The sequence below is a fragment of the Cryptomeria japonica genome, chromosome 1 (genome assembly GCF_030272615.1).
Source record: "Cryptomeria japonica chromosome 1, Sugi_1.0, whole genome shotgun sequence".
Classification (NCBI taxonomy): domain Eukaryota; kingdom Viridiplantae; phylum Streptophyta; class Pinopsida; order Cupressales; family Cupressaceae; genus Cryptomeria; species Cryptomeria japonica.
Genome location: NC_081405.1, coordinates 8,145,331 through 8,289,509, shown reverse-complemented (window position 1 = coordinate 8,289,509; position 144,179 = coordinate 8,145,331). Strand labels below are relative to the sequence as shown.

General features: G+C 36.6%; 1 protein-coding gene across 1 annotated transcript; it reads left to right on the top strand.

The window, feature by feature from the left end:
- Positions 1-47,247: 47,247 nt before the first annotated feature.
- Positions 47,248-49,868, top strand: LOC131036612 (putative receptor protein kinase ZmPK1). Its single transcript, XM_057968535.2, has one exon. It carries the CDS (start codon positions 47,273-47,275, stop codon positions 49,739-49,741), a length of 2,469 nt encoding a protein of 822 aa, XP_057824518.2. The 5' UTR covers positions 47,248-47,272; the 3' UTR covers positions 49,742-49,868.
- The last annotated feature ends 94,311 nt before the right edge of the window (positions 49,869-144,179 follow it).

Below are 144,179 nucleotides of genomic sequence, written 5' to 3'. Positions count from 1 at the left end.
GGATCTGGTGGCATCAACAATGGTGGATTCATGAGATAGTCTTTAAGCATCTGAAATGCTTGCTGGCATCGGGCATCCCACTGAAAGTGGATGTTCTTGTGTAGCAGGTGTGTAAATGGGTGACACTTATCAGTCAATTGTGCAATGAATCTTTGGATGGATTGAAGTCACCCTTGTAATGTCCTTAGCTGACTGATATTCTTTGGAGGCGGCATGTCCATGATTGCCTTAATCTTTCCTGGATCGACCTCAATGCCTTTGCTTGAGACAATGTATCCTACAAGTTTCCCGGAGGTTACTCCAAAGACACATTTCTTTGGGTTGAGTCGAACATGATATTGTTCTAGTCTATCAAAGATTCTCTCTAATATATCCAAATGACCTTCTCTAGTGAGTGATTTTGCTAATAAGTCATCAACATAATCTTCCATTATGGTATGCATCATATCATGAAAGATAGTAGTCATTGCTCGTTGATAGGTCGCTCCTGCATTCTTTAGACCAAAAGGCATTACATTCTAGCAGTATGTGCCCCATGGACATGTGAAGGCTGGCTTATGTTGATCTTCTAGTGCGATCTTTATCTGATTGTATCCTGAAAAGCCATCCATGAGTGAAAGCATGGCATGTCCTGCTGTCAGGTCTACTATGATGCCGATATTTGGTAGGGGGAAGTCATCCTTAGGACATGCCTTATTTAGATCTCTGAAGTCGGTACAAATGCGAATGCCCCTTTTTGGTTTGCCGATAGGCACAATGTTGGAGATCCAATCTGCATAATCAATTGGTCTAATGAAACCAACATCTAGGAGTTTCTTGAGTTTTGTTTTGACTAGCACTGCAATCTGAGGATGCATCTTGCGAAGCTTCTGCTTGACAGGTTTGGCTCCTTTTGCTACGGTGAGGTGATGCATGACTAAATCAGAATCAAGCCCAGGCATGTCTGCATATGACCATGCAAAGTTGATCTGACGCTTCTGGAAGAACTCTATAAATTTAAGTTGTTCTTCTGGAGTGAGAAGAGATGCTAGATGTATGAGATGAGGATTTTCAGGAGTCCCCACATTGTATTCTTTGGTTTCCTCGATGAGAATCGTTGATCATTCCTGTTGTGTACTAGCAGGGAGAATGTCAAACCCTTCATCCTCAGGTGCCTCAGAGAGGTTTTCACCATTGGATACACTCTTTCTTTTTACTTTTGTCGGATCAAACAGTGCCATAGTGTGGTTTTCACTAGAAGATCCATGTTTTATTGTTATATTTTTGCAACTAAAAGGTTTGGCATCCGCCCCGAAGTATGCTATGCTATTAAGTTCTATGGCGAATCCAGCTTTGTGATCCCCGCTTGGTAGGGTATCCCTTAATTCCAAAAAGTCAATGATGGCCTCATCGTTTTGGAAGAAGTCAAGACATGGGGGATTTGGTTGGTTCCATTCGATGAGTTCAGGGTGGATAATGGGCATTACTTCATCGATTAGGTTAAGTGCATTAGATGTATCAGTGAGGGTTAAGACGTTATGGTGAAGGTCGTTAATGGTACTCTCCCTGTCAGAATCAGGCGTAGGATGAGACGTAGGGTCTGTGGAAGATGTTTCCAATTCAGGAACCCAAGTGGTCTTTATCTGTGCTTCTCCATAAATAGGGATATCTTTGCGTGGCGGAGGTAGTGATGCATCTTCCTCATCTGAAGTGTTAAGCTGTACAGAATCAAATTCCCACTCATGTGAGTCGGTCTCTGAGTCACTTTCCAGCATCCGATTACTATACCATACTGGGATATCTTTGGAGTTAAATACTGTAGGTGTCACTGGTTGATGTACCTTTGTAGTGATTGGTGCTGCAGGAAGGTCGATGGGGATTAAAGGATCTGGTACGGGGAGTATCGGTAGTGTTAACTCAGTGGTTTCTGCTGGAACTGCTGGTGCCATAGATGCTGTTGCGGGCTTTGATACAATTGCTGCTGCTAATGGTACTATGGATGGGATTACTGGCTCGCTTGGTGGGATGATTGGTATTGTAGACGGTGGTGTTGGGATTTTGAGCTTCAGTGGGGTAGTTGGGATGGTGCTTGAGGCTGCTTTGATAATGAAAGGTGTCCTTTTTGTAGTAGGCTGACATAATGGTTTGCTGGGTTTTCCTTTGAATCTGAGCTTAGGAAAGATCTCTTTTTCAAAGCCTAGGCCTGTATTACCTTTGGGCTTTAATTCCGGCAGTAGTGGTTCATGTCATCCTTGTTTGCAATATCCCAAAGCACTCTGACCATCATACCCCATTCTTTGCATAATGAGGAGGCCTTTGCCATATTGATCCGTAGGAAGCGTAGCTTGTGGTATATCAGTGGTGATGGGATCTTTATAGATCCATTCCGCTAAGTCCTCATCTTGGGTTTTTTCTTCTTGACTCTTTCCAAGGATGAAAGACATCAAAGCACATGCTGGCATGATCAGTGGCTGCTGGAGTAACTGCTGTGGTTTACCATGTGTTCTAGGAGAAGTGGGCATTTGTCCTACACAAAAGAGTTGACTCAAGTTGTATTCCCCAGGACCTTCCTCTGCTATTTTCATTTTAAGCTTTTCTTGCTTTGGTATAGTGGTGTTCGAACTAGCAAGAGAGGCCGGACTTATATATGATGTGGAGGAAATGGCTTCTCTATTATTAGGAACGGTAATCTCTGGTTGATGGCTGATATAATGGCAATACGCAAAGGGATTTGCATCGCCCAGGATTGTGATCTCTACACCGTTATGTGGGAACTTGATACATTGATGGTAGGTAGATGGAACAACTTGCATGGCATGTATCCAAGGTCTTCCTAACAATAGATTGTATGGCAGAGGAAGGTCTAGAACTTGACAGACAATGTGCTTTACCACAAGGCCCACTCAGATTGGTAGTACCACAGCTCCTTTGGATGAACTCTCTGCATCGTCATAGGCTTTGATTGTGATCTTCTTACGGGGATCCACTGATTCTATGGCATATCCCAATGTTGTGACCAATTGTAGTGTACAAATATTTAAGCCTGCTCCATTATCGATCAAGACTCGCTTGATCCCGTGCTGGTTGATAAAGCCTTCAATGTGTAGCGAAGCGTTATGAGGTTGCTAGAAGGAAGAGTTGTCACTTTCGGAAAAAGTGAGACAAGGTGATGACTTTAGACTTCCAACCATGGCTTGAAATTGGTCTGTATTCAGATTTGCAAGGACTGACGCCTCTTGGAGTGCTTGATCCAAGATAGTTTTATGAGATGGCGATAGGCACAATAGCTCTAAAATGGATATAAGCGGAGGGGTTTTATCTAATTGTTCCACAAGATTGTATTGCTTTGGGATGGAGGTGGTGCCTTGTGGAGCTGCCTTTATGGTAACCTTACTGCGACGTGTAACAACATTGCAATTTGAGTTGGGATTTTTGAAGGTTATAGTTGCAACTTGTTCACTGGCATCATACAGATGATTTACAGTGTAATTATACGTAGCCTATGTATAATCTATGGTATCAGTGCCTCATCTAGAAGTGGAAGGACCCCTTTGATCTTGTGATGGAAGTGGATTTTTGAACATCAGATGATCATTGTTTGTTGTTTTTGGGTCATGTCCTTCTATTTCAATTTCTCCTCGGTCAATAAGGTCCTGAATAAGATCTTTTAATCGGTGACAATTACTTGTCTTGTGTCCTCTTCCTTGATGGAAATCACAGTGTTCAGTATCTCTCCACCATGCAGGTTTGACCTGAGGTTCATAGTTTGATGTTTTTGGTAGAGTGACCAAATTTTGAGAAATGAGTTGTCGCAATACTATTTCAATGGGTTCCCCTAAGGGAGTGTATGTGCATTTTTGTTTTTGCTGACAAGGTCTAGGTTCATCGTGAGATGTGATGCGACCTTGATTTGAAGGAACATTTGTGTTGTTCTGAGGTGGAGGATTTTGTCTTGCAAATCGAACCACAGGTTGTGCATTTTGGATAGTCCGGGCATCCACAACCCCATCGTTGACGATATTCTTGTTTTTATTCCAAAAGCTTGGTTTATCACTATTGAAGTGTGGGCGAGGACCATCCTTTGGTTCATTATAGATTTTGATGAGTCCTTTCTTGATGAGTGCCCGCTCACATTTCAAACCCTTGGTGATCATATCATTAAAAGAGTCTGTGTCTTTGACATCCAGGTGAAATTCCATTTCTTCGTTTAAGTTGGAAATGAAGATTTCCACTAGTTCTCGTTCAGGTAACTGAAGAGAACGTCTACTAGACATTTGGCACCATCGTTGTAGGAATACTGAGAATAGTTCACCTGGTTTTTGTTTGGTGTTGCACAGATCGGCCATGGTGATGTCGCATTCAATGTTATGAGAGTAATGAGCTAGGAACTTCTGGATGAGTTCCTCAAATGTTCTAATGCCACCTGGTAGTCGGGAAAACCATGATGTGGTTGTTCCTCCCAAGCTTTGGGGAAAAAGGCGCATTAGGTATGTGTCTTCATATGCCACTTCGAGACAAGCAGAATGAAATTCTCTGACATGATCGCGGGGATCCCCCTTTCCTCTATATTTTTCAAATTTGGGTGTTTCGAATCCTCATGGAAAGGGTGGCATATAAAGATTCCGATCAAAAGGATAAGGACAGATGTCATTGAGTGAGAATTGGTTGGTCTTGACACCACTATGAAGTTGTTGGGTGAGATTCTCGACTTGTTGCCGCAACATCTCCATTTTAGTTGGAGGAGGAGGTGGTGGGTTACCTCGAGGAATGTTATATCTGATGGGATCTCTACCTCTTTCCTCTTCATGGCGACTTTGTCTTTCTGATGCCTGTCTTAATTGGGCAAGATCAAAGTCAGAGGGGAGTTTTTCTCCTTCTTGAGCGAGCTTTAAGAAGTGAGCATCCGCATTGCTTCTGAGTATTTCGTCAAAAAGTCTATTAAAGAGAGGGTTATGCTGGGCCCTTTCTATTGTTGCAGGAGTAGGAGTACTTGGGTTTTTGTCATTTGCATTTCCTCCAAGTGCTTCTTGAAATTCATTGAGATTTTCCTCTTCTTCTTCTTCCATTTCTATTTCTCGTTGCCTTGATTGTGATCGGGTTTGGGCCATTTTGTTTACAAGATTTTATTGAAGTTGTGTGAAAATGATGATGAGTTGTTGATGAAATGAAAGATTGATGGTTGGTGAATGGTGTTGCATGTAGATCTCTAGCACTTTTAAGGTAGATGTAACCGAAATTCCTTCTTTGAATTGCTTGTTTGTTTTGATAAGGTTGGATGTGATAAGGTGTAGAGAAATCTGAGATGTGTTACAAATTTAACTACCTAGTAATGAAAGGATTCACTCATGAACTAGTTTTAACCTGCGTAGATGTGTCTCTTAGGATGAGCTTATCCTAGATGTAGAAACAATCTAAAAAGTGATGTGATGCGTTTGATTCAAGCAATATCTAAAAAGAGAACTTGGAGCAAGAACCTCTTAATGTTTTGAGAGTTGGAACGGATTGATGATGAAGTGATGATGTATGAGTAAGATAATGGATGAATTTTTTTTTTAACTTCAATAAAAGCTTTGTGTCACAAATGGGACAAACTCTACCTCTTCCCTTTCGGGTGTTGGTGGTATTTCTCGAGCTACGCTGTATGTGATACAGATGTTTGGGAAAAAGTTGGGATTAATCTTACCTCCTTAGTTTTTGTGATAACTCAAAGCTCTATATTGCATAAAAGCTCTACGGTTCAATGACTCTGAATTGAATTCGTTTGTTTTGCCTTGAAGGTAGAGACACATGTGACGTAGAAAAACTCTATGGGAAACAAAGATTTGTCTATTTAGATAGAAGAATTTTCTCCTTTTGATCAAAGCCTTTGAGCTTAATGGTCTTCTTTTCAAGTTGATATTCTGATGACGCTTCTTCTTTCGCAAGATGTGAAGAATGGTCATAAAATTTGACTCTTTGTTGTTTGCACTTTGTTTTTGATGTGTTTGGTTGTTTTGAGAAATGTTTGGTTGGATGAATACTTTGTTTTTGGAAGTGATTTTTCTAATTTTTCTTTGACAAGAAAACAAAGAAAGCTCACAAACACAAGAATGTTGCCAAAAAAGGCACAAATGAGTATGGGTCTAGATCAACCCAATCCTTGGACTTGTATATGTCCCTTCCTTTAGATGTATTTTAAGGTGTATTTCCAAAGCCTGAAGTTGGCTCAATTTGTACTTGGTCTTGACTAAAATGAACACACTTCAAACACTTTTTATCCCTAAGGTCAAATGGCCAGTTGTGATAAATTTAGCCCACATCTTGATATTTCTTCAACTTTGGTACTACATACCTTATGAATCTTGCCTTGGCAAGTAAGGATGTGATATACTAAGTCTTGCACGAGCATAACAAATAGATGATCCCTATGATGGGGGAGTCACCACTTTTATCAAGCCACAAGTGACTTTTCAAAAAGTTATGTTTCTACTCAAGGAAATATGTATGGTGAGTATCTTGGGAGCAAAACCATCTATGCTCTTGCAGTAAATTATATCGCAAATATCCTCAATCAATAGAATGGGTGGGCTACTACTTAAAGGTGTTTAGTCATGTTCGATGTTTTTGGACATAAGTTCATTCTGCAGTGACTCACTTAAGAGCCTTGTAACTAGTGGTGGGGCCCATTTGTCCTTTCGGCCAATTACACTGTAGGAATAGCTATACCCAAGGCTACAACTTTCACTGTCACCTGATTTCTATAGCGGCTCGAAGGATTTACCGCACGAGGTCATTTCCCAAGAGTGATGTGTCTCTTGGTAGGTCTCTCTTAAAAAGATAAAAATTTTGAGTGTTACTAACACTTTTCTCTTGCACCTAGGACCACGAGAGCCAAGGGAGAGGATAGTGTGTGTTAGAAGTAGGACCACTCGACCAACTCTTTTGCACAAGTGTGTCAAACACAAAATTCACTTGTTCCTTTTAACTTGTCATCGCAATGATTTTCTATCTATTTGGAGATGTTGCTCCAACAATCATGGTGTTCTTTTTAATTTTCAAAGGCAATTGTTTGAGTAAACTTGAATTTGAAAATCCTAGTCAACTTAATGAAAAACATGTTTGCATGAAGTAAAATTGCTTTAAAAATGAGACAAGTTGATTGTGAATTTTATTTGCACCAAAAATGGAGGTGTGGATTGTGAGTTTTATCTTGATGCAAGAAATAAAATTTGCCTTGTTGATTTTAAGCACCAAAAGAATTTGTTCCTAACTTTGCAAAAAAAATAAATTTGCATGTTTGTTTTTTTGTGATTCTTTTTAACTTTGAACAAGTGTGATTCTTTTTAGAGCTCTAAATGAAAGATGTGGTTCTTTTTAAAACTCCAAATGAATGTGTAGTTGATTTTAACCCAAAAGGAAAATGAATTTATTTTATCCTAACTTGAAAGACGAAGTTAGAAATATGAACAAATTTATTTCCTAAGCTAAAATTGCTAAAAAATCCTATTGTAGGGGTTAGTTAAAACCTGCACAAAAGATAATTAGTTAGAAAAATCCGCATGTTTTGGTGGGCTTCTACAAGCCTAAAATTTTTGGTTTTCAGTTACAAGGAATTTTCTTACAACTCTCTGTTACAATAGCTCTACTCTGTGTGAAAACAAAAGTGCTATTTAACATGAAAGAGCAACAATATAGACAATAGCACTAAAGTATCAATTTGCGAAGGTGCTAAATTGAGAACAAAAATGCAAGAGAATGACCTGTGTGTCAATTAAAACATTCAAAAGTTAGTATTCTTCAAAATGATTGTTGTTTGATTCACGTCGGGTTCACCAAATGATGTCATGGAAATGGGGACAAGGCAACAACAAAGTTCAATGTTAATAAGTTAGTTTCAACCATAAAAACAAAACAAAGAACTAAAAACCATTCCAAACATATCAAAAGAGATTTCAAAAAGCATGAAAGAAGTTTAACAAAATAAAAGAAAGGAGAAGAGCCTCCCTAAGATGCTTCCATGATGCCTTTTGATGCTTCTCCCTTGTTTCTCCCCTCTCCAAGTCCCAAATGAGTGTAGCTCTCAGCTTTTAGCACTATCCATGGATGTCATATGGAGATTCAAGATGGTTGAATATGATAAACAAATACTATGCAAGTGTAGATAGTGATGCTATGAAAAAGCTCTATGCTAATGGCAGTATAACAACAATACTCTAATGCTTCTCTTTTGCTTGAGGAGAAGGGTTCTATTTATAGAAGAAATGGGGAAATGAAAGGTTAAGATTGAGTAATCTTAACAAGGGTTAGGATTGAAAGATATTCAATCCATGTGAGACTTTCAACCCAATCCCATGTTGACAAGTGTCACCATGAGGAGGCTTGAGAGGAGAGATAAGGAGCATTAAATGCTTGAGGGGACATGATGGTTACCCTAGTCAAAGAAATAAATGCTTTGAAGAGACACATGGGTTACATGAGGGTTAAGTTAGGGGTCAAAGTCCTTAACCATGGGTGCAAGTGGAATTAACCATTAATGGTCATGTAAGAGCCATAAGTGGTTTGGAAGACTTTAGAGGTTAATTTGTTGAACACACAAATCATTAATTGCTTTTCAAAGACTTTGGAGTCTTTGAGAAGTGACTTCAATTTGCTTAGGAATGTGACAATATTTAGGGGATGGATTAGGTTAATTAGGAAGGGTTTAGAAGAATCTAGAAGGGGTTTAGGCATGCAAGTGGATTTTGTAGGAAAATGCAAGTGGGAGGAATTTTGGGATTTTCAATTAAAATAAAATCATTTATTTCAATTAAATGGTGTAATTTGCATTTGGGTAAATATTCAAATAAATATTAATTTATTTAAATGAGAAAAATGAAGATAAAGCATTAAATGCTTGAAGACTTTAAGGGAAACCAATAAAGGTTTGAGAAGACTCTAGAAGGAAGTCATTAAATTTGAAGACTTTAAGGGAAACCATTAAAGGCTTAAGAAGACTATAGAAGGAAGCCATCAAGTTTGAAGACTTTAAAGCCATTAAGTTTTGAAGACTTTAAGGGAAACCATTAAAGGTTTGAGAAGACTCTAGAAGGAAGTCATTAAGTTTGAAGACTTTAAGGGAAACCATGAAAGGTTTCAAGTGGGTGAGGATAAATAGGATTTTAAATAAATAATTTATTTAAAATAGTTGTGCAACTTGCATTTGTAGGAAAATGCAAGTGGGTGGAGGATAAAGGTGATTTAAATAAATGATTTATTTAAAATAGGTGTGCAACTTGCATTTGTAGGAAAATACAAGTGGGTGGAGGATAAAGGTGATTTAAATAAATGTTAATTTATTTAAATGTGAGAGGTGGGATTTTGGGGGAATTTAAATAAATATTAATTTATTTAAATGTGGGAGAAAATTTAATTAAATAAATATGATTTATTTATTTAATTACTGGTCTGAATTTGGTTAAGTGAATTAAATCAAATAAATCAAATAATTTATTTAATTAATAGGAGAAGAGGGTTAAGATGAATTAATTAAATATTAATTTAATTAATTATTAATTGATGGTTAAATAATCAAATAAATATTAAATATTCATTTAATTAAGTGGACAGATTTATGTGATTACAGCTGCATTAAGACATATGAAGTATAAACCCTAAACCTTCAAATCTGAAGCAATGTCTTATAAGAACAAGTAAAATCTCTAGATGAGATTATCGAGTACCCTTCATTGATGTCTCACACCTGCAAGAACTATTCTTCTTGAGATTTTTCGTTCTCAAAAGTCTGGATCTTCACAACAAACCCTTGCTCTCGGAAAAGCTTCAACACTTTGCAAATGATCAATCATTCAAACAAATGTTTTTTTAGCCTTAATTTTAATACCTCCACAAAAAACCACAATTTCCTTTAGCTTTTTTATCAATTAATAACATTAAATATCATTTGCTTTTAATGTTATAATTTCCTCCAAGGTTGGTGTCCCACAATTGACTTTAATAATTAATATGTGTATTTAATGCCCTTATAACACCATCAATTCTAAAGTGGTTTTTAATATGTAATATTATTAAAGTCGTTATTTTAATAATAATAAATAAATCGTAAACTTCAATTATAGCTAATATAAAATCAATTAATTAATTCTTCCAACACCCATGAGTAACCATAGTTTCTACTGACCATCTAGATGGTTTACTATAAATACTAACATTTAGCCCAACATCCATGTGACATACTAAATATAGTAAATGAGTGTAAATAGAGTCTGAATGATCCCTGGTAGGTCTTAAAAATATCAATGCACTGGAAAGGAGAACACAAGAAAATGGCACCCAAAGAGTCAGTTCAAGAACCCTGAATGACCTCCAAATCAACTCATTAGCCCACGGAGACCAATTAGATAGGCTAATCCTTGATTAATCTTGAAGGTGTTGTATATTTGTACATGAGATTTGGTTTTACTCCATCCAATTTATGTTGTTTAAGAGTTTCTAAAGCTTTCTCATTAAGTATTAATTGCACATATAGTATGCATTTCATGTGCTTTACATCCCTTTGCTTCCTTCTATCAAATAGTTCACTTGCATTGTTTTTATTTCTTCCACACTGTGCATACCTTATATTCAATTCTTGAGTCATACTATCAAGAATTCATGTAACCGATATTTTGTTTTAAATTTAGTGAGCATGTCTTCTAAGATTAAGTATTCAACCTCGTATATACGTCTTATGCATTGCTATGTTAAATTGATTATTGAGGGTTTCTTGTTAGATTTTGTTCATTTGATTTGTTATATTTGTTAGTAATCTTCCTTTGATTATATCATAAAAGAATGATCAATTTCTAGATTAAATAGTATATCATATATATATATATATATAATCGAATAATCTTTCTTATGTTTGAGATAGAATATTATTGAGTATTGTATTATTTGAATTATATTCACTTAGTTTACCATGACATTGATTATGTCTAGATCTAATACTTTTAACTAAGCGTAACACTTAACGCTTGGCTTAGTAATTCATGTGCATTATTTGTTTTGGATAATATAATAAAAGAATGATGATCTATTGAAATATTTGTTGCATCATATCAACCTTTTTGTGAAGCCTTAAGTTATTTGATGTAAAACCCAATGTTCATTGTTCATTAAGTTGATTATATATGAAGTGGAAGTAGGTTTTTGGAAAGTATATAAGTTGAATTTAAGATGTAGAATGAAATATCAATAAGGTCCTAGAAATATCTTTCTTGATGCATTAAGATTAGTGTTGACCTAAAAAAAAATTTAATGAGTGTTTTGAGTTAGAAGAGATTAATTGGAGTAATGTCTTGGTTAATTAGAGTGAAGGATTTGTTATCTTAATTATATATAAAAAAAGGGGAATAATGTTGATTCACATAATCTTAATATTTCATATTAGGAAAATAATTTTATCTTGTGAGATGTTGTAGGATAGGAAAATCTATATTATGTCAATCTGGAAACGAAGCATGATTAAATAGAGTCATACATTTTCATTAAAGGGCATGATTTATGGCTATGGGTTAAAACTCAATAGATAAATAAGATACGCTGAGAAAATTATTCAATTAATTCTTAATGAATAAATAGATTAATTTGTAGATCTTCTTTTAATGTATAACATAGGGAGTTCCTTTTGGGAGAACATCAAGTACATAGATGAATTGATGGAATTGTCAAAGCAATGCATAATTATCAAATTTTGTAAACCCTATTTCAAGCTACAAACATTGATGCTAGGAGTTACACAAGTTTAATTTCATACCTAGAATTTTAGTATGTGTTGAAAAGATGAGCATTACATACATTGCTAAAATCAATAAAATCATTAAATCTTGTGATAGGAAAGTTAGTGTGAAATATCTTAACTTATTTTCATAATCATATTGTAGCTTTTGATGAGTATTTTAGTTTAAAATCCTAGATGTATTTGATAAGGTGTTGATTATTATGTATCATCAGACATTGACATGTTCTTTTTTGACTTGTGACTTTATGTTATGGATATTATTTTAGAATAATTGTGATTGAATATGTATTCAAATATTGAAAAGTTATTAAGTAGATATTCATAACTACATTTTATGTATTTAGTCTTATTTGGGGTCAGATGGGTGTAGTATATGGAGTAACATAGAAGGTTAAGTTTTTGCTTCAAACTTACCTATCAATAATTGGTCAAAAAAGGTGCTTCCCAAAAAGCTTATTGATCATTAGTATATTCTTTCTATTTGATTGTTATTTCTCAAGTTCTCTCTGCCATATCATGATATTGTTATATCAGTATCTAGAATTTAAAAATGTCATGATGCACTAGATTCCATCACTTCTTCTAGTTTCATATTGCTAGGCATCCTTGTGTAGGGTCAAATATTCTTCATTAGAAGGATTTTGAGAAAGCGTAGTTGACTTGGATCCAAGTTTATTTTTAGTACTAACCCCTTTTTTGTGTTTTTGGGTGTACCTTTGTTTGTCTTTGTTTTTATTTGTCTTGTGTGTCCTTGTATGTGATTGTGTGAGTTAAGATCCTAAGCTTAGGGGCTTGTTAGCTTGAATTTAGTGTCATAATTGCAACCCTTTACAATTTTACACTCCTTTTTATGCCCTTTACTTAGTGTGTCTTCTCTTAGATCTTTTCTGAGCATCCTTTTGGCCTTTAAACTACAAAACTGATTTCATATGATTATATGGTGATCTAGGTCTTAGACTTGAGCCTGTGTACACCTAGGCCACCTTTGTTTCAACCCTTTCTAGGTGGTCGTATCCTAGTGGATTAGGGCACTAGGTGCCCTTGTCTCCCCAAAATGGGCCCATTTTTACGTCAGTGTGTTAGTTACCATAAGTTGATTCTTGATCTTGATATTTTAATATGACCTTTGGAGGTTGGCCTAATTTATGAAATACCTTGGGAACCCTATATAAGAGCATCTTTCTAATTCATTTTCATATCACACAACACACATCCATCTACATGCATATCAAGGAGACATCATTTCATCCCGCCATATCCTTCAAATATTCTTAAAATCTAAATATTATGGAGCAACAAGTTGCATCAATCTTCATGCAACCATATTTTCATGATTGACTATTTAAGGTCTTGTGATGTCATGTTATTGCATCAACATTTGTGGGTCTTGTTCAAAGAGAATTGTAACATCACAATCATGAACAAACATAAAGCTTGAGGTATAATTCAATATATTATTTTAGAATCTTTCCTTCATTCCTATCTATTTTATTAAGGATTAATTCAAAACCCGAGGTTTGACCTAGGCAAACCCCTATCACCCCAACATCATTTCCCCCCTCTTGTGTGTGTAGGTGATAGATTATTTAGAGAGAGAATAAAAAACCAAAAAATGCAAATTAAGACACACGTGACTAGATTTTGAAGAAGCAAAAATGATACAACAAGGTCACCTAGGGTGATCCCACAATAGTGGGTTAGACTTTTTGGCCAAACGTGACATTGAATTGAACATTTTGAACTAAATTTTCATTTTCTAACACCTATAGCTGTTAAAACATGAGGAATTTGAAGGTAATGCATATTAGTGATTTGCGACATTGTGTCTGTAGATTCTAAATAAATATATTTAAAAAATATTTGGAATCAAATTGCATTTATTTTTCCATCTCCTTTGATAGCTAGTTTTAAAAATAAACAACATTTTTGAAGAGTGATGTGTACTATAAACCACAAAGTTTTTTTTTCTATGAAGGATAAAATTCCAATTTTTTTCAAATTTATATTTTTAACTACGATATCTACGACATGCATTTGGTTTCATATTATTTTATTGATTTTTTTAAAAATTAATTTTTGCAGTCAAACCAATTATAATTTAGACATAGGTGTACTATAAGAAACATAACTTTTTTTATATGTATCGGAATTCAAATTTTTTTTGTTAGATAAAGACTAACAATTGGATAGATATTTTTCAAATTTTTTGATAATCTACTACTTTTTCATATGTGTAGAATAGAGATTGATGTTCAATGAAAAAACTATATTTAATTCAACTAAAAAAATGTACAATAAAACCAAAATATATTTTAAAACTATACTTCATGGAAAGATCATTTGGAGGACTATGATCTTGCAACTGGGTTTGTTAAGTTGACTTCATTTCGATCCTCAACCTAAGCCTTGAAAACCAAAAATCTATAGAAAATTGAAAATGGAAGGGGGCAAGGGGAAAATAAGGGGGTTCAAATGAACACCCTTTTGTTTGAATCCCTTGAAACTGTTTTGAATGAAGGGGGGTTCAAACAAACCCCCTTCAAATAATATTAAAAAATATAAACCCCTTTATTTTATTAATAAAACATAACCGGCCATGTGGGTTTGAGCGAAACCTCTCATGTGAGTGTGTCCATTTGAAGGGGATGCTCAAACAAAATAAAAATCCCTTCAAGCAAAGGGTCCTCTTCATGCAAAGGTGCTCTAAAAATTATTCCTCGTCATGGAAAGTTTTTTTTGTCACAAAAGTCATAACCCACTATTGTAGGATCACCTATTCCATTGTCTGACATTTTTTCGATGAAATTTCAAGGAGATACTCAAAACAACATCCTAACCCTGAATTTGTTTCTAATACTTGCATCTAATCACTTTGGGACAAGGTCACCTAGTCCCATTATCCTGCATTTTCAAGTTTAGAAATCAAACATAGGTTCCTCCTAGCTTCCTATTTCTAGATCTATACAAGTGATGTTTGCATATCTTTTCTATAACTATATGTTTATGCTAATCATTATCAATTTTACATTATCAACCCTAATTCACACAGTTTCAAATTTAATTTCATCTCTAACAAGGAGAGTAAATAAGTTCAATTTGTGCTCACCCTCTTTCAATAGATTTTAGGTTGACCCTATTGACTCTTATTCTCCTTAATGTATTTTTTTTGATAATTGGTTATGTTCCTAGTTCATATAATTAGACTAGTGAACCCCCATTTCCAACCTATTACAAAGACATGTATCATAAATATGTCCTAAGACTTTCCCCATGACAAGGAGGTCTTCTACTTACTCCAAATCCTCCTTGCACATGTCCTATGGTCATGAAAATGGGAATTGCAGTAGTTTGAAGAAGTAAAAGTAAGTTATTCAATAATTGGAGACAAGATAAGATAGGTGGGTGACTTGCCCAAGTAGTTGAGAAGTTGTAGGAGGTGGTTTTGGCTCTGTTTGAGCTTGTTGAGGGTATTCAGAAGCTAATTGAAAGGCACCATAAATGTATGGGTCAAAGTAAGAGAATTTTCTTCACAAAGCTATATCATTCAAATATTTTAAGGGCCTCCAAAGTGGGGACACATCAACTGGACATCCAAGAGGCTTTGACCAAGAATCATCAAAAATATTGCGAAGAGATCTACACTATGCTTCTGACAGATCTATAAGATCCACAGTTTTTTACCCAATCCAGGGCTTCTAAGACCCTAAAAATGCATTTGAAGTTTTATTTGAGAAATTTTCCAGAAGAATTGAATAACTCCCAAATGCCACAAGATATTGGGATAATTATTTCACTATTAGCTCCAATTTATTGGCTAGGAGATCTATGTAAGATTTCGTGCAAAACTGACAACTTACTAAAAATAGTAGTCCTGCCAAAAATACCCCTTATTAACAAATAAACAATATTTTTTGGTGATGCAAGATTGTTTCTACACTCTGGATGCTCTTGCATCATGAAGATTGCCATCTTTTTTTTTTTAATTAAAGAACAAAATAGAACAAATGACCAAACACTAAAACCATAGTCAATCATTAAATTATTAAATTAAAAAACAAATATATATAATTCATAATATTTTACATACTGGATAGATGCAAGGAATAGTAGATAAGACCAATGCTATAAAATTGAACCTATCTATCTATCAAAAAATTCAGTTGACTAGGATTCTTTTAAATTTAAGTCTAATACTGTATTTATTAATTGTTATGTAAATTTCAAATTTAGTATTCAAGAAAATTTCTTAGTTATCAAAAGTTCCAATTGACTAGGATTATTTTAAATTTAATTTTCAAATTCAGTATGCAAGAAAATTCCTTACTATCACATATCTGTTTGATTATCGTCACTCTTCAACCTTATAAAATTGATCTCAACCTTTCAACCCAAGGGACGGACTATAACTGCCCTACAAAATTTGTTTATTTGTTTAAACTAAGAATATATTTAATGTATTTGTGCATTGTACAATAGATATCGAATTATAAGAACAATTGTAACAATTTAGCATCTTAAATTAACTTCCATTCATTTGTATTAATTTTCATTAATTTCAAAAATATTTCATTTACAACATAAATAATCAGTACAGATAATCACATTTTTATTATCTACAATTAATACCTTCAAATACATTATTCAAAATACATTTTACTATCGACACAATCATTGCACCTCCTTTTGATGCAAAGTTAGTCTATATATCAGTACAAAAGAACAAACTTGAAGATTTACGAAACATGACAAAACTAGTCACCATGAACAGATCATATGCAGCTTGTTTAGATTCCAGATATTTTTATTGTTATGGCACTCAATAGAAGAAAACAGTATATATACCTATTTTAAATTAATTGAAATGAAGCTTGATTCATGGATCCCACCACAATTAAACTCTATCAAAATTTCTTGTGCTGCAATTATCATACCCTAAGAAATTTATCTCTACTCAAGTCAAGTCAAATAATATAGTTGGAAGGGTGCGATGTTTTTATCATAGCTTACAAAGAAAGCTGCATACCAGCACACATTTCTCCCTATTTATTGGATTTAGTAGAACATTTTTGTAATCTACATGACTCACAAATTCCTTTGACTTAATATCAGCTAAACTTCCAGGCTGATTACTTTTAAAACGAAGGTTAACATTTTCTTAGGAAATGCATGATAACTACTATTATTTTTAAATTTAGTTTGCAAAATTTATTTGAACTCATTCAATTGGATAAGATTTGATTTATGCTTAAATATTATTTGTTCTCCTAACAGATTTATCTATTTTCTTCATTGAACAAGATCTCATATCTATTGACTTTGATATTATATGCTTATGCAACGTGCAACTGAAGCTTTTTTTCACTTCTCAAAATATGTAAGAATGTGAAATTTATTTTGTCAAGTTAGAATTGAGAAAGAAGACGTGCAATTGTTTAAATTTATTATTGAACAAGATCTAATGTCTATCGACCTTCGCGTTATATGCTTTTGTAATATATGGTTGAAATTTCTTTCCACCATTCAAACTATGTAATTTAGTAGAAAATTTATTCTAGATTAGAATTGCGTAAATTTATTTTGGACAAGATCTAATATATCTATTGAATTTTGCATCATATGCTTTTTACCTTTGGTTGAAGTTTCAAAATATGTAATAGTAAGAAATTTGTTGTCAAGTGGAGATTGAAAAGTAAGACAAAATGATGTATTTATTAATTTTTAAACAAATCAATATTTGCATTCTTATTTATAGGTAGTGAATGACCATTTAGCTACCAGAAGAAACTAAGAGGGTAAAACTACCAAAACTATTTGTGTTAACCCATAAAAATTAATGTTTACATCCCCTCCTTCATATGGAGATATGGTAAAACCAAGCATTCTTTTGAACTTATTAATACTTATTTCTCTATTTTTGTGAAGATCTTAGACCGAATCATAGCACAATAAGTGGAGAAAAAACTTATTATTCAATAATAGTGTAATTATTGGAGTGCATTAGGGAATCTACAAACAAACTCCAAGCAATGTAGACTAGAGTTACATAGTAGAAATTTAAAAAATAACTAAATTAATATAGAACTCAAAATTGAATAAAATATTCAAAATCCAATAAAACTCAAAGTTGAGATTATATCAATGTAAAATAGTCTTATGAACAATTTAGTTGAGTAGTTTTGTGATCTTTTGAAGGAATATTTTTGGGAGCCATGTCTATTTCTCTAGGGCATCAAACTAGTTACTATGTTGATATTGTTATTTCATTTCATACTTTCAAAATAGTCTTTGACAAGGGATTCAAAAAATAATGATTGAGGGGGATGCCTAAAATATTATAAAGTGTCTTAAAGGTTTCCGAAAGCCAAGTTGGATAATTGATCACCTTTTAAATGATACAATTCACCTATTTAATCATTTTTACTAGGTTGAAATTTCTTATGTTCTCTAGGAAGGAAATGTGATTTCTAACATGTTTGTAAATGTTGGTGTGACAAGTGATAGATTCATATGGTGGGGAGATTTTAACTCAATCCTCTTACGTGCCAAGAAATTACTATCTTATGATTGCCTATGCCAAAAAAAGGCCTTTTGGATTTCCTCCTCATGATTTCACTAATTAACTTCACATGGTTTGTGGTTGGGATATCCCTCCCTAAAATGAACTCTCTAGATGGTCCGCAGAAGGCTTGTAAGAAGGTGACATAAAATAATTTAAGAATTGATAGAAGAAGAGGTGGGGTCCTTGGTATTTTTCTGTAGAGTGGATAGGCGAGGAAAGACATAGAATTGATCCAAGTATTTGAACTCAACTCTAGAACAGTTCTAAGAATTGGAGAATTCTCAGTGATGATGGACTTACGATCTACTTGGAGAGGTTAAAGGGAAATGACCTAGTGGCCACTAGTATAATTGAACAATCCTAGAAAAAAAGATCAATCACTACTTTTAGATGGAATATGAGAATTGACAAGGAGGTGATTATGCAAATCACTAATGTTTATCATTGGAAGGCCACAAAAAATGTCAAGGATAAAAAAGTGAGAGAGGAAGCCAGGAAAATCTTATTTAAAGGGGATGAAAGGAAAACTCTGGTGAAACTTAATGTAATGGCTATCAAAGAACCACCCTAAAAACCTATGTGGGTGAAGATTGCTAAGATTTTAATGAGCTATGTGACCTTGAAGGTCGGTCCAAAAGTATTTACATGGTTATCATTTTAGTTTGTTGAATCACTTTAGACATCATATGTTGGCTTCCTTGCCCTTTTTTCTCCTTATGTCTCTAGAAAATTGTATGTCTAACCATCATAGGAGCCCAAATCTTCCTATTATCCATGATGGCCTCATTTTAGTGATTGTGTGATAATATGAAACCTCTAACTCCTACCAAGCCCCCATTCAATTCTACCAAAACTCCAAAGAAGTCCAAAAGTATTATTTCCCCTAAAGAATTCTCCTTGTCTAACTAGATTTTTAAGTCTATTAAAGATTGGGAGGAGAGGATTGTTAGGAAACAGGCTCTTGTTCCTCTCTATAAATGGGAAAGTAAGGAAATCTCATTGACTGGTCCAAATCTAAAGGGGAAAGGAACTAGTGATACCCCTTGGTATGACAAATATGGCTATTCTAGAGAGGGTGAAAGATAACAAGGGTATGGACAGCTCAAAAATGGGTAAAGGTATGATTCATAAAGAAATAAAAGGATAACAGTAAAGGAAATAAGACTATGGAGAGATTGAGTCTCAAACGCCATGTCAACTCAAATGTTGCCTATGTGAGGAATGTTGGTGTGGTGATGGATAAGGCTATTGTTGGTGTGGATCCAACCCCTACACCTATTTAACCCCATGGATCCCCCCAAGGTTTCTCTTGATAATGATATTAAATAAGTTTTGAATTTGGTATTTAGGGGTTTTTTTTGTACAATAGATAATTACCAAATCATTGTTTGTTGAGATTGACCATATAATCATAAAAATAAAGTTTATTTAGGAGAAGAGGGGTATTCATGTGCTTGATCCCATTGTCAAGGAGGATAGGATTATGAAGAAATGGGAGAAGGTTGATAATGTTGATAATTTAGGGAAGAGAAGATGTTAGTGTAGGTTTTTTATTTTATTTATGTTAGTGATATTTATTTTACCTACACACATTATTTAAGCTTTTTATATTTATTAGGAGCAATTAATATGAGCTTCATGCGTTACTCTCTCCTAGACATGGGTAGTTAAGTTATACACCCTCTTTTGGCTTGGTGTGCCACTTCTTATAACCACTATTTGTCTTTACCTTAGTAGATTATAGGGTAGTTGGGTTTCTCACCCTCTTTCGGCATATTGTGCCTCATCTCTTAACCTATTTTCTATATTCACTTAAGGAGGTTACATCACATGTTTTGGAATTCACCAAGTAGGTAGAACCTCCCACCTCTTATGGATAATAGGATTTAATGCACCTATTGGATGTATATTCCCTTATTTTTAATATATGCAATACTCTCCTCTCACCTTTACTAGTTTGGTGATAACTCGATGAGATTATCAAGAATATTCTCAAATTTGTGTTGCTTTGTCTTTCTTTTGTCTCATTTTAGATTTTCTCTTCATTCTACTATTTTTTTATTTTTTATCATTTGTCGAGTGTATTTGTGTGATCTATAATTGGCATCCAATCTTGGCTCAATTCTCGCACCTCAAATAATCTAACCCAGTATAAGAGTCTTGTTGTTGTTAGACAACTCAGATAACTAGAGGACAACTGAGAGGGGGGGGGGCGATGAATCAGTTGTCAGCAGATTATAGAACTTTAAGTATTAAAACCTTATTACTAGAATACATAAACCAAATACTGAAACAACAGATATAATAGTTAAGCACAAATATAAACCACAGAACATTTACCAACCATCCACAGAAGATAACACCAATATTTGTACGTGGAAAACCCAGTAAAGGGAAAAACCATGGTGGGAAGCATACCCACAGTTAGATAATACTTCTGTAGTAAGTATGTGATTGCAATAAGAGGGGCCTGCACATGCAGGAAGGCCAATAGCATAGAGTGCACTGCTCATCACAAAAGGAGCCTCACTGACTACAAAATAAATCCAAACTACAATCCGGAACAAGAATGAACTGCAAGCATAGTATCTCCTATGCCTGAGTATAGTTCTGGTTAAGATCAGTACTAGAGGTCTTAAACCTCTTTCACTAACCCAATTCGATCACATACGAACAACCAAAAACCTCTACATATGATTACAACTTTATTCACACACAGATAATACCATAACCTAAAAACCCACATTAATCCCATGAATCCTCATGATCTACCAAGAGATCTTACATCATATTTATAACAACCCGGGACCTAAACAATTAGGTCGGCCCTCTAAAAGATAATACAATAAATTCATAACATAAACCCACAATCTAATGATCAACCAAGTCAGCCTAAGATTTAAACAACATAATCTATTCAACAAACCCAACCAGTAACGCATCGAGATCATCCACCAACACATTACATAAATCAGTATGTAACCTAGCCGAATAAGATAGCATTAGGTCCGGACCCAAATCCAACACCACAGATCAACATGAAAACGAACATGATAACCAATAGCATCCTAAAAGCCATCTAGAATCCATGCCAACACCACTTATCACGTGTATCAAAAGGTCTTCAATAAAGCTCTATCGGCAGAACCCTTACTGGTGACCAAAAAGGCTTACTAGAACATATGATAGCTCCCGAGTCATCAAATCCTGAACCAACTGATCGTGATACACATCTGAATAGCATGAATGATAGATCTAAACCAAATCCACAAGACAAAGCATACCAGAGCATACCAGATCAATATCATAAACCAACCACTCTACTGGAACCTACCGGAAGCTGGTAAACAACCAAGACAATCGGTGTTGCCATCAATGACAAAACATCAATGCAACACATAATAATTTCCTTCAATTGACAATAGTCATCTAGTATAATTCATTTTATTATCTGATTTTTTAAGAGATTTAAGACTAATAGATAGCTAATTTTTTTCTCAAAAACTAAGTATGTTGTTCTCTTGCATCCTCATATGGCCTAGAGAATTTGAATAATTTAAAGCAAACATAGGCATCTATTCAATTTGGTTAGAAGATCATATATGTGTTCTTGTCAAATCTAGGTAATTACAACATTTTAGTAATAGAGAGGCATTTTCAAAATTTCTATAGCATTTAGAAGGTCTAAGAAGGTCAATATTGACTTTTATTTCATCAAAATCAGAAATTGGAGGATTATTAAGGTTAGCACCTTTGTTATGCTATTTTATATATAAAAAATAAATTCAAGTAAAAAAAATATTTTGTTTTACTAAACCAATTTCATTTTACTTGAGAAATTCAGCGTCCACTTATGAAAAAGAAAATTTATTTGTATGTTTTGTTCCTAGGGTCCAAAAACTATTTGGGCATTTATTAATTTTTGCATATATATAATTAACTTTAAAAAAAAAAATTAAGTTAGAAGTATGTGTGAGTAATTCCTATAAGGAAATTCAATATTTTATCTTAAGTGCACATGACTTTTGCCTTGGGTGTCATGTTTTGACAAACAAATACTTCATGGAAAGATGAAAATGATCACTTTTCATCCACAAAGGTTTTGATAAAAAAAAAAATGCAAATTCTAATCAAATATATTATAGGTTCAAGTTTCTACACTTTTTTTCTTCAATAGGCCTTAACTTTTTTCTTTGAGTTCCCTTTTTCAAAAATGAATAGGCATTGAAATGATATTGAAGAGTAATACGTAGCTACAAGGATTTTTTATAGATTTTGTATCGAATCTAGTTTGTATCAAAAATCGTAATTTTGGCTGTTGAAGGCCTAGAAAACATTGTAACATGATGAATCATCATAAACACACTAATATCTGGGGGATTGTTGTTGAGACCAGTGGAAAGCGGGGTGTCTCATGTGTCTTATTTTTTGCACTTTTATTTATGTCATTTCTATAATTATTTAAAAAATAAAATTAGTTGTAGATTATCTATAGATTGTTTCTCTTATTTTTACTTCTATATGATCATTTACTAAACAAACAAAAAAATGAATGGATTAGATGCTTTAATGTTCCTATTCCTACATAACAAAAACTAATAATCCCCATAATGCCATACACAAATATGACCAAAAGTAGTGATATACATGCATCCATCACTTCAATTTTACTTCCATGATTGACTAATAGATATGCACTCAAGTGCCCACTTTTACTCCCTTTGTTGATGGATAGAAATGCATCGCATGACTCAAAAGATAAAGATTTTCCATCCATTCAAAACATAAAATTTTGATGATATACTTAAAATCTCCCTTTTAATGTGATGCATTCTTTTAAAATTTAATTTTTTTAATAATAAAATTACATTAATACAATTATTGAATTTAAACTAATAATATATATTGTATCTAGGGGAAGTGTACTAGTAATTGTTATAGCTAACTTTGTGCACCCACAAATCCTAAATGATACATCAAATTTTGACCTTTTTTTTGTTGTATTCGTATGCGACTTAACTACTTATAGCTATTGTTCTGGCTTCAGGGTAGCAACGATGCACCCTATGAGATCTGTTATGCACACAAGGGTCAAAATGTACACATTTCAAAGTGTCACCCAATACCTACTTAAAGATGCCCCAATAATCGTGCACTTAAAATTGTCAATACTTATGCACAAATGACCCAGTAGTTGTGTACAAATGTCCCAATAGTCATGCAAAAATGAGCCAATTATAAAGCAAAAAAGCTAATACTCTCCTCTCCCTAGTCGTGTATAAATGTCCCAGTAGTCATGCACAAATGAGCCAAATGAGATAATAGGATTTAATGCACCCCTTGGATGTATATTCCCTTATTTTGAATATATGCAATACTCTCCTCTCCCCTTTACTAGTTCGGTGATAACTCAATGAGATTATCAAGAATCTTCTCAAATTTGTCTTTCTTTGTCTTTCTTTTGTCTCACTTTAATCTTGGCTCAATTCTCGCACCTCAAATAAACTAACCCGATATAAGAGCCTTGTTATTGTTAGACAGCTCAGATAACCGGAGGACAACTGAGAGGAGGGGTGAATCAGTTGTCGGCAGATTATAGAACTTTAAGCATTAAAACCTTATTACTAGAATACATAAACCAAATACTGGAATAATAGATATAACAGTTAAGCACAAATATAAACCACAGAACATTTACCAACCATCCACGGAAGATAACACCAAGATTTGTACATGGAAAACCCAGTAAAGGGAAAAACCATGGTGGGAAGCCTACCCACAGTCAGATAATACTTTTCCAGTAAGTATGTGATTACAATAAGAGGGGCATGCACATGCAGGAAGGCCAATAGCCTAGAGTGGACTGGTCATCACAAAAGGAGCCTCACTGACTACAAAATAAATTGAGACTACAATCCAGAAGAAGAATGAACTGCAAGAATAGCATCTCTTATGCCTAAGTATAGTTCTGGTTAAGCTCAGTACTGGAGGTCTTAAACCTCTTTCACCAACCAAATTTGATCACCTATGATTGACCAAAAACTTCTGCATATGATTACAACTTTATTCGCACACAGATAATCCCATAACCTAAAAACCCACATTAATCCCATGAATCCCCATGATCTACAAAGAGAACTTACATTATATCTATACCAACCCGGGACCTAAACAATTAGGTTGGACCCCTCAAAGATAATACAATATATTCATAACATAAACTCGTAATCTAATGATCAACCAAGTTGGCCTGAGACTGAAACAATATAATCCAATCAATAAAACCAACCGATAACACATCAGGATCATTGGTGCAGGAGCACCTAGGCCTCATTTTCCATACAGGTTTGAGAGAAAGTTTTATTTTCATTAGATTTGAGTGGGAATGTTTGTTTAAGTTGTTTTTGTGTTGCTTTAAGTTGTTTGGATGAGTTTTGAACTCATTATGAGGTTTTGTTTTCCCGTTTTCATCTTTTGCTCAAAATTGCCAATTTTGGAGTTACCTGGCAAAATGTTGTAAAAAGTGAGTTTTTTATGTGATTTTGTTTTGAAAAGGTCTAGGAATGTTTTGTGTTTGGTTTTTAGGTGTGTGAAGTGTTCTTAGGTGTTTTGTGGGTTTTGAGTCCAACCCTACACCTTCTAGGCACAAAAGTTGTCATTTTTGGCATCCAAAATGTCAAATTTTAGTGTGCTTGGACATGTACCTATCCGTACAAGAGGTTAACCAACCTGGAATGGTATTTATTCTCTTGTTGGAACTATTGTAAGGGTTGTTCAATTGGAGTTTTTAAGGATTATGAAAGTTTGCACTCATTTTAACTTGTTTTCCCCTCATTTCTAACTTGGTGTGAGCAGCAATCCGTACACCTGTTGTACTTTTCCGTACTGTTCTTACACTTTCAATTTCCACTATGTTTTCTTAGACTCCTCCCTTTGGTGGCATTAAATTTGATTAAGTTTTGAAGTTGTAGCAAAATTGTTTTGATTTCACAGTTTCACTGCCCAGTCTAGGAATTTGGGCAACAATGATTGTCCAACTTGGTTTCTTGGAGTCTTAAAGTGTTCATGGCTTCTCAAGAACCAGTTGATCAATTTGTACATTATGTAAATATGAGTTTTGGTTTCAAGAGTGCAGGTACAAGGTGTTTTGTGGCCTTGGAGCCCTAGGCAAGTAAGCCATTTGGCTAGGGTCTTTGCACAAGTATGATGCTTTGCTCTCCCATAGCATTTGCATCCTTTTGGTGAACAGACCTATGTGATGTCTAAGTGTTGTGAGGAAGAAAAGAGACTTCCTAAGTCTGGAAGAAGAAGGTTATATGTTTCAGTTTCATGAATTGTAAGCCAAAATAGCGAGTCACTGTTTGGTAGTTGTTTTCTTTCCTAGTTTGCTCCACCATTCATTGGTGTGAAAAACTCTGTCCATACTTTGTTTTCTTGTAAACAAGTACAAGAGAGGAGTAAGCCCTACCCTTGGGTAATGTAAAAGCCAAGATCAAACAATGATCTCCTTAGGCAAAAATGTAAAACGCCCAGCAGGCTATCACAGTCAAGTATGATTGATTTTTGCATATTGTTGAAGTTGTAAATGGATTTTCTCCTCTTCAAATTGCAGGTATGAAGGACCTCATGTATGAAGAAGATAGAGCATTTCTTATAGAGAACAAACAAACCTTCAAATATGTGTTTTAACATTGCCAAGTGCAGGCCCAAAATGGAAAAATAGTGAAAAGAGGAAAAGTGCAGTCCCATTTACTTGACAATGAACTATTTACCATTTGTACTTGCCTAATGCCTTTTGTGCAAGGAAAATTGGATTCCTTCTTGTCTCTAATGTTTTTTATGTTCATATTCTTCTGTTGTAATTGGAATTTTGCAAAAAAAAAAGTGCTTGTGGAAGGCAAAAGTGTAAAATTGTCAAATGTTGCATTTCCTTTGTGTGCATATCACGAAAATCTTGTTCTTCACTTTGTGAGGTTTAAACCTTTTTGGCTATGGCCTTGTTAGCCAAAAAAAAGGTAGAAATAGATGTCTTTGAATCATTTTGAGGTTCCCAAGCTTGAAATGTGGTTTTTGACAACAAACCCTTCCAAAAACCCTCCTTTTATACCCATTTTTGGGACAGTCACGGAGAAGGATTTAGGGACCCCCAAACTTGATGAATCTTAAAGAACCCCCAAAAGGGTATCCAAAAATATGATCCTTTCAGTCTGGAAGTCCATTTTTTGAACAGGGTGAGCACAAAACCCCAAAAGGAGGGCTAATTGCTTGTAGCCTTTTTAGGCCTTAAAATTGAATTTTGGTCAAATCGGGTACACAAATGGTGAATGAAAAGCACAAAAGACATCAATGCCAATTGAAACAAGTTTTCCTCACATTAATTGGACACCTTTTGTGGGATAGACTCCAAGAACATATTTTTAGCAAGCCAGAGTGGTTATGGGGTTGAAGGCCTTCAGCATACAAGAAGTCTTGTCTTAGGGAGGTGAAACAAGAGGAAGTTTCAGATGGTCTATAACCTTTGCACTCTGATTACAGCAACAATTCCTCGAAATTAGTAAGGACCTATTCTTAGACTACAAACAAGTCACTTGAGCATTCCTCTTGCACTCCCCTCCCTATCATAGTGGTATCAGAGCTCAACTACACTTGGGAAGCAGTAGCAGTTTGACAACCATGGTGATAAATGCATAACTAGAAAAGAAAGTGGAAGACTAGGAAGAAGAAAATAGGTTACTCAAATTGAAGCTAGACCTCTTAGAACAAAAGTTGGGTGAAGTAGAAGTGAAGGTAGATGAAGCCAGCAATAAGATAGAGGGAACATAAGGTAAGGGTAAGCTGATAGTTATAGAGGATGAGACCTCTATACCAGACCTTGTGATAGAGAATGAACCCTTTTTGAAAGCCTTAAAGGCTATGAGTGGGAGAACACTAGAAGGAGTCCCACTATTCAGTGGTAAAATGGACCCAGAAGTGGTCATGGAGTGGATTGAGGAGCTTGAGAACTATTTTGAGTGTGATGGTGTGACAGAGCCCCAGAAAGTGAAGGTGGCTAAGTCCAGGTTGAGAGGAGCTGCCTTAACATGGTGGAAGTTCATTCGGGATGAACGTGAGAAAGAGGGTAAAAGGCCCATAGCAACTTGGAAGGGAATGTTGTCCAAGATCAGAGAGGCTTACATTCCAGAGGACTATGAAATACAGCTCCATAGGAGAAGACAAAACCTTAGGCAAAAAGAGTTAGATGTTAGCACCTACACTGAGAAGTTTTAGAAGCTATGCCTTAGGTCAAAAATCCAAGAGGATGAGAATGTCAAGGTGGCTAGGTATCTCAATGGTTTGAGATGGAACATACAGGAAGAGTTAAGTTTGTTGTGCCCTACAATAGTCCAGAAGTGCTATCAACTTGCACTCAAGGTGGAGGAAAGGAGTAGGAAGAAGCAAGAGCAGCATAACCGAGGTAGAGGAAGAGGCAAAGATGGTCGAGGCCATCGAGGCAGTTTTGGGGGAAGACACATAGACCAAAGGTCCCAGGGGGAATCTAAGCTTATTGAGCAAAGCGGGGATTCTCAGAGAAAACCTAATTTTAGGGGAAGGGGATCAAGCAACCTAGGAAGGGGTAGGTCTAGTGGCCTAGGTAGAGGGTCTTATTTCTCCACAATGAAATGCTACAACTGTCAGAAATTGGGTCATCCTGCTTATAGGTGTCCTGAAAAGCCTAGTTCTTCCCATGGAGGTGAAAGAAAAGTGAACTATGTTCAGGAGGAAGGGAGTAGTACAAGAACTCCAGCAATGCACCTAGCACCCGAAGATGGTGAAAGTCTAATGATGAGGAGAGTATTGATGCAAGAACCTCATAAGTGTGAAGCGTCTCAGAGAAGAGCATTGTTCAGGATCAAGTGCAAAATCTTGGGCAAGGTATGTAAAGTGATTATTGATTCAGGCTCCACAGATAATATTATCTCAGAGGAGGCAGTTGGCAAATTGAACCTACCTAGAATGAAGCACAGTGAACCCTACAAGGTAAGCTGGTTAAACAAGGGGCAACATGTCCTAGTGAATGAACAAGCATGGGTAGACTTCAATATAGGTGAATACAAGGATAGGATACTCTATGACATCCTTCCCATGGATGCTTGCCATCTACTATTAGGTAGACCTTGGCAATTTGACAGAAGGGCACACCATGATGGTGAAAAAAACACATATTCCTTTCAAAAGAATGGTATTGTCTACAAAATTCAGTCCCTTAATGAAGAGACAGAGAATAGTAAACCACAGGCACCTAAAGTACTATTAGTCAATGAGAAAGAGTTTGTCCAAACCATGAAAGAGGGAGATGGGATTGGTTATGCACTTGTAGTGAAACCTAAGGAGGATAAGAAAGTAAAACAAGTTGAGATCCCACAAGAAGTGTAGCAACTTCTTGATAACTTTAAGAGCATCATTAGTGATGGACAACCAGCAACATTACCTCCTCCTAGAGCCATTAGTCATCAAATTGACTTTATACCAGGAGCTTCTTTGCCAAACAAAGCAGCATACAAGATGACTCCTGAACAAAACAAAGAGGTAGCTAGACAGATTCAAGAGTTATTGGATCAAGGATTAATAAGAAAGAGTATAAGTCCTTGTGCAGTGCCCACTATGTTAGCACCTAAGAAAGGGGGAACATGGAGGTTGTGTACAGATTCCAGAGCTATCAACAAGATCACAATAAGATACAGATTCCCTATTCCCAGGATAGAAGATCTGATGGATTGTTTAGGGGGTGCGAGGTATTTCTCCAAAATAGACTTAAAAAGTGGTTACCATCAGATAAGAATAAAAGAGGTTGATGAGTGGAAAACTGCTTTTAAAACAAATGAGGGTCTTTATGAATGGTTGGTTATGCCTTTTGGACTCTCTAATGCTCCTAGTACCTTTATGAGGTTAATGAATGAAGTATTGCAGGATTTTCTCAGTAAGTTTGTGGTAGTCTACTTAGATGATATTCTCATTTTTAGTAAGACTAAGGAGGAGCATTTGAAACACTTAGCTATAGTTTTGCAAAGATTATCTGATGAGCAGTTAACCATAAATCTTGAGAAATGTGATTTTATGCAGCAAGAGCTAGTCTATCTTGGTTTTGTTGTGTCTAGTGGAGATCTTAAGATGGATCAATCTAAAGTTGCAGCCATAACAAGTTGGCCAACCCCACAATCAACCAGTGAGGTTAGGAGTTTTCATGGTCTAGCCCAGTTTTATAGAAAGTTTATCAGAGGATTTAGTGAGATTTGTGCACCCATGTTAGATACAATAAAGGGTGGTCATAAGGTTAAGTTTCAATGGAATGAAGCAGCCAATAAGGGGTTTGAGTTACTCAAAACTAGAGTTGCTACACAGCCAGTGTTAATCCTGTTATCACTGATTAAAAACGGGCTTTTCTTTTCCCATGATTGGCTATGATTTGTTGAATTTTTGAATAGGGTATAGTTTCAAATGCTTCAGCTTTGTTCTAGACCTCAAGGGTTTAAGGGTTTTTAATTTTAGATCCTTTTGTGTTTGTTTTAAACCCTCTGATTTCTAATCTTTCGTTACTTTATTCACTTAAGTAATGGGTCGTGGGGTCGTAGGAAGTGTCCCCCCTTGTTGTTTTCCTAGGCGGTCATGTTAATTAATTGAAAAATTTATGCCCCATATGTTTTTCTCCTAAAGTTGTCGGGCCCAATAATTGGTGTGCATCTCGCGGGTGGATCCACGGCTCGCGTTATTTCGCTAGGCGAAGTTGCACGTAATTTAAAACCAGCGAAGTTGCGAAAATGACATGGCATGCCACATAGACGGTCCAGCTGGTTGATGATAGTGAGTAAAATGGCGGCACGTGGCATAAGTTACAATAGTCAGCGGGTCAGGATTAAAGGCTAAAAGGCAGGCCCCAGAGGTGAGTCAGGTCGCAGTCAGGAGATGACCTGGCGGGTATAGCTGTCAAGAGTAGATTGTGGCCCCGTGGTTTTCTCTCGGCAAATGAAAAAGTGACAAGTCAGCTCTGACGGTGACTGGATGCCAGGTGCTCACAGTGAGTCAGCGGGCCCACCCCTCACGAAAGCCTGTTCAGATGATTAAAAGCTGATCAACTTAAGAGATGATCTGACGGCCCGTGCTATTTTGCAAGGGTAAGATGCTCGTTCTTTATACCCCACGAAATAGCGAGAGTGCATGAGAGCCGTCCACGTGTCATGATGGTGGCCCTGGAGGATACATCTGTTAAGAAGAAAGTGGGGGCCCCATGGTTTTCTCTCAGCAAATGAAAAAGTGACAAGTCAGCTCCGACGGTGACTGGATGCCAGGTGTTCACAGTGAGTCAGCGGACCCACCCCTCCCGAAAGCCTTTTTAGATGATTAAAAGCCGATCAACTTAAGAGATGATCCGACGGCCTGCGCTATTTCGCAAGGGTAAGATGCTCGTTCTTTATACCCCGCGAAATAGCGAGAGTGCATGAGAGCCGTCCACATGTCATGATGACACGTGGTCTAAGAAGAAAGTGTGGGCCCGCCAAGGTGGAATTGGTGGTATAAAGGAAAGACACGCAGACAGCGTTAAGTTGAATGCGAAGGAAATTTCAAGGCCAATGGTTGGGTGCCACATGGTATCATATAGCCAATAGAGAAGCGGGACCCGGCGCAGAGCCAAAGTTGTTAGTTAATCTAACGCTCGATCAAGTTTCTTTTGATCGGACGGTCGGCACTATTTCGTAGGACTAAGCTGCCCGATAGTTATGCTTCACGAAGTTGCAAAAGAGAAAAATGAAACACTTGCAGGAACGTTGTGACCCGTTGGAGTGAAAAATATGAATTCTCGTATGAATTCAATTTTGAAGGGACGGCCGAAGCATGCGGAATCAATGTTGTAGTTAAGGCCCTGAGTACAATATTTGATTTCCTATCAACCGGGTGAAGATATCTTTTAAAGGATTTTGTAGAAGAGCAGATGCAGAGTTATTTTCTTCAGGTACAGAGCAAGTCGGTTCAGTTGTAGAGAAAATTCCTTCAAGCGAAGAACAGGTTCTCTCGTATTCTTGTGCAGCAATTCCTATGTAGTGTTTTAGATAAGATAATTGATTCATCATAGAATTGTTTAGGAGTGATGTTCATTTCTTATGTTTTCAAAATGGCTCCTAAAAGAGAGTTTTTTGGCAAAGTTAACTATTCAGAAAGGAGTGTTTGTGATGATTTTTTAGAACAGTTGACGTTGTCAACTAATCAGGCTTCAAAGGCAAAAGAGTTAGTGCCCAAGGCTCCCCGTTTAAAGATAGGAGAAGGATTATATGACAAGGGTAACTGGTTGAGAGACCCACAGGTTGGATTGTCTAGGTTGGGGTTGTTTAAAGTTGGATTCGGAATGAGAAATTCTCCTGCCCCGCAAAACAGTATCTGGGAATTAGATGTCAGGAAATTAGTTGTCCCAGGGGTATTTATGGACACAAATTTGCTGACCCAAATTGCGCTCAACTATGATCCAGTCACAAGAAGCATTCGAGATGTAAATGGGAAAACCCTTGTTGAGATTAATGCTGAAGAGTTTAGGATAGCTTTTGGGCTTAATGAGTTCACCAATTTTCTAGAACCTATAAATTTCACATCATTAGCCCAAATTTACGGTGCACAGAGGAGTCATCTCAGGAATGGGCCTCTCAAGGAGTTTTTTGTGAAAATAGGAGGGTTAACAGTTGTAGGACCCAACACTCAAGAGCCCTTTTCATTAAGTATGTTCACCCTAAGGGCTAAAGGAATGTATTGGGCACTTTGCCAAGTTTTGGGAGAAGATGCTGAAGCAAATATGCCGAATCATTACTAGTTAATGATTGCTCATATTTTGAATCCTTCTCTTGCAATTACATTTGATTATGCCTCTTTCATTGCCGATGCTAATCATGGAGGGTTAATAGGAATCAAGAATGGAAAGGTGGATAGGCCTTTCGGATGGTACTCACTCCTGATGCATCTTTTTCTCTTCAAAGGTGGTGATTACTTTGCCAGTGGACTGGACCTTGTTAAGGAGAAGGAAGGAGAAAAAATGTTGGTACAATTATGGAGTACTGTGTTGTCATGGGATAGCGAGGATGCCAGTTTTTTGAAGTTTGATAAATATTTTGCATCAAAGATAAGGACTCTCCTCTGCTCTGAGAACCCAAGAATCCCCAAAGTTCTTCTGGAATTCATAAGACCAATAGAATTCGCAGAGAACATAAAAATTGTTCATAACTGGGGTGACATTTACTTGTATCCAGTCTCCATAGTTTTCAGAGTGTTTGGTTTCAGAGGCACCCCATTTTTGCTACCTTACCAGGTCCCTCTCAAAGTAGGAATCACAGAGATCCTTAGACAAATTGGTGTCTTACAAGAGGCAGAGTTGACAGGCAGGGGTAAAGGGACTATTTTCCCTGCAGCTACCATAGCTCACCAATTTGTAATAACAAAAGGAGGCTGGAATTGCTTTGAGGATTTTTTCAAGCCTTATCATTTGTCCACTGTAGTGTCCAGGTGTGCTGATCCAGAAGACTTCTTCAATGGTATGTTTAGGAAGAAGGTAGCATGCAGAGGTAGGCCTCATCAATTCCAGTTTCCTGAAGACCTCATCAGAAATGAGTTTGATCTAGATGAGCAGGAGATAAGGAAAGAGAAGTGGGTGGCTTATAAGAAAGCCTTGGATTTTGTGCATTAGTTTGATGCCAGCTATGACCCATTGTCTAGCTTTTTCCCACTGGAAGAGAAAATAAAGTTTTTGATTGTTTGCTTTGAAGATGTGATGCAGACACTGAAGGAGAAGAGGGAAGCTGTAATCAAGAGCGACCCTGAGAAGGCAAGAATGATCCTAAGTAGGTCAGCTTCCAACAAGGCAATCCCTCCTGGTGATTATACACTGCATAAGAAATCCAGTTATAGTGTGCTAGTGCCTACAATAGGGGAGCCCTCTACCTCCAAAGGAAAGAGGAAGATACAAGATGTCATTGACATCCAAGAAAGCCCAAAGAAGAAAAGGGTGGGGAAAGAAGTGCAATCAGATACACCTTTGTATTCCCCATCCCAATCCCCTATCCATATAGGAAATGAGCAAGCAACAGTTGAGCAACTCCTACAGTTAGGTAGTCTAGGGGAAATTGCATACACTTATGATGAAGTGGAGGAAGGAATGCCAGAAGAACCCATTACTGCTGAAATGGATATCACTACTACTGAACTCAAAGGCTAGGAGTGGGATCCTGAGATAAAATAGGCAAGTAGTGCCTTTTTAGCTGATAACAATTTTGTCACATCAGAAGCATTTATGCAGTTTATATGGAAACAACACATAGATAAATATAATGCTAGATGTGAAACGAGAAAGGCTAAGCAACCCAATAAAGATCCAACCCTGGTGGAAGAGGAAATAAAGCAAGAGATGATGGAAGAATTCAAAACCATCACCCCTAAGCAGGGAAGAGATATGGTAGCACAAGCTGGAGTGCTTATCTTACCCGAATGGGATATAGCAGACACCCTGGTATTGGATGCAGTGAGAAAAGAGACTAAACCCATGGAGGGGATTACTTTCAATAAGGACAATGTTGCACTCGTCATGTGGTCTCTCAAGAGAAATGAGAGTAAGAAAAGCAAAGACACCCCAGGGTCAAGTTACCTTGGTGGAATGATGTCATAACCCCTCTTTGGACATTGGATTATTGTGATTAAATAAATACGATAATTAAAACATTTATTAATTAACATTTAATAATATGGGAAAATCGTCTCATTTATGAGACTTCACAATTTTCCTCTAAAGTAAGAGGGTTGTCATAACCCCACATCCTAGTGATGTAATCAATAATAGATTTTGTGATTCTTCATCATAATAATAATTTATCATTTATTATGTAATTAATAATATTAATAGTAATATTAATCATTCATTAATATAAAAATAATATTAATATTATAATAAGACTATCATATCCCCTCCTTGATTGTTTTATATATATATATAAATTATTATTATCTACACAAAACAAGGACAAATACCTGGTCAGTATGCTAGACTTGCTACTCTTTTCTAACTAACTCCAGATATCATAGAGACAATCCCCCACCGGAGTATTCTATTGATGCTTCTCATCTCAAGAAAATGTAATAATAAATGTTCCATGACAAAATGTTAAAAACCTACCTAAGGGTAACACAGACAAATCTGAGAGCCTTCGAAATTGCCATTTATGATTGAGATTCCCTTCAGCATGGGTCTGAGTGTTTCCATCAACTTTGAATGGAGTTATATTGTCATCCCCATGGGAGAAACATGTATGCAGAATTTATCGTCAAGAGCCTGAGTGTAATATCACTTCATTAATGTTTCATTGAATAACAATGTTCTCGTAATATTATTATTATCATTCTTTCTTTTCCTTACGATTAATATACATATTAAATTACATTATTTAAGGGGATTCATTACTATTAGAATATGAAGTAATAGCAGCGATTCATTACTATTCGTGCATGTCAATAATTGCTTATACAGCGGTCCATGAGAAATATGTTAAGGAGATTTCATTAGACAACGAATACATTTGTTAACAAACTACGTGTGATGAAAGTGAAACGGTAAAAGATATGGGGGCCACTCCTAAGAGGACTGTGCCTAAAGGAAAAGACATAACTCTCCAATATGAAGTGACACGATAACTATAATGGAAGGGAAGTGATCTGAAACCCAAGGAATTACAGAATGAAAGGGAGCAATTAGAATATGAGTCTAATCGATTAGAATGGAGACAAGAATAAGCTACGATTAAAGAAGGGATGCATTAGACATTATCGATCTGATTAGAAACTATTATGGAGAGTGTCGATTACCAAAACGTTGAGACATGTCTTGTCCAATGTGACTCATTGTTCAAAGAACAAAAATTATATAAGAAGATGCTCCCATCATTCATGGGGGGGATGGATTTAGGGAAATAGAGAATATTTAGCAGCCATCGATCAGATCAGATCAGAATGGTTATTAAGTTACAGGCAGTAAAATACTTGTTCTGGGTGGTATGCATGATATGAGTACTTAATATATGAAGCCTGATAATATTCTTATGTAGAATTTTAATAATTATATAAATATTAATAATAATATAATAATTATAATTAGTATAATAATTTCTAGAAACTGCTTATTAATAGGTAATTAATAAATAGGTAACTAATAAATATATAAAAGATTTATTAAATAATATAATTCATTTACTTGTTTATTTATAGGTTTAAATCAGAATAGGGATTATTTATATAATAACGATTACATACACATACACATACACACACATGCATATATATATATATATATATATATATATATAGAAATAGTAATTTCAATGAACAATTAAGTCCGAGACTATAAATCAGATTGAATTATCAATTCAATATCAGGCAGAAGATTATGATAACACTGATTTGATTCATGTTAAGTTAGATTCATCTCCTACTCAAGTTAGTTTTTAAGTCAAAATGTATAGAAGTAGATTAATTATGGTTTAGTTAGACCAAATCCTAGTAGGGGACATTACAAATGATGGTGAAGAGAGTACAGAGTACAGGGGTAGTGGAGGCTGCTAGCACTGTGTTAGAGACTGCAAAATTTAGTGTTGCAGTAGTAGAGAAGGAAGCCAAAGAGAAAGAGGCCCTCCAAGTTAAGTTGGAAACAGTTTTGAAGGCCTATAACAATGCCAAGGAGGAGGTAAGAGGTAAGGATAGCATCATTGCCACGCTGCAGAGCCAGTTGACTGGACAATTCCATCAAGGTGAGTCTTCAACATTGATGATCTCCTCTTCTCCTGCAAGACCTCCACCTACTAGCCCTATCATTGAGTTTCCACCATCTCCAGCACCCTCCAGCTCTCAAATGATTGAAATCACTCCCCAAGAATTAGAAAACTTGAAACAGGCTCAGGCCTTATATGCAAAGAAGTATGAGGAGAGAGTAAGACCTACAATTTCCAGTTTTGCAGATACAATAAATGCCTCATTGCTCTACAACAATGTAGGTAAGATTATGGATATATGGAATGAGTTCAGGAGAGACAAGGCCATTTTGACACCTATTTTTGATAAATGGAGGCCTAGGGAGCAAGATTTAGAGTTTATGTGTGTATCTTGCGATGAGGCAAGGGCCAATCCCATCATCAAATCCACTTCTGATGTTGCTAAAGTCTTAGTACAATTAGTAGAGGTGGATAATGTGGATAGGAAGGTTAATTTGTGCAAGAAGGAATACACTGATCAAGTTTTTGAGTTGCTCCTAGGAGTTTTTGCTAGCCCGAATCAATTAAAGGACAAACAGATGTGGCTTAAGGAGATAGAAGCTAAATTGTTAGCGAGAGTTAAAGGAATTATTGATCTAGATGATGCTTCTTTCTTTGTTGTGACAATACAAGAGATAGAGAAAATTAAGTCACATTATGGTTTTCTCAATTCAGAAGTCAACAAAATGAGAAATTCTTGGAAAAGGTTGACTAAGACTAAAGATAAAGTGATTAATTTCTCATGGCCGACAAAAGAGGTGTATAATGAGTGGACAATTAAATATGCCACCCATGATCCAGAACAGTTGGAGAGCGCCCCTGAAAAAGTAGAAGAGGTTGCAACTGAACAACTTGTTGAAGAAACTGCAGAGGCCGAAAAGAGCTTGTAACCTCTTTATTTTGATAGAAATGATTGTAACAAACTCTCCTCGAGAAGTCCGAAGCTTTGTGCATCCATCTTGTTATAAATGGATACCAGGACTAGAGGAAGGGAGATCGCAAAGAATTGTAAGAAAACGCTGTAGAAATTTATCTGAGCTTTTCTAAGTCTAATGGAGAATACTCAAAATTTCTTGTAATATTTCTTGAACTAAATATCAATATACAGACCATTGGTTTTGAGTAAAGCTTTGTGTTGTCTTCAAGTGTGTTTACAAATTTGTTTACTGTTTCATTCTGAATAATCCAGGGTTGTTCTATTTGAATGGAGTTGCAAAGCAATTTTAGTAGAAGTGTTCATTAGCTTTTCTCTTTAGGAGGGAAATTAAAGATGTGGGGATCACTCATACCGGTACACTCTTTTGGAAGAGACTTTGAATTTTGATGATCATAGCTTAATTTGGAATGCGTAAATTCTTGTAGGTGTCAGGCATATACAAGGATTAATAGAAACCAAGCCAACGGGAAGCATAAAGATGTTTTGTTTGAGGAGTCTTATTTGAGTTTAGATGACTCTGGGACCTTGGATAAGGAACTGGTATTAATTGAAGTTGTTTATTGCATGTTTTGTTGATCGAAATATCAAATTTAAGTATAATTACCATTCTTTGTTTTCAGTTGATTTCAAGGTGAATAGATCCACTGGTTTTCTGGACTAGTTTGCTGTGGATTTATGTTTGAAAGTGTGAATTTAGTTCACAAAGGTATACCCACCTGGGCTCTGAGTAAGTCCGAAGTGTAGGAAGTTCAATCAAACCTTGTCATATGTTGTCTTGAGAATTTCCTTATCTTTGATGTCTCTTCTGCACCGAGTTTAATCATATTATTTTAAGGATGTTAAAGGGAATCAGATTTTGAAGAAAACAAATCCTACCTAGTTTTGATAAACTCTTTATGTAATAGAATGTGATGCCAGTCATCTTGCAGTAGGTGCAGTCTTGAGTCAAGATAATAGACCAGTTGCTTTCTTTAGTGAAAAACTGAATGATGCAAAGAAAAAGTATTCATCTTATGATTTAGATTTATATGCATTGGTGCAGGCACTCAGGAAGTGGAGGCATTACTTGCTTCCTAAGGAATTTGTTGTGTATACAGACAACCAAGCAGTCAGTTTCTTGAATTCTCAGGATAAACTCAACGATAGACATGCGAAATGGGTAGAGTACCTACAAGCATATACATTTACTCTTAAGCACAAGAAATACCAATGTAACAAAGTAGCTGATGCTTTGAGTAGGAGATTGTTAACTATTCAGGAGATCCAAGAAAAGAGTATTGGGATTGATTGCTTTCAAGATTTATATCCTAATGATGATGATTTTGTTGCTGCTTATAAAGTTTGTCTTGCTTTTGAGAATCATTTTCATAGTGAGTATGCTAACTATACATTGCAGAATGGTTTGTTATTTAGGGGAGGACAACTATGTGTTCCTAAAGGTTCCATGAGAGACAATCTCATTCAAGAGAAACACAATGGGTGTTTGAGTGGCCATTTTAGACTCAACAAGACCTTAGAGTTGGTTCAATGTTTTTATTACTGGCCTAAGATGCAGAGAGATGTTTGGAGGTATGTTGAAAAGTGCATGGTATGTCAGAAGGCCAAAGGTAATAGCACTAATTCTGGTTTATATCAGCCACTTCCCATTCCTTCTAGGCCATGGGAGTGCATCAGTATGGATTTTGTTGTAGGTCTACCAAGGACAAAAATAGGGCATGATAGTATCTTTGTGGTTGTTGAGAGATTTAGTAAAATGGCTCACTTTATACCTTGCAAAACTACTAATGATTCTAGTCATATTGCTTTTCTTTTCTTTAAAGAAGTTGTCAGAATACATGGTTTGCCATCTAGCATTATATCAGATAGAGATGTTAAATTTTTGGGTCATTTTTGGAAGACTTTGTGTAAGAAATTGGGTACTAACTTGTCTTTTGGCTCATCTTACCATCCACAGACAGATGGCCAAACAGAGGTGGTGAATAAAACATTGGGTAATCTACTCAGATGTCTCACCAAGGAGTATGGACAAAGTTGGGATCAGCTCATCCCACAAGCAGAGTTTGCCTACAATGACAGTGTAAACAGATCCACTGGTAAGAGTCCATTTCAGATTGTTTGTGGTATGCATCCAAGAGGTGTTTTTGAGTTACATGATGTGACTAACTTGCAACATGTTAGTGGGACAGCAGAAGACATGGCACAATCTCTCAAAGAGATACATGAACAGGTTAAGCAATCTTTGCAGGATACCACAACAAGAGTCAAGGCAAGGGTGGATGCTCCAAAGAGGGATGTCCAATTCACAGTTGGAGATTTTGTGATGGTACATCTCAACAAGTCTAGATTGCAAAAGGGAGTTCCTACCAAGTTACAAATGAGAAGAATTGGACCTTGCGGGATTTTGGCTAAGTATGGTCCAAATGCTTATAAAATTGATTTGCTTGCTAATGTTTTTTATCTCCTATCTTTAATGTTACAGATTTGGTACCTTTCAAGGGGTAGCCTCTAGTAGAGAATCAAAGAGTTTTAGACATTTCAACTTCCCTTTCTGATCTACCTCTCCCCTCTTCTTCTTCTCCCATTCCTGAACAGGTACTCTATTCTAGAATCATCAAGAAGACTCGAAGGCATGACTACTTTGAACATTTGGTCAAGTGGAAAGATCAACCAGCCTCCGAAGCCACTTGGATACCTGAAAGTGACTTCCCCAAAGCTGGTATTCCTCTCTCTTTTCTTCCCAAAGGAGTCACATGACTTCTTTGTCACCGAGGGAGTATGGTGCAGGAGCACCTAGGCCTCATTTTCCACACAGGTTTGAGAACAAGTTTAATTTTCATTAGCTTTGAGTGGGAATGGTTGTTTAAGTTTTTTTTGTGTTGCTTTAAGTTGTTTGGATGAGTTTTGAACTCATTATGAGGTTTTGTTTTCCTGTTTTCATCTTTTGCTCAAAATTGCCAATTTTGGAGTTGCTTGGCAAAATGTTGTAAAAAGTGAGTTTTTTATGTGATTTTGTTTTGAAAAGGTCTAGGCATGTTTTGTGTTTGGTTTTTAGGTGTGTGAAGTGTTCTTAGGTGTTTTGTAGGTTTTGAGTCCAACCCTACACCTTCTAGGCACAAAAGTTGTCATTTTTGGCATCCAAAATGTCAAATTTTAGTGTGCTTGGACATGTACCTGTCCGTACAAGAGGTTAACCAACCTGGAATGGTATTTATTCTCTTGTTGGAAATATTGTAAGGGTTGTTCAATTGGAGTTTTTAAGGATTATGAAAGTTTGCACTCATTTTAACTTGTTTTCCCCTCATTTCTAACTTGGTGTGAGCAGCAGTCCGTACACCTGCTATACTTTTCCGTACTGTTCTTGCACTTTTAGTTTCCACTATGTTTTCTTAGACTCCTCCCTTTGGTGGCATTAAATTTGATTAAGTTTTGAAGTTGTAGCAAAATTGTTTTGATTTCATAGTTTCACTGCCCAGTCTAGGAATTTGGGCAAGAATGCTTGACCAACTTGGTTTCTTGGAGTCTTAAAGTGTTCATGGATTCTCAAGAACCAGTTGGTCAATTTGTACATTATGTAAATATGAGTTTTGGTTTCAAGAGTGCAATTACAAGGTGTTTTGTGGCCATGGAGCCCTAGGCAAGTAAGCCATTTGGCTAGGGTCTTTGCACAAGTATGATGCTTTGCTCTCCCATAGCATTTGCATCCTTTTGGTGAATAGACCTACGTGATGTCTAAGTGTTGTGAGAAAGAAAAGAGACTTCCTAATTCTAGAAGAGGAAGCTTATATGTTTCAGTTTCATGAATTGTAAGCCAAAATAGTGAGTCACTGTTTGGTAGTTGTTTTCTTTCCTAGTTTGCTCTCCACCATTCATTGGCGTGAAAACCTCTGTCCATACTTTGTTTTCTTGTAAAAAAGTATAAGAGAGGAGTAATCCCTACCCTTGGGTAATGTAAAAGCCAAGATCAAACAATGATCTCCTTAGGCAAAAATGTAAAACGCCCAGCAGGCTGTCACAGTCAAGTATGACTGATTTTTGCATATTGTTGAAGTTGTAAATAGATTTTCTCCTCTTCAAATTGCAGGTATGAAGGACTTCATGTATGAAGAAGACAAAGCATTGCTTATAGAGAACAAACAAACCTTCAAATATGTGTTTTAACATTGCCAAGTGCAGGCCCAAAATGGAAAAATAGTGAAAAGAGGAAAAGTGCAGTCCCATTTACTTGACAATGAACTATTTACCATTTGTACTTGCCTAATGCCTTTTGTGCAGGGCAAATTGGATTCCTTCTTGTCTCTAATGTTTTTTATGTTCATATGCTTCTGTTGTAATTGGAATTTTGCAAAAAAAAAGTGCTTGTGGAAGGCAAAAGTGTAAAATTGTCAAATGTTGCATTTCCTTTGTGTGCATATCATGAAAATCTTGTTCTTCACTTTGTGAGGTTTAAAAATTTTTGGTTATAGCCTTGTTAGCCAACAGAAAGGTAGAAATAGATGTCTTTGAATCATTTTGAGGTTCCCAAGCTTGAAATGTGGTTTTTGACAACAAACCCTTCCAAAAACCCTCCTTTTATGCCCATTTTTGGGACAGTCACGGAGAAGGATTTAGGGACCCCCAAACTTGATGAATCTTCAAGAACCCCAAAAAGGGTATCCAAAAATATGATCCTTTCAGTCTGGAAGTCCATCGCTTGAACAAGGTGAGCACAAAACCCCAAAAGGAGGGCTAATTGCTTGTAGCCTTTTTAGGCCTTAAAATTGAATTTTGTCAAATCAGGTACACAAATGGTGAATGAAAAGCACAAAAGACATCAATGCCAGTTGAAACAAGTTGTCCTCACATGAATTGGACACCTTTTGTGAGATAGACTCCAAGAACATAGTTTTAGCAAGCCAGAGTGGTTATGGGGTTGAAGGCCTTCAGCATACAAGAAGTCTTGTCTTAGGGAGGTGAAACAAGAGGAAGTTTAAGATGGTCTATAACCTTTGCACTCTGATTATAGCAACAATTCCTTGAAATCAGTAAGGACCTATTCTTACACTACAAACAAGTCACTTGAGCATTCCTCTTGCACTCCCCTCGCTATCAATCATCCACCAACACGTTACATAAACTGGTCTGTAACCTAGCCGAATAAGATAGCATTAGGTCCTGACCCAAATCCAACACCACTGATCAACAGGAACACAAACAAGATAACCAACAACATCTCGAAATCCATCTAGAAGCCATGCCAATACCACTTATCACATGCATCAAAAGGTCTTCAACAAAGTTCTGTCGGCAGAAACCTTACTGGTGACCAAAAAGGCTTACTAGAATAGATGATAGCTCCTTAGTCATCAAATCCTGAACCAACTGATCGTGATATCCATATGAATTGCATGAATGATATATCTAAACCAAAACCACAAGACAAATCATAGTGGAGCATACCAGATCAATATCATAAACCAACCACTCTACTGGAACTTACCAGAAGCCAGTAAACAACTAAGACAGTCCGTGTTGCGATCAATGACAAAAAATCAATGCAACACACAATCAATTCCTCCAATTGCCAACATTTGTCTAGTATAATTCATTTTATTATTTGATTTTTTAAGAGATTTAAGACTAATAGATAGCTAAAAAAAATCTCAAAAACTAAGTATGTTGTTCTCTTGCAAACTCATATGGCCTAGAGAATTTGAACAATTTAAAGAAAACATAGGCATCTATTAAATTTGGTTAGAAGATCATATATGTGTTCTTGTCAAATCTAGGTAATTACAACATTTTAGTAATAGAGAGGCATTTTCCAAATTTCTATAGCATTTAGAAGGTCTAAGAAGGTCAATATTGACTTTTATTTCATCAAAATCAGAAATTGGAGGATTATTAGGGTTTGCACCTTTGTTATGCTATTTTGCATATAATTAACTTTTTTAATAAAAATTAATCTAGAAGTAGGCATGAGTAATTCCTATAAGGAAAATTCAATATTTTATCTTAAGTGCACATGACTTTTGCCTTGGGTATCATGTTTTGACAAACAAATACTTCCTGGAAAGTTGAAAATGATCATTTTTCATCCACGAAGGTTTTGATAAAAAAAAATTTGCAAATTCTAATCAAATATATTATAGGTTCAAATTTCTACACTTTATCTCTTCAATAGGCCTTAAATTTTGCCTTTGAGTTCCCTTTTTCAAAAATGAACAGGCATTGGAATGATATTGAAGATTAATACGTAGTTACAAGGATTTTTTATAGATTTTGTATTGAATCTAGTTTGTATCTATTGGAGTTGAGGAAAAAACAACTCTATAGCTCTCAAAGATCACCTGCATGCAAACCTGTCACAGAAAGAGAAAAGAAAAATAGCTATGGAGGCCAGAATTCAGAGATCCAGAAAAGAGAAGTCATATTGATTGTGCAACAAGAATGCAATTCAATAATTACAGTTTTTATGAAAATACAAGAGAGAATCCTTATAAAAGGATACTCGAAACCCTAAAGGAGAATACCCTAAAGAATTATAAGATTCCTAAGTTTAGCTTAAGCACAGAGTATAATAGACTAATAATTAAATAAATAATTACTAGCCAATAAAAGATTACTCTAACACCCCCCTTAAGATGAACTTAGAGAGTAGCTAAAAAACAACTAAGGACTTAAAAAACATATAAAAAATACATGAAAGCAACAATGGGTCCCGACAACTAGGCCTAATGAGGTACCCAAGTACAATAAAATCTCTGTAAAGTGGAGAAAAAGGAGAAAACCTTGTGGGAACAAAAATTCTCTCCAAGAAGAGATGAAAACTCAAGTGAAGGACTAAGAAGCCTCCAAACAACAGTGTTCCAGAAGATAGGAACAAGAAAAAACATGAAGAACACCACTAAAGCATGAAATAGCTGCAAACATTGTCAAAGAGTAACTGTTGATCTGAAGAACCTCCACTAAAATACAACCTGACTTGGTAGAGAAGACTGTAATTTGCATGAGTTCCCTCAAATGACACTACTCGAATCATATGACAAACAAAGGTAAACAACTGAACTCGAAGATACAGATGGCATGAACCACCAAAGCCTGAAGAGATGATCAATCAAACCAAGGAAGCATTAGAACCAACAGGAAAAACCTCCCCATAATGCTGAAAAGGGAGAGGGATAGGTACACTGAAAAGTATGGCCAACAAGAACTACATGACGAAGAACCAGGAACATCGAAGGTGCAAAGAAAGTACATAGTGTCATGGAAGGAACACTCACTTGACACACATCATGGGGCTAATGTCATGGAAGGAACACTCACTTGACAAAGGTAGATGGAAAACAAAAGGCAAACATCAACCCCCCCATGACACTTTATAAGTAGTGCATGTACAATAAGGCACAAGATGTGCAAGATCTCAAGTATACAATGCATGGTGGCACTTTATCTCAGTGCATTTGCATAAATAAAATACTACAATGATAAGAAGAGACAGAAGACTAGAAACAGAAAGAATAGCCAAAGATGAGACATCCTACTCAAAGAAAGAGATCCCAGGACCTAAAACATCCAAGATATTCACCCGAGTGCTAAAAAGCAAAAAATGAATAAAATATACTTGCAGAAGAATCTGGAAATGAAACTCATATGAATGGAAAGAACACAGAACAATATTTCCAATGATATAAAGTTTTCGAAAATCAGAGTGCAGATGCTCAAGTTATGTCTCTCAAAGTGTGAAAAGGAACCTCTAGCTTTGACAGCAAAAAATGCCATCAAAAAAGAAAAATCAAAAGTTCAAATCTCTAGATCTGGATAGAGCTCGGAAAGAGATTTTCGATGATATAAGGTTTTTGAAAAAGCGCCTTTGTATGACCAAGTTACGGCCAAAATAAAAAAAACCTTCCTTTAGGGCATAAAGAAGGTTAAAAATAAATTAAAAAATAAAAAATTGTTTTTTGAAAGAAATGTTTTTGATGCATTTGCAGGTACAGTCCTACGGATTTTTGTGCCTCGAAAAATGTGTCAATAAAAATCATGCCCCAGATGTCCCTGTCACCGAAAATAGGCAAATTATATATCAAAATTCATGGAATCAACCTTATGAATCCAACTGAGAGGTCCTTTTGGCACCAAAATGTACCAAAAAATCATCTACCCCCATAAATGGAAAAAAGCAACTACACAAACCCCCGAATACATAGATCTGAAAAATAAGGCCCAAAATCTCTCATGAAGAGAACAAGGGCATGCAGATCTAGAGCTCTGATACCATATTGGAGTTGAGGAAAAAACAGCTCTACAGCTCCCAAAGATCACCTGCATGCAAACCTGTCATAGAAAGAGAGAAGCAAAATAGCTATGGAGGCCAAAATTTAGAGATCCAGAAAAGAGAAGTCATATTGATTGTGCAACAAGAATGCAATTCAATAATTACAGTTTTATGAAAATACAAAGAGAGAATCCTTATGAAAGGATACTCAAAACCCTAAAGGAGAAAACCCTAAAGAATTATAAGATTCCTAAGTTTAGCTTAAGCATAGAGTATAATACACTAATAATTAAATAAATAATTATTAGATAATAAAAGATTACTCTAACAGTATCAAAAATTATAATTTTGGTTGTTAAAGGCCTAGAAAACATAGTAAATGATGAATCATCATAAACACACTAATATCTGGGGGATTATTGTGTAGACTAGTGGAAAGGGGTGTGTCTCATGTGTCTTATTTTTTGCACTTTTATTTATGTCATTTCTATAATTACTTAAAAAATAAAATTAGTTGTAGATTATCTATAGATTGTTGCTCTTATTTTTACTTATATATGATCATTTACTAAACAAACAAAAAAATGAATGGATTAGATGCATTAATGTTCGTATTCCTACATAACAAAAACTAATAATCCCCATAATGCCATACACAAATATGATCAAAAGTAATGATATATATGCATCCATCACTTCAATTTTACTTCCATGATTGACTAATAGATATGCACTCAAGTGCCCACTTTTACTCCCTTTGTTGATGGATAGAAATGCATTGCATGCCTCAAAACATAAAGATTTTTCATCCATTCCAAACATAAAAATTTGATGATATACTTAAAATCTCTCTTTTTATGTGATACATTCTTTTTTTAAAAAATAATTTAATAATAAAATCACATTAGTACAATTATTGAATTTAAACTAATAATATATATTGTATCTAGGGGAAGTGTACTAGTAATTGTTATAGCTAACTTTGCGCACCCACAAATTCTAAACGATACATCAAATTTTGACCTCTTTTTGTTGTATTTGTATGCGACTTAACTACTTATAGCTATTGTTTTGGCTTCAGGGTAGCAACGATGCACCCTATGGGATCTGTTATGCACACAAGGGTCAAAATGTACACATTTCAAAGTGTCGCCCAATACCTACTTAAAGATGCCCCAATAATCGTGCACTTAAAATTGTCAATACTTATGCACAAATGACCCAGTAGTTGTGTACAAATGTCCCAGTAGTCGTGCACAAATGAACCAATTATAAAACAAAAAAGCTAAAAAGTGAGCGACTTTTAGTACATATAAAATTTATTAATGAAATTTTAGTTATCATTTTTTTGATTTTTTTTAAATTAATAGATGAAAATTGAATGCACAAAAAATACATATTATTAAAACATAGACGGTAACTATACTCTTCCCCTAAATAGTCACACATTTTCAACCACATCTTCTAACTTTTAATAAAGAAAATTTGTGCTCTAAAGACATTAAATACCTAACACAAATTACACCAAAAAGACATAAATGTATCCACCGACTCATATTTACTCCCGTGAATGACTGATAGATATGCATCCAACTGCCCAACTGACCCTCCCTTTGTTGATCGATAGAAATACATCATACGTCTCACTTTTACACCGGCCAAAAGGGTGATGATATAGTAAAAAAAAAAAACTTCGTTGAATTAAACGTGAGTTGTTTCAATTCAGCTCTAATCTGTGTATCAGAATGGAATCTGCATTTGTCTTCTAACGTAGATTCCATTCTGATACACAGATCAGAGCTGAATTGAAGGTAATTCACGTTAATTCAAGATTTTTTAATTTATTTTTCTGTATTATCACCTTTTTTGGCCCGTGTAAAGTAAGACTTATGATGTATTTCTATCCATCAACAAGGGAGGATAAATTGAGCAGCTGGATGCATTTCTATTGTATTTCTTCTCAGCTTGTTCAATAAAAAAACGAATGGAATCTGCATCAAACTCCATTCCTTACTTCAAATTGTCTTCCTCCTTAACATCTGTGCTGTTTCATGCTTCCCTTTTATCCTTGACGTCTATTCTATTTCATGCTTCCCTTATGTCTTGCCATGGGCAAGAGAGCCTGAGTTTAGGATATTCCTCCGCCTCACCCGAGAGTAACCAGACTGTCCTCAACTCTACTGATGGCACATTTTCTGCTGGTTTTCATTCAGTTGGAACCAACGCCTTTGGTTTTGCTATATGGTATTCTAATACACCTGAATCACCTACGCTTGTTTGGATGGCCAACAGAGATCAACCCCTTAACGGAAAGAATTCTCGACTCCATCTTCAGAAAGACGGGGACTTGGTCCTATTCAACGCAGATGGAAGGGTCACATGGAGGACTGATACCAGAGGTCTCCCTGTCACGAAAGTTGCTCTTCTTGATACAGGAAATCTTGTCCTACGCACCTCTTCTGGAAAAATCGTTTGGCAAAGCTTTGATTCTCCTACTGATACGCTTCTTCCAGGCCAGCAATTCTGCAACAATGCACAGCTGTTCTCTAGACTGGATAATCTCACCTACAAATCCGGCTACCATCGTTTCTACTTCAACGATGAGAACTACCTCGCCCTTGTTTATCAAGGTTCGAATCTCTCCAGTAAGTATTGGCCGAAACCTTGGTTGAGTTCATTTGATAATGGCAGAACCACTTATAACATCAGTCGCACAGCAGTTCTTGACGAATTGGGTGGGTTCACAGCTAGCGACCAGTTCAGTTTTAATGCCTCAGATTATGGAATAGGCCCCAAAAGAAGGTTAACCATGGATGTTGATGGCAATCTGAGATTATATAGCCTGGACGGGAAGCGTAACAGCTGGATTATTACCTGGACAGCAGTTGCGGAGCAGTGCAGAGTACATGGTTTATGTGGACTCAATGGTGTATGCATATATACACCAGAGCCCAAGTGTGTGTGTCCCCCGGGTTATGAAAGGGCAGATTCAGCTGATTGGTTCAAAGGTTGCCGACAGATTAAGAAGTTGATCTCTTGCAACCCAAATAGTTTTAAGCTACTGAAGCTTCCGTACACAGATTTTTATGGGTTTGACAGTCGTGAGTATACATATGCAGTGTCGTTTGAAAAGTGCAGGGAAACATGTATAAATGATTGTGATTGTGTGGCCTTTGGTTACAGATTTATTGGGACAGGACAATGTTACCCCAAGACTCTGCTTATCAGTGGGTATCAGTCTCCTGGGGTTAAAAACGACATGTATCTGAAAATATCTGTGAGCGATTCCTCAGTTACCAACGATTCATGGCTGTCGATTTTGAAGCTCCCCGACTCACCGCAATGTTCGTTATCTCAAGCATTGGCCCCCGCTGTTCAGCCAAACGTCAGCTTGGCCACGGGTCCAAAGAAGAGGAAGCGAAATCAGCTAATTATTCCCATGGCAACTTTTGTTTCTGCTATTGCGATCGTAGAGATTGTTTGCATAGCTCTGGGATGGTGGTTTATCTTCAGAAACTTTGACGATGCCAACCTCTATAGCCGTCAAGGCTACTTTGCGGTTCCCACTGGTCTTAAGAAATTTACATTTGCGGAACTGAAAGAAGCCACCCACAATTTCAAAGACATCGTGGGAAAAGGAGGGTTTGGGACTGTGTACAAAGGCTGCCTTCTACCTGAGAATAAAGTCGTGGCAGTGAAGCGACTGGAAGGAGTATCTCAAGGCGAAGATGAATTCTGGGCAGAGGTTAGTATGATTGGCAGAGTAAATCATATTAACTTGGTTCGCATGTTTGGGTTTTGTGCAGAGGGAAAGCACAGGCTTCTGGTTTTTGAGTATGTGGAGAATGGATCTCTGGATAAGCACATCTTCACCCAAAACAGTTCAATGATTTTGGATTGGAAGAAACGGCTTCAAATTGCGGTGGGGACGGCCAAAGGGTTGGCTTATCTGCAGGAAGAATGTCTGGAATGGATTCTGCACTGTGACGTGAAGCCCCAGAATATTCTTCTGGACGAGCAGTTTCGAGCCAAAGTCTCAGACTTTGGACTGGCAAAGCTTGTAGACAGTGGTCAGGGAAGAGATCGCGCTCTCAACTTCTCCACAATTAGAGGGACGCGAGGTTATTTGGCACCCGAGTGGACAATGAATCTTCCCATCACAGCAAAGGCAGACGTTTACAGTTTTGGCATTCTTCTGTTGGAATTGGTGAGCGGGCGAGAAGCTGCGAAATTCAATGTGGGTGGGTCGTCGGTTAATTTTGTCCAATGGGCGTGTGAGAATGTGAGAGGAGGAGGATGGATGGTAACAGTGGTGGATACGAAGATGGCAGTGGCGGGTAACGAGGAGAAAGAGATGGAAAGGGTGCTGAAGATGGCAGTGGCATGTGTGGAGCAGGACAGGGATCGCAGGCCTTCCATGAGTGAGCTCGTCGAGATGTTAATGGCAGAGTAAGTCTCTGCATTAAAATCTAAGTGAAATTCCATCTCACAGTGCAAGTAATTTCTCTTAGTATAGCTAAGTATATTTCAAGGGATGAGCTCTACTCATCTATTTGCGTATGTTTTAGATAGAGTCATTTGTATGCGTGCGTATCTCTTTGTTTGGAGTGATTGAGTGTTTATCTCTGTTATTTTAATACATTTTAAAAATAAAAACATATAAATAATAATAAATATTGTTAATAGTAAGTTAATTTGATGATTAAATTTGTATTTTTATATCAGGAGATATGATATTTGTACAGTTAATATGAGCCAGTGATGTTTTTCAATTGTTTGTTTATTGATTATCGAGGGAAATGTAAGGAGATCAATTAGATTATATTTATCAAAATTATTTTTGTTGAATACTTTAACAAAAGTCATAGTAAGAAATTATGAGATAAGTTAAATATTTTGTATTAGTTAAATTCTCTTAAAAATCATTTTATTTTTTAAGTTATATTCACATAATGAATGGTGGTGATTATGTAGGTTAGAAGTTTGTAAGTTGCAGCTAAATTCATTATGTGACTTTTGTTTACAAACCTAAACAAAAACCACTATGCAGAGAGATTCTCTGCCTTTAAATGAAGAAATAGATTGCAACAAAAATCATTCTTCATTCAATTCCTTTAGACAAATTGTACATCTGTAGAACAAATTACAATTCATATGTTTGGCCTCATTGGCCTTTCTTGCAATTTCTGCAGCTCATCCCTCTTCACACAGAAGTTGACACCAAACAATTTGACCAGTCTTAAATCACACACACTAAGCAACATATTAAGTCTAAAAAATATCAGTTAATTCTAAATGTTTAACATTTTTAAACCTAGAAATCAAAACTTAATGTATGTGATTTAAACCATCAGTTATTTTTACACAACTCTCCTCTACTAACTTTGTAACGCACTATGTGGCAACCCACACCTGACTTCCTTGGTCTCTACCTACGCAGCCCCACCGATACCCTTTCTGCAATTACTGGCATTGGTGCCCCTTCAAATCCTCTTCTGACTCTAATCTGGCTGCCATTATGTCTTCCTTCGATGGAAGTACATGCTCCGTTCCAAAACTCCTATTCTGGCAAAGATTGTGGAATTGGTTTTGCTTGATGCCAATTCATTTGATTTGTTTCTGACAAAGGTTTCGTATCAACAGAACCAGTTCATGCACAACCTGCAATCATCCACATTTTTGCATACATGTTCATTCAGACAATTGCAACTAACATGGACATTTAAGAGGTTTAGGCACTTAGGGCGATGGTGAAGATGATGAGAGATATGTCAGAAATCATCAAACAAAATCAAAATTGAAAAATAAATGAGGTGGCGTTTTTGGGTGGTGTTGATCATCAGTTCATTCGGGTGCTCCTGCGTCAGTTTGAATATTTTAAGGTTTTGATTAGTAGAAAATTATATAGCAAATATAATGAAGGTTTTAAGAAGTGATATGATAGAATATATTTTTCAAATATTTTCAAGTAGTTTTACAAGCAATATCTAATAGACAAATAGAACACCACAACATAATGGAGTTGTTGAATGAATGAAAAAAATTCTGATGGATAAGGATTGATGAATGCTTAGTTGAAGTTTGCACAAGAAATTCTAGGTAAAAGTAGTAAAAATAGCTTGTTATCTTATCGACAGGTCACCCACCTCAATATTTTTGGACAAAAATGTACATGAAGCATAGACTAGTAAGAAATCCTCACTCAAATATTTAACTATTTGTTATTCTGATGTTTATACATATTCCTAAATAAAAAAATTAACTAAGATTATAAATCAACAAAGCATATGTATGAGATATAATATTAGTATTAAATGATATAAACTATGGAACATAGAAATAGAGAATATAGAATGTTGTCAAAATATCATTTTTAAATAAGGAAAGAGGGTTCAAAAATAGAAAAAGCCATTAAAGAAAAAACCTAAAATATCTCATGTGAAAATAAGAAAGAAAATGATTAAATTAAGAACAACTACACAAGATGAGTTAAGGAATGAGTTGGTAGAAGAGGATGTGAAAGTAAGAAATTAAAAACCCAAGGATACTTTAATAAAATAAAAAATAAAAAGGAATAAAGATTTTGATTTTCATTAGGAACCACTTTTTTTTTTTTCACACTATTCATTATTGATGAAGATCCTAAGATTGTTAAGGAAGAACTAAGATCAAATGAAAAAAGAGTCTTGGGAAGAGGCTTCCGAATGATGGAATTCTTAGATAAAAATCATATTTGGGACTGGTTAAATTATATCTCTAAAGAAAATTAGTTTGTTGTAAATGGTTATTTGAAAAAAAGTATAATACAAAAGAAAAAATGGATAAGTATAAAGATAATTTATTTGTAAAAGCATTCTCTCAAATAAATGGAATTGGCTTGGAGAAAAATGTTGTTGTAAAACTATATTTAATTAGATTTTTGCTAGCTATTTTTAATGTTTTTAATCTTGAAATTGAACAAATGGATGTAAAGATCATATTTTTGTGTGGTGAGCTTGAAAAAGAAATTTATTTAGCACAACCAAAATGCTATGATGTGAAAATAAAAGAGGACATAATGTGTAAGATATAAATATCTCTTTACAATTTGAAGTAATCACCAAGGATGTGAAACCACAAATTCGACAGGTATTTTATGGGTGTTGGAGTAATTAGGATATCACCTCAGTAGTTCATTAATCAATCATTAATTATTTAGTCCCTTTTTACTTTATTTCACTTAAGCTAAACCTAGGAGTGATTTATCATTATTAGATTGAGCTAATTATAGGTCAAGTTGTCTCGACTCATATGTTTAAGACCCTTTCCATGTTCTAATTTAATCGACTCTTAGTTTTTCATCTAGGGTTTTATCTTTATTCTTTTATAAGCATTTATTGTATTTATTATAATTAATAGATAATACATTTATAGGTTAATCTCAATATCAAATTCCTCTTTGGGTCAGTCTCTCCAAAGGTTGCATAGCATACAACCATGACTTCTTTTCTATAGATGTGATAGGCATTTTGGTTGTAGGTGATTTCTAGGAGCTGTAGGGTTAGCTATCAACTCCAACAATGGGACTTGGGATAGATTGTAGAAAAGTTAATTTGTGTGTATATTTAAAATATATTTTTTGGTATCATAGTATTGTGTGTAGATGTTGTGTTATTAATTGGTAACTAGCATACCTATATTTAATAAATAAAATTTATGTAGAGGACGTCGAGAGATATCAAATTTAAAAAATCTTTACCTTTAGAATAGATTAATTAATTTCATATGGTTAATATTTATTAGAATTTAGTCTTATTTTAGAATATGAAATGATTTGTATGAAAAAAAAATAGAAGTTTCTTTGAAATCTAGATTTAAAAACATATTTTTTAAAATTAGAAGCTTCTTTTAAATCTAGATTTGAAAATATATTTTTTAGAGTCTTATATTAGAATATGAAATGATATGCATGCAAAAAATAAATAAATAGAAGTTTCTTTTAAACCTAGATTTAAAAACATAATTTTTTAAACTAGAAGCTTTTTAAATGTAGATTTAAAATTTATTTTTTTACATTTAATAAATAATAATAATAATAAGTTGCTTTTTAATTTAGATTTGTTTCTTTTAAATCTAGATTTAATTTTTTTCATATTTAATAAATAATAATAATAGAAAGTTGCTTTTTAATTTAGATTTTACTCTTAAAACTTATTTTTAAATTATGCCCTATCTAGTCATTATTATAAATAATAATAATAAAAAGTTTCTTTTTAATTTAGATTTTAGTCTTTAATAAATTTTATTTTTAAATTTCTACAAATTAAAATTACACAGAAAAAAATGGGTGGTTGCCACTGTAGTGTTACGCTTCTCGCTGTAAGAATATTGAGAAATTGTCTTTGTGTATAAAATCAATGTGCATGGATGCCCTTAAAAGTTTATACTTTAAGAGTGTCACCCTTATGGAAATTATTCCTTAAAAAATTATACTTTAAGAGTGTAGCCCTTATGGAAAGTATTCAAAAAGTAGGAGCAAGTTGGATATTTATTGAAAGCTTACAATTTTGTATAGTTAGGGTGAGATCAACATCACAAATTGATCAAAATTTTCTAATTAAAAATGTGACCATGCACATTTTTTAGAAAAAAAGGGTGCTATTAAATAGTTTTTCCCATTTTCACCTATGCTTAAAATCACTCATGTTTATCTTTTTTACGATTTTATGCAATATGTAAGACCACTTTCAACTTGCCTATTTATGTCTACGCATAATTATGGGTGAAATAATTCAATGCAAGATAGGCACTCCTTGCCTAAAAAACTATTTTTAAAACTCAAAATATCAAACCCGTTAAACAAACCAACACATGGACTACAACAAAGAAATTTTTTTTTATTGGGTATGTGCACCAACATGGGGAACCAAAAAGATGTCACTTTTGATTTTAGCCCCCATCAAGTCATTTGGTGAGAGCCAAATAGGGTGCTTGTCATATTTGGAGCTTGCCAAATAGGACACTCACCAAATGCTTTGCATAGACTTATTCTCTCTCTCTCTCTCTCCAAAAAATTGTACCCTAAACAATTTATATACCCTATACCATATACCATATAAAGAAGAGGTAGAGCTAATGACCTAGAGAGGGGAGGGAGGGAGAAGAGGAGAGACAATAGAGTAAAGAAAGAGGAGTAAGAAGGGTAGAGGGAGAGGTACACACATGGATGGAGTGAGGGACATAGAGGAGAGAGAGAGAGAGAGAGAGAGAGAGAGAGAGAGAGAGAGAGAGAGAGAGAGAGAGAGAGAGAGGTGGGTGCAAGAAGTTGAGTCCCACTTTTGGGCAAAAAGTGGAAGTGTTTTCCCTATTTTTCAAATTTTTTGTCGATTGATGTCAAAATTTGAGGTACTTAGAATTTGAATCTGAAAAAACTTTAGTAATAGAAAATGTAGTGCTCGGAGTCTAATTTTCAAATATGTAATTTATTTCAATACCCACATGGTATAAATTTATTTTTAGTAGGCACATTTAAAAACCACTTTTTCAAAATGCCTGTTTCAGGACCATACCACACATGTGTACGACCACCATATTTTGACGCAAATAAAAGAATTTTTCCAAATCCTTCTGGGAAAAGATACCTAATACACTAAATATTGATGAGAATATTTTTTCTTTTTTTTTTATTGAATATATATTTTTTAATTAATTTTTAATTGACTATAAAGTACATTTTCAAAACATCTGGTGTATGACCACCATAATTTGATGAAAATCTCATATTTTTAAATTTTTTTAATCTTCAAAAGAATTATATGTAGATTGATGTCATATAATTTATTTTCAAAAAAACCTAAAAAAAAAAAGTTATTAAATTTTTACTAAACCTCACTATTTTACATCTAGGTACCACTTTTGATTAATAAATAATGCAAAAATAGTAAAACTAATCATATCACTATGAAATTTACATTTTTGAAATTAGGAGAGTGAGCACTCTAATGGGTTTTTGTTTCATAAAAAAATATGATCAGGAAGACCTTCAAAAAATTATGGCAAGGCAGAAATCTGGTATTCCAATGCCTTAGCCATTTTTTTGGAGGTCCAAGCATAGGCTTGGTCCCACCAAGCCTTACCAGAAGCCAAAACCGAGGTATAGGTGTGTTTCCCACTCCGTCTTTTATGAAACGGTTGCCCGTTATTTAAAATTAAAAAAATAGGCACCTGTTTTGAATTTTATAGTACTTTAAGAAACGTGTGCCTGTTTTTAGAAATGGGTACACGTTTTTAGAAATGGGTGCCTGTTTCTAAAAATCATGCACCCATTTCTCTACGGTGGTCTGATCCTAAATGGGCACCCATTTTATTTTTATGGGTCAGGGCTCCGAAGCTAAATGGGTGCCCGTTTCTTAAAAAACGGGCACTCGTTTCTAGCGGAAAACTTTTTTGCTCATAGACTTCCACGGAATTGGGACCCAACTTCTTGCACCCACCCAGTCTAGAGAGAGATTGATTTCATAAAGGGATATGGGTAGGTGGGGATCGAGAGAGAGATGGAGAGGGAGGGAGGGAGAGAACTAGAGAGGGGATAGATAAAGAGGTGAGATACATAGAGGGGAAGAGATGAGTTAGAGACCTAGATGGGGAGAGAGAGGGGTGGGATACGTATAGGGGGATAGAGAGAGGTGTGTAATAAGACATGGATGGAGAGGTAGAGAGGTGGAGAGGAAGAGAGAGGGAAAAAATCATAAAAGAGAGGGGGGGAAGAAAACTATGAGAGAGAGAGAGAGTGGGGAAGGGATATACATATGGGAGTAAGGAGGGAGGGGGAGATAAAAAGGGAGGGAGGGACCTAGAGAGGTAAAAAAGAGGTGAGAGATATAAAAGAGAGGGAGAGGGAGAGATAGAGGGAAGTATCAATATCAGTATTAGTCTCAACCCTATGTACTCTGAACTTTGTACTATCAATCTTATATCCTAAACCCTATACCAATATCCTCAACCCTAAACTTTATACCCTCAAATATATACCCTTAAGCCTATAACCTACACCCTATTCTAAAAAACCTATACCCTTTAAAACAATTTATATACCCTATACCATATAAAGAAGAGGGGGAGGTAATGACATAGAGAGGGGAGGTATGAAGAAGATGAGAGAAAACAACAAAAAGATAGAGGAATAAGAAGGTATGGAGGTATAGGTAGACATGGAGGGAGTGATGGAACTAGAAAAGGAGGGGAGAGACGGGTCAAGGGAGAGAGGGAGAGAGAGAAGAGGAGAGAGTTCATAAATGGAGATGGGTAAGGGGGGATGGAGAGAAAGGTAGAGACAGAGGGAGAGAACTAGAGAAGGGACAAATAGAGGTAAGACACCTAGAGGGGGAGAGAGAGGTGAGACCTAGATGGGAAGAGAGAATGGCGAGATAGGTAGAGAGGGATAGAGAGAGGTGGGTAATAATACATGGATGGAGAGATAGAGAGGTGGAGAGGGAGGGAGGGAGAAACCTATAAAGGGGGGCAAGAGAGAGAGAGACTAGGAGGGAGAGGTGACACCCTAAACTATGGAGAGAGAGAGAGAGAGAGAGAGAGAGAGAGAGAGAGAGAGTGGGGGGAGATATATATTGGGACAAGGAGGAAGGAGAGAGAGAGAGGGGGGGGGGGGAGGGACTCTTGTTCTTGTTGCATCTTCAATTTCTTCTTGACCCCTTTTTGGTCCCCCATCTTGGTGCATATACCCCATTCTTAATAACTCTACAATCACACAATTATAATTTTATCCTTTTCATTGGCGTCCATTAAAGCATAACATTTCTTTGTATTCTATGCAAATCTTTACAAACTCTACATCTTACCTACACTTTCACTCTGCTCCTTTGGCTAAGGATCTCAACATTCGGTTCTCTTTTGGGACAGGACCAACCTACCTTGAAAGTGTTCTCTTCCCCCCTCTACAAAGTTTCCACACACTAATTTATGCATTTCTTCATACTTCAATGTCTCTCTAGTCACTTAGCATTCTTGTAAAATTCTCCAACTTTATTTCTCTTGTGTTGCTTCCACACACCACGTAGCCAAACCTCCTCCTCTTGGTTTTTTGCTTAACAATAACCCCACTTATGCAAACCTTCACTAATCATTTTGTCTAATCATGTTGATGAATCTCCCCTCTTTGATTTTCCTTTATTTCTTAAAAATAAATTGCCTTAGTCATTCTTAAAGCCCAATCAATTCGAATTCTTTCTAGTCCAAATGTTTTTGGATGATATGTACTTTTTATCTTCTCTTTCATGTTCATTCTTTATATTGTCATTTCAAATTGTATAGTCTGGAATCCTAATGGGTGTCTTTATCTTTCAACAAGATTTTACAAGTAATCAACCCATAGTTCCCACCATTCATTTTTTTTCCTTACACATCAATTTGCAATCCAAAATAGTTCACATGCCTATTCAAGTCTACCAAAGGCACTTATATACCAATATATTTTTAAATATTCTTGCTCCCTATTCACAAGCCATGAGGATGCTGTGAAAATTTGAAGAATTTGGCTTCATGTTTTCCACATTGATTTTCTTGGGAGTATCTTAATTTTTTCAACATTCAGGCATTTTGTCAAATAGTTCTTTTAGCGTCATAAATTGTCACTAGTCCAATTTACACCTCGTGTGTGTGCCCCTACTTTAGCATGTCCTATCCTCCTCACCTATCTAGGTCCATTTTGTGCTTATTCTCCAGGCCTGATGCAATGATTGCCCATTGGTGGGTCTCCTAGTGGGGTACCCCTCCCCCTAGAGCCTTATTTTGGTCCCTTATGATAAAGGACCATGGCGCCCAGTGCCATGGTCCCTCTTAATGGGACCCAAATTTGAATTGGGGTAAGAGTGGTATTTTCCTTGCAAGAATTGATCCCCATGGCTCTGCATGACCATTGGAAATAACCCTAATCAATAATTTACTTAGACACCCCTATATAAATACATTTGATCAACCTAATTTCATCTGAGTGATCTATCGAATCTAAGAAATCAATTCCTATCACTCTTGCATCCATGAAGCAATCATTATCAAGCATTTTTAGAGATCTTCAATGCAACATAGTCATCATTCCACCATTGTGGAGAAAAATTACATCATTCCTATGCAATCATGTGTGTGTGATTAGGGTTTTGATTTTTTCATACCATTTCATACAACATATGTGATTACATTCAAAGAAACAAAGCATCATCATTAGAAATTGTAGATCTGAGGTATAACTTTCTAGTATTTCTTTTAGTATTTGCATTATTTCTATAGACAAGGGAAAAGGGGTGTTAGTTCAAAAACCAAAACATGCATACAATCTATTCAAGCTAATCACAAAACTTAGATTGCAAGCTACTTGTCCTAATCCTACCAACAAAGTAATTGAAACAAAACACAAAGTAAATGCAAACCATCCATTGCGCTTCTTCAATTAGGCCTCGTTGCTCTTCCTTTTAGCTCTAATAGAGATATGTGGCTCTCGAGAGGCTAGGTACATGAAACAATGAAAGCAAAGGAGACGATGTGTGAGACTTACTAGGAATATGTGATTAAATGATGATTGATTCGACAAACTTGACAAAATGACGAAGTTAAGATATTTGAAAAGCAGATGATTTGACAAAATGACAAAATAACAATGCATGATACCAGGAGTACCACCAACTAGAGATTCGGAGGTAACTCAATAACCATAATAAGACTCTTACACATAACCTATATCTCTCACACGTCATATATAGGAGATACAATACAAGAAACCATCAAACGGTATTACAAAACCATGGACTAAAACCACCCAATAAAGTGGAGTTGGCCTTATCTCCAATCTAGATGCCCTATGACACATCAAAACACACATCAACACATGTTCCTCCCTTTTATAGCTCATTTATGTGTCTGATGCATTTTATATTTCCTATTTCAAGATTCCAAACTTTTGGAGGCCATAACTTGTGAGTCAGGTGTCTGATTGACAAAATGTTTGATACACCAAAAATCTTGTTAAGTGATTTATCACCTCATAACCTGCTACACTGATTATGCCCACTTTTCAATGCATTTTCAAGCCTCTAAATTCCTCAAAATTAAATTTAAACCTTTCTTCACGCCCTTAAAAAATGAAAACTTTAATATCTTCAAAACTAGTTATGATCTTGCAATAAAAATTTATCGGCATGCTTATCTAGCCAATCTGAAGCTTTAGGGAGAATTTTGCACCATTTTGTGAAATAAAAAACTTAGTATAAATAGCAACCTCATGTAAATGCAAGGTTGAGACACCATTTTCCCAACAATTTTTGACTCATATGTACCTCTAATTTAAACTTGTCAGATATGCCTACTTCCACCATTATTGACTTTGAAAAGTTTATATCTGGGTCTATATCCCATGTAGCAACTGAGCATGTTCCCTGTACAGTACAAACTGATGTCCCATCCATAGTGTCAACTATAGTGTGGACAAAGTTTGTCCCTTCACAAGCTATAGTTGAAGCTACTCAAACAGATGTTTCTAATCTTCCTATATGGTTAAGAACAATCACTCCTAAAGGAAGAAACATGAGTCATCTCTTGATGACTTTGATCCTAAGCAGCTTATTCCTACAAAGCCTAAGGCCACCAAGAGGGCTATAAGACTATTTCAAAGGTGATGGTGAATAAAGAAAAAGTGAAATATGTTGAGGTAGCAGAGCCTATTTCAAATAAGCTTGTTGAGGAGATGCAATCTACATATTATAGAATTATAAGGGTTCAACTTAGGAAATAGACACATGATAGTACCAAGCACGATGCACAAGAATTTGTAGTGTCATTGATTTAGAGATATGATGAGCTCAAAGAGAAGAAAGATGAGTTGAAACAGTAGAATGAATAGCTCACTTCAGTGCTCCTAAAGATTAATCAGACCACTGAGACATCTTACCCATTATCATCTCCCATTGTTGAAGAATCTATCAAGAAAGCTAAAAAGGTTGGACAAAAACAAAGTGCAACAGATTCTTGGGTAGACAGACTATTGCGGCTAGGAACCAAACTAGTGAGAATAATTTTTAAATGCTAAAATATTTGGAAGAAGTCAAATCTAGATTGAAGCATGTCCTTCAGGTTTTGTCTCAAGATTTGCAATCCCAATAGGAGGATCTGAAAACTTGGCTTAAGTTTTACTAGTTGGATGCACTATGTGAATATGGTGTTTTATCTTCCAGAAGTCAATATGTTGAATTCAAATAAATTATGACCAATAGAGCTAAGGTTACAAAAGATTTTATGAGTGATATAGAATCAGTCTTGAAATCATGTGTTGAAGACGAGCAAGAAATTCATGCTCAATTTGAGAAGGTCTCTTGTGAATTGGTAGATAAGGATAAGAAGTTACAGTTAGAAGATGCAATGCTTTTAAAATTTAATTCTTTGATTCATGCAAATATGGAGGTTGATCACATCACCTTAACTTTCATTGATAAACTAACAAATCTTCAGGCTCTCATAAGCAAAATACAAAATGCTCTACAGAAGTATCAAACTTCCTTCACAAGTTATTTAGATTTTGTTCCCAAGATCATAGTAGTAGCAAGTCACACTTTTGGGCCAAATGATGATGAGGTACAAGCTTCGTTGCACAAATTTGTGGAATTCTTGGCCCAGCAGGAAGATCAAGAAAAAGTACCTCAAAACATGTAGTCATTTTTTTATGTTTTGTATAAAATCATTTTGTGATTTTGTTTAGACATATCACATGAATAGTCAGAATATGTAATTACATCTGATAAAATTATGAGTCAAAATAGTTTAGGACTTATGATGGTGAATAAGTGAAAATTAGTTAGAACTTTTCCACCTTTTTCTCATGGTTGCTCACCTATATATAGAATTGTAAACTGGGAATCTTTTATCTTTATGCAACTTGACTTTGTCTAAGTGAGAAGAAAAGTGAAACTTTGAGTTCATTTGTGATTTTGCTAATTAAATCAATAAAAGCATCTTTGGCACTCAAACTTTGTGTTGAGTTCATTGTGTTCTATGGTGAGAGTGTTCTCATGGCATTCTAGTCATCGTAACTGAATTGATTGAGTAAAAGCAATCTTGTATGAATATTGTGAAAGAGTAGAATAAATTTTGTTGTGTAGAATTTGTGCACCAATTCAAAATTAGTAGAATAGAACTTGTTGGAGGATAGCATCATAAAGACTTTGATATTTACCTTGTTGTCTTGTAGCAAGTATATGAACTTAAGTTTCAGTTTATAAAGTTGTATTAAAAATAGCATTATAAAGACTTTGAGCTTTATTTTGTTATCTCAACGAAAAGTTTTTTGGGGGCTACAAAAGTTATTGGAAAAAGGTTGATAAGATAATAGTGAGCTAAAGACTTTGAGCTTCATCATTATTCTCTCATCCCAAGAAGCAACGAAAGACTTTATGCTTTCATAGAAACTTTGCTTCTTTACGTGTAAATTTTATATACATGATCCTAGGTTATTTCTTAGGAACTTAGAAGTTGTTTAAATTATTATTGCTTTAAATTGTAATATCCTTTCTAAAAAGAGAGAAAAGGATAAACATTTATTTTGAAAAAAAAGAGAATGAGATGGTGTAACACCCAAGCTTAGAATAGGATCAATAATTAGAATTTTATTTTAAGAAAGTCAGAGTAATAAGAAAAGGGGGAGTCTTCTCTTATAATTAGGTGAGATTCAATCTCATGTGTTGTGGCTGAAACCACCATTTTGTAAACCTCACAAGTTTACAAAAATTTCAACTCTAGATGTATAAATCTAACCACCTTTTTAAATAAATATTTAATATTTATTTAAACCCCATCCCCCTATTAATTAAATCTTATTTAATTAATCTCTTCATTTTCATCTATTTGATTAAATGAATTACTCAATTTATTTTATTAAATTCATCTAAACCTTTTGTAGCCTTTAATTAAATAAATCACTTTATTTAATTAATTCCCCTTTCTTCTTTTTTAATTAAATTTAAATTTAATTAAATTGACCCTTGCATATAAATAAATCTAATTTATTTATAAAAATCCCCCCACCTATATTTATGCAAGTTGCATCTATTTTAGTTGAAATAAAACATTTTATTTTAATTAAAAATATTTTTCTCCCACTTGCCTCCTAATCCTTCTTCTAGAACCCATCTAATCTTAATCAATTAGCCTTAATCCCTCTAATCATGTCATTTCCCTAAGTTTGAGGAGGTCACTTCTCAAATTTGGAATAAAGTCTTCTAAATGCATTGAAGACTTTATTTCTTCAACAAGCTAACTTGTTGAGTTCCCCCAAATTTGGAAGGACTCTTACAAATTTGTCCCCAAAGTCTTCCAAACCATTAATGATTAATTCAACCTCCCTTCATGGTTAGAGACTTCCTCTCTAACTTAACCCTTATCTAACTCAAGGGTCTCATCAAACACTCATCTAACCCTTGCACAAGAGTTTACCCCTTGGGTAAAAGCTTTATCCAATGGATGACCCTAACCTAGCCTTCACCCAACCTCCTAAGGTAACCTTCATATCTTCTCAGGCATTTAATGCCTCTTGCATCTCCTCTCAAGCCACCTCTTGTTGAAAATTGCCACCATTTAATTGGTAAAAATTGTAAACATGGATTGAGCAACTTTCAATCCTAACCCTTGGTGAGATTATTCAATCTTAACCATCCATTGCCCTATTTTCCCTATAAATAGAGCTCACGTTCCTCATTCTCCATATCCAAGATTCATGCATCTACCTTATAGTCTAATTGTATCAAGCATTTTAGCCTCTCTTTGTTAGAATATTATCATAGCATTTAGAAGCATTTTCATGTCATAGTATATTCATGGTAGTATATCATGTTAGGATAATTTAGCAATATCTTTATCATACCACTATCTCAATCTTAGATTAAGCATCATATTTTTTAACATATCATATAGATCACAATATCACTCATTCTTGGAGTTGTCATTCTTGAGTCATTTTCTCAATGATCTGAGAGCAAAACATTGGCTTTAGGGATCCTATGAGATAGAGAACAATGGGACACCCCTTGGGAAGTTAAACTAGTTAAAATTAGTTTATACTTGCACTCAAGAGTCTCATTGGTATGTAGGTAATTTGATCTCAATTTATTTGTTTTGATCACCACATTTTCCTGCATACATCTTTGGCGCCCACCGTGGGGCACGTCCCCAAAAATAACATCACTTTTTGTGCAAGTTGAAGATCAATCACGCTAGAACACTCTTTTAGTGCATCTGAGACATTTTGTAGCACATCTACGGTCAACTTCAACACATCCATCTCACGGTTTAGCACATAGGAACCATCTCTCAATGCATTTAATCTTATTTTTAGCGCATAACCTTTTCTGATATCTCAGTGTGTAGGAGTATCATATTAGTGCTTCTAGGTATCATAGTAGTGCATAGGGTTCATCTTTTAGCATATAGGCACCATTTTTTAATGCATCAGTCCCATCTTTTAGTGCATAGACCAGACAAAGAGCAAAAACTTTGTAACAGTAACAAAATTTAGGCTTGTGAATCCCACCATCAAAAACTGGATTTTTGCTAGTCGACTGTGTGGAGGTTCTAACAAGTTTTTTGTAGGAACAGAAGTAATTAGTTTAGTTTTCTTTGCTTTCTTTCAAAGTTAGTAAAAAGAACTCATCTTTTCTTTTCTTATAAAAAGTCTTAAAATGAACGTCATGATTTCTTTTGGATGCATAAAATGAACTTCATGCTTTCCTTTTGGTGCGTAAAACAAAACTCAATCTTTTCTTTTTGCATGGATAAAAAGAACGACAGACTCAAATCTTTCTTATATGCAAGTTAGGAAACACATTACTTTGGGCTCTAAAAAGAACAAAACAAACTTTCCAATTTTTGCACAAGGTTAAAATTGAACATCACTTTCCTTTGCTTCTCATTAAAATGAACTTCGCCTTTGTTTTGGAAGCTTAAAAAGAACCTTTGCTTTACCATTTCAAAAGCTTTCAAAATTAAGATCATTGTTGTTAAATTGTCGATTCATTTTGTTGACAAGGATTTACTTTCAAAAGTTCAAAGTTTTACTACCTTCACACATTTCTATCTTGGGTTAAAAACAACCACATATCTTTTGGAGCAACATCTCCAAGATAGCTTTTTAGAAAACAAACTGTGATATTGGATAAAAAGAAAGTGTGTATTATGTGTTTTGAAGGTGTTAGGTATATGCTCTCCCCTTAATTGGGTGATCAAAAAACCAAATACACCATTTTAAAGCGATAAATTGAGTGAAATGAGGAGCTACTGGTTCGGGATCGCGTTGTAACTTCATATTTGAGCTAATTAGACTGATATGGGTTTGCCCTACAAATTTGGAGAAAAGTCGTCAGGACCGTGACGACAGTGTACATGGTCCTCCATAAAATCTGTGAATGAAAAGGGTTCTTCCATCTCTGCAAATGAAGCCCAAACCTACAATTATAGCTGCACACCTGCAACCTACACACATAAAAGAAGGGAAGAAGGGTTGTGGATAGGGGTTTGCCTTAGTCAAACCTTGGTTGAGGATGATGGTATGATGAAAGAAAAAGGATCCGATCAACTACTGAGAGGGGGGTAAATCAGTAGACAGAAAAATTGATAAACTTCACCAATCTCAAAAATAATCTCTCAAAGTAAACTTACAACTATTAATGCAATATCACTGTCAAGTTAAACCAGTTGACTGTTACAACAGAGTAATAGTAAACAACTTGAAACTCACAAACATCAAAATACTTTTACTAACATAAGTAGAACTTCATTTCATGTTGTTGTCGGTTATCATGACTTATCAAAGTGGATTAGGTAGTTAAGAAAATTGAACATAGAAAACATAACCAAAAAACATTCACCACCTGACACAATATTTTTTATGTGGAAACTCAAATGGGAAAAACCATGGTGAGATGAGACTCATAAGATAACTATCTAAACTCTTCTAAAGTTCACCCTATTAGGATCCAAGCATGTTAAAGCTTTTACAAAAAGTCCTATTAAGAACAGATCCTGTTAGGGACCACCCAGTTAAGGGATTGACTATAATGCCTTGTTAGAAGAAATATTTTGTGAGGAGTAACCTTTGAAAAGGATTTAGAATCTAGGCTAATGGATTACCTTGTTAGAGGATTTGAGTAACACCAAGCTTGTTAGAGCTTACCCTATTAGGGGATTTAACTGTTGTAATTGTTAGAAAATAACAGGAGTTTTTTGATCTATTTGAATAGCACTACACTTGCTTGTTCAGATCCTTTTCATGCTCCTATCTTCCTTTACTCAAACTATAGATACATCATCTGGTTCGGCAACCACACACTCAACTAAAACTTTGCAAACTCTGAAACTAAACAACACATCGACCTTATAAAAAAATCAACTAGGTCGATAACACAACAAAAACTTAATTCACATAGAGATTACAAACAAGTTGGTTCAAGTATGACTGTTGGATTACATAACAATCTCTACACATCATTCAAGAAAGCCTCGAGTGCTCCTTGATCACCACTTCATTGAACTTAGTAACGCATCATGCACTTTGCATTACATGCAATATACTTGCACATTCCCAAGACAAAAACTATTACCTCAATGTGCCATAAACACTTTAAAACTCTCTTCATACAATATGCATATGTGTCATAAGCATTACTACTCACCATCAGATCATAAACCAATATAACCAATTCACCAAACTTAATCAGTTACGGTTTATCAAATCAATAGGTATAGTTTATCGGTTCAACTCTCCAATACTTAGCAATATTAGTTCACTCCACAAAATTACCTACCAGTTACAACTTCCTTTCACTAGCTCTTTTTACCAGTTTCAAAACAACATTACAATATCATTATTGGTTAATTGACATCAATGACAACATAACATTTCATTAATGAAATCTTCATGCAAATGCCAACAATCTCCCCCTTTGGCATTGATGGCAATAAAAATATCAATACCATTGATTGTTGTGATTGTGAATAAGAATCCTAGTTTACATTTTACCATGTACTCTCCTTGTCTTCAGCTTGTCACGGGTTCTTCTCCCATAATCACATAGTTTTTCTCCCCCTTTGACAACAATGCCAAATTGAAAGTAAAACATGCAATATAAAACTTCACTGTTCAGCATCAACAACCTACAACTTGATGCTCCCCCTATGGAATAGCTCCACTCCTACATCAATCCTACTATAAAATTCTGCAACTAGCTCCGGGACTAATGTACTGTACATCATGCTCAATTCACCTCATGAAGGGGTACAACCCCTAGCTGACTTCTAAGATACTCAGAAGTAGTTTTAGGCAGAGGTTTAGTAAAGATATCTGTGAGTTGCTCCTTGGTAGAAACATGCTCCAAGATCACATCTTTACTCTGCACTTTTTCCCTCGAGAAATGATACTTCAATTCAATATTCTTGGTTTGTGCATGCAAGACAGGGTTCTTTGAAATATTTATGGCACTGGTATTGTCACATAAGATCTTTATAGGTTATGTAAACTTCATCTTGAAACCTTCTAAAATGTGTCTCATCCAAATAGCCTAGGTACAATTCATGTATAACCTGCAACATACTCAACTTCAATAGTAGACTGTAAAATACAACTCTGCTTCTTGCTACTCTATGAAACAAGTCTTCCTCCCAGAAAGAATGCTCCGCCGGTTGTGCTTTTCCTATCATCAACATTACTTGCCCAGTCTGCATCTGTGTACACCTTCAAGTCAAAGTTTCCTTCATATGGATACCATAATTCATAGTCAATAGTACCTTTCAAATATTTGAATATCCTCTTGGTTGCTATCAAATGTGTTTCCTTTAGATTCTTTTGAAATATAGCAACTAGACCAACTGCATGAGCTATATCCAATCTATTGTGAACAACATAGTGTAATTTTATAATCATTGACATGTACTCCTTCTCATCAACAAATGTGGCCTCGTCTTCCTTAGACAACTTACAACTTGTAACCTTAGGCTCAATTGTGGAGATTATGCAATAATTCTCTCTAATTCTTCTTTTGGTTAATACTCCAGCATCCTTATCTCCAATAATTTGTTGAGGATAGTGATTGAGTCTCACATACCTCAGAATAACATGATCATTATCTTCAGGTTCTTCTTCATTATTATCATTTTCTTCTTATGAATCTACCTGTTCTGGTTGAACTAGTACAACAACATTCTCTATACCGGTTTCAGGTTTCACAGGTTCTGGTTCCAAAAACAAAATGCAAGGATCTTCATCCTTTTTCTCCACACTGGTTTCCACTAATACTTCAAGATACTCATCCACTCAAACATCAACACTCTCAATGATTCTTTGTGTGTGGTTGTTATAATATTTGTAGGCCTTACTCTTGGTGGAATAACCAAGAAATATACCTTCTCTCCAGAAAGTTTTTGCTACACCTCCTTGTATCAACATCATCCTAGCAGCTTCAACAACTGGCCGATTGTTTCTCTCTGCAATACCATTCTGTTGTGGTGTCCTCAGTGGAGAAAGTTGCCATATGATACCATTTTCTTCACAATATCTAGTGAATTCCTCAAAAGTAAATTCACCACCTTGATTAGTCCTCAAACACTTTATCTTCTTACAACTCTCCTTTTTAGCTAAGGCCTTGAATTCTTTGAATTTACTAAATCCCTTTGTTTTATCCTTCAAGAATGTGACCCACATCATCCTTGAGCAATCATCAGTGAAGATCATGAAACATCTGTCACCTTGAATACTTTTAGTCCTTATTGGTCCACAGAGGTCTGTATGAACCAAATCTAAAAGAAGTTTCATTGAAAAAGATTTTCTCTTGAAAGTTGAGGTGTCATCTTTCTCAACTGACATTCCTTACATAAAGAATTAACTGGTTTGTCCAACTGAGGCAAACCTCTCACTATCTTTGACTTATTCACTTTAATAATGTTATCAAAATTTATATGACACAATCTCCTATGCCAAAGCCAACTATCATCTACTTTAGCAATTAAATAGTTGTTGACTTTAGGATTTAGGTGAAATAGGTTACCTTTAGTCTGCTTGTTGGTTGCAATCAGTTCACCTTTTCTCCCATAGATTTTGCACATATCATTCTTAAACTCCAATGGATATCCTTTGTCATTGAGTTGAGCAACACTCAAAAGATTGTGCTTCAGACCTTCAACCCAGTAGACATCATCTGCAGTGCTCTTTTCATTAAGAGAAATAGTTCCCTTACCTTTAACCATGCAGGGTGAGTCATTACCAAATCTTACAACTCTGCCATCAAATTCATTCAAAGAAAGAAATTTGCTCTAATCACCGGTCATGTGATGTGAACAACCACTATCAATGATCCAATCATCAGAATCATCCATTTGTGAAACTAAAGCCTTCTGATTAGATGTTTCTTCTTTAATGGCTACAAACACAATATCTTCATTAGCATCACCAGTGATACCACCATCAACTACAATAAGACAATCTCTTTTGCCTTTTCCCTTGTACTTCTTGAATTTCTCTCGCTTGTGCATATTATCAACATTAGGATAGTTAGTAGCTATGTGTCCAATCTTATTGCATGCAAAACATTTCAAAGGTAATTTACCTCTATATTTACCAGTACCTTTGGGCAACCGCTTGGCCAACAATGCTTCAAGCTCAACCAAATTGTCTTCATCATCAACTTCTCTGCTGGATCTAGATTCATAATTGTGACTGACATCTCTACTTTTCCTCATAGATGGGTTAGAAACAGAAGCTCTAAATGATGATTCAGATTTCTGAATACTACCATTATAACCATTTAATTCAAAAGTAGTAAGCTTACCAATGATGGAGTCAAGGGTTACCTTAGTTTTGTCAATAGATTTGAACTCCTAAATGGTTGCAACTCGAACAGCGTAGACCAGTAGCAGGGTTCTCAATACCTTACTAACCACAATGGCATCTTCTACTTTACCACCTGCACTCTTGATCTCACCAACTATCTTTTATCCTCTGACCATACTATTGGATATTCTCACCTTCAACCATCTGCATGTCATCAAACTTTCCTCTTAGATTCTCTTCCTTGGCCATCTTCACATGTTCATCACCGCTATAAATCTCTTCAAGTTTCTTCGATACCTCATATGCAGTCTCCAGACCATGAACATATACATACTCTGCATCAGACAAAGAACTGATAATAGCCTCCAGTGCTTGATTATTTTCTTGTTTCTCTTTCTTCTTATCATCAATTATAATCCCACTAGGTGCAACATATTGAGTACCAACATGTTCCTCGTATTGATTTCCAAGACTATTGATATAAATTTTCATTCTGTCACTCCATATCCTATAGTTCTCTATGTTAAACTTCAGACCTTCCTTCTTCATCATGTTCCACAATATATTTACCTCAAGCTATTAGGCTTAGAACTTAGAGGACCTGAGAAGCTCTGATACCAATTGATGGTATGATGAAAGAATGAGGATCTAGTCAACTACTAAGAGGGGGGATGAATCAGTAGATAGAAAAATTGATAAAATTTATGAATCTCAAAATTAATCTCTCAAAGTAAACTTCAAACTATTAATGCAATATCACTGTCAAGATAAAACTATCAAGTTAAATCGGTTAACTGTTACAATAGATTAACGGTAAAAAACTTGAAACTCACAAACATCCAAATACTTTTACTAACATAAGTAAAACTTCATTTCATGTTGTTGCTGATTATCATGACTTATCAAAGTGGATTAAGTAGTAAATAAAATCAACCATAGAAAACATAACCACAAAAACATTCACCACTTGACACAATATTTTTGATGTGGAAACCCAAATGGGAAAAACCATGGTGAGATGAGACTCACAAGATAACTATCTGAAATCTTATGAAGTTTTCCCTGTTAGAAGCCATGTCTGTTAAAGCTTTTACAAAAATTCTTGTTAAGAACAGATCCTATTAGGGACCACCCGATTAAGGGATTGACTATAATGCCTTGTTAGAAGAAATACCCTGTGAGGAGTAACCTTTGTAAAGGATTTAGAATCCAAGCTAATGGATCACCTTGTTAAAGGATTTGACTAACACCAAGCTTGTTAGAGCTTACTTGGTTAGGGGATTTAACTGTTGTAATTGTTAGAAAACAACAAGAGTTTTTTGATCTGTTTGAATAGCACTACACTTGCTTGTTCATATCCTTTTCATGCTCCTATCTTCCTTTACTCAAATTGCAGATACATCATTCGATTCGGCAACCACACACTCAACTAAAACTTTTCCAACTCTGAAACTAAATAGCTCATCAATCTTATAAACAAATTAACTAGGTCGATAACACAACAAAAACCTAATTCACATAGAGATTACAAACAAGTCGGTTCAAGTATGACCATTGGATTACATAACAATCTCTACATATCATTCAAGAAAGCCGCTCCTTGATCACCGCTTCATCAAACTTAGTAACTCATCACACGCTTTGCATTACATGCAATATACTTGCTCATTCCCAAGACAAAAAACGTTACCTCAACGTGCCAAAAACACTTTGAAACTCTCTTCATACAATATGCATACATTTCATAAGTATTACCGCTCACCATCAGATCATAAACCAATGTAACCAATTTACCAGACTTAATCGGTTAGTGTTTATCAAATCAATGGGTAGGGTTTACCAGTTCAACTCTCCAATACTTAGTAATATTGGTTCACTCCACAAACTTACCTACTGGTTACAGTTTCCTTTAACTAGCTCTTCCTACCGATAACAAAACAACATTACAACAATATCATTACCGGTTAATTGACATCTATGACAACATAACATTTCATTAATGCAATCTTCATACAAATGCCAACAAAGGAATCAACCTTGAAAGAAAGTAATTGCAAATGCTTGAATGTAAACAATGGAAATGTATACCTTGTAGAGATCACTTTGCTTCTTGAATGGAATCACAAGTGTTGCATGAAATGGCATGTAACATGACAAAACCCTAACACACACACATGCTTGCAAATGAATGTTGTAATATTGCTCCAATGGATGAATGAAGAAGACTTGAATGCTTGAATGCTTGATAATGAAGACCCTTCTCTTGAATTTCACTTATTATCCTTATCTTGCTCATGTATCTCCCCCAAATGATGGAATTGAATCTCCTTTTATACATGCCTCAAGGATTAATTTTCAATCACTAAAGGCCGACAAAGAGGAAACGCAAACCCCGAAATTGGATTGTGCATAGGGGACTAGGCAGACCCATCATAGGGCCACCCTAAGAGGTGGGGATGGGGGCGTCATGCCCCTGTCCTAGGGGGACAAGGGTATTTTGGGGCCCAGATAGGGTCTAGAGGAAGGAACAGGTCTTGAGCAAGGAAGAACCTATTAGGATAACTAGTGAAAAACTGAGAGGGGGGTGAATCAGTTGTTAACACATTATAAATTTTAATCCACTTAATAACCTTTAAATAGATTAAGTACCGGTAAAGCACATGCAGATGCCAGTAGGAATAGATATCGGTAAACAATACAACTTAACAATTAAATAGATAATCAATGCAAAGAAACCATACCACATAACACCATGATTTGTACGTGGAAAACCCAAAAAGGGAAAAACCATGGTGGGAAGCCTACCCACAGTCAGATGATACTTCTGCAGAAAGTATGTGTTACAATGAGGGGCCTACACTTGTAGGAAGACACACTGCCTAGAGCGTACTACTCATTACAAAAGAGTCTTACTGACTACAGAGAGGCTACAACCATCTCAAGATAAATGGACAACAATCCAATATAGTAAACTACCAAAAATAGCATCTACCATGCCTGATTACAGTTCCCATTAAGCTTAATACCTGAGGCCTTTGACCTCTTCCTTAATCCAATTTGATCACCTATGATTGACCAAATCTCCTTCGCATATGATATTTCATTTCAAGACCATGACATATAATCCCCACACCGCATGATCTACAAATGAGATCTTACATCATTTTATACAAACCATAAGGCCTAAACCAATTAGGTCAGCCACCTAAAAGATATTACATAAATCCATATTACATTGATATGAAATGTCGGCTTAAGATCAAAACAACAATAGCAAATCCATAAATCATCTCGAAACATCTTGATAACGTGTAGAGTACACATTAGCATGATACTAGTCCATAACCAAGATAGGTACCAGACCTATTCTAGGTCCACTACGCCAAAGCAATGTCTTCAAGTAGTTGAAGCACGATCAAAGAATATCTTTAGCATCCTGAAATCCATGTAGAAGCTGCACCAACACCACTTATGCATCCTATCAATATTCCTTAGTGAAAGCTTTGTCGGTAGAGCCTTAAACTAATGTCAGTAAGGGTTTACCAGAATGTATGATAGTATCCAATACCAAGACAATACCAATTGACCAAAACATGCTCATGAAGCACGTATCACATGTAATCAAACATACTTCACTAGTCCAAACATGCCGAAACTATCCAACAGATAGTCTCTTCTGCCGGTAACACTAGATCCTCTACTGGTAACCAAAAATTGTCTACCGGTAACCAACCATATCATCTAGTGTTGACATCAATGATAAAACATCAATACAACACAATCAATTCATCGATAATTCCAACAATATCCCCCTTTTGGCATTGATGGCAACACTAGATTTGAAAAATATCTAAGTACCAGAAAAATGCCAAACAAGTCTCCCTTGTGGAAGACAACCAAAAAAAATGTGTGAATGATATCTCTATAGAGTTCTGAATAAATCTCTCACCCTAATGTATACAACTCCTTTATTTTTATTTCCGCATCAATATCTCTCCCCTTTTGACATCAATGCCATAAATCTGACAAAAATATCAAAGCAATAATGTAAACCTCTGAAACTCTGAGCTGACTACTCCCCCTGAGTAGTAGCACCACTCATCAGTGTCGAAATGAATAATGTCTCTGGTAATGCATGTCGGACTGATGACAAACTGCATCAATCAAGTCTCTGCCGGAGGGGCAGAAACCCCTAACCTATCTCTCAAATACTCAAATGATTCCTTAGATAGTGGTTTAGTGAATATATCTACAATTTGTTCTTTAGTGTTCACATAAACCAATTTGACTTCATTTGCTTCTAGCTTGTCCTTCAGAAAGTTATACTTTATTGAAATATGCTTAGTCTTAGAGTGAAATACCGGATTCTTAGACATGTCAATAGCTACAGAGTTATCACAGTAGATAACTACCGGTTCACTATAATTTATCCTGGTATCCTTCAAAATTTTCTTCATCCACAAGACTTGAGTGCAATTAGTTGCTGCTTCAACATACTCAGCTTCTGCAGTAGATAAAGAAATGTATGACTGTTTTTGTTGATCCATGAAACTAGTTTCTTTCCAAGAAAGAAAGCTCCACCAGAAGTGCTCTTCCTATCATCAGTATCTCTTGCCCAATCTGAGTCAGTATATGCACAAAAAGTGAAATTATCATTTTTAGAATACCATAAACCATATTTTGTTGTTCCTTGCAAATATCAAAATATACTCTTTACTGCAAATTCATAATTTTCTTTAGGATTACTTTGATATCTTGAAACAATACTTGCTACATTCATAATATCAAGTCTAGTCTGAGTTAGATATAACAGACCACCAATCATAGACTTATACCTTGCCGAATTTACCTATGTAGAAGTATCCTTGATAGATAATTTCTCACTTGTCACCATAGGGGTACTTATCGGTTTGGAATTATCCATACCAAACTTCTTCAACAACTCCCTCAGATAGTTAGTTTGACAGATAAAAATATCTTTGTCAATTTGAGTAATATGCAAACCTATGAAAAATCTCATCTCACCAATCATGGACATTTCAAATTCATTCTTCATGTTGTTAGCAAATTCCATGCACAATTTATCTTCTCCTCCAAAAATGATATCATCAACAAATACTTCAATAATCAGAATATCATTATCAATCATCTTATAATATAAATTACTATCAGCACTACCTTTAGTAAAACCAATCTTCAAAAGATATTTATCCAGCCTTTCATACCAAGCTCTAGGAGCTTGTTTCAATCCATATAAAGCTTTCTTTAATCTGCAAACCATATCTTTATCATCTGTCAATCAAAATCCATCAGGTTTCTCAATGTAAACTTCTTCCTCAAGCTCACCATTCAAAAATGCACATTTAACATCCATTTGATAAACCTTATAGTTCTTAAAAGTTGCATAGGCAAGAAATAGTCTAACAACTTCAATTCTAGCTATAGGTGCAAATTTCTAACCATAATCAATTCCTTTCATTTGAGAATATCCTTTACAAACCAATCTATCCTTTTTTCTTACAACTTTACCATCCTTATTCAGTTTATTCCTAAAAACCCATTTAGTTTCAATAACATTCTTATTTTTAGGTTGGGGAACTAAAGACCAAGTCTCATTTTTCTCTATCTAATCTAATTCATCTTCCATAGCTTTTAAACAATGTTTATCCTTGCAAGCTTCAATAATAGTTGTTGGTTCAACTTGAGAAATAAGGCATACCTCTTCATTTGCCAGATTTCTTCTTGTCATAACTCCCTTGTTCCTATCTCCAATAATTTGATCTTCAGAATGATTTAATCTTACATACCTTGGTTCTTTCTGAACTTCAAGTTCACTGCTCTGATCATCAGTCATAGTTGAATTTTTTATTATGCTGGTGTAACTATTTCAGTTTCCTGTATTGGTTGAGGCATTGTCGGTTCAGTTATGATCATTTCCACTGTCGGTTCCCTATCATATGATATAGAATGATTTATGTACTATTCATCCACTTTCACATTAGCACTTTCCACAATTTTAAGCAATCTTTTGTTATAACATCTATATGCTTTACTTTGAATTGAATACCCAAGAAATATCCCTTCATCACATCTAGGATCAAACTTTCCAATTGAATCATCTCTTTTGATATAGAATTTACTTTCAAAAAAATTTAAATACTTAACAGTAAGTGTATTTCCAAACCATAGTTCATAAGGGGTCTTATCGGTTTCATCTTTTATGTGAACTTTGTTGAATGTGTAGACTATTGTACTCACTACTTCTCTCTAGTAGATATGAGGCAATTTGGCTTCCATCATCATAGATCTTGATACATCCAAAATGGTTATGTTCTTTCTTTCCACTACTCCATTTTGTTGAGGAGTCCTAGGTGCAGATAGTTGTCTCATGATTCCATTTGTTTCACAATAACTGTTAAATTCATGAGAAGTGAACTCACCACCATGATCTGATCTTAGACATTTGATTTTCAATCCAGTTTATGTTTCAACCTTTGCTTTAAAGATCTTGAATTCCTCAAAAGCTTCAAACTTCTCCCTTAGAAAAGTCACCCACATCATTCTAGAATAGTCATCAATAATCAACATGAAATACCTAGCTATCACCTTGAAAGCTTTTAGTCCTTGCTGAACCACATAAATTAGTGTGAATCAAATCAAGTACATCATTAGATTTATCATGTATGCTCTTAAAAGAACTTCTAACTTGCTTTCTCAATTGACATTCCTTACATACCGAATTATGAGGCTTCATAATCTTAGGTATATCTCCAACTGCCTTAGTTGAACTGATCTTAACAATACACTCAAAATTAACATGACACGACCTCTTATGCCATAGCCAACTCTCATCAATATGAGAAATCAAACATGTCTTATTACCAGTGTTCAAGTCAAAGATATTACTTCCTGTCTGAATACCGATTGCAATCTCCAAACCAATCTTGTTAATGATTTTGCATTTTCTATCTTTAAATTGAAGTTGCAAACCCTTATCAACCAATGAACCAACACTCAAAATATTATGCTTTAAACCTTGTACATAATAGACATTATTAGTATCATGCTTACCATCTAGATAAATAATACCTCTACCTCTAATCATACATGCTTTGTCATCTCCAAATCTGACTTGATCGCCATTGTATTCTTGTAGGGACAAAAATTTCCCTTTATCTCTAGTCATATGATGTGAGCATCCACTATCAATTACCCATTCATCTGTATCTTCAACTTTTGTTGCCAGGGCCTTTTCTTCATTCTTGATAGCTGGTTCCGGTTCATCTTCCTTCAAATCATAGAATACCCATTCCTTTCCATTGTTGGATCCACTAGCAGAGTCTTTTGTCGATTCTTCTCCAGAGTCATTAGCTACTCCTTCCTCATCTATTATGTAGCATTGTTTTCTTTTCTTGAATCTATATCTGTTCTAGTTAGGCTTAAAATATTTCTTAACTCTTTCCTCAAACCTTGCATTCCTTTCAGGACATCTAGATGCAAAATGACCAATCTTGTTACATGCAAAACATTTAAAAGGTGTTTTTCCTTCATACTTACTTCCAGTTGGTCCTTTAGGTACTCTTCTAGAAAATAAGGCTTCAAGTTGCTCAAGTTCTTCATCTTCTTTCCTCATGTCTTCCAATTATTTTGCATAAAGGGCTCTCAAATCACTTTTGTCAATAGGTGATGATGGTGGATGAAAAGAAGGTTCAGACTTTACAGCTCTAGAAGATCCAAATTTTTCAAGCTCAAAAGAAGATAATTTCCCAATCAGAATGGCTTTGTTAACTGAAGAATTTGCCAATGTTCTTAACTCATTAATTGCAGTTGCCTTCATCTTGTAAGCTGGTGGAAGGGCTCTCAAGACTTTGGAAACTATTTCATCTTCACTTAGAAATCCTCCACAACATTGAATTCCCATAACAATCTCATTTACTCTTTCCATAAACACAGAAATTCTTTGATTATCTTCCATCTTTAAGTTTTCATATCTTACCTGGTAACCATCAAGTTTAGCAATTTTGACAGTAGGGTCACCTTCATTCAGAGTTTGCAATTTGTCCCACATAACCTTAGCTGATGATTTATCAGTTAATCCAATGATCTTCTAATCAGTAAGTGCACACAAGAGGGCTTCTCTAGCTCTACAATCATTTTCAATATTCTTATCCAAGTCTGGAGGAGAAGGATTGCCAGATGTTGGATCATAAGGTGTGTATCCTTTCTTAGTGATCTCCCAAATATCCTTGCCAAGACATCTAGGATGAGTCTCCATTCAAATTTTCCATATCCCATAATTTGTTCCACCAAGCTTAGGGATTTCTCTTCTAAAAATAGTTGTCACTGGATTATAAGTGTTAGCTGCCATAGGATCTACCTCAAGGTAGTTAAGCTTCTGCAAAAGAGGACCAAAGCTCTGATACCAATTGTTAGGATAACTAATGAACAACTAAGAGGGGGGGGCGGGGGGGGGTGGTGAATCAGTTGTTAACAGATTATAACTTTTAATCCACTTAATAACCTTTAAACAGATCAAGTACCAGTAAAGCACATATAGATGTCGGTAGGAATAGATACTGATAAACAATACAACTTAAGAATTAAATGGATAATCAATGCAAAGCAACCATACCACATAACACCATGATTTGTATGTGGAAAACCCAGAAAGGGAAAAAACATGGTCAAAAGCCTACCCACAGTCAAATGATACTTCTGTAGAAAGTATGACTTACAATGAGGGGCCTGCACTTGCAAGAAGGCATATTTCCTAGAGAGTACTGCTCATTACAAAAGAGTCTCACTGACTACAAAGAGGCTACAACCATCTCAAGATAAATGGGCAACAATCCAATAGAGTGAACTGCCAGAAATAACATCTACCATGCTTGATTATAGTCTCGATTAAGCTCAATATGGGAGGCCTTTGACCTCTTCCTTAATCCAATTTCATCACCTATGATCAACCAAATCTCCTTCACATATGATATTGCATTTCAAGACCATGACATATAATTCCCACACCGTAGGATCTACAAATGAGATCTTACATCATTTTATACAAACCCTAAGGCCTAAACCAATTAGGTTAGCCACCTAAAAGATATTACATAAATCTATATAACATTGATATGCCATGTCGGCTTAAGATCAAAACAACAATAAAAAATCCATAAATCATCTCGAAACATCCCGGTAATGTGTAGAGTACACGTTAGCATGATATCGATCTATAACCTAGATAGGTACCAGACATATTCTAGATCCACTACGCCAAAGAAATGTCTTCAAGTAGTTGAAGCACGATCAAAGAACATCTTCATCATCCTGAAATCCATGTAGAAGTTGCACCAACACCACTTATGCATCTTGTCAAGATTCCTTAGTGAAAGCTCTGTCAATAGAGCCTTAAACCAATGTCGGTAAGGGTTTACCATAATATATGATAGTATCCCATACCAAGTCAATACCAATTGACCAAAACATGCTCATGAAGCACGTATCACATGTAATCAATCATACTTGACTAATCCAAACATGTCGAAAGTGTCCAACAGATAGTGTAGACACTTAAAAATAATTAATTTTAATTTCTCACATAATTAATTTATTAATTAATTATGCAAATTCTAATTCTCCTCAATATTAATTAATTATAATTAATATTACCACTATAGTATGTGATTGATTTAATAAATCAACCCCTCTTTTTATTCTTCTAAAAATTAAATCTTCTCAAATCCTCCCCTTAGTTAATTAATTTCAATTAATTAGTTAACCTACATGATCCCTACAAATCATCTTCCTAATCCATCATTAACCTAATAAATTCTTCTAGAAACTCCCTAAACTCACTTAACCTTATTCTTCTAATTTTTAATTCCCTCCACTCAGTCTCTCTCCTAGTCAAATCCTTCTACAAATCCTATCCCACCTAACCTTTCCTCTAATCCCCCTCCTAATGAGTTGCTAGTGGCTAATCATCATGATTAGCCACAAAGTCAACTCCTTGTCCCTTCCATCCAACCACTATCCTTAAATGCTCTTTTCCTAGGTGAATGTGAGATTTTCAAAATCTCACATTCCTCTAGGCATCTCCTCTCCCAAGGAATTTTTAATTCCTTCTTATTCCTCCAATCCCCATGATCATCCATTTTTGAAGAGTTTTAAATTCCTCCTCCCCATTCTTCAAGGAATATCCCATCCCTTGCTCTTCTCAATGCACATTAGCAAGTCTTCCCAATGCACCTTGAGGAGTGTGGAGACAAGAAATGCCTTTAAGGCATATCGCTTGGTCTCCACACCCTCTCTTGAGCCTTATGTGAGCTCACAATAAATCCTAGCCCTTCATCTTGAATCCATCTTAGCCATCCAATCTTCCTCTCCTCTTCCTATAAATTAAGGACTCCATCCCTTCATTCATCATCTCCAAGTTTAGTAATCTTATGCTGCTAGTTTGAGCCTAGAAAAGCCATCATATCATCCTTACCATGCCAAAATCATCTCTCATCCACACTTAATTATCTCATCCATATCATTTCTCAAAATCCATCTTAATCCATTTGTGCATAATATTTGGAGAGCCATCCACATCAAGCAACCAAAGGAGCACATCAAGTGGACCATCATCAAGGGGCACCTTCACTTCATCAAGCTCAATCCAAGGGAGAGGTAAAAAGATTGTGAGGTATATGCATGTCATTCATGTTTTCATGTTTTTGAGTTATGTCTTTGATTTCATATGCTTCCATGTTTGATTTGCATGTTTACTAACTAATCCACCTCATTCTCCATTTTCCCCTCTTCATTTTGGCATGCTCGGTGGGACCCACATCCCTAAAAACTAACATTTTTTGTGAGTTTTTGTGAGTTGTGAGACACAGGTTCTAGAACAACACAAGAGACTGCAAATCAGTGCGAGCGACTCTGGTTCAGTGTGATAGCAATCCTATTTCAGCGCGTGCCCTAGCGCATCAGTGCGAGTGCAAGCACATCAGCGTGACTGCCTCATAACTTTTAAATTTTTTCCTGCTCTTTTAAAATCTTAAAAAATTTCTACTCTTTGTCTGTTTGTTTACCACGTGCGGAGGCATTTCGGTGTGAATGATTTAAATCACCGCGACCCTTTTTATAAAATTCCCTCTCTATTATTTAAATTTGAATTTTGAAATTTTTTGCTCACTAATCTGTCAGGTTTTTGTTTTCAGGGTTTCATCACGAGCGCAGGCATTTTAGCATGAGCATAGGTGTTTCGGCGCAGGTGCAGGCATTTCAATGTGAGTGCGGGTGTTTCGGCATGAGCGCAAGCGTTTCAGCGTGACAGACAGGTATAAAACCCTTCTTTGTTCTTTGTTTACTAATTTTTTTTACTGGTTTTAGTTACTGCAGTGCGTATGCAGGCGTTTCGGTGCGGCTGATTGCACTTCAGTGCATGCACTATATGTGAAGTACAGTAAGTACTAATTTCTTTTTTTTAGTTTTGCAGTTTGAATCGACTATCCAAGACCTCAAAATTTTTAAAAAAAAACTACTAATCCATTTTTTTTGTAGGTTGCCTAGGAGACCCAACCAAATATTATGTTTTTTTTTAAAATTAGGCACCTAGATGATAATTAAAGGGTGAATGAACCATTGTTTTATGTGTTTTAAGAAAAGCATAAAGCTAGGAGAGGATGCTCTCGTCTAGCTAGACGATCAGAAATCCAGACCCTCCAACCTTTTCTTGTTTGATTGTGTGTTTACCCATAGAGGGCTTGCCCTCCCAACTTTCTCTTTGAGAAGGTAAGAGGGGAATGACCCAAGTGAGTACACCTAGACCTGAGGTTCCCAACTCACTATAATAAATAGGCCATTGACTACAAAAGGGCCAATGGTTGGGGCTATATGAGAGTTCACTCTCACATTGGGTGCTTAGTAGGATCCTAAAGATCTCAATCAAGCTTGCATGACTACTAAGTTCTTGGTGCTTCGTTGGGCTATAGGCCTCAATTACACTTGTGCAACTACGAAGGGTAGCTCCTAATGGGAAGACTTACTAAACACCTTGTTCATAGTGGCCAAAAACCTTCTAGTCATTGGTGCAGGAGGTCAGACCTTTGAAGTCACCCATATTTTATGGCCCTTAGTAGAGACACAAAGTTTGCCATGAGGAGTTTTCATGGGAATTGATGTTTGGCTACCTCGTAGAAGTGAGTGTCATGGAGGGGAGCCAGTGGGGTCAAGCATCTAAGTGTCCGCTCTGGGTAAGCGTAGCTAGGAAACCAATTGGGATCCAATGACTATTGTCCTTGCTAGCCTTAAGAGTGTTGTATATGAGCATGAGTGTCTTTGAGTTAAAATACATTTGATCATTGTGTTTTTTTTTTTTGATACATACTTGCCAAGAGTAGTCTAAAGAACACATGATTATCCCCAAACACTTTGCAAAAACACTTGTCCAAACACAAACAATTATCCAAGTCATTACCTACACAAAGTCCAAAATTGCGTCAAAACTCCATCCGTCTCATGTTTCATAAGCCCAAGTTGTATAAACATCCTAAGAAGTCAATTCACCAACCTATCAAGAAGAAAAATCTCACACAAGCACAACTCCTTAGGCATCAGAAATTTTGGTATACCAACCATAAACTCTTGCTCAAACATAGGACATTCTTATATCATTACCATGATTACGTCCATGGTCATAGCAATGAGTTTGATGCTAGTGATGAACTAAGAGATCATGCTCTCCATCAAGGTTTAGGTTTGTCCTTTAACACCAACTATCATTAAAATCAGGGTGGTCGTGTCCCTTCATACAACTTGCCATCTGAACCAATCATCTATTGAGTCATGTTCATGCCAAGAATAACCTAGTCATCAAGTTTCTTCTAGTCATCACTATCATACCCCCTCAATCAATCACAACCTATCTCCTAAGGACTTAGCACATCAAATCAATCTCCCTCCACTATCAAATCAATTATCAAAATCCAAATCCAATCATTCTTTAATCCAATTTAACCTCACATTAAGGTTGCATACCTTGTGAAGTTCCATTTAGACCTCATAATTAATCAATTGGCCCTTGTGCTTGAAGAAGAATCCTCTCCAAGTATCTTTTTCCCTTTTCCTTTTGAGTCGATCAAGGCTCCTAACTTGCGCCTTTACTTTTCTTAGGGTCATTAGTCAACCCTTGGTGAAAAAGAGGCTTTTTAATCATCATTCCAAGGTCTAAATTCTACCTAACTTGGTCATTACCTTGATTGTGGTTTCATCCACCACCTAAAATCCTCATCCAAGGACTAAGGTGTCAATCCTAATCAAACTCGAGCTCTAATCCAAGAACCCCACCAATCAGAAAAATCCCTTGTCATCAAAGACAAGATCCAAAATTCCACAAACATCTTGCTAAGTCCTTTTATCAAAGATTTCTTCCTCCAAGCTTTTCTAAGGTTATTCGTGTATGGTCACAACTCGATCCCAAAAGAAAAAGATGGTTGAACAACAATATGGCATGTTGGACATTAGTATCCTATATGAAGATCCCATGCAAGATCCTACACAAAGCGGGCAACCTAGCAATCAAGATCAAAGCCGAAATCCTAACATGGTTAGCCAAGATGAACTCTCTCCGAAAGTGCAAACTTTCCTAGCGGACTCTTATAACCAAGAGATAATTGAAAAGTTCATCCAAAATAATCCTACTATACTTCTAAAAACTCTCCTTGAAAATGGAGCTCAACTTCCGCCTGAATTTGACAGACCCGCTCTCGGCCAACAACCACAAGGAGACCTTGCTCCCACTAAAAATGTTGCACCTATTATTCAAACTCAATCAGTTGCAGCCCCATAAATCATCCAAACTCAATCAATGCCACCTGCTAAACCTCCTACCATGGTCTCCATCCTACCTTCTTCCTCTTAACCATCTATACCACTATCAAATCTGATCTCATCTATTCTCCAACATGCTTCTATACCACCTCCTTCCATTCAACCACAAACTTCGCTTCCTGTCAACAATGTCACAAATTTTATCTGGGTCATACTTAATCTTATCACAACAGTTTGTGGACCGCAACCAACTATCACTCAAATCCCTATGATATCGGTCATCAAATCTCATCTTCCTGCCTCTTCACCATATCAATACATTGGTGGTGGTGCCCCTTCTTTGGCTCATCCAATTCTTGGGGCAAATACAATTCATCATTATCAAAGTCCACAACAAGACCTCATCAAAGAAATCCAAGACATGAAAAATATCATCAAGGACATGAAAGAAGGGACTAATAAGAGGAAACCTTACTCGTTTGAGGAATTTTGTCCTTGTCCTTATGACCCATCTATATCAGTTGCACCCTACCCTCCAGGATTTGAGATCCCTAAATTCACCAAGTATGAAGGCAAAGGAGACCCCCGTGACCATGTCCAGGAATTTCACATCTTATGTCAAGAAGTCTCCTATATGACCTATATCTTTGCAGACTCTTTCCCAAGAGTCTCATAGGAGACACCCTCACATGGTTCTCATCTCTACCATGAGGCTCCATTGTCTCCTTTCCAGACTTGGCAGAGAAATTTGTATCCCACTATGCCTACAACATGGCTAATGACTTTTCCATGATGGACCTATGTAACACAAAACAAAGGCCCAAAGAGACTTTCACCAACTTCTTACAAAGATGGTGATAGCTTATCAAGAAATTCTAGTGGGACATGCCAGAGCAACATCAAATTGAATTATTTCAGAAGAACTTGGTACCCAATTTTTCAAGACCTTTGATGTCCCAATGTATCAAATCCTTCCAAAAATTGATCGATAAGGGCCTTGCCCTCGAACATATCTTGTTGGAGGAAGGAACCTTGAAATATTACCAAAAATCAACACAAATTTCTTCCTCTTATCATAACAACAAGCCAAAGTTCTGGTCTAAAAACAAAAATGTAGTCAATGATGGTGTAACTAATGTAAAGCAGGTCCAAACCGTGGTTGCTCCCCCAAAATCCACCACCAATAATCATCAATTCAACAATCAAAACAATCAAAATCAATCCCAAAAACCTTACAAAAATGTCTTTGTCCAGGGACGACCACCCTGATCAAATAATAGGACTCCAAGAGACTTCACTTCTCTTGCTGAACCCATTGAAATGGTGTTTCAAAAACTTTTCCAAGCAGGTGCAGTGGTTTTTCCAATCACTCACCTGTTTGACCCCAATCAACCCAAACCTAGATGGTATAATGAGAATGAGTATTATGACTATCATCATATCAAGGGACATGATACACGAAAATGCATGAAGCTCAAAATCTACATACAAGATCTCATTGGTAGGGGTGAGATTGAAGTAGCAAATGCAAAACCTGGTAATAATAATGACAAACTTAAAATGTACCAGGAACCCTTCTCGAAGCATGATAAAGGAAAAGGCTTATCATCTAACGTAGTGAGTCATGACTACACCAATCACATAACCGGCTTTGACTCTTTAGTAGGTCGCATCGAGCCCGCAGACAACCATGTTAATGTCATAACTATCCAAGGAGCTAATCCTCCCCCTCCCCAAAGAAAACCAAATCCGGCTAGGATAGTCATTCAAGGAGCCATACCTTCCACCTCACATCCCCAAAATGACTACAATGTAACCACACACCGAGGTAAAGTCGCTGTCCAAGGAGTTCCTCCCACACCAAACCCCCCACCCATGTCTTCCACTTGACGATATGACCTCTTGGACCAACTTGGAAATACCCCCGCACAAATTTCCATCCTAGAACTTCTCAAGACTTCCCCTATACATAAGGAAATTTTGGATCAAGCCCTCCTTGAGTCTCGCGTTCCTGATAACATCAATGCTACTCAATTACAAGCTCTCATTGGAAACCTTGCTGCCCAGCAGCACCTTGTATTTACCTCCAATGATGCTCCCACAGACAGAGACCACAATAAGCCTTTGCACATTGAAGCCCTTATCCAAAAGAACAAGATCAAATGTATTTTTATAGACGGTGGATCCGGACTTAATTTGTGTACATACAAATTAATAAAATAATTGGGACTTTCTGAGGACTTGGTAGATACATCGGGAAGGATCACCATAAAAGCATATGATGATGCAGAAAGAGTTTCAAAGGGCATGTTCACCTTACCTCTTCAAGTGGGCCCTATTACAATTGAAATCCCTTGCCAAGTACTAGATCTTGATCTCCCCTATAACATTCTCCTCAGTCGGTCATGGATTCACTCCTTACAGGTTGTACCCTCCACCTATCACCAATGCATCAAATTCCCCTTCAACGGAAGAGAGATCACTGTCAAAGGTGATCCACAACCCTTTCAATATTGAAAACTCTTAGAGGGGAAGCATCCATATCATTGCCCACTAAATAGACCTTCACCAACGCCTCCATCTGGCACAACAAATTTTGCCTCCACTTTATCCCAATCAAATACTCAAATCAAAATCTTGGACAATGGTTGTGGAGAATACAAATTGGAGGGTGTCTTATTAATAGGCAACCTCCCCCTCTCTCCTAAGTCATTTGGCAAACCAAAAGAGCTCAAAAAGACCCAAAACCAGTCATGCAATGCCAAAACAATACCTTCCAGCAATGGTGCCCACTTGATGAGGAGAGCCTTGAAGCAGATTTCTCTTCATGGTCGTACTGGGAAGAAGATAATGATCCAACAAAAATATCCAAAAAGATGTACCTAAAAGCATCAGCCATAGTTGAAAAAATGGGTTACAATGGACATGGCCTGGGACCAAAGGAGAAAGAAAGAAAAGAACCCATTAATCCCATCTCCTACAATACAACAGAGGCTTGGGGTACACCTCGATGCCTAAGATTACTATTGCTAGTGCCCCTTCTAGTCCTTCTTTGGATATCGAAAGCACTGACGAAGAGGAGTTTCATGAAATGCCTTATGAATACAAAAACAATATCTTCTTTGACACTCACATCAATACCATTACCCCCATAACCTCTTCCACTTCACGTGAGCTACATCTTGTCCATCTTGAACTCATAGATTGGGGCCATCGAGACAAACCCACATTAGACATCTGCACCGATGATAATGCTCTCATTACTCTCCTAATGATGCGAAATCTGAAATATTGTAACAAAGTAGAGGGTATTCAACTTCATGAATAGGGATACTTTGGTAGTCAGGTCAATGCCCTTAGTCGCAAAAAAGATAATCAAAGCAAAAAATATGATTCCCTAGGTGAAAACCTCTCTAAGGCGCCTTTGGATGAGCAAAAAATAAAAACAAATGGCGTATCCGAAAGTGAAAACCTTGGAAAAGGCAATTGACGATGAGGGACTTGACCTCCCTACCATTGGTTATCTTCCATAGGACAAATCAAATTTGCTGATAGAAGAAACAGATAGCATCAACATGGGCACCAAAGCCATCCCACAAAATGTGCTCATTGCCAAGTCCCTCACGGAAAAAGAGAAACAAGATTTCATCAACTTCCTTACAGAGGTAAAAATCAGTTTTGCATGGTCCTATGTCGATATGCCAAGGGTGGATCCTACCTTGGTGGTTCACAATCTCATTGTCCACCCAAATGCAAAACCTATAAAACAAAAATTGTGCAAAATGCACCCGCATATCGCTCTCCTAGTCAAGGCAGAACTCCAAAAGATGTTAGATGTAGAATTCATCAAACCAATATACTACGTTGAATGGGTCTCCAACATTGTACCTATCGGCAAACCCGCCGAGGGCATCCACATCTGTACAGATTTCTGAGATCTAAATAGAGCTTTTCCTAAAGATGATTTCCTGCTCCCCAATATAGATATGATTGTGGACCTTACAACAAGACATGAGATGTTGTTGCTTATGGATGGATTTTTTGGATACAACCAAATCAGGATTGCAGATGAGGATCAGCATAAAACTGCATTCACAACACCATGGGGTACCTTTTGTTACCAAGTCATGCCTTTTGGCCTCAAAAATGCGGGAGCTACATATCAACGTGTCATGACAACAATTTTTCATGACCTCTTGCACAAAATTATGGAGGACTATGTGGATGATCTGCTAGGCAAATCTAAGACAAGGCAAGAACACTTCCCCATCCTAAAGTAGATCTTTGAAAGATTAGAAAAATACAAACTATGCCTGAATCCCAAAAAGTGTGTGTTTGGAGTCACATCAGGAAAAATATTAGGGTTCATTGTTTCCCGCAAAGGCATCGAGGTCGATCCTGCAAAGGTAAAAGCTATCATGAAAATGTCTCCACCAAAAACTCTCAGACAACTGCGTAGTCTCTAGGGGAAACTCCAATCTGTTAGATGCTTTATTTCACAACTAGCAGATTAGTGCCATCCATTTGCACACCTCTTGTGCAAGGACACAAAATTCAAATGGAACTGCTTATGCCAAAAGGTCTTTGAGAAATTAAAAGGATATCTAGCATCACCTCCAGTGTAAATGCCTCATACTGTTGGAAAACCCCTTATTTTGTATATATGTGCTACTGCAGTGGCATTAGGGGCATTATTAGCACAAACAGATGATCCAGGGAAGGAACATGCCATTTACTACATCAGTCGAACACTAGTGGGATATGAACTCAATTATACCCCCATTGAAAGAGCATGCTTGGCATTGGTGTTTAGCACACAGAAGCTCTGACACTATATGCTAAACAACAAAACAAAACTAATTGCTAAGATTGATCCACTTAAATATCTCTTGTCAAAACATGCTCTCACTAGCAGAACTGCTAAATGGGTCATGCTCTTAAGCAAGTTTGACATTGAATATGTGGACAGAAAGGCAATCAAGGGACAAGTCATTGTAGATCAGTTGGCTAAAGCTCCACTTCCAAGTGACCATCCTCTTCTCATAAAATTACCAGATGAGTTCATTATGACTGTTACCACATCCTTCACATGGTGATTGTACTTTGATGGCTCTTGCACCCAAAATGGATCAGAGGTAGGAATATTATTGATTACACCTCAAGGAGATGGCATCCCAAAATCATATAAGATAGCCTTTGCATGTACCAACAACATCGCAAAATACGAGGCACTCATCATAGGTTTGTGCTTGGCTATCCACTGGAAAATAAAGAAATTACAAGTCTATGGTGATTCCCAACTTGTCATCAAACAAGTCAATGATGAATACCAAACAAAAGATGACAAACTCCTCCCCAACCATACCATGGTTGAAGATCTTAAGTAGCATTTCACAACAATCAAGTTTGACCAAGTCCCATGAATAAACAATAGGGTTGCAGATGCAATGGCCACCATTGGCTCCCTCCTTCAAATGCCAGCACACAGTCAAAAGTGCGAGTTCTTGGTTGAGCAATTATTTATACCAGCCTATGACCTACTAGAGTCTGAAATGGTGTGTGTTCTCGTTAGTCCCGAGTCCCCTTGGTACCAAGAAACCTTTTCTTTCCTCAAAGACAACACCATTCCCCCACATCTCACCAAAACCCAACAACAAACATTCATTCACTGATGTGCTCGTTACACCATCCTTGGAGACACCCTATTCAGAAGACATTTTGATGGTTCCCTCCTAAGGTGTTTAGATAAACAAGAAGTGGAATGGGCATTATGCGAAGTACATGAGGGCATTTGTGGGGCACACTTGAGTGGGCTCACATTGGCTAAAAAACTTTTGAGAATAGGATACCATTGGCCTAAAAGGGAAGTAGATGCATATAACTATGTGAAGAAATGCATCCCTTGCCACCAACATAGCGACAAGATTCATGCACCATCACAAGAATTGCAACCATTCATTACACCATGGCCCTTCTCACAGTGGGGGTTCGATCTCATTGGGAAAATTCACCCTCCATCTTCCAATGGATATAAATTCATTATCACCGCCACCGAGTATTTCACCAAGTGGGTAGAGGCTATCCCTCTTACTTTTACCATTGGCAAGCAAATATCCAAATTCATCCTGAACTACCTAATCTACCAATATGGCATCCCAAAAGTTATCATTACAAATAATGGCAGACAATTTAAAAATCAGGATGTTAAAGAACTCTACCAAAAATTCAACATCCAATATCGCTTTTCCACTCCATATTACCCCCAAGGCAATGGCTAAGCTAAGGCTTCTAATAAAACCCTAATAAAAATCCTCAAAAAGATAGTCAATGAAGTTGGCCGTGATTGGCACCTCCAACTCCATCCGCACCCCCACAGGCACCACCCCTTATTCCTTGGTCTTTGGCTCCGAAGCCATCCTTCCCCTTGAGATTGAGATCCCCTCTCTAAGGGTATCGCTGCAAAATATCTTACCAGATGAAGAATACAAAATTGCCTACTTACAAGAACTAGACTTGTTAGATGAAAGGCACCTCAAGGCCTTGAATCATCTTTAGGTATATCAAAACTGTCTACGCATGAGTTATCACAAAAAAGTCAGAACCCAAGAATTCCAAATTGGTGATCTTGTCCTCATGGAGAATCAGAAAAATCTACAAGAAAGAGAAAAGAAGGGCAAGTTCGAGCCTAATTGGCTTAGACCATATGTTATCATAGCAAAATATAGATCAGGAGCTTATCAGTTGGCTACTCCTCAAGGCGGTCCTTTGGATGATCCAATGAATATCATGCACCTCAAAAGATTTTATGCCTAGTCCTCATAAAGTCTTAAATTGTCAAAAAATAAAAAAAATCAAAAAATACAAAAAAAAAAAAGAGAAAAAGATCCTAAAATAAATCATCACTTTAGTGAAAACCTGGTAAACAGGTGCCTTGTGGCACAAAAAAAATTAAAAAAGAAAGAAAAAGAAAGAAAAAACAATTCGTCCATTAGTGAAAACCACTTTGTGGTGCTATGGACAAGTACCTTGGTGAAAACCTCCATGTAGGCGCCAAGGTAAATAACTGGATCCATTGTCGATCAAGTTGATACTACAAGCCCCCTCCATCCAGTCTACCCATTCCCAACATTCCTTCCCTTTCGCCTCCCAATAAAACACACGTATGATGATGAGTCGTCACCTAAGTCATGAATAAGGAATGTCCCATCAAACTGAGCTTTTGTGCCTTTGTGTGAGCTTCAAGAAGTCTTGAGAACAGTCCTAAGTCTGCAAGTCAATCTTCAAAACCATAAAATCACTTACCTAATCCAAATCCACTTTTCCCTAGGGATGAATCCTTCCCTCACCTGGCAACCTAATCCTCCATCATAATCCTACTCTTGGCAAGAGATATCAAGATTGGTCATGAGTGAGTGACTTGTTTGACTTACTGGATTTTTCATTTAGACTTGCATCTTTTGCCCTATGACTGCAACTATCTACGACTACCTCGATTTTCCATATCCAGGTATGTTACAATAGCTGCATACTAGAGCATATTTTCATAGCATGGCATGTTTTGGATCTCTCTTGTATAAACTAGTGACTTGGTACTAGTGTTTATCAACACTTACCTTCTCATGTACAAGAGGTATCGATGTGTTTGAGGGTTTCCTTGCACATACCCACAACCTTGTATTAGTGTTTCTCAACACTTGCATAGTTGTGTGTAAGGAATTCCCATTTGTTTGAGAGTCAGTCCATGCCTTGGGTTTCTCATGGCATCCTGATTTCTATAATCAGTGGTGCAAGACACCCAAGGCAATATCAAACTAGGTTCGCTCTCCACATTTTTTGTGAAAAAACTTTCACCATCATTCCATATAATCCCATGGAGTCCTCAATTTCCTCCATTTCCCATTTTATCGATATTCTTCTATTTTTCTATCTAAGATCATTGTGTTATTATTGGCATATTCCCTCTTTATTATTTATTCACATCATATAGATTGCATTACTTATTTCATTTAGATAGTCATTTTCCACAAAACATTTATCACATAAGGTTACACTTAAGTTGTATCACATAAATAAAAGATATTTATTCATCCATGTAATATTACATTCAGATTGCATCATAAATCATTTTATAATCTACGAATCCATCACACATTTGCATATATGCACATCAAAAAACATAAGTCACTCATCTGGCATCCAAAAACGTGTCATCAATAGATCATAAACATACATGTATAAGCATCCACTATGCATCACAAATAGGTCAACACAACATATCCATAATTGCATCCATATATTGCATCACAAGAAAAACAAAGAGAGTCCATCATAATAAATAAGTACACATAATTCATCACCATCAAATCATGTGTATATATATATATAAAAGGTAAATGTATATGTCATAATACAATGATCGCCCCGAAGGGTCAAAAATATGATACACAAGCAAAACAAGGAGCTAGCGCTCCCCTCTTGTCTCTCCACCCCCTCTCTTGTACCTCCCCTACCTGATCCTCCTGCACTCCCCTTGCTGGTGGCCAAAAACCCACTGATCCCCCTATCTGTTGACTCTGAGCCACTGACTATGGGTCATGTGAGACCGCACACTCTCAGTGTATGAGGTTTCTCATTGTGCCATAGGCACTGCTCTGTGATATAGACCCCTATAATATTGTGCCTCTCGAGCTACCCTCTCCGCCCTCTCCCACTGCTGCATACTATCAGAAAATATTTGTGCCAATCCTACATGAACCAATGTCTGGTGAGCTTCATCTCTCTCCCCCCGCACCTGTGTCACATCCACCTCTGCCCTCTGCACTCTAGCCTGTAACCCCTCTAAATCAGTATCCTACCAACGGATGGCATCCTATAGTCCTGCTATGGTTGTGCCTGTCCGAGCCTCCTCTAGCATCCTCTTTGACTACTCCCTCTCCTCCCTCAGGGCATCCACCTCTGTCCTGGTAGTATGGAGACTCTCTGTCAAATTAGCTATCTCTTGTGTCAGCCGCTCCACCTCTACCTCCATGCTCTCCCTCTAAGCCCTCTCTACCTATAGCTCATCCTCTATGAAATAAAGCCTTGCCTAATAACTATCCCACTCCTTCTATAAATGATCAAAATCAACATGCATCAATCCTCCACTCTCCTTCGCCTATGCCTCAGGGATATCCATAGGAACAACCTCCCCTCCCTCACCAACTGCGCCCTTTGGAGCCTCTCCCACTGGGGCATCCTCTCCCTCCTCCTCTCCCTCCTCTAGATCCCTCCTCCACACCACCCAGACTCTCCTTTGCTATTTTCCCACACCACGCCCTGTGCCAACCACAACTCTCTCTCCTGAGCCATCATCCTCCCCACCCACCACCTGATCAACCCCTGGCTACAGCTCCTCATCCTCCAACACCCCAGGAATGGTAAGTCGCACTGGCAAGTGCCCCTCCCACCAGCTCCTACATCCACCTGTCATGCTTGGATCCTCCCCTGCCCCCATCTGCTCATCCCACACCAAGTGAAAAGTTCTCTGGAAGCTCGTCCACCCCTCCAAGGGACTCGATGTAGGGCCCCAATACCTAACCTCTCGGCTAATCGAGGGATACACTGGAATATCCCCCACTATATCCTATACCTACCCAAGCTGTCGGGCTACACTGAATGGAGCATAGTACTCCATGATATGCATAGATCTCCCAAAAATCCTCACCTCGACTCCTACCCAGTGTAGCTATCAGTCATCACTCCACCACTCACATCCAAAAAATGGTCTCCATGTGAACTGCGTTAGCTCATCCAAAATCCTCCTCCAAAACCAAATGGATGTTGTCTGTGTATAGTGTAGCAGTCTCCTATATCTATCCACAAATGGCTATCATGGTCGCTTGTCCTATACCCTCAGTGGTCAAGTCACTGCAATGTGCTCCCACACACATTTATGTAAGAATGTGACCCCTACAGATAAATTGGCATACTCTCTGTACACCACCAAATGCATATCATGATATAGTTGGGCTAGCATTGTCACGCCCCACACATACTGCTGACCATCATGCAACATGAAGTATAAACATCTGCTCCATCCAAGAGGAAATCCATGACTGTCCAAATCCAGAATGATTCGCCTACTCAGGAATCCACAAATCACCAAAACCAATCAAGGAATCTAGTGAACACCCATCGCTCGACCCAAGTGCATCCTACTCCTGTCTAACATAGGTGGCGTCTCATACTCACAGACCTCCCACAAACAAAAATCAGCTGCATCTAACTTATACTCAGGGATAACGCCATGAACAAGGATCTTCAAGATCCTCCAAACATCTAACAAAGTCATTGTGGCCTCTCCAGTCAGCAAATGGAAGGTGTTATACCGACTATCCCACCTCTCCACCAGCGTTGTCATCATGGAAATATGCACTCGTATCCTAACACACCTACCTACATAATGAAATCCCAACACAGCTAGCACCTCCAGCTCATCATGGCCTAACTCATGATATAGACTCATTGTAGCAGGCCAATGCTCTCTCGAAGCCAGTGGTCCCCTCTCCACCTGCATCCATTAGACCAAATCATTACTTTCATGCCCAAAAATTCTCTCCTGACCTCCCAAATCAGCCATACCCTTCCCCCTATTCCAAAATTCTAAGCCAAAATTGCATTTCCCCCCTTCCCAGGCACACGCACTAATTTACCTAGCACTCGTGCCAAAACCGTGACGCTCACACCATTTGGTAGGTGCTCATGCCAACAGAGCTTCCATCCTTGCTCTAACCCCCCCTCTGCACTAAAACCCCCCCACCCCCCTATATTCCATATTTTAACTGACCCTTTTGTGAGTGCCCGTGCTAGTTGCCAGTGCTTGCGCTGATCTAGGGGTGCGCATGCTAAAATAGCGATCAGCACGTGCGCCTTGCCTAACCTAGACCCCCATTTCTAGCCCTAATTTTTATCCAAAATTAAAAATTCCAAAAGAGGGATTGTCCTTCTCACCGATGGTCCATAGCTAGTTGGTCGATCAAATCGTCAGATCCTCTCAGTGTGATGATCACGAACTGGAATGTGGTTCATCTCTCCTTCTCTTCTTCTTCTCTCTAAGTGGCTCTAAGGCTTGTGTGTAATAATGACTCCTCATTGGGCCTATTGTGGCTTATATGGGCCCCCATGAGGGCCCATTTCCTCTGCGGTCTCGCATCTTCATTTCTTCCTTCCAAATTTTCCACGACTACTACATATTTCTTCCTCACTTATCCGTTTCACCCAAATTCTTCTTCCTCTATTTTCGAAAAAATTTCATCTTTTTTTCCAAAAAAATTCTCGAGGGGGCATACACCTCCCACACTTTACGCTGGGGTATCTTATTCTTCTTCTTTTATCTTCTACCCATCGCCAAATTTGTCGCTGTGTAAAAGAGGGGCAAAATGTAAACACTTAAAAATAATTATTTTAATTATTTTTAATTTCTCACATAATTAATTTATTAATTAATTATGCAAATTCTAATTCTCCTCAATATTAATTAATTATAATTAATATTTCCACTATTGTATGTGATTGATTTAATAAATCAACCCCTCTTTTTATTCTTCTAAAAATTAAATCTTCTCAAATCCTCCCCTTAGCTAATTAATTTCAATTAATTAGTTAACCTACATTATTCCTACAAATCATCTTCCTAATCCATCATTAACCTAATAAATTCTTCTAGAAACTCCCTAAACTCACTTAACCTTATTCTTCTAATTTTTAATTCCCTCTACTTAGTCTCTCTCCTAGTCAAATCCTATCCCACCTAACCTTTCCTCTAATCCCCCTCCTAATGAATTGCTAGTGGCTAATCATGATTAACCACAAAGTCAATTCCTTGTCCCTTCCATCCAACCACTATCCTTAAATGCTCTTTTCCTAGGTGAATGTGATATTTTTAAAATCTCACATTCCTCTAGGCATCTCCTCTCCCAAGGAATTTTTAATTCCTTCTTATTCCTCCAATCCCCATGATCATCCCTTTTTGAAGAGTTTTAAATTCCTCCTCCCCATTCTTCAAGGAATGTCTCATCCCTTTCTCTTCTCAAGGCACATTGGGAAGTCTTCCCAATGCACCTTGAGGAGTGTGGAGACAAGAAATGCCTTTAAGGCATATCTCTTGGGCCTTGTGTGAGCTGACAAGAAATCCTAGCCCTTCATCTTGAATCCATCTTAGCCATCCATTCTTCCTCTCCTCTTCCTATAAATTGACAACTCCATCCCTTCATTCATCATCTCCAAGTTTAGTAATCTTATGCTGCTAGTTTGAGTCTAGAAAAGCCATCATAGCATCCTTACCATGCCAAAATCATCTCTCATCCATACTTAATCATCTCATCCATATCATTCCTCAAAATAAATCTTAATCCATTTGTGCACAATATTTAGAGAGCCATCCACATCAAGCAAGCAAAGGAGCACATCAAGTGGAGCATCATCAAGGGGTGCCTTCACTTCGTCAAGCTCAATCTGAGGGAGAGGTAAAAAGATTGTGAGGTATATGCATGACATTCATGTTTTCATTTTTTTGAGTTATGTATTTGATTTCATATGCCTCCATGTTTGATTTGCATGTTTACTAACTAATCCACCTCATTCTCCATTTCCCCCTCTTCAGATAGTCTCTTCTGTCGGTAACACTAGATCTTCTATCGATAACAAAAACTTGTATGTTGGTAACCAACCATATCAGCTAGTGTTGACATCAATGACAAAAAATGACAAAACATCAATGCAACACATGATCAATTCATCCATAATGCCAACAGAACCCAAGGATGAAGGTGCAGAAAGGGGTCTCAGTTAGGAAGGAGGATTTTGTCACCAAGGTGAGGACGTCAAATATGGTTAAAATTGCTAGGGTCGCAATTTTATGACACTAAATTTAGTTGCCACTTTAGTGAAAGTATGGCTTACACCAATACTATCAGTAAAGTAGAAAAAATAGAGATGAAGATGAGAGATATCAAGAAATACCACAAGGAGTATAAGACGTCACTAATCTTGAGAAATGGAAGCCCCCAATCCTAGGATCTTAAATCACTCAAACATATGCAAGAGCACACAAAACAAAAATGACAAGACCAACAAAATAAAAACAAAGTACAAAAGACACATGACAAAAGCAAGACACAAGATGACAAACCAACTAGTCAAAGAGATGTCGATACTCAGATGTCTCAACAACTAATCAGGACACAAAGACCATCACATAAACACAAGTGATCACATAAAAGAGAAAAGATGACATCATCCATGAGCCATCAATAGAAAAACTATGAGTTCATGAGAGGAAGGAGAGAGAGGACATGAATACATACTTTGGTGATCCATGAGAAGGCGAACAAGAGAGAAAATATGGACATCTCGCCCCTAAAACTAGGTGATCCATGGAGAGAAGGACATGGAAATCTAGCCCCTAGAGGCTTTCTAGGTGATCCATGTAAAGGAGGAGAGTGAGAACATAGTTAGTTCCACCCAACCTCAAGAATATGTGTGCAAGTGAGGTTTGAAGTGCCTCATAGGAGTCTATGCCTGAGTATGCTACAACCTAATATGGAATGTATAGTATAAGTGTCAAGAAAGACGTGATATCTCACTCTGAGAGTCTATGATCTGGTGCTGAGAATAATCACCCTGCATGAGAGAAAAGTGGCATCATCTTGCTCTCAGGGTTTGTGCTCTAGTTCCAAGAATGACCCATTGTACAATAAAAGAAGAAGTGAAGACATCTCACTCTAAGATTTATTGCTCTGGTTCCGAGAATGACTCACTATACCAAAAAAAAAGTAGCATCATCTCGCTCTAAGAGTTTGTGCTCTGGTTCCAAGAATGACCTATTGTGCAAGAGAAAAGTGACGACATCTTTCTCTAAGAGGCTTCCCTCTAGTTCCAAGAATGTCCCATTGTACAAGAAAAGTAATGACACCTTTCTCTAAGAGGTCACCCTCTGGTTCCAAGAATATCCCATTATACAATGCAAGAGAGAAGTATGGTACAAAGGAGCAGTGTGGGTGCCCCTCCCTTAAGATGTCAACATAGGTTGATGTTGATATCTTAAGGAAAGTAGAACAAGGATACCTACCTTCATCACAATGAAGATATCCGCTATGCAACAATGATCAGAAATAAGTGAGAGTATTAAATATTTTAATCTTTAATTAATTTTTGTCCTCATATAAATGTAATAACCTTTCAATACTAGATTGTCTTTTTGACTTCTGATGAGGACATAAATGTGGTGGTTGTTCAGCTTCTTTGAAAGCTTATAAATAAGCCCAATTCGAATCCAATTACAAGGAGTTGGAGAGTTATTGAGTTACAGAGTTATAGGCATACGCTTCTTCACAAGATTGCCTAAATTGTATAGGCTCAGGCATACAACTCTCTTTTACAGAGTTTTCCCAAATTGGATACATTCCAGGCATACAACTCTCTTTTACAGAGTTTGCCCAAATGGTATAAATTTAAGGGCACACAACTCTCTTTCACAAAGTTTTGCCAAAAATTGTATGGTTCTTACAAATTTTCAATGAAATGAAATTTTATATGATTTGTTATGTGTTTACAATACCACAAATTTTGCTTTGGGTATCGTCCTTTGAATTGACAAAATAATTCAGATCAGTGGTATTAGAGCCATTTTCGATCTTTGTAGGTGCATCTACAATCAATGAGTTGCTGCCCATACTACGCCAAACTCTTCCTTGTCTTTGTCTTCTACAAAAGGAAACGAGGAAGCTACTCCAGCATCTACCAAGGAACCAGTAGTCTCACTAGCACTTTCATGTTACATGGCAGAATTTTATTTTAAAGACAATTGAGCAATGGGGCCCATTGCCTTTCAAGAAGGGAGTAATGATCAGAAATAAGTGAGAGTATTAAATATTTTAATCTTTAATTAATTTTTGTCCTCATATAAATGTAATAACCTTTCAATACTAGATTTTCTTTTCGACTTCCAATGAGGACATAAATGTGGTGGTTGTTCAGCTTCTTTGAAAGCTTATAAATAAGCCCAATTCGAATCCAATTGCAAGGAGTTGGAGAGTTATGGAGTTATAGAGTTATAGGCATACAATCCTTCACAAGATTGCCTAAATTGTGTAGGCTCAGGCATACAACTCTCTTTTACAGAGTTTTCCTAAATTGGATACATTCCAGGCATACAACTCTCTTTTACAGAGTTTGCCCAAATGGGAAAAATTCAAGGGAACACAACTCTCTTTCACAGAGTTTTGCCAAAAATTGTATGGTTGTTACAAATTTTCAAAGAAATGAAATTTTAGATGATTTGTTATGTGTTTACAATACCACAAATTCTGCTTTGGGTATTGTCCTTTGAATTGACAAAATATTTCAGATCAAACAATGCCATAAATCCAAGTAAGAGAGTGAATACTCTTCAAACAAGGATAAGCTAGTTGAAAAGAGATATCTCGTTGTAAGTGTAAAGGTGATCCTTGGAGGAGAACATATCCTTGTTCAAAAGACATCTCCTTCCAAGAGGAATTGTCTTAGACAAATATAACATCTTCTAGAACAAAGAAAAGGAGAGAACAATAATGCAATCCTTCCTCCTATTCCTAAGTGAAAGGGATTCTTGATGAAGAATGACGCACTTTTAGCACCCAGAGAGATGGGTGAATTTATCATATATGTACATTACCAAGTGTGAAAGAGGTTGTATTCAAGGACTTACACCTCTTGTATAAGAGAGAATCCTTCAGCCAACAACCAATAATTGTGCACAAGAAATGACATCAAGTAATATAACTCACACCATCCACAAAATAGGGAAAAGTAGATCCCTAGAGAGCGAGAGAGAGAGATCATTGCCCCCCAAGTGTAGGGACAATGAGAAGAGATTACACAATCTTTTAGAGAGAGATTAAACATAAGAAAATGTGCAATGAACTTACATGAACACATGCAAGAAAAGACATTAGTATATGTAAAATACACATCTCAATAAGTGGTAATCTTTGAAAGGAACAAAAAGTATCAGATATTTCCCAAGGGGGATTAAACATATAGAAATGATAATTATATATGAAAAATGCAACCCCTAAAGGAAATAGTGATACATGAGATAGAGAGAAACTGATAGGAGTGAAAATCCTTGCCCCCCAAGTAAGAAAGACAAGGGGAAAAGGGGTACACATTTTCCAATGGTGTCTATTTTCAAGTAATATGCCTTCCTAATGGAACAAATTCTCTAAAGGAAGGAATATGCACTTCTCGAGAGATCATTCCATGTAATGATGCATATCGTACTTGAGAATAATTGCAACCATTAAAAAAGGTACGTTTTCCAAGAGAATGAAAGAATAGAGAAGAGGTGCATTACTTATTAAAGAAACTCTTCTCTAAGAACAGTGTAAAACCAGAGAATAATTACTTGCTCACATAAGAATAACCCAATGCAAGAAAGGAAATATAATAATGAATAATGCACAAAGACAAAGACAAGTATATAGAAAGAAGAAAAAAAATAGACTTCATGTTGCTGCCCCAAAGTATGTAAAATTGAAACAATACCACCACAAATGATAAAGAGCTTCCATTAAAATGGGCTAGTTATGCCATAGGGTGAAGAGAAACATGTTGGAATTTTTAGTTTGTTGGAATTTCGCATATAGATTGCATTAATGATATGTTGGCATTGATGTCAATTGAACCGGTAATGGTATTTATGTCATTGTCGATATTGTTCTTTTTGATATTGGCTAGTAACCAGTAGGAAGAGCTTTGTGGAAGATGTTGTAAACTGGTATGTTAAGTTTGTGAGTTGAACTAGTAAACCAGTATAAAGGGTTAAACCTTTATATGCAATGTAACTGGTAAACCCTATCAGTTGTTAAACCCTAACCAATCAAGTTTTTTGGTTTATTATTTGATGAGTGGTAATAATGGAGACACGTGTGATCATTGTATGAGGATAAGTTCATATTTTTTTGGAGTGTTTGTTTGTTGTCTAGGGAAGGAGAAAAGTGGATTGCATCTAATGCACAACACGTGATGAGTTACAAAGTCTGATGAAGCGGTGATCATGGAGCGGTTGGAATTTTCTTGAAGAATGTGAAGAAATTGTTATGATTTATAACTTTCAAGATTGTACCGACTTGTTTGTAATCTCGATGACGAGAATTAGGTTTTTGTTGTGTTACTAACCTAATTGATTTGCATTTAAGGTCGATGAAGTTGTTTGTAAAAGTTGTTGGCAAGATTGGTAGAAACCTGTTGAGTGTGTAGTTGCCTAACCGGTGAATGGATCTACACTTTGAGTAAAGGCAGATTGAAGCTTAAAAGGATTTGATCAAGCAAATGTAGTTCTATTCAGACAGATCAAGAAAACCTGTTGTTTTCTAACAATTACAACAAAAGTGAAATCCCTTAACCGGGTAAGCTCTAACAAGCTTGGTTACTTATTAAATCCTCTAACAAGGTGGTCCATTATCTTGGATTCTTAAATTCTCTAGCGAGGTCACTCCTAACAGGGTATTGTTCTTTTCATCAAGGCATATTTGTAAATCCCTTAACCAGGTGATTCCTAACTGGAATTAGTTCTTAACAGGACTTATTGTAAAGCTTTAACAGACTTGGCTCCTAACAGGGAAAACTTCGTAAGAGTTCAGATAGCTATCCTTGTGAGTCTCATCTCATTGTGGCTTTTACCTATTTGGGTTTTCCATGTATAAACATTTGTGTCAAGTGGTGAATGTTTTATGGTTATGATCTTATTTGTTGATTTGATTAACTTCTGATAAGACATGATAACTGGAAGCATTGAGAGATGAATATGTTGAGATATGATTAAGCAGTGTTGATGTTTACAAGATTGAAGTTATTTACTGTTAAGCTGTCATAACAGTCAAACCGGTTGATGTCAAGTATTCTTATGAATATTGATCTTGACTATGATATGTTTACTTTGTGTGATTGAATTTGAGTTTGGGAACTTTGTATCAATATTCTATCGGATACTTATTCTTTCATCATACCATCAATTGGTATCAGAGCATCTCAAGTCCTCTTTAATCTAAAAGCCTAACAACTTGAGGAAAAGATCTTGTAGATCATGATGAAGAAAGAAGGCCCAAAGTTCAACAAAGATAACTATAGAATATGGAGCGATAGAATGAAGATATACATTAAAAGTCTTGGTAGTCAGTATTGGGATCATATAGAAACTAAGTATATTACACCCACTAGAACCCTGATTGATGATCAGAAGAAAGAACAATAAGAAAATCACCAAGCATTAGAGGCTATTATCAGTTCCTTGTCTGATGTTGAATATGTAGATGTTCATGGTCTTGAAACTACATATGAAGTGTGAAAAAAACTTGAAGAGAATTATAGCAGTGATGAACATGTTAATATTGCTAAAGAGGAGAGCCTAAGAGGAAAGTTTGATGACATGAGAATGTCTGAAGGTGAGAATATCCAGTAGTATGGTCAAAGGATAAAAGAGATAGTTGGTGAAATAAAGAGTGCAAGAGGGAAAGTGGAATATTCCACAGTGATCAGTAAGGTACTAAGAACACTGCTACCAATCTATGCTATCTGAGTTGTGGCTATTCAAAACCTAAAATCCATTGACAAGACAAAGGTATCGCTTGACTCTATTATTGGCCAACTTACTGCTTTTGAATTAAATGGCTATGATGGTAGTGTATAGAAACTAGAATCTGCATTCAAAGCTTTTGTCTCTAACCCATCTATGAGAAGAAGTAGAGATATTGGCCATGGTTATGAATCTAGATCCAATAGAGATGTTGATGATGAAGACAAGTTGTGGAACTTCAGGCATTGTTGGCAAAACGACTGCCTAGAGGCACTGGTAAATATAGAGGTAAGGTACCTTTAAATGTTTTGCATGCAACAAGATTGGTCATATAGCATCTATTTGCCCTAATGGTGAAAATGAATACAAGAGAGACAAATTTAAGAAGTATAAGGGTAAAGGAAAGAGAGATTATCTTGTAGCTATCAATAGTGGTATTATTGATGAAGAATCTGATGATGATGCTAGTGAAGATATTGTGTTTGTATCTATTTAGGAAGAAATATCATATCAGAAGGCACTAGTATCCAAGATGGATAACTCTAATGATTGGATCATTGATAGTGGTTGTTCACATCACATAACTGGTGATCAAAGCAAATTTCTTTCCTTGAAGGAATTTGATGGCAATGTTGTCAGATTTGGCAATGACTCACCTTGTATGGTTAAAGGTAAGGGAGTTATTTCTCTTAATGGGAAGAGCAGTTCTAATGATGTCTATTGGGTTGAAGGCCTAAAGCACAATCTTTTTAGTGTGGCACAACTTAATGACAAAGGATACCCACTGGATTTTAGAAATGGTATGTGCAAAATCTTTGTCAAAAAAGGTGAATTGATTGCAATCGGGAAACAAACCAAAGGTAATCTATTTCATCTCAATCCTAAAGTTAGCAAGTGTTTGATTGCAAAAATAGATGATAGTTGGCTTTAGCATAGGAGATTTTGTCATATAAATTTTGATAATATTGTTAAAGTAAGCAAGTCTAAGACAGCAAGAGGTATGCCTCAGCTAGACAAACTGGTTAATGCTTTTTGTAAAGAATGTCAGTTAGGAAAGATGACTTATTCAACTTTCAAGAGCAAGTCCTTCTCAGCAGAGCACTTGTTAGATTTGGTTCATACAGATCTATGTGGACTAATAACAACAAGAAGAATTCAAGGTGATAGATATTTAATGATCTTCACTAATGATTGTTCAAGGATGATGTGGGTCACATTCTTGGAGGATAAGAATGAAGCTTTTGGTAAATTCAACGAATTTTGGGCCTTAGCTAAGAAAGAGAGTGGCAAAAAGATAAAATGTCTGAGAATAGATCAAGGTGGTGAATTTACTTCTGAGAAATTCACTAAGTACTGTGATGAGAATGGTATCAACCGGCAACTTTCTACACCAATGACACCACAGCAGAATGGTATAGCAGAGAGAAACAATCGATCAATAGTTGAAGCTACTAGGACTATGTTGATACAAGGAGGTGTAGCAAAAACATTTTGGAAAGAAGCTGTAAGTACAACTATCTACACAATGAACCGAGCTCTGGTGAAAAGAGGTAAGGACAAGACCCCTTATGAATACTAGTATGGGAGATCACCTGGTGTTAGCTATTTTAAGATATTTGGAAGCAAATGTTTTATTAAAAGAGGTGATTACATAAGAAAGTTTGAAGCTAAGAGCGATGAAGGCATATTTCTTGGCTATTCCACCAAGAGTAAGGCCATAGAGAATTGTTGAGAGTGTTGATGTTCATGTAAATGAATGTCCTGAAGTCTCTGAAGGAGCCAGTTTTGAGAAAAAGGATGAAGATCCTTGCATTTTTCTTTTGGAACCTGAAATTGTGAAATCAGAACCGGTAAAGCAAATCCTGATGTACTTGTTCAACCAGAACAAATAAATTCAGAAGAAGATGATAATGAAGACATTGAACCTGAAGAGAATGATCATGTTATTCCTAGATATGTGAGACTGAATCATAGTCCTAAATAGATTATTAGGGATGAGGATGTTGGAGTACTAACTAGAAGGAGAATAAGAGAGAACTCTTGCATGATTTTCACCTTTGAACCTAGAAGTGCTAAGGAGGCATTTGGTTATGATCAAATTGAGAAGAACAACACTTGGACCCTGGTACCCCAACCGGTAAACAAGAATGTTATAGGTACTAAATGGGTGTTCAAATACAAGTTAAATGAATATGGTGTTGTATTTTGCAACAAGGCAAGATTAGTCTGCAAAGGTTATGCGCAAGAAGAAGGAGAAGATTATGGAGAAACTTTTGCACTAGTAGCAAGACTAGAAGGTGTCAGAACTTTACTTGCATTTGTAGCTCATAAGAAGTACAAGGTATACTAGATGGATGTTAAGTCTGCATTTTTGAATGGGATATTGGAAGAAGAGGTTTATATAGAACATCCTGATGGTTATGCATTGACAAATAAGGAAGACATGGTATGCAAATTGCATAAAGCTTTGTATGGATTAAAGCAGGAACCCAAAGCATGTATGGACGACTTCATACACATCTGATGAAGATAGGCTTTGCTAGAACTAGTGAAAGAGGTTTTGAAGACTTTTGGTATGAGTGACTGTAAACCAGTTGGAACCCCAATGGTTACAGGTTGTAAGTTGTGCAAGGAAGATGCATCTAAGTCTGTAGATGAAAAGGAATATGGTCAATGATTGGCAAATTACACTATGTTGTTCACAGTCAACAGGATATTGCCCATGTAGTTGGTATTGTTGCTATATTTCAGAAGAATCCAAAAGAAGCACATCTAATGGCAACCAAGAGAATTTTTAGATATCTAAAAGGTACTGTTGACTATGGGTTATCATATCCATATGGTAGAAATTTTGATGTGAAGGCATACACAGATGTTGATTGGGTAAGAAATATTTATGACCAGAAGAGTACTATCGATGGAGCATTCTTTCTAGGAGGAAGGCTAGTTTCATGGAGTAGTAAAAAGCAGAGTTGTACTTCACAATCTACTGTTGAAGTTGAGTATGTAGCAGCTTATATGAATTTCACACAAGCTATTTGGATGAGACACATTTTGGAAGGTTTTAAGATGAAAATCTCAAAACCAATAAAAATTTTGTGTGATAACACGAGTACAATAAAAATTTCTAAAAATCTTGTTTTGCATGCAATGACTAAGCACATTGAATTGAAGTATCACTTATTGAGGGAAAAAGTTCAATGTAAAGATGTTATCTTGGAGCATGTTTCTACCAAGGAGAAGCTTGCAGATATCTTTACCAAACCTCTACCTAAGACCACTTTCAAGTATCTTAGAATTTAATTTGGGGTTGTCCCTCTTCATGATGTTAGTTGAGCATTATGTTGATTGCATCAGTCCTTGAATTACTTCTATAGTCTTACATGGATTGATGAAGAAGTGGATGTATTCCACAGGGGGAGTATCAAGTTACAATATGTTGTTGATGCACAATGAGAGAAGAATTACCTATTTTTACTTTCAATTTGGTATTGTTGTCAAAGGGGGAGAAGAATTATGTGATTGAGGAGAAGAATTATGTGTCTGATTAGGTGAACCAGTGGTAGGCTGAAGACAGACAGACCAAGGTGAATATTTTGTAATGTAAACTAGGATTCCTATTCATCAATCTCAATAGCAATCAAAGGTGTTGATATTTGTATTGCCATCAATTCCAAAGGGGGAGATTGTTGGCATTTTTCATCTAGATTGCATTAATGATATGTTGTCATTGATGTCAATTGAATCGGTAATGGTATTTATGTTATTGTTGATATTGTTGTTTTTGATATTGGCTAGTAACCGGTAGGAAGAGATTTGTGGAAGATGTTGTAAACCAGTGTAAAGGGCTAAACCTTTCTATGCAATATGACCAGTAAACCCTATCAGTTGTTAAATCCTAACCGATCAAGTTTGTTGGTTTATTATCTGATGAGTGGTAATGATGGAGACATGTGTGATCATTGTATGAGGATAAGTTCAGATTGTTTTGGTGTGTTTGTTTGTTGTCTAGGGAAGGAGCAAAGTGGATTGCATCTAATGCATAGTGCATGATGAGTTACAAAGTCCGATGAAGTGGTGATCATGGAGTGGTTGGAATTTTATTGAAGAATGTGAAGAGATTGTTATGATTTCTAACAGTCAAGATTGTACCAACTTGTTTGTAATCTTGATGATGAGAATTAGGTTTTTGTTGTGTTACTAACCTAATTGATTTGTATTTAAGGTCGATGAAGTTGTTTGTAAAAGTTGTTGGCAAGATTGGCAGAAACCTGTTGAGTGTGTATTTTCTTAACCGGTGAATGGATCTGCACTTTGAGTAAAGGCAGATTGAAGCTTAAAAGGATCTGATCAAGAAAATGTAGTGCTATTCAGACAGATCAAGAAAACCTGTTGTTTTCTAACAATTACAGTAGAAGTGAAATCCCTTAACTAGGTAATCTCTAACAAGCTTGGTTACTTATTAAATCCTCTAACAAGGTGGTCCATTAGCTTGGATTCTTAAATCCTCCAATGAGGTTACTCCTAATAGGGTAATGTGCTTTTCATCAAGGCATATTTATAAATCCCTTAACCGGGCGATTCCTAACTGGAATTAGTTCTTAACAGGACTTATTGTAAAGCTTTAACAAGCTTGTCTCCTAACATAGCAAACTTCAGAAGAGTTCATAGAGCTATCCTTGGGAATCTCATCTCACCGTGGTTTTCACCTATTTGGGTTTTCCACATATAAACATTTGTGTCAAGTGGTGAATGTTTTGTGGTTATGATCTTATTTGTTGATTTGATCTTCTAATAAGGCATGATAACTGGAGGCATTGAGAGATGAATATGTTGAGATATGATTAAGCATTATTGATGTTTACAAGATTGAATTTGTTTACTGATAAGTTGTCATAATAGTCAAACCGGTTGATGACAAGTATTTTTATGAATATTGATCTTGACTGTGATATGTTTACTTTGTGTGATTGAATTTGAGTTTGGGAACTTTGTATCTGTTTTTCAGTATATTAATTCACCCCCCCCCCCCTCTCAGTATTCTATCGGATACTTGTTCTTTCATCATACCATCACAACATGAAGGGAAAAGAAGTGCTAAGGTACTATGTTTTTACCAAGAAATACATCTAGTTTTGTTGTGAGACAAATTTGTGCAAGATCATATTTTAGTTGAATGAATTTCTTAAATGCATATCATTTTCCAAGAGAATGTGAATATAAATCATGAAAAATGCAATATTCAATACCTTTCACTTGCTTAAGATTTTTGTTTTTATTTTGAGGAGGAAAGGAAATATTCTTGTCATATTTCAATCTCCAATAGATTCTTGCAGCTAATCTGTCAGGATGGTAAATATCATCTTGACATAAAGGAGAGGGTTTGTTAGGAAAAGAAGTTTCATTATCCACAATTCTAATTTTGCCACTATCTATGCTGTCTTGAATAGATTTTTGAAAATCAAGGCAATCATTAGCATTGTGATCATGGGTTTGATGGAATGAACAAAAATGATGTGTTGAAGAAGAAGCATTCTTATGGGCTCTTTTGATTTGTTGTCTTTGAAGATTATATTTAAAGTTTTGGAGCCTAAGGAATTCATCCATAGAAAGAGGGGTACCATTTCCTAAACCTCTTGTAGTAGTTTGTGTGGGAGGATTTATAGGGACACAAATTCCATGCTCAAATTTCCCAATTCCTTATCCTTTAAAACCTTGTTTTATAATTATGTGAAAGCCACGACTATAAGAATGTTGCAATTGACTAGATGGAGGAACATGATCATGAATTTCTTTGAAAGCTATTGTGTAAGGAGGAAGAAAAGGATTTGTAGATGAAGGAGGAGTATCATGTGAAATGACAATCTCTTTTCCTTTATCAAGCTTATCCTTTTTGGAAGATTGGGGAAGAACATCTTCATCATCTAAAGGCTCATTTTCAATTATTTCTATGTGAGGGGAAAGGTCATGAATAAAATGTATGACATCATCCTCCCTGCATATACTTTGATGTTGAAGATAGGTCTTAGGAGAATAAGGAGGATCTAAATATGTAAGAATGTTGATGTTTTGATTTTGCCCCCCCTGCTCAAGGGTATGTGTATGAAAAGAAGATGGATCCATGTTACTTTCCAATGCTTGCTCTTTTTTAGAGAGATCATTGGTTAAAGCATTAGGTCTCATCTCATCCACACAAGATGCCCTAGGAGAGGTACAATGGTTAGAATCTACAAAATCTTTAAAGTGATTAACATATCAAATACAATTTGTTAACAACATCACCATAATGCAACATAAATGATATGTGAAAGCTTTGAGATCTAATTGAAAAGAAAATAATTTGGAAATCCTAATAACACAATATGACCAAGTGCTATGAATAAAGAGGAGTAACAGGATATGAAGGAAACTCTTATATGACACATGATTGTAGTATGTATATGCAAAAAGAAATGTAATCATATGTGAAAGAGGAAGTAAATCCAATTTATTAATTGCCATTGAAAGTCTCTGAATTAAAATCTAAATTTGCTGGAAAAGAAGATCTAAAATTAGGACCTTTTATGAAAATCAATGTAAAATTTGAATGTGATGAATTTTGAATTTGTGTTTGACCTTAGAGAGTGTAAAAATTGATAAACTATGTCGAGATCCAAAAAAGTAGCCGATTTGGAGATGTCTAGATCCGTCAAATGTGCGGTCAACGATTGAAAATAGAAGAATCTTAAAAATTAGGGTTTTATGATTTAACCATTGAATTTTCAGAATAAAGAGACAGATTTGAATCGCAATTTTGAAATAGAAATCAAATCTGAAACAAGTAATTAAAATTTTACACTTCACAAGATTAATTTTCTCAAAATAAAGAAATTATGGTTTTTATGCAATTAAACTCTAAAATTTGCAAATAGATCAAACTTGGAAATGAAAATTTGAAATTCAAATTGCAATTAATCAGATCTAATAATGAGAAGTCAAAATTAATGTGTAAGATTTCAAGTTCACCAAAATGTAAAGTGGAAAATTGAACCCTAGAGACTCCCCACCTAGGAGAGAGAAAGGAAGTCACTAGGATGATTTTCACTTGGAGGGACTTTACATTAAAATGAGGGGCTTGAATCTACTAGATCCAAATCCAAGGGAGGAAAGGATGTGAGTTCCAAGTGGATTGTAAGGGTTGAAGTGTGTTTTTCCCTCTTTTGTAAATAGGAAAGTTGACTTGTTGACTATGTGGAACAAAGAAATAAATTGAGTGAAATGAGGAGCTACCGGTTTAGGATCGCATTGTAACTTCAAATCTGAGATAATTAGACTGATACAGATTTGCCCTACAAATTTGGAGTAAAGTCATCGGGACCATGGCAACAGTGTACATGGTCCTCCACAAAATCTGTGAAACAAAAAGGGTTCTTCTATCTCTGCAAATGAATCCCAAACCTGCAATTACAGTTGTGCACCTGCAACCTACACACAAAAAAGAGGGGAAGAAGGGTTGTGGATAGGAGTTTGCCTTAGTCAAACCTCGGTTGAGGAATCAGCCTTGAAATAAAGTAATTGCAAATGCTTGAATGTAAATAATGGAAATATATACCTTGTAGATCTGCAATTTGTTGATGATGATTGCTTTGCTTCTTGAATGGAATGACAAGTGTTGCATGAAATGGCATGTAACATGACAAAACCCTAACACACACACATGCTTGCAAATCAATGTTGTAATATTACTCCAATGGATGAATGAAGAAGACTTGAATGCTTGAATGCTTGATAATGAAGACCCTTCACTTGAATTTCACTTATTATCCTTATCTTGCTCATGTATCACCCCCAAATGAGGGAATTATATCTCCTTTTATACATTCCTCAAAGATTAATTTTTAATCACTAAAGTTTGACAAAGAGGAAATGCAAACCCTAAAGTTGGATTGTGCATAGGGGACCCATAAAACCCATCATAGGGTCATCCAAAGAGGTGAGGACAGGGGTGCCACGTCCCTGTCCTGCTCTATTTTGGGGCCTGAACAAGGTCTAGAGGCAAGAATAGGTCCTAATTAAGGAAGAACCCAAGGGTGAAGGTGCAGAAAGGGGTCTCAGCTAGGAAGGAGGATTCTGACGCCAAGGTGAGGATCCCAAATGTGGTTAAAATTGCTAGGGTCGCAACTTTATGACACTACAATTAGGATCAAAAGGTATTGTTGTAAGGTTCACCCACATAGGTTTCATAGAGCCTAAAGTGTAGAGAATTATAATTAGCCCCTAATCCCTAATTATTATCTTGTTAGTTGGCCTCTGATCCAAGTCGTTGTAGATTGAAGTTGGCTACTCATAGTTTATACTTGGGTACATCAGTTGGAAACACCAACAGGACCCAGGCGTGGGGCACCGTGATGTTGGAGGACTTAGGCATGGGGCACCCTAGTCCCTAAAATCTAAAACCAATTTTTGATAGAGAACTTGTGCTTGCCTACTAAGAGTTCCCAAAAATTGCCTACTTCGATGAAAACCTGTAACTACACCTGTAATCTGAAAAATGGTGTGTTTGTGGCTATATAGGGTTTTGCCTTAGGGTATGTGCACAAAGATGGTGGTCAGAAAAGGACACCACCTAAAAAAACTATGAAAAAATAAGAAGCGCATATGCAGTATTAAAATTTGAAATCACCATGTACATGCTTAGGTCTGTTGTCCCTAAGCCTAAAGCAAAGATGCCGCGTACGCGGTGTTTTTAGGAAAGTGACCGCCTATGAAGTTTTTAGTCCTAAAAAACCGTGTACGTGGTACATATCAAAAAATGTTTTTTAAAAAATGACTAGGTCTTATTTTCCGTGCGACCGCAGTGTTTTTTTCTTAATTTTCCCCATGAAACCGCAAACAGGCTCCCACATTTCTCCACAAAACACTATGGATCAAGGTTAGTTTTGCTTAATTTTTGTTTTTCTTTCTCGTTTATTCAATTTTATTTACGTTTTGAATTTAATTTCATTTATTTTGATTAGGTTTTTTATTTTTTATTTCAAAAATGAGATTTTGATAATCCACAACAAAAACAATAAGATGCACCTCTTGAAAACCCCGAACAAAACCTAGAAGATACACCTCCAACTCCTCCTTTTGACCATACACCTGATACGCAGGAGCAATTGATTAATCAGTTAAGGTAAAACACGTCTTAAATAAATAGATTGATTAATAAATTGAAAATATTTGAGCTTCAGTATCATAAATCCCCTGCCACTAGCCTAGAAACATTAGCTAGTGGTGCCATAGTTGTTTCCACACAAATTACGAAATGGGGAAACTTTAGGTATATGTGTCGTCAATACTATACTAGTGAGTTATCATATGAGGGAGTCAAAAATAGTAATATTAGTAAACAAAAAATATGTGCCCTTTTTGTTGATCCTAAAATTGGTCATTCGTTACCTCTTCATGAAAAGAGGTTTCCCATACATTGGTGTACCAATGTGTAGATGAAGAATTTTTTTTGAGAGAGGTGGTGGCTGGTCTTTGATGATCCACCTTGTAATAATTATGAGGTACCATTGTATTTTTTGAGAAAATTATATTGTGAGTTTGTCCTCGTTGTGCAGCCAAACTATTTTGACATGAGAGAGTTTCATGGTAGAGGTGGCGGCTCTGCCCAAGATAGACATGGAGACTGTAGGCAATTAGCCCCAAAGAGTCGTCGACCCCTAGAACCAAAACCCAAGGTGCATCAGGTTGTCCCAGTATAGCTGAAATAGTCAATGGAGCTACAAACTCTTTAGGCGGCCACAACATTGACTGGTGCCATCATCCATCATGGGACATAGTTAGCAAACCCTCTTGTACTGGATGATGAGCCATTAGTTGCTCCAAGTGGTGACAGAGAGCCCATTCGGCATATATGTGTCAGTTGCTCAAGGATATGCACAGGGATAGATGATGAGGCCACTGCAGATGGATCCACATCTCATTTGTGCACGATTTGCGGGAGTAGATGTCAAACCCGCATGGCTGAGGATGTGGTGCTGACAGACGAGTTTATGGACATGTTGTTTGGCCATCAGCCGTAGACACAGGTGTGTCGATTTGAATTCATAGCATTTTATTTATCAATCACTTTAAATTTGTAAATACATAAATGAATTTTCATTTATACATTGATTTAAATTGATACAAATAATATGCATTTCAGGATGTAGCTACAGTATTCCATACTCCTCCCACAGTTACTACAGCTGCAACTTTGATGCCCGAGGTATAAATTTTGTAACATGTTAAAATAGAATAGTACACTTTAAATTCAAAAAAATTATAAGATATACTAACTATCTTTAATCCTTGGTCCAATTTTTGGTTTGTAGGTGCTTACAGGGGACCAAATGTCCTAGATTCATGACATCATGCTCTCAACAATCGATTTTGGCCTACAAGGCTATATGGTATCATATTTTGTACACCTTTTTTTATGTACTGTTTTGATGGAATATGCAAGTCATTTCATTTTAGATTTTTAATATTATGTTTAATATATTATCTATACTAATATCTCATGTTAATTTTGTTTTTTTAGGGTACCCCCTCCACATCTAGGCCTTGTCCTAAGCCAAACAATTCCTCGAAGATGCCAAAAAGTGGGAAGACGACAATTGAACACATTTTTAGTTGTATAATTGTTTGAAAATGTTGTAATTGTCTTAGTTGGGATTTGTAGATTGATTAGTTTTTTTTGTCTATTTTACATGTACAACAACCATTGAGCTATGTGGATTTTTTGAATGCGGCTGATTCACCCGTGGATCGAGAGAGGGAGGGGTAAGTGCACAAAGATGGTGGTCAAAAAGGGGGGTATGAGTGGACACTTTTTTTTTGAAATCAAGTGAACCTGAACTTGGAGGCAAAATTTGAAAGTCATCCACTTAAGATATGAAGATAATCAAAGAATAAATATTGTAGTACTCTAAATCTAGTTTCCAAACTATTAAACTTTTTCAAAATTGTATAAGATTAAGGGGGTCAAATCCTTTGTGCACGAAAAAATAGACCCTGATTTATTTTGAAAAACATAACATAGTGTCTAACGCACGCATCAAAAAAGTCATAGTTAGATTTAGTATTTTGACAAATCCTTTGGTAGAAAGATAGTTAAGAGTGAGTACTAGAATATGTGTATTTTTTTGTAATTTTTTGTTGAGTATTTTATTTTTTATGATTTTTCCAATCGATCACATCTTGAAAATTAGGTATTTGTTTGTGCACAAAGCATAAGTTGCACTAAACAAATCAAAAATACAATTTTTATTTTTTTTTAAATTGTAAATAATCAAGTGCACTACAATAATATATACATTTTTTTTAATTTGGATAAGTATATCAAAAGTTATTAAAAAAAATGGCGCACCTATGTCTGTGAGAACTATGGAGACACTGGTAAGAGAAATTCAATAATAATATGTTATTCTTGTTCAAATTTAAAAAAAATTATATGGTTAGAAATCTCAGAAGATGGGTGAAAATATGTTGGCAATTTTAGAAATACCCACTTGATGAAGTGTAAACATGATGATGACAAAGTCGAGAAACCAAGTTGATAAAATAAAACACATCAAAAAGGAGGTAAATGGAGGGAAATCAAACTTCCAAACCATAGCTTTATCATCCAAGCCTATTTCCAAGCCTAAACAGTCAAAAGTGCATATAGGGTACTTATGGTATTGTTAGCCCCCCCTACAATTTTCCATTTTCAATGATCAAGCTTGCGGGTTGCCTTATGTTGTCTTTATTTCTTTCGGGTCTTTTTGTACTCCTTCATATTGAACTTAAGTCGTTGAACTTTTAAAAATAGTTCAAAGGGTTCAAGGTTCAAGGCGCATTTTAGAAAAAAGGTCATCAACGATCTTTGTCTCCACTAAAGCAAGTGCGTTATTGTTGTGGGTTTTGAACTTTGAACCTGTGAACCATTTATCTCTTCAGTTCAAAGGTTCAAAGGTTCAAAATGTCTTTGTGAGTTGTGGCTATGTGATGTTGCTTAACGAGCGGATGTCAATGTGTTAAGTCAGTTTTGAACTTTGAACCCATGAACTATTTGTCTTTTCGGTTCAAAGGTTCAAATTTCTTGTTTGATAGTCATGATTATTGCTTGTTCCCGGTATTGTTTTATGCCACTAGTTCATTGTTGTACTTTTCGGTTGAACTTGAACCATTGAAATCTTCATGAGATGGTTCAAGGTTCATAAGTTTCGCTTGAAAATTGATTCTAAGGCTTTTGTTAATACTAAAAGTAGTGCAGCGCGGAAAAATATTCCCAGTACTCTACAGTTTAAAATTTTAAACATGAAAAGCAATCATGAGAGCATCAACTATTTGTGCGGAAGTGATGGATAATTAAGAAGGTGTCAGATTTTAAGTCATTTCACTATTACTTTACACGCATAAGTGAATAATTATGAAGCATGTGTAGTTTTCTTGATATTTTCTCGTCTGTTCAAAAAGAATATATGAATTCATCTACATAATTTGTAAGGGTTGCAGCTACTATAATTGAGCAAATTGGAGGTGCCATAGGTAAATTCATCTCTAATTTCATGTGAAGGTTTCCAGTTTCATGGTGGTAACAGGTAAGTCAGATGATTCCCCTATGCTGTATTTCTTTAGTTCTGAAGATTTATTAGTGTAGGAAGAAAATCTTTATCTTGTTGGAATAAAACTCTACCCTATTTTAGAATTGCTTGGTTAGAAATATAGATAGGCAGTATGAGGTCGGTATTGCTGAAGCTTGGCTGGACCTCGTGTCTAGTGAGCATGTTACCAGAACTAGAAGATACTTCCTTGGCTCATGCTGATTTAGGGGATTTCCTAGAAAGAACCAAGAACCCTCAAACTAGTTCGATGATGGAGAAAATAGTGAAGAGTGGTCTTGTTGAAGCCACTACATTTTTGCTTGTTCCACCATGTCCAGATTCGGTGATTGCTTGCATGAATAGGTATGATGCAGAGAATAGATGTAGAAGAACCAGTGATGGTGAGCTGCTAGTTAGTATCAACAGAGAAATAGTAATGGCAGCGATGGGAATTCCACACAAGGAATTATATGAGGATTGGACTATTGGGACCTCATACGCCTACTTCTCAGAGAAAAAGAGTATGTACAGGAGTGTAATTGCTAGGAATTGGCTGCTCAAAGTTCAAAAAGGAGGGTTACAGCTGCCAAATCCCCTAACTAGAGAGCACTTCATCACAGAAGTGCGAGACATTGTGATACTTCTGAATAGGTTGAAGGGAAATTCACACTCCTTTTACTGGGAAGATTGGATGTATTTTTACATCTAGGTGTTGTTATCTGGTGATAGATACCTTGATTGGGCTCAGGTGATTGCCGAGAGACTTCATGAAGGCTTGGGTAACTTTGTGGGAATGACTGGTTTTTATATGTCCTCTTACCTTTTCTACATATTAGCTTGTACAAGAGATTGGCTAGGTTTGCTAAATGAATCATGGGTGGATGGCATGAAGATATATGATTGTTATCCTTTGTTACAACAACAAAAACATGTATAACGAATTGATAGATGGAATGGTGCCTTTGCAGGAAAACTTGCTTTTGAGCTCTAGGGTCACGTGAACAAGAGGATGTCAGATGAAGCAGTGGAATTTATAAGTATATATGGTAGCTTCTTTATTCAATTTCACAGGTTCACCTACCTTCGGGTAGGTGGTTTCGAAGGTCAACCATTCAAGCTACCTAGGTATGCATTTGATAACTATGTGCTTATAGAGGTGAGCAGTCAACTAGCTTACATTGATAAAAGGTTAGGAGAAAAAGGTGAATCCAAAGTTGTCTTCCTTGTTGAACTTGGATACTATAGCTGTAAGTTTGTATCTGATGCTCTAAAATTTGAATTGGAATTTAAAAAGATGAACCTGTAGCCTTATGTTTCAAGACATAGGTTTGACAGCAGAGGTTATGCCATTGAAAATCTAAATGTGGACAACCACTTTTGTCATGAACCTCAGTTGGAGGATTATTGGAAGAATTGCAGTGAGGAATATGAAGTAAGAAGAAGACTATGGTCAAGGTTTACTTTGTAGCAAATAATCACCATGAAGCTTTCTATCAATATATCCAAAGTGCAGGAGAATGCAGGGGAAGATATTCTAGATCCTGCATTCAATATAGAGGTTCAAGGAAAGCCAACCCCTGAGGTTGATTGGAATAAAAAGGAGGATGATAGTATTCAAGCTAGAATTTTTAATGTTATAAGAAGAACTAAGAGATAGTTGAGGGATCAAAAGTTTAAGAAGGGATCGCTCATATCCTCACATGAACTAAGAGTTGATTCACACATTGCGACTCAATCTCCCATTTCCACCACTAATGAAATTGTTAATGTTGCAGGTGGTTCAAGGCCTATTGTTGAAAAAATCCAACCTAGGAGATCAAAGAGGTCACCATCAGGTTCTACAACCACCTGAGTAACTCGGTCCAGGAGTAAGAAAATGAGTAAAGAGCCCATATTGAGTTAGATTGTAGTAGATTTGGATCCTAGTGAAGAGGTAGAAGTAGTAATGGATCAACAAGATTCAGGTGAGCTTGCTATGCAGGAAATGGACATAAGAAAAGAAACAGAGTGTGAACTTGATCTCATCAACACTCTGGTTATTGTCAATTCACCTCATACTAAGGCAACTACTCCACCCAAGGAACCTGCGAACACGCCACAATGGTCGGAATGTCTTATGTTTTAGTGATGAAAATTTCACCACACAAAATTTCACCGTCAAACTCTGTACTGTAGCCATGTAAGTAGTGATGAAAATGGTGTAGGAATGTCCTATGTTTTAATAAGATCTTGCGATTGATATACAAGAATCTTATTCTTTTCTGAGTAGCTTTATAACTAGGTTTTCTTTTCTTAAGGTGATACTTAAAAGTCATATAAGCATTTGACAATTTACAAGTTTGTTTGAGTCCAATGTTGGTGCAATTCTGATTTTGATATAACCTAGGTTCAAAATAGGAAAGATATATCCAAGATTATGAACCTAGTATAGATTGATCAAGCTTTGTGATAGAGGATTTGATTATCCTGATGAGAGATGACAATGATGTTGATTTTTTTGCACTTAAGATGTTTGAATCAATAGCTTGTTGAATGCTGATGTTTATAGAACTTCTTGGGAATAACCTATGGGATTAGTGACCTTGTTGTTTGAGCTAGTTTGACAATACGTGATGGCTTAGAGACAAACCTACTTCAAGAATTACTTTGACACTGACGTTTTGACACTTTGGTTTTGATCTGGTGTTTCAAGTGTTGGAAAGCTTTCGTATTACCCTTTTGATCAAAAATTTTCAGCAATTTGTTGGATTTTTTCTCACTCGTAGATGATAATTTTCTTCAATTTTTGACCATTTGGAACATTTAACTGTAGACACCCAAAATTGTCATGTCTAATTAAATAAATATCTTTATTTATTTAATTATCTAAGCCTAATTCTTCTATTAATTAAATAAATCTTTATTTATTTAATTAATTCATTTATCCTCTTCTAACCTTATTTCTCATTTAAATAAATACATTTATTTATTTAAATTATCCTTTTCCTAAATTAAATAAATATCTTATTTATTTAATTGATCTCACTCCTTCCATTAATTAAATAAATCTTTATTTATTTAATTAATTCATTAACCTTTTCTACCCATGACACATGTCATTCATCTCTTAATTCATACACTACCTACCCCTTTCATTATTTTATTACTTCTTTTACCTACACTCTAATCATAGCCGACCTCCTTTTACACCTCTCAATCTTATCCCTCCATTTCATATAGTGTCTTCTATTTAAGGAGATGCTTCCTTCATTATCAAACCCTAATCAATTATTCTAATCAATCTATGCATCCTCACTATGCATTCAACCCCCCGTTGACTACTTGACTACACTACGCTTTTGAACATAGGCGATCCTACTTGCAACCACATTCCGTTCTTTGTTGAGCTCTTGTGCACATAAAATTTGAGAGCAAATATATCAAGCAAGATCAATGAAGATAGGAAGAATGGAGATCCAAACCCTATTGGACATGTGATTGGTATAATCTTTGTGATTTAATTTGATTTGCATTGTCTTATGTAATCTTCATATGTTATGGTGGATCTTTGTTATTGTTAGGCTAGGGTTTTGTGGTTGAATTCATTTAGTCTTTCAATATTGTTGTTATCCATTTTCACCATATACATTTTGGCATGCCTGGTGGGACCCTTGTCCCTTTTGCATTTAACATCCTTGTTGCAGATATTGTATTTTGAAGTTGCAGATCTAACATTTTCGATGACATTTTGGTATTTTCGCATCTGCGTACTTTCAGATCATGTTTTTGGTTTTCTACTACATTTGCGATATTTTGGATCACATCTACATCCTCGACAGTATTTTATTTTTGCAAATTCTGAAAACTGCGTCCGTGTTCCTTAGTCGCGGCTGTGGTGTTTTTAGATGTGTCTGTGTCCAGAAGTCGCATCTGCATTTTGAAATCGTGTCTGTGTTTCATAGAAGCGCGTCTGCATCAGAGAGTCATGTCTATGTCTGGGGTAACTGCATCTATGTGCATTGATTTCATTTTTGGAGTTTATTGATTCGATTTTTAGTCATTTGGTTTTATTTTTTTTTAGATCTGGATTATTTTGAGGTAACATTTTCAAATCTAGCTAATGAAATTGGTGCAACTTGTATTGAAAGAAAAATCATTTTGTTGAAGGCCCCTATTTTCACAAGAGAAACTTACCTCATTTGGTCTTACTTAGAGTCAAGGTCAACTTACCTCATCAAGAGAAACTATTCTCTCTTTGGAAGTCACACCTACTCTACTACATACATACTTGGTCTTACACTTTGGACATTGCAAGTACACCTCAGATTCATTTATATTCCATCCAACTCTTGGTCTTCCATACTCTTTCCATTTTTCATCTAGTCTCACACATCTTGGTCAATACCTAGTTCATGGTTGAAACCTGTCTTCAAAAATATAGGAGAGAAACTAAAGAGGCTCAAGAGTCCACAAACATGAGTTCTTATGAGTATGACAATGATATCTTTTTCAATTCTGATCATCCTAAATTACCTGACATGGATGCCTATAGAAACATTCCAAATGCTGAGAACATGGACACTACAAACAACAATGATACACACAATGATGATATGGACAATGTTTCAGTACATTCAGCAGATGTGGAAGAATCCATTATGGATCCCCGTTTCAATCAATTGGTTGAGGAAATAATGAGGAGGGATAGACAATACTTCTTACAAATGATGGCACAAAGTGGAGCCAAGATACCTCATGATTTTGACATGTCTCAAATAATGGAAAATCGACCTTTGCAACAACCTCACTCCAAAATAGATATTTCATTCCTCAACATGAATCTATACCAAGTGGTCCATATATGTAGCATCACTATAAACCTCCTCCATATGAACATGTGTATGATCAATATCATCCATATATGCAACATGCTTCTCCTCCAATTGGTGCCTCAAGCATAGGGTATGGTCCAAGAAGTTGATCTCCACCTAAGAATAATTTGGAGCAACAAATCAGGGACTTACAAAAGAAAATGGAGGACATAAATACACCGAAGCCAACATACACAATGAGAGACATATGTCCTTATCCATTTGACAAGAGAATTCCAATGCCTCCATTTCCTACACACTTTGTGACACCTAAGTTTGATAAGTACAAAGGCAAAGGGGATCCTAAGGCACACATAAGACAGTTTTTCATAGCCTGCATTGAGGTAGTAGCAGAAGAGACATATTTGATGAGATTATTCCCACAAAGCAACTATGGAATGGTTCTCCCAACTTCCACCTGGTATTAAGTCATGGGGTGACTTAGCAGAGGCATTTATTCAACTTTTCTCCTACAACATAGAGACAGACATATCAGTCACTACTTTGTGCAACACTAAGCAAAAGGATGGAGAATCTTTTTCATCATTTTTACAAAGATGGAGAAATCTAGCTAGTAGATGCTCTTGTGAAATTCCACAAAAACAAATGGTGGAGATGTTCACCCAGAATGTTAACAAAGACATTGGCTATGATCTAAGGAAATCTTGTTTGTCCACCTTCAAGGACGTCATTGAAAAAGGCTTAGCGACAGAAAAGGTCCTAATTGAACAAGGAGTCATTAAGATATTCAAGGAAAACAAAGATGACTTTAAAGGAAAAGATAAGCCAAGATTTTGGAATAAAAACAAGAACACAGTCAATGACGGTGTTGTTGATGCCAATATAGTGCGACCCAAATTTGTTTTTCCAGATCAAATTAGGTGAATACTCAAACAACTTCTAGATCATGAAGGAAGTACACTCCATTGGGAGAACCATTTGAGTCAGTTTTCAAGAAGCTAGTGGGAAACAAAGTAATCACAATTCCAAATTTTCCTCCATATGAACCAAAGGTCAAACAAAATTGGTGGAATGATGATGAGTATTGTGAATTTCATAAGAGAAAGGGTCATAAGATAGGAAATTGTCATCAACTGAAGAACATCATACAAGATCTCATTGATAGAGGTGACATAGAGATTGAAGGACACTCATCCAATCAAGAACATGAAATGTTTAAAGAACCATTCCCAAAACATGACAAGGGAAAAGCTAAAGCCATAGATGACCAAACCAACTATACCAGAGCAACCTATAACTATGATTCAACTATCAATCACATTTTGATGGACAATTACATCTCTACCATTATCATCAAAGACAAAAACCCTGAAGATTCTACCCAGAGACCCAAGATTGTCCTAAAAGGTGTTGGATCTTCTTCCGAACCTACCTCTGAATGTCATGTCACAACTCATCGAGGTAAAATCACTTTTCAAGGTGTTCCAACTAAAACACCGCTTCTTCATCAACCAAACCTAAGTACGACCTTGTAGAACAGTTAGGGAAGACACCTGCACTCATCTCCATCCTTGAGCTCTTACACATATCCCCTACACATAAAGCTATTCTTGACAAAATCTTGAGAGACACTGTCGTTCCTACTGATTTGAATGTGGACCAGTTTCAAGCCATGGTGGGATACCTTTCCATTCCACACTCTCTTACATTCACAGAAGTCGATGATGCCTCCGTGAGCCAACCACATAATGCACCACTACAAATTGAAGCCTTCATACACAAGCATTGAATAAAATGAGTCCTGATAGATGGAGGAGCTGGTCTAAACATTTGTACATTGAGCACAATTAAGCAATTGGGATATTCTGACAAATCTATGAATTCTACAAACAAAATTACTATCAAAGCATATGATGATGAAGAACGTTCATCCAAAGGCATAGTCACCTTGCCTCTCAGAGTTGGGCCATTTACAAAGGATGTGGTTTGTCAAGTCCTTGATCTAGATCTCACATACAACATATTGCTAGGATGTCCATGGCTTCATGAGATGAGCGCAGTCCCATCTACATATCATTGATGTATCAAGTTTCCACACAATGGAGTTGAAGTGACCGTCAAAGCGGATCCAAATCCATTCATATATTGCAATAATCTACAACCTCAATCAGAAATAACAATCCCAGTCAATCGTGAAGTTGTTCCTTCATCGACATATGTGGATCCTGAATCCTTAAAAGCTTCTACATCCAAACAAGCAGAGCTAAAAGAAAAGTTCAAGATTAAAGACCTAGGATGTGGTGAGTATATATTTCATGTTGACCAACTCCCATTATCTCCTAAGGTATTCAGTCAACAGGAACAACCTACAAACAATTTTCAATGCCAAGGAATTAGGTGTGAACCACCTATTGTTGTGGCTACTAAGTCTGAATGCAAATCTCCTCTAGTGGTGCAAGCATCTCTTGATATCAATACTCCTAAGAATGGTTCCAACGAAGAATCTGTTGAGTGTATCGCCAACCCTCTTGATAACTCACATAGCCTTACCATATCATCCACTCATTCCATTTCCACTCCACTTCCAGACTTGGATCAACAAGAATTACAAAAGCCCTTACTCATTGGGGATGAAAAATCAACCTTTGAAAAGAAAAATCTAAAATTCAAAACTAAAGAGAAGTCCTTTAGTACAAATCAAAATCAAAAGCTACTGGACTCTACAAAAATTAAAGTTGGGGATAAAACTCATATGAAGAAAAAAGAGCAAGAGTTGATCTCCCCTGACACCAAAATAACTAGGGGCAAAAGTTCCACAATTTCAAGCCAAAAAGAATACTTGTTGATCCTAAGTCTCCATCATGTCATCTTAATTTCACTTCTTTTCACAATCATAAGCCTTCATCACTCATCCACTTGTTCCTCACATCCTTTCCCTTCTGGCAATACATCATGGACCTTTAATGGAGCTTCCTCGAAGGACTTTGTTGTCAAGGATGCCCAAACTTCTTTAGGTGACATGCATATGGGCCTATGTAGTCCACATATTAGTAATTTTATCCCAGTTCCTTTATCAAGGAAGACAGTCACTCAAGCTACACATCATTCAGTCAAGGAACAATGCAGTTACAATCACAAGACAAAGCCTCATACATTTGAGTTGGGTGACTTAGTTCTCAAAGAAAATCCTCAAAATCAGCAAGACAGAGAAAAGAAGGGCAAATTCAAACCAAACTGGCTTGGTCCTTACATCATCACAACAGCATATGAATCTGGTGCATATCAGCTCTCAACCATAGAAGGTGAACCTTTGGAGGATCCTATCAATAACATTCACCTTCGTAGGTTTTACACATAGCTCTTTGGAGTATCCTAATTCAAAAATACAAAAAAATACAAAAATACAAAAATACAAAAACAATTATAAAACAAAAAAAAATCGTTACTTGGTGAAAACCTGGCAAACAAGCGCCTTGTGACACAAAAAACATTGAAAAATCGAAAAAAGTAAAGAGAAATAATTTCATCCAATGGTGAAAACCACTTCGGTGGTGCCCTGGGCAAGTACCATGGTGAAAACTGGGTCACTAGTGCCATGTGTAGAGATGTTGCTCCTCCCTCCTTCAGGATTCACTTGCATCCTTTCACTCTGCACACACTCACATCCTATCCATCCATAATAAACTTTACACATTCCCATCATGGCTTGTTATTGATTTACCCAAGATTGGTTAGCCATTCATAATAAACCTCCCTTTCCACTCCTTTCCATCCATAATAAATCAAATCCTATCTGTGGCTAAGGCAAAACCTACGTCTAGTAATGGGTGTGGAACTAAGAACATCACATGTTTCAAGGAGTACAGTTTCTTCCAGCTTTCTTCAGTCTAGCCATGCACAATCCGCAATAAAGCAACATTTGCATCACAGATCCGCAATAAAGTTTCATCTTCTCCACAATAAAGTATCAGTTTCATGGATTTAGTCAGTTTCAGATGAGACGGCAGCAACAATGGGCTTCAACAAAATCAAATCTTTCAACAGACTCAGACAACATATGGTTCTATGCTATCTATCCTTTTTGTGAAAGTAAACATTGTGACCACAATCAAATAAGACTTATACAAGTGACAAGAGACACTAAACTTGAGGACTGCAGTGGATGTTGGTGTCAAGTCTTGGTTTTCTTTTGATTTTATCTTTTGGTGACATGTCTTTTAGCTTTTTCAGGATGTCTCTGACTAGAGATTTTATCTCCAGGATGTCTTTGACTAGAAAGGCAAGGATGGGGTATTGTCACCTATTTGTATTTGCTATTTGTGGATTGTCTTTTAGTAATGCTATGACTTGTCCATGGATATGAGGACACTGAGAGTCTAGTGTGAACTGGGGCATTCCTTGTTTGCAACTGTCTTATCTCCATGCAAACGAGTACAATGACTTTCTAGGTCGAACATATGCCTTGATTGTCATAACCTATTTTGCCATAATAAAGCTCAATGATGATAATGCACAAGAAGCTCTTTCACTTTCATATCTTCTATCTTCCATCCCCCTTTCTTGATTGACTTCCATCATCCTTTGCGAGTCCACATAGCCTGCTATCACATGACTGAGTATAATGACACACCAAAAACATTTGCATTTCATGTAGTTGCACCTGCATTACCACATATAAGCATTTCATACATACATATAGATATCACAACTACATCACATCCTGCACACAACACCTGTTAGCACAATTTACATCTGCATTATCATATTCATCTGCATTTCATACATCCACATTTACATATGCATAACATATAAAACATAAAAGAACAAAAATATGGCATTTCATCATGTACATATTTGCATCCATATCATAAGCATCACATAAAACATACATCATTAAACATCTCATCACATAGGTACAAATGCATATAGCTACCGCAAAAGATGAATCATCTCATATATATATATATATATAAAGAGTCATGATACAATGATGTCAAAATCATATGGCTACAATCACCCGCAGGTGTCTACATCATAATACAAAATGGTACAATACTGATACATAGGGAGCCCTCTATGGCTATGATGAACTCCCTCCCTCAGAGCTGCCTAGCCTTGATAGAATCTGAGCCTTGGAAGGACCTGCCTCAGGATCATCTCTCATGTCCCCTCTATCTGGTGGTGGTGGAGGACCCATAACCCCACCGCTAGATGCCTGTCTCCTCTAGCTCCCTCCTGTAGCTGTCGCTATCCGCAATGGTCTACGGAAGCTCCTCGCCCGCTGATCTGGTGGCATTGCACCATAATATAGATCCCGCTAGTAGACTATCTCCTCTCCTGCCCATAGGACATAGGCATATCCAGCCCCTGTGTCCTCCGCTGCCTACCTCCTAGCCCTTAGTGTTGTCTTAGCCTCGGTGTAGCGCTGAATAGCCTAGTCTCACTCCCGCTCAGTATCTTTGAGCCACCTCCTGAGTCTATCTCTCTCCCTCTCCAGGTCCTAAATCTCATCTTCCTGTCCCTGGTAGATCTCTCTCAACTCAATCAGCTCATCCTCCTCCGCCTCGGCCCCCCTGTCCCTCTACCTGTGGCTCCCCTGTATGGGTGCTTGTCCCTGTGCCTGTGCCTGTGCCTGTACCGATGGTTGTACCTGTACCTATACCTACCTCTGTCCCTGTCCCTGCACCTATCCGGGACCCTATGCTGCTAGCACCTATAGCAGTAATCCACCATGACCCCTCACAATCCGAACCTGTCTGTCCTCTCCACCCTCCCTCTGCGATGCCACCCTCCTCTCTCCAACTACACCCCAAATCCTCCATAGGCCTCTACCCCCATCATCTCCATCATCATCACCATCACCATCACCATCTCCATCTAGCGGCTCTCCTGGATCTATCAGGCATGGGAATGGATGCTCGACCCAATACGTTGTGTACTCTACATCCATGCCGGCATCCTCGATCTCTAGCCATCTATCCCAGGGTAGGGGCATCATCTCCACTAGCTGTGTAATAGCCTGATCATATGATAGCAATGACCCAAACTGCACCTGATCCTTGACCATCTGTGCATACATGCCTGAACCCCGTGGCATCCGCTAGATCCTGCCAAACTGCTTGCCCACCCTATCAACTAGCTACCTCTCCAGTACATAGGGCATCCACCCAATCAGATACCTACTCTGAAAGGTGTAGGGTAGCTCTACTACATCATCCTCCCACTGCTCATATCCCAGGTATGACCTCCATATAACCATGTCAATCTCATCTATAGCCCACTACCAGTACTCCAACCTACCAATCCGTGGTTGCGAGGTGATCATATCATACAAATGCATGAAACTACATCCATGACCTCTACCCTTGAAATGTATAGGTCGTGTTACTAGTAGATGCTCATAGGCCCACACCTGTAACAATGTGACCCCACAGCCCAATCCCACTGATCCATGGTACACAAACTGATGAAGCTCATAATATAGGTGTGCCAGGACGCACGGTCCCTAGGCATATCTAGTGTGTTGTGTCACTAGTGTCTCTAATGTGCTCCCCCAGCCCACAACCAACCCTCATGTCACTCTATCCAGACACAAGAACCCACTGATCGCTCCTCCTACCACTACCGGTAGTGCCAATCCTGTCTGTGTCATGGTATCCCATGCCACATGCCCTGCCCTCATCTCCAGTCCTAGATCCTGGAACACTCATCTCAGGGCATCCCTGTCTCCATCTCGATCGTAGGGTATCATCTCCCCATCGATTGGTATCCTCAGAATCTGATATACATCCTCCAGGGTGACTGTCATCTCCCCCATCGGCAAATGAAAAGTGCAAGTCTCAGAGTGCCACCTCTTTGCCACTGCAGTCAGCAATCCCATGTTCGCTCGAAACTCAGGCACATACAAAATATGTCTCAATCCCATAGCCTCAATCATAGCTTGATCCTCAAATGTTAGCTCAGGTCGCAACCTCTGAGCCAATGGGAATCTCTCCCATGACTCCAGCATAGGAAAATACTCCTGCAGTCAAGCAAATCAATCATGGCAATCATAGTGGCATTCACTGTTCATCACAAAGTGCTACTTTTTATCTAAGTGCATATGGTACTCTATCCTAGTAACACTCACTGTTCATCACAAAGTGTTGCTTCTATCCTAGTGGTACTCCCTATTCATCACAAAGTACTATGTGTTTTGCACTCCCTGTTCATCACAAAGTGCTCCTCACATTTGCACTCACTGTTCATCACAAAGTGCTGCTCATATTTTGCACTCCCTGTTTATCACAAAGTGCTCCTCACATTTGCACTCACTGTTCATCACAAAGTGCTACTCATATTTTGGTACTCACTATTCATCACAAAGTACTATGTCTTGGTAATCACTGTTCATCACAAAGTGCCTTGATCTATCCTATCCTAGGGCCTCTGCTTGAGTGAATCTTCTTGAGTAGTTTCCTAATTGGCAACGTATGTTCTATCACAGAATTGTCAATCCTAGCCCTATTTGCAATTCTAGTCTTCCCTAGAGGACCTGCTTGAGTGTATCCTCTCAGCAGCTTATCCAATCGACAACATATGAACATCACAGAACTGTCGATTTGACCTTGAAGACATAAACGCGCCTTCATGACATAAACACGCTTAGAGACTGTATAAACGCGCCTATTTTACATAGACACGCCTAAAACACATAGACATGTCTATGCTCTGCATAGACGTGCCTAGAAGACACAAACGTGTCTTCCTAGCATAGATGCGCCTGAACAGCGCAGACGTGACTGCATTCTGCATAGATGCCTTTTCCAGCACAGATGTGCCTGGCACAAACACAGACGCACCCATCCATATCCTAGAGCACATTTATTACTCTACCTAGCATGCATTAATGACAACAATAAATGCATCAAAGTACAAGAAGGTTTTGCGATACTTACTGACTCTCCTGCCTCTGCTGGCCTCTGATATCAGCAAACGCGATCGAATCTATGAATCAATGCCATCGCTGCTGACTGCTACTGCTCTATCTCGCTTTGCACTCTGATCTCGTGGATGTGTGGATGACAATGAGGATGTATTTCCCTCATGATCTATTATATAGACTACCCTAGCCCTAGCCCTCATCTCTCGAGTCAGTCTTCATTATCCCGTGACTTTGTCACTTTGTCTGGTCATTCCATTCTAGCCTTTCTTTCTTATTGAGAGATTGTCTGTGATCTTTTCAAACATTTTCATCCAATCTCTCGAGGGGGCATATCATTCCCAGCTTGGGACAACTTTGTATCAATTCATCGTATCTTCTTTGAAACAACGCGACAAGCCGCATTGTCTCAAAGAGGGGCAAAATGTAGACACCCAAAATTGTCATGTCTAATTAAATAAATATCTTTATTTAATTAATTATCTAAGCCTAATTCTTCTATTAATTAAATAAATCTTTATTTATTTAATTAATTCATTAATCCTCTTCTAACCTTATTTCTCATTTAAATAAATACATTTATTTATTTAAATTATCTTTTTCCTAAATTAAATAAATATCTTATTTATTTAATTGATCTCACTCCTATTAATTAAATAAATCTTTATTTATTTAATTAATTCATTAACCTTTTCTACTGTCATTCATCTCTTAATTCATACACTACCTACTCCTTTCATTATTTTATTATTTCTTTTACCTACCCTCTAATCATAGTCGACCTCCTTTTACACCTCTCAATCTTATCCCTCCATTTCATATAGTGTCTTCTATTTAAGGAGATGCTTCCTTCATTATCAAACCCTAATCAATCTATGCATCCTCACTATGCATTCAACCCCCCATTGACTACTTGACTACACTACGCTTTTGAACATAGGTGATCCTACATGCAACCACATTCCATTCTTTGTTGAGCTCTTGTGCACATAAAATCTGAGAGCAAATATATCAAGCAAGATCAATGGAGATAGGAAGAATGGAGATCCAAACCCTATTGGACATGTGATTAGTATAATCTTTGTGATTTCATTTGATTTGCATTGTCTTAGGTAATCTTCATATGTTATGGTGGATCTTTGTTGTTGTTAGGCTAGGGTTTTGTGGTTGAATTCATTTAGTCTTTCAATATTGTTGTTATCCATTTTCACCATATACAGTAACAAACATAAAGACACAATGTCTAATAAACAAAATACACAAGAAAGTACAAATCTTATGGCAAGTTGAGATAATAGTTGTTGAATCTCACATGGGGTTTCCCCCAAGGCTATTCTATTCAAAGCAGATATTTAAATGCTTGACCCCACTGGATCCACCCTCAACACTCACTTCTTCAGGGCAGCAAAGCATCAGTTCCATGAAAACTCCCCCTGGCAAACTTTATATCTCTACTAGGAACTGTATGTGTGTGAGCCGCTTTAGAGGTCCGACCTCTTGCACCAACAACTAGAAGGATTTTGGCAACTAGTACAAGTGGTTTTTAGTAAAGGCTTATGGTCATGTGGCCATACATGTGGCACTTTTAGCTCTGTAAATATAGAAGGTTTCCAGCCTATAGAGGTTACGCTCCATAGGGTTTATGGGGAAACATAGTGTCGGTATGAACTTATCAGCACATGTTGTTTAGGACTTTCATCAGAAACACGATTTATTTATAGTGGATTGGAAGGACTCGGTATTAGCCCGTTTCCACTTTAGGTCATTCCCCTCTCACTGACCCCCTCCAGGCAGCTTGGGAAGGCAGGACCTCTAAAGGATTTAATTGCTTGAAAGTAAAGAAAGCATAAAAGAGTGGGTTTGGCTTTTTGGTCACCCAATTAAGGGGAGAGCATATCCCTACCACTTTCGAGACACAGAATATAAGTGTTCTTTTTAACCTTTTCAAAGCAATTGTTGGCTATGTCATATTTGGAGATGTTGGTCCAACAAGAATGGTGTTTATTTTAGCCTTTTAAAAAATATATGTGCAACTATTTTAGAGAAGTTACTAAAAATGCAAGTTGCATGTTGTCAATTTATCCTCTTAGTTAGACTAAATGAACAAGACATGATATATTACTTCCAAAAATAAGGCCTTTAATTAACTAGATGAAGAAATGCATAAAATTTGCCTTAAACACCATCCTACACATGCATGTTAGTAGTTTGAAAATTTTATTTTTTTGGAAATTCGGACCTGCAAGAAAATTTTGTTAGTTGGAAACAAAAGCGCTATTCTAACATATGAGCTATCTTTCTCCTCAAATGCACTAATCTTTAGAGAAAAAGCGCTAACCCAGACTACAAAAGTGCTGCTCTTCGGATACAAAAGCGTGATTTCTTTAATAAATGCGCTAATCTAGAGGACAAAAGCACTAACCTAGAAGACAAAAGTGCTAACCAACAATGCAAATGCGCAAATTTTCAAACAAAAGCGCTAACCTAAATGGCATATGTGCTAACCTGTGATGCAAATGCACTAACCTATCAAACAAAAGCACTATCAAAATTCACACATGCGTGAATCTGCATTACAAATGCATTAATTTTACTTTTTGCGATATTTTTAAAGGTATATGTGAGGTCCATGAGCCCCACAGTGGGCGCCAAAATGTGTCGACTTGAATTTCATCCTCAAAATGTTATCTGCAACAAGTCAGTTTCACAAAATACAAATGGAAATGCTACAGGAAATCCAAACTCAACCAATGAAACTACATAAAATACATATGAAATAAAAATACTATTATTACCTTAGGGTAAGTGCACCAAGATGGTGAACAGAAAAGTGGCTACATGCAAAAAAAAAATGAAATTTCTCATAACCCGTGTGTGTTCTGGAAATTCAAAAATGTGCAATTAAAAAACAAAAATTTCCTCAAAACCCGTATGGATTTTGAGGAAAATGTATGGGTTTTGAGGAAAATTACATTTTATAATAAAAAATAAAAAGTCCCTCAAAGAAAGATTATATTTTATAGTAAAAAATCAAAAGTTCCTCAGAACCCATACTAGTTTTGAGGAACATTATTTTTTTATAATAAAAAATCAAAAGTTCCTCAAAACCCATAAAGTACTGGTTTTGAGGAACATTATATTTTATAATAAAAAATGAAAAGTTCCTCAAAACCCGTAAAGGGTTTTGAATAACATTATACTTTTTAGAAACCCGTGGATTATGCAAAACTATAAGTTTTTATCTTAGTTTTGCATAACAGAGAGAGAAGGGGATAGGAAGAGAGGGAGAGATAGGGAGAGAGAAAGAGAGAGAAAGAGAGAGAGAGAGAGAGGGAGAGATAGGGAGAATAGGAAAAGGAGAGGGGGAGAGGGAGATTGGGAAAAGGAGAGGGGGAGAGGGAGATTGGGAGAGAGAGAGAGAGAGAGAGAGAGAGAGAGAGAGAGAGAGAGCAGGGAGTAGGAAGAGAGGGATAGAATAGGATAAGGAGAGGGGGACGGAGAGAGAGAGTTAGAGACAGAGAGAACAGGATAGGAAGAGAGGGAGAGAGAGAGAGAGAGAGAGAGAGAGAGAGTAGGGGATAGGAAGAGAGGGTGATTGGGAAAAGGAGTGGGAGAGAGGGAGAGGGAGAGAGGGAGATTGGGAAAAGGAGAGGGGGAGAGGGAGAGAGAGAGGGAGATTGGGAGAGAGAGAGAGAGGGTAAGAGAGAATAGGGGATATGAAGAGAGGGAGATTGGGAAAAGGAGAGAGAGAGAGAGAGAGAGAGAGAGAGAGAGAGAGAGAGAGAGAGAGAGAGAGAGAGGAGAGAGAGAGAGAATAGGATAAGGAGAGGGGGAGGGAGAGAGGGGGAGAGATAGAGGACAAATTGGGAGAGAGGGAGGGCAGAGATGGGGAGAATAGGATAAAAAGAGGGAGAGAGAGGGAGATTGGGAAAAGGAGAGAGAGAGAGAGAGAGAGAGAGAGAGAGTATGATAAGGAGAGGGGGAGGGAGAGAGAGTTAGAGACAGAGAGAAGGGGATAGGAAGAGAGGGAGAGAGATAGGGAAAGAAAGAGAAGAGAGAGAGGGCGAGAATAGGATTGAGAGAGAGAGAGAGGGGGGGGGAGGGAGAGAGGGAGAGAGATAGGGAAAGAAAGAGAAGGGAGAGAGGGTGAGAATAGGATTAAGAGAGAGAGAGAGAGAGGGAGAGAATATGATAGGGAGAGGGGGAGGGAGAGAGAGTTAGAGAGAGAGAAAGATTAGGGGGTGGGAAGAGAGGGATAGAATAGGATAAGGAGAGGGGGAGGGAGAGAGAGTTAGAGACAAAGAGAGAAGAGGATAGGAAGAGAGGGAGAGAGATAGGGAAATAAAGAGAAGGGAGAGAGGTGAGAATAGGATTGAGAGAGAGAGAGAGAGTAGGGGGTAGGAAGAGAGCAATAGAATAGGATAATGAGAGGGGGAGGGAGTTAGAGAGAGAGAAGGAGAGAGAGAGAGAGAGAGAGAGAGTAGGAAGAGAGGGATAGAATAGGATAAGGAGAGGGGGGATAGAATAGGATAAGAAGAAGGGGAGGGAGAGGGAGTTAGAGATAGAGAGAGAAGGGGATAGGAAGAGAGGGAGAGAGATAGGGAAAGAAAGAGAAGGGAGAGAGAGAGAGGGGGGGAGGGGGAGAGAGTTAGAGACAAAGAGAGAAGGGGATAGGAAGAGAGGGAGAGAAATAGGGAAAGAAAGAAAAGAGAGGGTGATAATAGGATTAAGAGAGAGAGAGAGAGTAGGGAGAGGAGGGAGAGAGAGAGAGTTAGTAGGGGGTAGGAAGATAGGGATAGAAAAGTATAAGGAGAGGGGTAGGGAGAGAGTTAGAGACAAAGAGAGAAGGGGAGAGAGAGAGAGAGAGAGAGAGAGAGAGAGAGAGAATGGGATAGGAAGAGAGGGAGAGAAGAGGAGAGGGGGAGGGGGAGGGAGAGAGATTTAGAGAGAGAGAGAGAGAGTAGGGGGTAGGAAGATGGGGATAGAATATGATTAGGAGAGGGGGAGGGAGAGAGAGTTAGAGACAAAGAGAGAAGGGGATAGGAAGAGAGGGAGAGAGATAGGGAAAGAAAGAGAAAAGAGAGAGGGTGATAATAGGATTGAGAAGAGAGAGAGAGAGAGAGAGAGAGAGAGAGAGAGAGAGAGAGACTAGGGAGATGGGGAGGGAGAGAGAGAGAGTAGGGGGTAAGAAGAGAGGGATAGAATAGGATAAGGAGAGGGGGAGGGAGAGAGTGTTAGAGATAGAGAGAGAAGGGGATAGGAAGAGAGTGAGAGAGATAGGGAAAGAAAGAGAAGGGAGAGAGGGTGAGAATAGGATTGAGAGAGAGAAAGAAGGGGATAGGAAGAGAGGGAGAGAATAGGATGAGAGGGGGTGAGAAAGGCAGTTAGAGAGAGAGTAGGGGGAGAGGGGGTAAGATAGAGAATAGGGAATAAGAAGAGAGGGAGAGAATATGATAAGGAGAGGGGGAGGGAGAGAGAGAGAGGAGATTGGGAGAGAGGGAGAGGGAGAGGAAGAGAGAGATAGAGAGAGATAGAGAGACAGAGAGAGGGGGGAGAGAGGGGGAGGGAGAGGTAAGGGAGAGAAAGAGAGAGAAGGGGAGAGGGTGATAATAGGATAGGATAACAAGAGAGAGAGAGAGAGAGAGAGAGAGAGAGAGAGAGAGAGAGAGAGAGAAGGAGAAGAGGGTGAGAGAATTGGCAGAGAGAGAAGTGTGAGGGGGAGAGAGATGAGATATAACTCAAGAAGGATGATTAGGGCTCAGAATAGACAGAGATGGTGATGGGGGAAGGAAGACAATAGAGAGGAAAAGAAGAGAGACATGCATGTATACAAACATATATACATATATCTATATAAATATATGTATATATATAACTATAGATATGCATATATACATACATAAACACATATTATATATGTATTTTGTGAAAATCAAAATAATGGTTTTTCATAACCCATACAGGTTTTGTGAAACTAAAATGATATTTTTCATAACCAGTACGGGTTATGAAAAACATATTTTTGGTTTTTCATAACCCGTATGAGTTTTGGGAAATTCAAAATGATGGTTTTAGTTCTACATAACTCATATGGGTTATGTAGAAGTATGAATGGTACTTTTTGTTTTTCAAAACCCAAGTGGTTTATATTGCAAATCAGAACCCGTGTGGGTTTTGGCTTGGTAAGAGGGTTGGAAAACGACCCTAAGACTTGGAAGCCCATTTTCCCTCCATTTTTGTCCCTTTACATGTTTTTTCATCTTCCAACATGATTTCTTGACTTCATCATCATCAGGTTTACAAATGACCAAGTGGGTATCTCTAAAATTACCACCATAATCTCACACGTCTTCTCATCTTTCTGACCATATAAATTTTCTATTTTTAGACAACATTAGCATAGTAAACTTTAATTTTCTTTACCAATGCCTTGATAGTCCTCACATACATACATGTACCATTTTTTTAATAACTTTTGATATACTTGACCAAATTCAAAATAAATTACATATTATTGTTCTACACTAGATTCTATACAATTAAAAAAAAAAAAGTTTTCATTTTCAATTATTTTGATGCAAGTTATGCCCAGCACATGAACAGGTACCAAATTTTTCAGGATGTGGTCACTTCAGAAAATCATTAAAAAAAAAATACTCAACGAAAAATTACAAAAAAATACACAACTTATAGATTCAATCTTACCTATCATCCTACAAAAGGGTTTTGCAAAATACTAAATATAATTATATATTTTGTGCAACACACGAAAATAGCTATGTTATATTTTTAAAAATAAATCAAGAACAGTTTTTCATGTGAGAGAGGTTTGACCCTCTTAATCTTATCCAATTTTAAAAAACTTTAGTAGTTTAGAAACTAGATTCAGAGTACTACAATTCTTATTCTTTTTTCAACTCCTAGTTTTGAGTGCGTGACCTTCGAATATCTCTTTGAAGTTTAGGTTTACCTATTTTCAGAAAATAAGTGGCCACTTATACCCCCCTTTTTGTTCACCATCTTGGTGCACTTACCCCTTCATGGTTTATGTCTCATTGTGTCATAAATCCACTATTCTTGGTTGCAGATGGTGTGCTCTCAGACAATGCACTTATAGCTTCCAAGATGGCATATGAAGAATGGACTAATAACTGATAGTTAACAAATGCTATGATATGCAATACTACATGATTATGCTAAAAATGCTATTTGCTATTTTGCTTCAAGATTAAAACTCACGGATGCATATGTTTTACAAATGATTTTCTTGAAAATGCACTTAAAGTCTAACTCTCTCTCAACTGAAGCTCTTGATTTTCTAGACCTTGAGAGGATGAGATGATGTGGCTCAGATCAACAGTCATGATTAGATCTACAGATTTGGATGGCTATGAGAAAAGATGAAGGTTGAGAGAAAGGGGGAAGGAGAAGACAAGTGTCACTCATCTCACCTTGACTGGGTTGTTTATTGAGGGTATCTGGGGATGGTTGGAGAAGATTTAGGCATGATAGGACAAGTGGACTCAAGTCCTTCCTAAGACGTAGGGGGTGTTGGAGAGAATATAGGAAATGGTTATGAAATATGTGTATGTACACCATATTCATTAAATTTGGAAGTTGGAGATAAATGATGAGTTAATATTTAAGAAATATGAATTTCCTCAGCCACATATTTGATGAGTTGGCAAAGGGAAGATGAAGTGGAGATGGAAGGTGAGTTGGAAAAGGGATTTAAATAATTTAGAAATTTGAGACTATAGGATAGGAGAATAACTATTAAATATTGAATATTTAATTGATTGGAGGAGATAATTAAACATTAGATATTTAATTGACTTGGTTAAAAGGATAATTAAATATTAGATATTTAATTAATTAGAACGATAGGATAGATGAATTAATTAATAAAATATTAATTAGTAGAAAGACACAAAAATGAATTAAATAAATTAATCTTTTCAAATTAATAATTTAATAGAAGAATAATCATTAAATAAATATCAAATATTTATTTAATCACTCATAGCCATTTTTCTGTGTATACATTTTGCCCCTCTTTGAAATGGTGTTGAGACAACATTGTTTCAAAGATTAAACCAAGTCTCGATAATGCGCCTGATGAAGATGAAAATCCTGATTGTGTGCCCCCTCAGGATATTAATCGTGAAATTGTTGAAAAGTTTGGTTTGAACAATTGATCTCATGATAATTGATAAAAAGAGTTCCGTCAATTAAATTCATTTGTAAAAAACAAAATAAATTGCCCCATTAAATAGCATTAATTACTCTTCAAATAGTAAATATAAAATTAACCAAGCCTAATCTTAATTTCATTGTTATCCTTGTCCGCTTTCTGAAGAAAATTTTCTTGGTGAGGTGGCAAAATGGTGATTCATGTGGAGAACCATCGTTTTGAGCGTGTTCGACGATATTAGCGACCTCCTAAGTATGGGTATCTGGTATGTATCTTATCCTGAGCTTTGTTTTTAATTTCTCGTGCAACTTTCCATGTTTTTGGGTGCATTTTTGAATTTTTTTAAATTTTTCTATTTTTTAGTATTAGGTTAATGCTTTTGCATTTTGATTTAGTGCATATGCAATTAGGTTTAGCGCATATGCATAGATTAGCGCATATGCTCTTTTTGGTAGCGAATATGTCAAGGATGATAGCACTTTTGCATAGGATAGCGCTTTTGAATTGTTTGTTTGTGTTTTTGCAGCTAAAGTTAGTGCTTTTGCTTTGTTTTGCGCATATGTTCTTAGGGTTAGCGCATATGCTAAGGATGACAGCACTTTTGCACAGGATAGTACTTTTGCTCAATAGGATAGTGCATATGCTCAAAATTGATGTTTTTGATAAGTGCAAAAACTAAAAATCACTTTGATGATTAGATTTAACCTGTTTGATGTGCATGTATGATGAATAGGGACTTGATTGATTGATTTCTTGATTGATTGATTTGACTGATTTGATTGCTTGATTGATTGATTTGATTGATTAATTGATTGATTGATTGATTGATTGATTGATTTAATTGATTTGATTTCTTGATTGATTAGCTTTAAGAAACCGATTTAGTTTCTAATGCAAGAGCTCAACAGAGTTTTGATTGAACTCAGTGATTGATAGAAAACCATGATTGATAGGTTTTAAAAATGATTTGATAGCTTAATTTGCTTCAATTTGATTTGATAGATAGATAGTGTAGGTTGCTTCAGTTTGATTTGATAGATAGATAGTTGATGATTGATTGAATTCTCTTGATAAATAGAAGAAACTTGATGTTCTCCAGTGTCAGGAGAAATTACCGATAGTATGCCATTTAGTGCCAGATCTGACACAGGATGAGGTTAGACATATAGATGCCTAAGATTATGCATAATAGAGGAATTTTGATGGCGTTAGCCGAGAGATGGCATAGTGAGCATAACACTTTTCACTTGCCCACGGGTGAGATTAGTGTGATGCTCGAGGATGTGTATAGGATTCTGCACATCCCAGTGACTGGTGAGTTAGTGTAGTATGATTTTTCAGGATCATGTTGGGACAGAGGCTTGCAGAGTCGTGTTTGCTGATGATAGTATCGCTAGAGGAGAGATCTGATGGGAGGATATGGTGATGTATTACGAGACTCTCCCTGTGATTCTTGCTGGTTTGATTGGAGGATTTATTTGTCCTGATAGGTGATCATGAGGTTTTGTTGTTGGATGGGGTGAGATTCTCCTAAGTATGATGCAACATCATACTCGATATGCTTGGGGTATTTATATGTTGGCACATTTATATCATGATCTTCATCAGGTGGTGTATGATGAGAGTGCTAGTTTGTCTACAAGATGCACTTTATTGCAGATCTGGTGCCAGGAGCACATTGTTGTGACTCAGCCTATCCATCACAAAGTTCTTGGAGAGAGGTAGCCATATGTGTATTTTTATGCAGGTATCCTTACTCAGCATAAGTTGGGTAAGATGGAGTATTGGCGTTGGGTGCTTGATTCATTGGATAGCATTACTTGGAGACCATATGTTGATTGTGAGCCATGGATGGATGATGCATGGACATTACCATTTATCATGCAGAGTAGATATCTCATTGGTTGGACTCCTTACATTGTTGAGCGACAGTTGATTAGTCGCATTCTTAGAGAGTTTGGTATGATCCATCCTATGCCTACTGGTGTAACAATATATGCTTGGCGGTATAGAGATAGATGAGATTAGGGACCTTCCTTGTCATTTGAGATTGCTTGCACAAAGTTTCTTGCTACTCTGAGAGTGGTTTTTGATATGAGATTGCACATTCTTGATCCTGGGTTTACCACAAATTATGCTCAATACATACTATCTCATCCATTTCCTCATATTACTGATCCAGCAGATCCTCCTCCCAGCTCACGAGATGAGGATGATAATTTAGATGATCTAGGTGTGAGGAGATGTAGATGGAGATGAGAGCTCAGAGCTACTCAGGAGGCTGGGGGAGATGGAGATGAGGGTGGGGATGGAGGTGGCAGTGGTAGGAGACCTGGACAAAGAGGAGGCCGATTGAGAGTCCATGGAGGACTGTTTAGACTAGTTGGCAGGATTGGGAGACCATGTCCTATGGGTGGGAGGGATGTTGGATGGATTGGCAGGGAGCATGGAAGGTCAGGTATGAGATCACTGATAAGGTTGCCATCAACAGGAGGAGGTAGGGTTAGTGGATTGGATGGGGGTTGCAGGAGAGGCATTGATTTTGGAAAGATTCAGCCAGACCCTAGGGTTATTGCAGCTCATGGTGGAGATGATGAGGATCCTGAGGATCATGTTCCCCTTATTAGATGATGAGTTGCAAGAGCTACTCAGACAAAGATTCCAATAGTTAGACAGGGTGGTGGTGAGGAGGGTATTGGGGTTCATGCACCACAACAGGATTTGCCAGAGCAGGATGCACTAGTACATGATATGCTAGAGCAGGATGCACTAGAGCATGATGTGCTAGAGCACGAGATCATTGATAGTCTTAGAGCATAGATTGATCGGCTTCAAGCATAGTTGCAGACTCTCATGGCTGAGAGTGATAGAGTTGTTAGGAGACAATAGGATACTCAGGGCCTTCTTGATCATATTTAGCAGGTTGGATGAGGTACTCTCTCAGCTGACACTGTTAGAGAATTAGTTCAGGTCGGGAAGGAGACTTCCCACTAGCAATGACAATATGAGGAGGCAGTTGCAGAGAGCCAAAGAGCAGGTAGTTATCATACCACCGTTTTGATGGATACTAGCAGTGGTAGGTCATGGGACCTCCTTAGAGAAGTGGTGATCATGGGAGACAGGCATCTAGAGGATCTTCTCGCCCACAGCCACAGAGACGGACAAAGTCAAGTGGGGGTGGTACATGACAGTCGTGACTTGATTTGGAGGCACTTGTATTGTTTATCTGATATCATTGTATACTTGGACTTTTATTGTTTTTATGATGATCTATATGCAGATATGGATTCTATATGATGATGATCTTTATTATGTTACTCTATTTGATGATGATCTATATGCTCTGATTATATGGATGTAGTGATTATATGGATGATGATATTTATGCATGCTACTTTATTTGATGATGATGCAATGATAAATGCTTTTGTTGATTTTCGATTTTGATGATCTTGGATGCAAATTAAAATGATTACTAACTTAAATGATATGTAAATGATGCAAATGCAATGATCTATATGGAAATGCAAATGAATGATTGATTTGCTTTTGATTTATGATGATGTAAATGCAAATGATCTACATGAAATGTTTTGAGTTTATATGTAATGTTTATAATGATTATGAATCTAAGTGTAAAGATGCAATTAAATGATCGTTAATGCAACAATAATGCAAATAATAATGATGATACAAAACATGATGAATGAAATGCACTTAATTCAATGCAAATTAATGCAATGATTTATATACAACTAAATGAAATGGATGATGATTAAAATGATTCTAAAAATGAATGCACCTATAATGATTAAATGCAAATTATTTTTGTTTGTCCAAGTATACTCAATCTTTATTTATGACCGTTGATTTGTTAATGAAATGATATGCTTATAATGCAACTGACCATGAATGCTTATAATGCAGATGAATAATAAGCTAATCTAAAATCATCTAACTAAAAATTGTACTGCCATTCTTCATATGCTATCTTGTAACAGTGCTTGATTTCATCATTGAGCTTTAAAATGTTGTAAGAAAATACAAGCAACTTGACATAATGATTCAAGATGACCTGAGTATTCCTTGCATGGATTTTGATATAGAAATTTAATACAAGCAACTTGATATAATGGATCAAGTTGACCTAAGTATTGCTTGCAGAACAGACAAGGATTATCTCCTTTCATTGCATGACTTGGAACATCTTCCTTGATCTTTTGCCGATCATATCTTGAGATAATTACATACTTTAGTAAGAGATAAACCATAGACAACAATCAAAACAATTATGCCCCAGCATAGCTTCTCTAGTCATGGACATCCTTGAGTTTCATAGAGTACATGATTAGCAATAAAATCAAGATATAAACATTGAATCTTGCATGTCATTCACATGTTCTTATGGTCATTAACTGATATAATTATCTTGATGAATGATCTTTAATAATCCCATATTACTTGCTGGTTGATTCTTCATTTTCTGAGTGTCATGATTCAGTTGTTGATGAAATGCCTTGATTTTTGTTGCTTTGTTGCTCGTTATCTATTTCAAAATCCTAGGTGTTTTTTATTTTTCTAAGTTTTTGGAATGTTTTGGATTTTCAAAGATTCAAAAGATCACCTTAGCAAAAGGAATTAGGATTTTGCCCCCAATGGAAACAAAAACTATTATGAATGTATGAATTGATCAAGATCCAAACAAATGCAGATATGATTGATTTTGATAAAATCTAAGACAGTGACTATGACAAGTATGTCAAAGATTGATAATTGTTGGTAAGCTGCATCTTTCTTGCTAAATGGTTCAGAGCAATGGATGTGAAAGATGGAATGGATAAGCTAAGATATATGGAAGCGATAGATGCGATAGGATGGAGTGGATAGGTGTGCAAAGCGATCTCATAGATGGAGGAACTTACTTTTTAGATAGAGTTTGTTTACCAAGTTTTTACCATCTAAATTTATTGCATTTTTTTCGTTTTATACTTTTTAGGGATTTTATATCCTTTTTGTTGATTTTTCCAAGACTTTATATGTTTTTTGTTGATTTTTTTTAGGACTTTATATGCTTTTTGTTTATTTTTTTTCATGACTTTATATCTCAAGCATAGAATTTCGTGAGATTGATAGAATTGATAGGTTCATCAAACCAATCACCTTCAAGGGTAGATAACTTGTATGCTCCTCATCCATATGTTGCTACTATGACAAAAGGTCCTAGCCACTTTGGTTCAAATTTTCCCTTCTTTTCTCAATCTTGCTGATTTCTTAGATTCTCCCTTAGAACTATATCTCCAATCTGAAAAATGCATGACTTGACTCTATGGTTATAGCTTCTTTCCATTCTTTTTTGATATACTTTCAAATGATCTGTTGCATTTTGGAGACGTTCCTGAATTAGTTCTAGTTTCTGGAGTCGAGAGACTTGTTGTTCTTCTTCTAGTATAAGACCTTACAAGGATACTCATAGAGAAGGAATCTCTACTTCTATAGGTAATATGGCTTCTAATCCACAAACCAAACAATATGGAGTTGACCCTATTGGAGTGCGGATGCTAGTTCGGTATGCCCAAAGAGCAGGATTTCCTTGAATGTGCTAGTCTTTTCCAGCTTCATTAACTGTTTTCTTCAACATTTTCAAGATAGTTTTGTTTAATGCCTCAACTTGACCATTTCCTTGTGGATAATATGGAGTAGAAAACCTATGTTGGATATGAAATTGTTCACATATCTCCTTCACACCTTGATTTTTGAATGGTCTTCCATTATCAATGATAATGGTCATAGGAACTCCATAGCAATAGATTATATAATTCAAAATAAATGATGATATTTGTTTTCCTGTCACTGTTGTTAAAGGCACTGCTTCAATCCATTTAGTAAAATATTCAGTAGCTATCAGAATAAACTTATGTCCATTAGAAGATGAGGGATTTATCTTTCCTACCAAATCAAGGCCCCATTGTGAAAATGGCCATGATCCTATCATAGGATATAACTCTTGTGTTGTTGCATGAATGAGATTCCCATGGATCTGACATTGTTTGCATTTTCTAGCATATGTGAATGAATCTCTCTCCATAGTAGGCCAAAAGTAACCCATATGGAAGAAGTTTCTTAGCCAATGTTAAACCACTTGAGTGTGTGCCACAAATAACTATATTAATGTCATTAAGAACTTTCTCAAATTCTTCTTGTTCAAGACATCTCAATAAAGTACCATCTAGACCACACCTATATAGGATATCAGCAATAATAGTATAGTGAGATGACTGACGGATAAAATTCCTTCTCTGATTGCGAGATAAGTCAAGAGGAAGAATATGTTCTTTTAAATACTGATAAGTTTGACCATATGAGGATTGACTGCTTCCTGATATATGGCAAATTCAGTAGGTATGCTAGGATTGAATGGTAGGGGTTAAGATATCCATGAGAAATTCGTAATGTTGTTGATTCTCCTTATTTTGCAAGAGAGATGCTATTGTAGCCATTGCATCTACTGCTTTATTCTCATTTCTTGGAATCTAGGTGAATGATATTTCCTTAAAGTGTTCTTTAAACTCCTCCACCAGTTGTTTGTATGGCATAAGCTTATCATCCTTTGTTTGATATTCATCATTTATTTGGTTGATGATAAGTTGTGAATCACCATAGACATGTAGTTCTTTGACATTTCATTCAATGGCCCTTTTAAGCCCAATAGCCAATGCTTCATACTCTGCAGTATTATTAGTGCATGGAAACTGCAGTCTATATGATTTGGGAATTGTGTGTCCTTGAGGTGTGATGAAAAAGATTCATGCGCCTGATACATATTGTGTATAAGAACCACCAAAGTACAATTCCAAAAGTTTGTACTTACTGTCAAGATATCTACATTAGGAAATTCGATATGCAAAGGCATGTCATTTTGTAAAGGTGCATCAACCAATTGATCAGCGATAACTTGTCCCTTGATAGATTTTTGGTGAACATACTCTATATCAAATTCACTTGGTATCATAACCCATTTGGCTAGTCTCCTTGTCAATGTTGACTTGCTCAACAAATATTTGAGAGGATCTATATTTGCTATTAGTTTCACAGAATGAATCAACATATAATGTCGTAGCTTCTGAGTTGCAAATACAACTACTAGACATGTCTTTTCTATTGAGGAATAATTTAATTCATAGCCAACAAGTGTTCTACTGATATAATAAACTGCTATTTCTTTTCCTTCATCATCATGTTGAGCTAGGAGAGATCCTAATGATACATTTGTTGCTGAGATATAGAACAACAATGGTTTCCCTTTGGTTGGTGATACTAGTACTGGAGGACTCATAAGATATTCTTTTATTTGCAAAAAAGCTTCTTCACATTTTAGATCCCATTTGAATGGAATATTTTTATGTAGAAGATGGGTGATTGGAAGACATCTATCTGCTAATTGAGAAACAAATCTCCTGATTGATTGCAATCTTCCTTGTAAAGATCGTAATTGACTTATGTTCCTAGGTGACTCCATCTTCATGATAGCTTTGACTTTTTTAGGATCTACTTCAATTCCACGAGCTGATATAATGTACCCAAGGAGCTTTCTAGAGGTTACCCAAAATGCACTTCTTTGGATTTAATCTCAACTGATATCTTTCTAGCCTGTCAAAAAATTTTCTTTAAATGTTCAAATTTTCTTGTCTTGTATGAGATTTTGCAAGTATGTCATTGAAATAATCTTCCATAAATGTATGCATCATATCATAGAAAATTGTCGTCATAGGCCTTTGATAAGTCGCTCCTGCATTCTTAAGCCCAAATGGCATAACATTCCAGCAATATGTTCCCCATGCATAGGTGAAAGCTGTCTTTTCTTGATCTTTAGGTGTGATTCTTATTTGATTATATCATGAGAATCCATCTATTAATGAAAACATCTCATACCCTGCTGACAAGTCCACTATGATATCAATGTTTGGTAGCGGGAAATCATCTTTTGGACATGCTTTATTTAGATATCTGAAATCTATACAAACCCTTATGCTTTTATCTAGTTTTGATATTGGTACAATACTTGAAACCCATTCTGGTTAAGCAACATGTCTTATAAAACCCACTTCTAATAGTTCCTTCAGCTCAGTTTTTACAAGAAGAGAAATGTACAGATGCATCTTTATTATCTTCTGCTTAACTAGTTTTACTTTTAAATCCACATTAAGATGATGCATGATAAGATCTAGATTAAGTCTTGGCATATCTGCATAGGACCAAGCAAAATTTATTTGTCTTTGCTTAAAGAATTCCATGTATTCTTTCCTCTCTTTTTCTAATAATAAGGTAGCATAATGAAGTATTTTAGGATCCTTTGATGTACCAATGTTTACTTCTTATGTTGGTTCTATCAGGATAGCAGATCTCTCTTGAAAATATGCAGGAAGAATATCAAACTTTCCATCTTCTGGTGCTTCAAAGCAGTTTTCACCATCAGATGCATCCTTTATTTTCCCTTTTGATTGATCTAGTGTTGCCATGAAATGGTTTTCAACAATAGGTCTCTTTCCTTGTTTTATTTCGCTTTTGCGACTGGAAATTTTGGCATTCTCCTCACTACGGGAAACATTACTTGATTTTGCAATGGAAGATATCTTAGGTGGGATGGGTTCAACAGCGTTAAGGTACATGGCTAAGTCATGATCATTGGAAAAGACATTTAGTTCAGGGTTGTCTAAATTATCCCAATCAATTAATTCAGGATGAAGAAGGGGTAAGTCATAATCACTGTCATCATTAGGTGTTTCAATGTTCATGACATAATGATCATAACTTGGCATAGAATAGGTACTATCATAGATTAAATGTTTTTGAGAATTGTCTTTCTCAAGCATCTCCAAATTAGTTCTAACAAAATCAATATTAGCATTTTGTAGTTCACACTCAAGGGGTTACTCAACAGATGTTTTTCCCTTAAATGAATGGATTATATCAACACACACATCTTTAATGCTGCAAATTCCTTCTTGATTGACCTCATTTGCATTTTGGAGTTGACATACTTGTGTACATGATAAAGAGGATTCTTTTGCTAGATTTTGTCTCCTTTCAAACTCAACTTCTTCTGGACTA

Excerpts from the sequence above, each read along its gene's own strand:
- LOC131036612 (XM_057968535.2), top strand. The coding sequence starts at position 47,273 with ATGGAATCTGCATCAAACTCCATTCCTTACTTCAAATTGTCTTCCTCC.